At 41.3% G+C, this 144,179-nt stretch overlaps 3 protein-coding genes and 1 pseudogene across 5 annotated transcripts; 3 read left to right on the top strand and 1 right to left on the bottom strand.

Moving 5' to 3' along the window:
- The first annotated feature begins 29,445 nt into the window (after positions 1 to 29,445).
- Positions 29,446 to 53,927, top strand: lipib (lipase, member Ib). Of its 2 annotated transcripts, XM_035413171.1 has the most exons (11): positions 29,446 to 29,656; positions 36,794 to 36,886; positions 41,635 to 42,011; positions 43,009 to 43,117; positions 43,572 to 43,673; positions 45,227 to 45,316; positions 47,296 to 47,463; positions 47,616 to 47,705; positions 49,030 to 49,138; positions 49,550 to 49,723; positions 50,801 to 53,927. In XM_035413171.1, the coding sequence occupies exons 1-11, from the start codon at positions 29,578 to 29,580 to the stop codon at positions 50,886 to 50,888; spliced, it is 1,479 nt and encodes a 492-aa protein (XP_035269062.1). In that variant the 5' UTR covers positions 29,446 to 29,577; the 3' UTR covers positions 50,889 to 53,927. The 2 variants fall into 2 exon arrangements, with proteins under 2 accessions (XP_035269062.1, XP_035269063.1); XM_035413172.1 differs by lacking the exon at positions 36,794 to 36,886.
- Positions 53,928 to 54,970: 1,043 nt separating this feature from the next.
- chrnd (cholinergic receptor, nicotinic, delta (muscle)) lies at positions 54,971 to 92,263 on the bottom strand. 2 transcript variants are annotated; one of them, XM_035412899.1, is made up of 12 exons: positions 92,116 to 92,263; positions 85,671 to 85,816; positions 83,335 to 83,379; positions 82,952 to 83,061; positions 82,351 to 82,506; positions 81,898 to 82,007; positions 67,507 to 67,707; positions 67,116 to 67,227; positions 62,192 to 62,306; positions 60,446 to 60,659; positions 59,740 to 59,858; positions 54,971 to 55,383 (listed from the first exon to the last, which is right to left on the bottom strand). In XM_035412899.1, exons 1-12 carry the CDS (start codon positions 92,213 to 92,215, stop codon positions 55,198 to 55,200), a joined length of 1,614 nt encoding a protein of 537 aa, XP_035268790.1. In that variant the 5' UTR covers positions 92,216 to 92,263; the 3' UTR covers positions 54,971 to 55,197. The 2 variants fall into 2 exon arrangements, with proteins under 2 accessions (XP_035268790.1, XP_035268791.1); XM_035412900.1 differs by lacking the exons at positions 85,671 to 85,816; positions 92,116 to 92,263 and adding an exon at positions 85,622 to 85,643.
- A 25,940-nt stretch (positions 92,264 to 118,203) lies between these two features.
- LOC118224892 (calcium/calmodulin-dependent protein kinase II inhibitor 2-like) lies at positions 118,204 to 121,225 on the top strand. Its single transcript, XM_035412725.1, has 2 exons — positions 118,204 to 118,713; positions 119,554 to 121,225. Exons 1-2 carry the CDS (start codon positions 118,545 to 118,547, stop codon positions 119,622 to 119,624), a joined length of 240 nt encoding a protein of 79 aa, XP_035268616.1. The 5' UTR covers positions 118,204 to 118,544; the 3' UTR covers positions 119,625 to 121,225.
- A 5,471-nt stretch (positions 121,226 to 126,696) lies between these two features.
- Positions 126,697 to 132,163, top strand: LOC118224686 (annotated as a pseudogene).
- Positions 132,164 to 144,179: the final 12,016 nt, after the last annotated feature.

The following is a 144,179-nucleotide window of genomic DNA, read 5'->3' as shown; positions in this document are numbered from 1 at the left end:
AGATATTCAAACCCTACATGCCAGCCAGATCCCTCCGTTCTGCTACCTCAGGACGCCTAGCACCTCCCCCTCTTCGCACCTGCACTTCCAGAACACGTCTCCTGTCTGTTCTGGCCCCACGATGGTGGAATGACCTCCCTGTGGAGGTCAGAACAGCTGAGACTGTGACCCATTTCAAACGACGACTGAAGACCCACCTCTTCAGGCTGCACCTCTCCCCATCCCTCCCTTCCCCCCTGTAAATGACTAAAACTTAGGGTTGTAACTAGGCAGCTGTTTCATAGGTGACTTAGTCGATGCGCCTGTCTTAACGACTAATTGTATTTTTATTTATTTTTATTTTTCCATAGATTGCGTTGTTGCCGTTCTCGTTGTTAGTGTTAATCAGTTTAACCATCAGGGTCCAAGTTGAACTATGCGGTTGTTCCCTGTACTTGGACCGGTACTTCTCTCTAGGGTTTTCGTCATACTTGTTCCTGGTTATGGTTATACACTTTGTTGTACGTCGCTCTGGATAAGAGCGTCTGCCAAATGCCTGTAATGTAATGTAATGTAATGTTAACTGTAAAAAGGTTAAATGTTACTTTTAACATTGAAATGTTAGTTTAAAAAGTCGAGCCATTCTAGTTATGCTCTTTATCGACCAGCCAATCTGGTTATGACATTTAACCATGTTATTATTGGTATTACTAAGAAAATGTATTTTTATATCAACTTTTAATGTGAATTAAATGTTACTTCTTCCACCACATTTGTATTCGCGTCTTTGGTTGAATGTTGATCAAGCTCCCTATCCATATGGGTAAAAAGTGATGGGGTAAATAAGGTTTACAATACAGTTGTTCGAGAATGTTACAAAGCATTTTATAGTCATTCATATTGGACACAAATGTGAGAAGGTCATTAGTCAGCTGGCATTAAAAACAATTGTGAAAGAAGTGTGTGGACAATTTACACGAGTGAAATGCACACTGCATTGCATGGGCATTCTGAGAATAAAGCAGGGCTCTGAAATTACCAATAACAACTGACTCATTTAAAGGTGCAGTAAATAATTTCACCAGTACCAGGTGCCAACCATTCACCATTAAACAGTGGTAGGGATTTACCTAGAAAGAACAGATTTTAGTGTTAAGGAAAAATATGAAACCTGAAACGGTTCCACTGAAAGTCTAATAGTAAATGCACAATGGTCATTTTGAACACTCTTAATAAAGACTTGGGGCAGTAATACAAAAACTTGTTCTTGAAACGTGGGAAAGAGAAATACGACATGGAAATTATGTTTCTGAGGATCAAACATTTCTGAGGAATACATGGAATATCAAGGCCTACAATTTTTATTGATACATTTTTGACAAAATGAAGTAACAATACCATGGTGGGTTGTTTTTAACCATCTCATGTTTAAGAAAGCCCTTTCACTGCTTAAGCTTTAGAACCAAACCTTTTCCTCAGTTTTCCTTACTACATATAGTACTTAATACATTCATTTGTCCCCATTTGTTTTGCAGCAAAATATTTCTTAAAAAAAAACATTTCACTGATTATTTTATATTAAAATGTAGCTACAATTTAGCTATTTTTTAAGGGCTCTTGAGTTGTAGTTTTCTTCTTTCAAACTTCACCTCAAACTGCATGTTTTCCTTTGTATTTAGTAAAAATTGGATTTGTACCATTGATCAAATATGTTGCTGTATTTCCTCTCTTAACATGATGTACAGATCAGCTGCAGCAAGCGGATCTGCTGGAGCATCCCATCCATCAGTAGACAACACAGTTCAAAAACGGTTTCATCGCACGGAAACTGGCCTTTGGGAGTACACTCTTCCTTACACAAAGTGACCTCCTCCATGGCAATAGGTTTGAGTCTATCCTCAGCACTGTGCAACTCTGGGAATAAGTACATCACAACTGGCCGACCCGACGCCGCCTCATTACTTGATCTTGGTCTGATTTTGTGTGAATTCCATGTGTTGACGACTTCATCAAGTTCATCCTGCATAAAAAGAAGCACAGTAAATACAGATTACAAACGTGTCAAATACGTCTTGTACTACGTAACTGCTGCCTGTCTAAATTGAAGCTTAGGTTGCTGCGTTGTCACTGTATGCCCCCCATCAGCTAAGTCAATATCGAACAGACACAGCACGCATCTTTGTTAACGTCAACAATCAATGTAAAATTAAGCAGCAATAAGACAATATTTCTTCAGAAATTGCATTCTCCAGTTATTATTATTATTAGTATTAGTATTATTATTATTATTATTATTATTAACACTATTGTATTACTTAATCTTCTTCAGGTAAAAAAAGTTGTATAAGGAAACAGAATTGGATAAGACTTTTGTCCAAAAAGTCTCCTGTGAAATGCCCATCATCCTGGAAAGTTTGAAATAAGTTCATCCAGAATTGCGCACTCTGTCTGCGGAGGGTACTCCACCATCCCTCAATGCGCTGGTTTGCTGTGCTTCTTCCATAGAGGAAACTTCTCTCCCCTGCAAAACTGTCTGGGTGGTTTCTCCGCAAAAACATCTGCATTTCTTCTACACAACCATTTTCCGTGCCCCTGTCTGCACGAATCCTCTCTGGACATCCACCTATGCATGAAACTGTTTTGATAAAGTAACTTGCAACTACTTTAGGATCGCTGTTCGTGGTATAGGCCTCCATCCATAACACATAGCGGCTAAAACCATCTATACAGCCATTGATGGCAATGCCATAGGGCTTTAACTTATCGTAGCCGTCCATGTGCCAAAGTGCATTTGGCCCTCTGCAGCTGTACTGACGTCTTCTCAAGCGTTGTGCTCATCTTAATTCCACACCTTGTGGATCAACCAATTTGATGATGCGTCTTATGGTATCTTGTGACACAACAAATCCCCGTTGAACTGCACGAAGATGTAGCCAACGGTAACCCTGCATCTGTCCACTGGTCATCTCATGCTGGACAAAAGCCAGCACTTCGTCCAAGTCAGACTGGTTCCTCTTTCTGAACAGACCAAGTCTTCTACAAATTCTCTTTAAAGTTTGGACACTTATTATCTGATTGTTATGTGCTAAAAGTGCAAGTATTTCTTTGTTACTGAAAGAAAGTCTGAAGTACAGTCTGATTAAGTCATTCAAATCCGGCATTGCAGACGTTGTTGTGAGCAACAAAACTGATGTAATCTATCTAATCACTTTGATAGGAGACTTTTGCAGAAATTGAAGAGGGCAATTCGGTCTCCGTAAGAGGGGATGTAATTTGCCAGAGTTGCGTCATCCATCAGCACTATGACGTCGCTGTCAATCTGCACAGAAGAAGAAAGATCATTTTCAATCATTTTCTTTATATTATTTTCTATTATTTGTGCACATTGCATAAATAATGTTAAGGTTAAGCCCCTTAAGTCAGTACTAGTGTCAGTAGGGAAATACTGATTTAAATTTGCAGGAAAGCTTTGTAAAAAAAAAAAGCCAGGGAGTGTTAAACCATCTCACTGTGAGACTTCACACCCACTCACAGGTGTATGAGTATCTGGATGTTGCCTGCAATCGAAATCTATTTTACTCAATTCTAGACCCTTTCAAAGCAGTACTCGATTCTGATTGGTCCAAAGTGTGGGCATTATTTCTCAGTTAAGGGACACATTGGCCTTTTAACAGTTCTAAAATCAATGCGCTACAAAATCCAGCATTCTAAGCAGTTAAAACAGCAACATTATTCTTTCGGTTTTGAATTGTTGTTACGTCCCCTCCCCTTGTCAATGTCCAATTTCGCAGTGGCAACGTTGAATCACAGTTCTAGTTACTGGCTTCATTTAGGAATGCCAACCATCTCGCAAAATACCGAATCGCCCCTTATTTTGACAGTAGAATAGGCGTTCCGTATTTAAAGTCATGGCTACGGGACGCATTTTCATCCGTATCTTTGTAAACGATTGCGTTTGTAGTAACCGCTGTTTTGAATACAATTCAATTGTTATAACTATAGCTAGCTAGCCGGGATACGTTAGTTTGCAGTAAGTTCATGTTAGCTAACAAACGTGCTACTAACGTTAGCTAACCCGTGTCTGCATTTCACATCCTTCATATCCGTAGCCTTTCCTTTGTTTTTACAAACACCAGGCACCAAAACAACACATATTTCTGTTTCACTCACCTTTTGCTCTTCCATTAATGAAATGGCTTCCTCTGGGACCCCTCGAACACGCAAAAACTCATTTAAATCCGACATTTTCGGTCAGCGTGTGGTTTCCCTCCTGCATGACACAGAGTGACTCTCACTGAAGTTGGTTCCTTACAGGTACCCATACTTCTGACTTTAATCTCAGAATTCTGACTTTATTCTCAGAATTCTGACTTTAATCTCAGAATTCTGACTTTAAAGTCAGAACTCAAAAAAAAATTTCACACGTGGCCCTAATCCTCTTCCATAGAACAGACAGTATTTAAGTAAATGAAAAAAAATAACACTTAATATTTGGTAGCATATCTCTTGCTTGCAATAACTGCATCAAACCTGCGACCCATTGACATCACCAAACTGTTGCATTCTTCTTTTGTGATGCTTTTCCAGGCTTTTACTGCAGCCTCTTTCAGTTGTTGTTCGTTTCAGGGGGTTTTTCCCCAATCTCCTCTTCAGGAGGTGAAATGCATGCTCAATTGGGTTAAGGTCTGGTGATTGACTTGGCCAGTCTACAACCTTTCACTTTTTCTCCCTAATGAAATCCTTTGTTGTGTTGGCAGTGTGTTTTGGGTCATTGTCTTGCTGCATGATGAAGTTCCTCCCAATTAGTTCGGACGCAAATCTGATTATGATTCTAAAGTATATTGCATGTGCATGTGTATATCAACAAAGCATTTAATTGTTGTTGACATAATTTTGATTGTGTGTTATGAACTTACTGTGCTTTGGCAACAAAATTTTGTCATTCCAAAAAAGCATTTGACTAAACTGAGAGGAGCGTATGAGTGATAGAGCAATATATGAGGGTACAGCGTGACAATTCTAGTATGAAGTTGGCAGACCGAATGTTTTTGTAGACTTCTGAATTCATCCTGCAGCTACCATCATGAGTTACATCATCAATAAAGATTTGTGAGCCCACTCCAGAAGCAGCCATGCAAGCCCAAGCCATGACACTTCCTTCACCGTGCTTCACAGATGAGCTTATATGTTTTGGATCATGAGCAGATCCCTTCTTTCTCCACACTTTGGCCTTTCCATCACTTTGGTAGAGGTCTCATCAGTCGATAAAACTTTGTTCCAGAACTTTTGTTTGTGGCTCATCTCTGTACTTCTTTGCAAATTGTAATCTCGTCTTCCGATTCTTACTACTGATGAGTGGTTTGCATCTTGTGGTATAGCCTCTATATTGCTGCTCTCTAAGTCTTCTTCGAACAGTTGATTGAGATACCTTCACCCCTGTCCTGTGGAGATTGTTTGTGATGTCACTGACTGATGTTTTGAGGTTTTTCTTCACAGATTTCACAATGTTTCTGTCATCAACTGCTGTTGTTTTCCTTGGTCAACCTGTTCGATATCTGTTGCTCAGTACGCCAGCGGTTTCTTTCTTTTTCAGGACATTCCAGGTTGTCGTACAAGCTATCCCCAATGCTTGTGCAATGGCTCTGATCGATTTCCCCTCTTTTCAAAGCTTGCTTTTCTCCCAAAGACAGCTCTCTGGTCTTCATGTTAGTTTATCTTTTATAACACAAATGCAGTTTTCACAGGCAAAACCCAAGGCTAACACCAAGAGTAGACATTCAGAACTATTTATTGTTTAACCAATCAATCTAACAGGATACATCTGGGCAACAAGAAACACCTGTCAGTCACATGTTCCAATACTCACCTAAAAATTGGGTTGTCTGATACAAAAGGTGATATGTTCTAAGTTGTTTAACAAATCTAGATAAAAATACCAGGAAATAAAAGCTGAAATTCGGATCGGTCATCTCATGTACATATTTTGACCTCAAACTCAATTGTCTTCAGTATATAGCAAAAACAAAGGAATTGACCTTGCTGTTCCAATACTTTTGGAGGGGACTGTATATATATATATATATATATATAAAATCCTGCCTGGGCCTTTTTGTGTGGTTTGCATGTTCTCCCAGTGTCCACGTGGGTTTCGTCTGGTACTCCGGTTTCTCTAAATTGAGTATGAATGTGTGAGTGTATTATATGTGAATGGTGTGTGTCCTGTGAAAGATTAGCAACCTGTCCATGCAGTAGTCGTGCCTCTTGCCCAATGCACGCTGGGATAGGCTCCAGCATCCCCCGGGACCCTGACCAGGATAAGCGGGTATAGATAATGGATGGATGGATGAATATATGTATACATATATATATATATACACTCACCGACCACTTCATTAGGTGACAGGAGTGGCACCCGGTGTGGTCTTCTGCTGCTGTAGCCCATCTGCTTCAAGGTTTCACGTGATGTGCATTCAGAGATGCTCTTCTGCATTCCTCAGTTGTAACGAGTGGTTATTTGAGTTACTGCTGCCTTTCTATCAGCTCGAACCAGTCTGGCCAATCTCCTCTGACCTCTGCCATCAACAAGGCATTTTCGCCCAGAGAACTGCTGCTCACTGGATATTTTCTCTTTTTCGGACCATTCTCTGTAAACCCTAGAGATGGTTGTGCGTGAAAATCCCAGTAGATCAGCAGTTTCTGAGATACTCAAACCAGCCCGTCTGGCACCAACAACCATGCCATGTTCAAAGTCATTCAAATCACCTTTCTGTCATGGTCCTGTTTTCCTGTCTGTGTTTCCCCTGTTGGGCCGCCAGATGGCGGCACTTCTGTTTTGTGTCCTGCTCCCCCCCTGTTAATTGTTTGATTGTTTCATTGTCTCGTTATTCCATCATTGTTCCCACCTGTGTCTTGTTATCACCTCCTTCTGGTTTGATTGTTTTTTGAGTTCACCTGTGTCTTGTTACCCCTTGTCTATTTAAGTTCTCTGTTCCCTTGACTCGGGTGCTGGTTCCTTGTGTTTGTTACCTGACGTACATGTACCTGCTTCCTTGTGTTTGTTCCCAAATTCTGTCTGTTGCAAACCGTACGTACCTGCCTGTACCTTGTTCCCGTGTTTTGTTTGACCTTCCCTTGTGCTTTGTACCTGCCTGCGTTTTTTACCTGTTTGTGTTTGTTCCTGAGAAGTGTTTGTTTGTAATGCCCTTGTGCTCTGCCTGCCTGTGTTCTGCCCTGACCGTGTTCCGCCCTACCCGTGTTTGTGAGTTCCTCTTGTTTTCTGTTTCATTTGATATTTTTTGAGTTTGTGTTTTTGCCCTTCGTGGCCTTCTCTGTTCCCTACTTGTTTGCCTGTCGTGTTAGTAAAGTCTTTGTTAATTTTCCCTTTTGAGTTTGTGTTTCTTTCCCTCTGCGTTTGGGTCCCCCCTACCCGTACCGTGACAGAAGGAACCAGCCAGTGTGGGACCCAGCAGAGGTTTGTTTTTTTTTTTTGTTTTTTTTTTTTGGGTTGTTTGTTGTTTGTTGTTTGTTTGTTTGTTTATCATGCCACCGGGGTGGTGGAGTGACCCGGAGGACTCGCCACCCAGCGACTGGGAGTCCCTCGCCCTTGAGCCTCCCAGCGCCCGAGGCGGACGGTCACGGAGGCGCCGTGGTGGGGCTGCCTCCCGGTCGGCCAGACCTCCAGCTGCCCAGCCAGCGGTTCCCGGCCCTGCGTCATTTGAAGGGTCTCGACTGGCGATCTTTCCAGGGTCCGGCCCGCGGGGGTCCCGCCGGTCCCGTCCGGCTGCCCAGCCGGGTTCCCTACGGCTGTGGTCTGTGTTCCTGTCCCCTGCCCGGCCCGGACGGCGGGGCCCTCGGCCTGCTCCGCCCCAAGTCCCGGAGCGGCCTTCACGGCCTGCTCTGCCTCAAGTCCCGGAGCGGCCTTCACGGCCTGCTCTGCCTTAAGTCCCGGAGCGGCCTTCACGGCCTGCTCTGCCTCAAGTCCCGGAGCGGCCTTCACGGCCTGCTCTGCCTCAAGTCCCGGAGCGGCCTTCACGGCCTGCTCTGCCTCAAGTCCCGGAGCGGCCTTCACGGCCTGCTCTGCCTCAAGTCCCGGAGCGGCCTTCACGGCCTGCTCTGCCTCAAGTCCCGGAGCGGCCTTCACGGCCTGCTCTGCCTCAAGTCCCGGAGGGGCCTTCACGGCCTGCTCTGCCTCAAGTCCCGGAGGGGCCTTCACGGCCTGCTCTGCCTCAGGTCCCGGAGGGACCTTCACGGCCTGCTCTGCCTCAGGTCCCGGGGCGGCCTTCACGGCCTGCCCTGCCCCAAGTCCCGGAGAGGCTCCCAGATCCGCCTCGAGCCCCGGAGAGGCCCCCAGAGCCGCCTCGAGCCCCGGAGAGGCCCCCAGAGCCGCCTCGAGCCCCGGAGAGGCCCCCAGAGCCGCCTCGAGGCCCCCAGAGCCGCCTCGAGCCCCGGAGAGGCCCCCAGAGCCGCCTCGAGCCCCGGAGGCCCCGCCTGCTCTGACCCTTCCGCGGAGGCCGCCTGCTACACCCAAGTTTCGGGCTTTACTTGCGCCTCGAGCCCCGGGGGGGCCTCCGGAGCCGCCTCAAGCCCCAGGGGGGCCTCCGCAGCCGCCTCGAGTCCCGGGGGGGCCTCCGGAGCCGTCCAGAGCTCCGGAGAGGCCTCCAGAGCCGTCCAGAGCCCCGGAGAGGACAACGGTTCCATCTGTTGTTCCGCAGGGGTCGCCGCAGACTGCTCTGGCCGCCCCGCAGGCTAAGCCACCTGCCTTGCCCCCTGGTGTTTGTGCTCCCCCTAGTGTTCTCGCGCCCCCCAGTGTCCGTTCTTTCCCTAGTGTTCTCGCTCCCCCTAGTGTTCTCGCGCCCCCCAGTGTCCGTTCTTTCCCTAGTGTTCTCGCTCCCCCTAGTGTCCACACCTTGCCCCCTGGCGTTCGTGCTTCCCCTGGCGTTCGTGCTTCCCCTGGCGTTCGTGCTCCCCCTGGCGTTCGTGCTTCCCCTAGTGTTCTCACGCCCCCCAGTGTCCGTTTTCCCCCCAGAGTCCGCACTCCCTCTAGTGTTCCCCCGTCCTCTAGTGTTCCCCCGTCCTCTAGTGTTCCCCCGTCCTCCAGGGTTCGTCCTTCCCCTGGTGTCGTCGCTCCCCCCAGTGGTCGTCCCTCCCCCGGTGTCCGTCCTTCCCCCAGTGGTCGTCCCTCCCCCGGTCTCGTCGCTCCCCCCAGTGGTCGTCCCTCCCCCGGTCTCGTCGCTCCCCCCAGTGGTCGTCCCTCCCCCGGTCTCGTCGCTCCCCCTGGTGTCCATTCTCCCTTTGGTGTCTGTCCTCCCAACCGTGTGTCCGTGTGTTCCCCGGCCCCCCTGTCTAATTGTCTGCCCGCCTGTTTGTCTGTTAGTCTACCCGTATGTGTGTCAGCCAGTTTGTTGGCCTGTTTGTCTGCCCCCCAGGCCGTCAGCCCATCGGCCAACGTGTTTGCCCGCCTGTCTGCCTGTCTGTCAGTGTGCCAGTCTGCGTGTGTTTTGTCTTGTTTGCCTGTGTGTCAGACCCTATGTCAGTTGTTGGGCTCCCCCCTTGCCTTCCCTGTCTGCCTGTCCCTTTGTGTGTCCGTCGGTGTCGCCGTGTGCCTCCCCGCCTGCTTGTCCCTGTGTCTGTCTTTGTAGGTCTCCCTATTGTGCCAGTGTTTGTCAGTCTTTCCCCCTCAGTCTTGTCCATCCCAGTCCAGTGTTGTCGTGCCCCGTCTCGTTGCTGTCCTTTGTCTACCTGGCCCCAGTCCAGTCCTGTGTCTACCTCGCCCCAGTCCAGTCCTGTGTGTCTGCCTTGCCCCTGTCTGAGTTCCCCCCGGGCCCTGAGTTTCCCTGTGACGCCCGATGTGCGGGCCCTGAGTTTCCCCCGTGACGCCCGATGTGCGGGCCCTGAGTTTTCCCCGTGTCGCCCGGGTCCTGCCCAGCCCTGAGTCTCCCCGTGTCGCCCTGTTTTCCTAGTTCCTGAGTTTTGTCCCAAGTTTTCCCGTGTTCTGTTTTCCCCCGTCGTCCTGTTCCCCGTCCGAGTCCAGTCCCGAGTCCTGTTCCCCCGTCCGAGTCCAGTCCCGAGTCCTGTTCCCCCGTCCGAGTCCAGTCCCGAGTCCTGTTCCCCCGTCCGAGTCCAGTCCCGAGTCCTGTTCCCCCGTCCGAGTCCAGTCCCGAGTCCTGCGTCCCGTTCCAGTCCTGAGTCCCGTCCTGGTCCTGTCCAGTCCAGCCCTGAGTCTTGTCCTGTCCAGTCCAGTCCTGTTCCTGCCCCAGTTCTGTGTCCAGTCCCTGTTCCTGTCTGAGTCCTGTCTCTAGCCCCCACCCTCTGTTGACTCCCTCCCCGGGTCAGCCTCCTGGGACGTCAGGAGCCGTCCCTTGGGGGGGGGGTACTGTCATGGTCCTGTTTTCCTGTCTGTGTTTCCCCTGTTGGGCCGCCAGATGGCGGCACTTCTGTTTTGTGTCCTGCTCCCCCCCTGTTAATTGTTTGATTGTTTCATTGTCTCGTTATTCCATCATTGTTCCCACCTGTGTCTTGTTATCCCCTCCTTCTGGTTTGATTGTTTTTTGAGTTCACCTGTGTCTTGTTACCCCTTGTCTATTTAAGTTCTCTGTTCCCTTGACTCGGGTGCTGGTTCCTTGTGTTTGTTACCTGACGTACATGTACCTGCTTCCTTGTGTTTGTTCCCAAATTCTGTCTGTTGCAAACCGTACGTACCTGCCTGTACCTTGTTCCCGTGTTTTGTTTGACCTTCCCTTGTGCTTTGTACCTGCCTGCGTTTTTTACCTGTTTGTGTTTGTTCCTGAGAAGTGTTTGTTTGTAATGCCCTTGTGCTCTGCCTGCCTGTGTTCTGCCCTGACCGTGTTCTGCCCTGACCGTGTTCCGCCCTACCCGTGTTTGTGAGTTCCTCTTGTTTTCTGTTTCATTTGATATTTTTTGAGTTTGTGTTTTTGCCCTTCGTGGCCTTCTCTGTTCCCTACTTGTTTGCCTGTCGTGTTAGTAAAGTCTTTGTTAATTTTCCCTTTTGAGTTTTTGTTTCTTTCCCTCTGCGTTTGGGTCCCCCCTACCCGTACCGTGACACTTTCTTTCCCATTCTGATGCTTGCTTTGAACTTCGGCAGATCGTCTTGACCATGTCTACCTGCCTAAGTGTATTGAGTTGCTGCCACGATTAGATATTCGCATTAACGGGTGCAGTTTGCAGTTGAACAGGTGTTCCTAATGAAGTGGCCAGTAAGTGTATATATATATATATATAGTAATGCTTGCTGACGTAACTTGTGTATAGTTGAGAAATTACTTTTGTGTTTATGTGCAACTAACCAGTAAGTGCGCACTGTAAGTTGTACCAGTATTTGCATATGGGCCACAGATGATGTATAAGAAACCGTGTGTGGCCAGTTCCTGCAGTCTCTGGCTTATTTACATTTCCTTAGATTTGTGAGGTAATAAATGAGCGCAAAGACTCGAATACAATATCCACCCGGTCTGAGAAGGGCTTCAACCAGGCAACGTCCCTAGAGGAAGAAGCACTGCAGGTGCTCTTTGACATCAGTGACAATAAGCCCCCAACGTTTGTTGAGTGCAGCGCTGGCCAGGTGGTTTGGCGAGGTAACCACAAGCAGAAGAGAAGCTGGGTCTATTTGCAGAGGATGTGCAGTGGCTAACTCAACGAGCTTACACATCCACTGCAAATAGACCCAGCTTCTCCCCAGGTTTCCTTTTTTTAGCCTGTAGCTGGTTTTTGAGAGTAATGAGACAGCTTGGCCCTCCACGCATTCTAGCAGGGAATCCTTCTAACACATTTCAGGCAGCAGGTCTGCACTGCATGCCCAAATGATCTGAATGAGCCTCTGGCCCAGGCTGAGAACCTAAAGGCAGTCCTTAATGGCCAGTGCACCAACAGTTCGTGGGCTGGTCAGCTTGGATGACAGGGGTGGACAGGAAATGACGTCAGGGCAGTGGAGGCTCCAAGATGGAACCTCTGGTACAGGCGGCATTGGAAAAAAAGGCATCTGATGTGAGACTTCAAATGGAGTCTGTGAGATGACAGTGAAAAGCCACAGCAGCCGGGAAATGGGGCACCATCAGTCTGTGAGCAGAAATCCCTCAGAAAAACAGGCTGGGCTGCTTGGGCTGCTTGTGAAGTGGCCGATACACCGGTTACTGCGGTGATTGACACCAGACCTAATATTAGTTTAATTCAATGGGACTGTTAGCATATAGAGCAGCAAGGGTAGCCACAGGTATTAAATTAGAGACAGTGACTAGGCAAATGGCCGACAATCTCAATTGCTATAAGCTACCTGTGCGGTTAGGGCCGGCCATTATTGAACAAGAGTTCTTTCAAGCTAACATGACCAGTTCCTGTATCTTAGGCCTGGATGCCCTAACCAGTGCTGGGGTGACTATTGACAAAGCCATGCAGTTTGCCCTCCTTAAAGGCCAATGCCTGCCCCAACCCTCTTCCAATAATCACAGTGGCACAGAGTGCAAAGCGAGTAGCTCAACTGTCCTGCAGACAGCGATAGAACAATTAGTGCAGCACAGTAGTGAAGGGCTTAGTTATGGTGAACATAGCCAGCTACACACTCTACTAGTATTTGTTTGTGGCCAAAGACAGCAAGTGCACATGGAATAATGTCACCAAAAATGTCATTGATACAGGTACAGTCACACCTATCCGTCATCAGCGGTGGCACCTTCCCCTGATGCAGAGAGCAGAAGTAGAGGCAAAAATGAAAATAATGGTAGCAACCAGCATTATTCACCCCTTTGAAAGCTGGTGAGCCTCTCCTCACAGCTCCCTCCTTTTCTGTGTAGACTATAGGTGGCTAAATGCAGAAACTAAAAAAGACTTACCTGTTCCCCTGTGTTGTAGATGCATTAGAGAGCATAGGAGGCTCTACTTGGTTTTGTCTGCTTGATCTACATAGTGGCTCTTAGCAGGCCCTCCTCACTGCTGCTGCCCCTCAAGATGGCATTTATGTCATGGTTCTGTCTTTTTGTTTATGTTTTTCCTTTTTTGGCCGCCAGGTGGCGGCACTTCTCAGTTCTGTACTTCTGTTCGTTTCCTCATTGGTTTCCCCTGTATTAATTGTATTATTGTTTTCTATTATTGTTTTCTATTATTCAATCATTGTTTTTGTTCATGTCTCGTTATTCCATACCTCTCTTGTTTGATTATGTATTGAGTTCACCTGTGTCTGGTTTATTTAAGTCCTTTGTTTCCCTGACTCGGGGGCTAGTTCCTTGTGTTTCTGACTGTATGTATCTGCCTGCTTGTGTTCTGATTTGTGTGTGTGTTACACCTGCCCGTATTCTGTCCTGCCTGTGTTCCGCCCTGCCTGTGTTCTGTTCTGTTTTTTTAGTTCTTAAGAATTCTTTTGAGTTTGTGGTTTTGCCTCTCGTGGCCTCTGTTTGTTCCTGAGTTTTTTTGTAATTAAATTCTTTGTTAATATTCACCCTTTGGAGTTTCATTAGTTTCTCCCACTCTGCGGGTCCATTTCCCCAAAAACCCGACACTTTACTGCCGTTTGGGCTTACAAATATCCCTGCCTGAGTCCTAGCTTTGGTGTACCCAGATAAAGCATTCATTTTGGACACCAATCCTAGCAATGTAGGTACTAGAGGGGTGTTATTGCAGCTCACAGAAGAGAGGTCACGCCACCCCTGTACTGGTAACCCTTGCCGACACTGTGTGCTGAGCTGAGAGATGACCAGAAGAGGGAACAGGAGACCCCCCTCAAGACCATCCCCGAACCTGAGTCCAGTTCTGAGTCCACTTCTGAACAAGTAGTTGAGAAACATTGGTCCTCCTGTCTTACCGATCCGCTGAGCAGGAATTCATTGTCTGCACCCTAGTGGCATTGCAGTTCAGAAGAGAGCTCCTTTCCAATGGCCCCAGTACTGAATATGTGCACCAGCTGCAAAACCATCTGGACTGCGTCCACCAGCTGGCCAGAGAGGAACCTGAGCAGGGGGCACAGCAAAAAAGGAATTACATCCTGCACTGCTCCAGTCGGGTGTTCCAGCCAGGGTACATGGTCTGGTTGTACAACCCTCACCGACAGAAGGACCGGGCACCTGAACAAGTTGGAGAGTGTCTGGGAGGGCACCTACATGGTCCTCTTGCTCTTGTCTGACGTGGTGTACCAGGTCTGACTGCAGCTTCGCCAGCGGGAAGTGGTCCTGCATGCGGACCACCTTGCACCGTATTGGGGGACCCTGCTCGCCAAGCAACAGCCGCTGGTCCCAAGTGACACACAGCAGCCGTCAGCAGTAGCCGTCAGCAGCCTATAAACCTTCTGACTGACCTTTTTTTCCATTATGGAGAGACCACTGAGAGTCTACCAATGTCCTCTGTGCAAATTAATGCACATATGTTATAACGGCCATAGCCTATAACTTGTGACAGTAGACTAGGAGTTGAAATAAGGGTCAAGTTATGAAAACAACAACAACAACAACAACAATCAAATAAAGGTCTGAATATGTGAATTAGCGACACAGATTGCATTCATATTTCTATATAAAAACGCATTGTGTCAGTGAACTTTCGATGAACACTTGCCAGAGTGTTTGAACAAGGCACAAACCAATGCAGTTTATAAGCCTCAACGAGAAGGCACAAGTCAAAAAGCTTTTACAAGATTGATGGATGTTATCCTCCTTTCCAGTGTCCTTTTGTTACTGCAGGGAATTATATTATTTCCAGTAGCCTACCCCCAGAAACCTCCATAAAATATCACTTTGGTGACTAAACTCTAAATGGCAATTTTGGACAAAGCTGACAAATAATGTCTGATGGATGACATCAACAATATCTAGATAAGGATAATCAAGCTTCTATGATGTTGCGATTTGGTGAACATATTCTTACTGTACAACATCAGAAGGATTCGACCATACCTGACTACGCACCCAGCTGCTTGTCCAGGCCATGGTGACCTCCCGCCTTGATTACTACAACTCTCTCCTTGCAAGCCTGCCAGCTTGTGCCATACAACCGCTACAGATGATTCAAAATGTCGCTGCCCGACTCATCTACAACCTTCCCACAGTACAGTCACCAAAATGCAGTTGGTTATTTATAGCATTGTATCTTTCAAGGTTAATGGGGAAATTAGATGGAGCAAATGCAATTTGATTCAGCTCAGGGCATTCATGTGTTAAAAAGTGCGGAAGGTGATTTTTCTGGTGTGCTTTTACTGTATACCCAAGGTAAACTACGCAGAACTACCACATACCTCACATAAATGTGTCAAGAGTCAATTAAAACGGGCTAACAAAGAAAATCCGGATGAAAATATTCAGCAACCGAATTAAATAGTTTGAATGTTTCGGTATGTAATATGCTGTCCCAGCACGAACGCTTAATAGTTTATAAAACAGATGCTTAATGCTAAAGCAAGAAAAGAACAGAAGAGCACACAAAATAATCCTCAATCTTAATTTCTCATCTGTAGACGTTGGCAGGCTATAACCAAAAGTAGGCTACTAATGTTTGAAGTCAAGTTATTGTTTTGAAAATAATAAATCGGTTTGCGGCTGCAGATTTTTAAAAATGGCGGTTGAAATAAAATGTTGCGAGTACTCGACCAATCAGAAATGTTCAGCGCTTGAGCCCCACCCCAAAAGTTCCTGTACTTTTCGAAAGTACTACCCCCCGAGCAGGGACTTTTTTAAGGGTAAAATAAAGTCCCCGGAACTTAATTTAGACAGCTAGTTCCTGCGGTGGAAACACACTGAGTTCCTCAACATTTCACAACAGCTATAATTAAAGGACGTCACAGTTGGCTATTGAGAGGTTGTGTCTGTTGGATGCTGGGATACAGATTTTTCACAAGGAGATATAGATCTCTCACAGGGACATATACAGTAGGTCTCTCACAATAGTGGATGTGAATGAGTTTGTGCACTCCTCTACATAAACACAATGTACACTCTCACTAACACACACTTACTCTCATTCACACACACACATACACACAATGTACACTCCACACATGCGTACATACATGCACATAGCCATACAGACACCAACACACACACACACACACACACACACAGAGGTCAAGAGAGTGCAAAATAAATGCATGCAAGTTTTTCTTTATCTGAGGATATTACAAGAGTTTGCCAGCATGATGTCCATGCAGGACTTAAGGTTTGTCTTTTTCATATTAAAGAGAAAGTGTCTTATTGTGACAGCCAGGAGGGAAAAGAGCACTGCACAGGATTAATGATTCAGTACACCAAGAAAACCCAACCATACCTATACCATGAATAAAAATAAACAGTGTACTTTAAAATCTAATACTTACATAAAATCATAAAGTAGGTATATTTATGTATTGTAGCGTATTCAAGTCAAGTTTGTACAAATTTAGGGAGGTATACAGCTTTAAGGAGGGTGCACTGCTGCCTGGGAAAGGTGGGTGGAGTTTAGGGTCAAGACGGCCCTTCCTGTGCATGTTTAGTCTGTGAATTGAGCTGTGAGAGTAAGAAGTGTCTGTCTAGAGAGCGTAGAGAAAACAAGTTTATGAAAGTTGCATTGGTTTGTAAGGCGTGGTTGTGGCCGACAACAGCCGTAATAAATACACAATTCGTGTAAACTGTATCGGAGACTCTTTAATAGTAGCGAACGCTACAGTATATATGAAAAATCTATATCAAGCAGCCATACTGTAGTTTTAAATTAGTTATATATTTTTAAAAACAACATTCAATTGTGAATTTAACCCTGGAAAACAATTTTGGAAACTGAGAAGTCATATCATATTATGCATTTTTTAATGAATCAAATTTTTTATGTGAACAATTAATGAAAAAATAGACTTCTTATAGATGTGTGAAAATGGCATGGATGAGGTACAAATGTGAAAATCAGCAGCATTTAGTCTCATGTAAGACCTTCTTACAATCACGTTTACGTAATGCATAGCTTTTGTATCTGAGGTGGCAGAAAGCACTCTGCAATTGCAATCAGCAGCAGGAGACACTTCAATCAGGACTGATGCAGTTTTGTCTTAATCATGCTCTACAGTCAGGAAATATGAAAAGTTGTGTGTTAAACACTTTCTGGGCTCCAAAAGAGTGCACTGCAATCAATACAAATACAGAGCAACAATACAGACTGAAAATAATTTACTTCATGCAACAATTTCTTCTCAGCGTGAACAAAATTGAACACAAGAGGGAGCCATAACCAACTGTGACCAACAGCGACTTGCATTTGTTTTTTTCCTCTTGATTTGGCACATGTAGCCAAACAAGGGCCGGCTCCCTCATTTAAGAGCCATCTGACCTCTTGACTATTTTGCAGAACTAGTGATACATTTTCAGTGTTTCACACAAATTCCAAAACCAAACAGCTATTTAAAACACTTTAAACAAAACTAGAAAATTCTCCTAAATTATTTTTAAAATGCAGTGTTTACAACTAACTGCCAATTGCCATTATGCTCATTTGTCATCAGGTGAGTTAGTAAAGCACACAGCACAGAAGGTGCTAATAGTAATTGTTCAGTATCTTATTTCAAGCAGGACTCACTATAGAGTCATTTTTGTGGAAGCTATTCCAAGAAAACAATCAATGGAGGAGGCTAAAGAGTTGTTAGAGTAAGATAAGTAAGAATGTTAGGGGGTACAGTTGGTGGAGAAGGTATATGAGAGAATAGACAAAGGAGGGAATGGAAATATATTAGCTGTAGGAGGGATAGGAGATAGAAGGAGAGAAGTGGGGTAGATGGAAATGGGAGAAAATAGACGTGGATGGAGGAGGGAGAGATGGTGGGATATGGAGAGGAGGAAGGGAGTCAGGAGAGAGAGACTAGATGGAAAGGCAGAGCACATCTCAAAAGAAGGCTCCAATGGTTTCAAAGCAACTCCTATCACTGTTGTCATCAACCATGGTTTGTCCTTGAGGGAGGCTGGAGAGGATTCAGCCTAATGACAGAAGATCAGAGGATTCAATCATCTGTGTGGTCAAGAAGGAAAATGGGTAAGTCGTAATCATTATTGTGGATCATCCAAGTAATGCAGTGTACTATATATATATATATATATATAGTTGAGGCCTTAGGAGTAATTTTTAAACAACTGAAGGTACCACAAGCATATGTAAAAACAATTGTATGCAAATATAAAAACCTTGGGATCACACAATATGTAAGATATTTTATTAACAATGTTGTATTTTGTTTAGTTTTACTTTTTTATTGATGATGATTTAGGCTAATGAAAATAATGTTTATGTATATATTATGTGCTGAGACCAAGGACCACAATGGAAATAAGTTTGTGACTTTTTGTGCTATCCTTGATAATTTTAGGATGCATGACTTGCTGTAACATGTATTTTAATAATTGTCAAATAAACTAAACTAAACTAAAACACACACACTGCATCGTTCAGGAAGGAGGCAAAAATTAACTCCCAGGCTCAAACAAACTTTGGTCCGAAAGGTTCAACTGAAACCCAAGACAACAACAAAGGTACTGGTGAAGGAGTTGGAGGCATCACGTACCAAAATATCTACATCCACCATGAAGAGAATCCTACATCGCCATGGCCTGAAAGGCTGTCACGCAAGGAAGAAGCCCCTACTCCAAGACTGGCATAAAAAAAGCCAGAAGGAAGTTTGCAGGAGATCACCAGGATGAAGACCTAGCCTTTTGGAGGAGTGTTCGCTGGTCAGGTGAAACAAAAATTAAACTGTTTGGCCATAATGGTCAGTGCTGTGTGTGGAGGAAAAAGGGTGAGGCTTTTAATCCAAAGAACACCATCCCAACTGTGAAGCATGGGGGTGGCAGCATCGTGTTGTGGGGGTGTTTTGCTGGAAAGGGGACTGGTGAACTTCAGAAAATAGTTGGCATCATGAGGAAGCAGGATTATCTAATCTAGAAATACTGAAGCAACACCTCAAGACATCAGCTAGAACGTTAAAACTTGGTCGCGACTGGGTCTTCCAGCAGGACAATGATCCTAAGCATACTTCCAGAGTTGTAACAAAATGGCTTAAAGACAATAAAGCGTGTCTGAGCAAGGAGGCCTACAAACCTGACTGACTGAGTTACACCAGTGCTGTCAGGAGGAATGGGCAAAAATTCTGGCAAAGTATTGTGAGAAGCTTGTGGCTACCCCAAGCATTTGATTTACGTGAAGCTATTAAAAGGCCATGCCACCAAATACTAACAAAGTGTATGTAAACTTTTTACCCACTGAAAATCTGACAGATTTATTTCAGCTTTGAAGCACTGTCTCTAAAGCTATTATTTTGAAATGACCTCTTATGGAAATAAAGTAGATACCTTATTTGACTTAACCTCTTAAGGAACAAGCCAAATTTTGCCAATCCTTGCCCATTTAGGGGGTACCCTATTTAAAGCTTTATAACTCCAGACGTGAACACCACAGAGACTTGAAAAATGGCTTAAATGAAGCAAGACATTTGTACAATTTACAATACTAACACAGATTAGTTTATATTCATAATTTTGGAAGAAATAAAGTGCCACAAATGCAATTGTTTTGACAAAAAATCCAAAATAAATTTGCACTTTTTAAGTTTGCAATGAAATACTGCGAGATTGAATATATGCAGGAGGTTAAACTATACATGTGCTAGGTCAAAAACGTCTTGACCACAAGTTCATAAAATCTAAGGGTGGATATGTAGAACTACTATAGATGTATGAAGCAAAAACTAAGCAGTGTACCCAGCATCTCCAAATCTATCCAAAATGTCTAAATTATGCATTGCTGTAAATCATAACATATCCATGTATTTCACTACAAATCAACTGTTTTGACTCAAGAAAATCACTGTTGCATAATTTTCAAATGGGAATTACAAGCTTTCAGTCAGTACAGTGGTCTAAAATAGCTAGGTGTCCAGAAACATATCCAAAATCTCTCCAAAATTGAATAAAATGATTTTTGTCCATTATAAAGCATATAAATGAGCCCCTTATGAGGGTTTAAGATGAAACATTGCTATCAGATTAAAAAAATAATGCAAAAACATTGTCACACAATGCGGTACAGTACCTAAATGTGTAATAATTAACTCGTGTGTATTTCTATACTCTGTACTCCCGTATGTTTTCTTGTATGGGGATGAGACAACATGAAAACAATTTTCACCCGTCCACCACGTTTTGGCAATGTTCCAGCTATGACGTCATCACTGTTGCATGCTTCACAAAAACTATTACACTTCCGTCTAACGCTTACATTACAGTGTAAAATATTTACATTATATAACACCACTAACCTATTTAAAAATACTCAATTTCAAAAATAACGTATATAACCGAAATATTTTGAACGGTAATACTTACATAGCAATGATGAAATCTCCTCTATGTTCAGTAGATAGAGACAGAGACGGTATCAATGATATTGTTCTATTCGCTTCTGTTTTGCTCCAGAAAACGATGTCAGCTAGGTCTATCAGCAAACATATGGTTTAGCTATGTTCAGAAGTCCTCAATAATAATAGTATTTTCCAAGAAATTACGAAATATCCTTGAACACGTTTCGTTAGGTGCATCGTATTTGTCTGCTAACAGAGTGATTGCGTAAGTGAATGCTATGGTAAGAATATTTTCTGTTACGCTGACCTATAAAACGCTATTCCAAAAGCAGAATTAGACATGTTATACATCGTTAGAAAGCTTATACTCTCGCCTACCGAATAAATGAATTGTAAATCAAGTCAGACTGTACTAAAAAGGACGACGACGCCGTAAACAACAGGTGTGGTGTTACGCACAGCTATTTTGGAAGATACCCAGGCGTCACAGATGCGCCTATATTTCCCAAACGGATTGTCCAAGACAATATATGACCACGCAGTCTCAAAAGGGACATCTCTACACGTAAAACCAACAGTAAGGTTTTATATTTATTCAATATTTAGTCCCAGATATTGACTGTAGAATGACATGGTATCATTTTTAAAAACTTTTTCTCGTTTATTTCGTTATTCAGTGAGCAGCGTTTTCACTGCTGTATAGGCATATCTTAGTGCTATTGTCGGGTTTATCTTGCTGCTATGACGGAATACGATTTTTTAGTGGTGAAAGAATATTTTTATTAATGCCAGGATAGACAATATTGTCCATTATGTCAAGGGTGGGGGGTGTTTTTTAGATGAGACTGCAGGGAGGGGGTGCGTGTTAAATGAACGACCGGAGCGACAATGGTGGGGCTGCGAAACTCCGTTTTCGGCATAGTTGTCATGTATCGTCTACTAATGAAACTGAAACAACGCGTTTCTGTTTTCATCTCACACGTTGGTTGCAGTAGCACCGAATGTTTGACTTTAGTAATCTAGGCACGCGGGCGTGCCCACCACTAGGGGCAATGCGCTAAGAGGTTAACATAGGAAATGTATGGTAACATGAAATGTGTGGAGTTGTGAAAAATTTACTTTGGATATCTTTAGCCTAAGTGTATGTAAACCTTTGGCCTCAACTGTACATGCATTTATATAATACCACTACATTACAGGCATTTAGCAGACATTCTTTTTCCAGAGCAACTTACACAGCTACATAGCATTTACATTGCATTCATTTATACAGCTGGATTTATACTGAAGCAATGCAGGTTAAGTACCTCGCTCAAGGGTACAAGAGCAGTGTCCTACCCAGGAATCAACTCTATGACATTGAGGTTACAAGACCAGTTCCTTACCCATTATGCTACACTGTGGTCCCATGAAAAGGTATTTGTCCCTATCCTTATTTCCTATTTATTACTGAATGTCACACTGAATGATCTCAGATCTTTAGACAAAATGTAATATTAAACAACGGGAACCTGAAAAAAAACATTGTTAAAATAATTATTTCATTTATTTCATGAAAAGTTGTCAAACATCCATATCACCCATGTGAAAACGTAATTAACTAAATTACCGATTTCACCACCTTTAGCAGCAATATCTGCAACTTAGACACTTCCTATAATTTGATATCAGTCTTTCACATTGTTGTGGAGAAATTTTATCCCACTCTTATTTGGAGAACTGCTTTAATTCCGACAAATTGGTAGGTTTTCGAGCATGAACTGCTTGTTTCAGGTCCTGTCACAGTATCTTTATTGGGTCCAAGTCAGGACTTTGGCTAGTTGTCCAAATCCTGAGGCAGCAAAGCATCCGCACACCATCACACTACCACCACCATGTTTGACTGTTGGTATGGTGTTCTAACTGTAAACTGCAGTAAAACACCCAGGAAATTTCCCCACCTTGTCAGGGAAATCCAAATTATTTTCATGGTTACTTGTGGATTCCCCCGTTTTTACCATAATGCGATACACCCGGGGTTAAATTGGGGGTGGACGCCGTCCATCCACCTTTGGTAAATAAATAAATAATTTTGACTGGTAGTTTTACAAATAACTGACAATTCAGTCCATTTTTCGTGTGCTCCGGTCCATGTGTTCCCTCTAGCCAGTCACTCGCTCAACCAATCAAAAATCCGAAGGAAAAAACTCAGGAGGAACAGTCGTTCATATAGACAGGCACAGAAAGAAAAATATAATTGATTGTCTTGATTATTTGGAAGCGGACGTGGTAGGTAATTTCATTAACATGTAATTTCATCTATGCAACATTTTAAAGAGAGATGAATAAACAGCCCCCACGAACGCCGGCTATTCTTAACGGCAACTTTGATTGCCTGAGCAAAATCAGCAGGTTGCTGGTCAGCAGCTAAACTAGGATTGAATATTTCCCACGTACATAACGTTTTATTCAGCAGCGACTGGTGAGCTGAAAATCGGTGGGGCGCAAAACTTTCCTTTAAACTAATCATTGATCTCAACCTGTTTTCATTAGTAATTTTCCTTTATAATCAAGCGTGCCAACGATTGGATTAATCAAATGGCAAGTAGCCTAACACACAGTGTCTTCATACCGCGTTAGGGGGATTTAAATCATAAATTCAATTTATCCATTAAAAATCCGTTTTAATCACCAAGTAGTCTACACTTAACAAACAAGATACACCAGTCTGTTATCTACCGTGTTAGCTTTCAGAATAACCAGCGAAAACAAAATCTGCACTACAATTTTGTTTACAATATACGCATTATATTTGCCATGAATACAAGTGCGGAGAACGAAGTGCATGTATCCGCAAATAATGTTGATTAAAAATGTGCACAATTTGGTACTACTAAATGTAGGCTATAAGGCCTAGGCTACTCGCTAAAACTGCCTATTTGGGGAGAGCTGGCTATATATGATAGTATTGAGTAGCCTATTTTGTGGATTAATTGTATTGATACTCAACGAAAATCAGGGGAAGATTCCAGCACTGCTTAGTGATTAAAAGTGATTTTTCTAAATCGCATTTATCATTTAATCTCCCTAACACAATGCGAAGAAGCTGTGTCCTTTTCCAATTGATTAGTCAGATGTTTGCATGCTTGTTAATCACTGAAAATTAATTAGAACAGTTTGAGATCAATGATTAGTTAAGGAAAGTTTTGCGCCTCACCAGTTTAAGAAAGATGGATAAAGGAGGAAGAAAGTGAGGACAAGAGATGGATGACCGATTATTTTCGTGGGTAAAAAAATTTCTCAGCACTAATGACACTCAATAAACTTGAAATATATTATGTAAAAGCTTGCATCAATAGTATACTTTTTTTAAAACATTGTTTTCCTTAATTACAATTATGTGCACAATACATTGAAGATACAACTATTTTGAGCTGAGACATTCATTGGTTTGTACCTTTTTTCACCCACCTCCCACTGGATCTCAGGGTCCACCCACCTCCCAAATCCCAATTTAACCCCTGGATACACCTATATAAAGTACAACACTTAAGACATACGCTTGTCTTTCGAAAAACATCTGAGGGGTTTTATGCTATGCATTTACACAATTCCCTTAGGTAAGGAGGAATAATCTCTTAAGTAAAACATCTAAGGGAAAAACATAACGTGTTTTATGCATCTGGCCACTGTAGGCTAAGGAAGAACTCAACAGTTTATGTTCTTGAAAACATTACTATCTGTCTGAAGTATGCACTGTACATTACATTACATTTTTTTGGCAGACGCTTTTATCCAAAGCGACGTACAAAAGTGCATTTCATGGTCATGGACAACTACACTACACTGTAACTGTACCTGTTACTGTAATATTTACCAATCACATATTCTTTCTCTAAAGAATGATGGCACTTGATTCCAGCTAGACAAGACATGAGTACATCTATGTTGATGAGGTTGGGTTCACACTTTCAAAAGAGAAAGAAACATCATTGGTCAGAGTGCCACTATGATGGTCCCAGGGCAATGTGGAGGAGCATCTGTACAGACAGTTTCAGATATAGAGTAGAGGCTCACAATGTTGTATTGGGGCCCTACAGCTTAACAAGATTCTTATTCTACTTGGATTCCCCAAATTATACCCTTATCATCAAGGACCTGGAGGGCCCAGAGTTGACTTTGTGACGGTACTGGACAATGTACAGTTAAACCATTCACTAATTGCAGGGGTTTGCAGTTCATCCAAGGCTCATTTTGGTATTCCTTCCACTTTACTCTCCATTTTGGACCTGATTGATGATTATTTTCTACCTGGAGTTGGAATGTCTATAACTTCAGATGTGCAGGCAAGACTTCTCCAGGCTATAAAAGAAACCTGTGGAGATATTGGTGCAAATGAATGACAAGACGGCAGTTTTTTCTTCAATACTTGGTCAGAGACAGTATTCACTGTAATGCTAATGAAATGCTTCACTGTAATCCTCTGGCTTGATCAGAAGAAACCCATTTATAACCAGTTAAAGTATTGTTAGAATGGTAAAAACAAAAAACAACCCTTGGTTTCTTTTGTAATTTGTGAAATGTGATGTGCAATTCACTTTCACTTGTAAATCTTTAGTACCTATGCTCTTGAAAACAGACAAGCTTTATCCCTGTAAAACACTGCCAAGACACACTCTACTCAGTATGTGATGAACAGATTTTTTGTTGACAGGTCTTTTTAGTAAAGAAAAAAGTATTGTGTGTGATTGATGTGATCACATTTTACACTTCTGTGTGAATGTAGCTGAATATATAGATGTGTGTATAGTTTTGTTGCAGATATTAGATTTTTGTAATAGCTAAAAACTGTTTTCGATTTCACTGCATACTGCAGCCAATTTTGAAAATTGAAAGTGTGTTTAAACGGCAGTATTAAGATCATAGACTTTTGTTTGGCTATATATGCCAAATCAACTGAGAAATAAACAAGTGTGTTGTTCACTTTTCAATCAATTTTTTTAATTTTTTTTCAACAAAAGTATACTGACCATTATTTTGACTGATTTTTTTTAAGTATAAAGAGAAAAGGAATCAGGAAGTGAACTGGTTAGAGATGTGACATACAAATAACAGTCATTATTATTAATACTAGTAACAAAGGCTCAGCCTTATTAGAAGTTATGAATGACATTGCATTATCAAGATTTAGAACTTGGCATCACAAATTCAAACTGCTTATAGTTCTGCAGTTGAGGCCAAGAGTTTGCATACACCTACAGTAGGCTAAAGACATCCAAACCAAATTTCACACAACTCCATACATTTCATGTTACCATAAATAAATGGTGTGGGGTGTCGGAGAACCAGAAGCGACTAATACAGGGGAACTAAAAGCTAACGCTACAGGAAGCGTTAACCACCCGAAGGACAAAGGAAAGGGAACACCAGAAACTAAAACACAAAAAAATAAGATCCTTAGGAGAACAACTCCCGCACACACAGGATCGTATACAAACAGAAAACACGGAGTAAAAAACGACTCCGAAGGACAAACCTGTCCAGCTGTAAAACTGGCTTGAGAAACCAAAAACCACCCTTTAAAAACCAGGGCGAAAAGAAAGGGACCAGAGATACGGAGGCGAAGCTCCGATACCAAACCCGAGACTGGTTTCAAAAATAAAGACAACCGAGTAGAAAAAAAAACTCAGCGAGAAGAAAAAACCTGAGACGCAGCTCAGAAATAACAAACAAAAAACAATACCAGGGACAACGTCCCGATACCCAACAGCTCACACGAGCTCAAAATAAAAGTATAAATACCGTAAGGCGTCAGAATGCGCTCACTGCGCTAAGAGACTGAACGCCTTCTAAATGAGGACACAGAATCGCACACAAACACAATTCTGTACAGAGTCCACCGAGTACCAATACCTTACCGGCTTAGTATAAAAGAGGTTTAACACAGAAGCGCTGATTGCTGTTCAGTCAGCGCTTATAAAGGCACCTCCCCAGGTGAAAATAATAGGTAATCAAACACCTGAAACAAATTAAGCATCTCCCAGACGCCGGGTGCCTTCTAGTGGCAGCACAAGGCCACTGCACCCCAGACCCATGAGATAAATGTCCTGAGTTAAGTCAATTTACTTTATTTCCATTAGAGGTAATTTCAAAATAATAGCTAAGAGACAGATTTATTTAAGCTATTATGTATTATATCAGATTTTCAGTGGGTCAAAAGTTAACATACACTTTGTTAGTATTTGGTGGCATTGCCTTTTAATTGCTTAACTTGAATTAGACACTTGAGGTGGACTTCCACAAGCTCTCACAATACTATGCCAGAATTTCTGCCTCCTGACAGAACTGGTGTAACTCAGTCAGGTTTGTGGGCCTCCTTGCTCAAACACGCTTTTTCAGTTCAGTCCACAAATTTTCTATGGAATTCAGGAGAGGGCTTTGTGATGGCCACTTCAATACCTTCAGTTTGTTGTCTTTAAGTCATTTTGTTACAACTTTGGAGGTATGCTTAGGATCATTGTCCTGCTGGAAGACCCAGTTACGACCAAGTTTTAGCATTCTAGCTGGTGTCTTGAGGTGTTGCTTCAGTATTTCTAGATAATCCTGCTTCCTCATGATGCCAACTATTTTCTGAAGTTCACCAGTCCCTTTTTTACAGCAAAACACCCCCACAACATGATGCTGCCAGCCCCATGCTTCACAGTTGGGATGGTGTTCTTTGGATTAAAAGCCTCACCCTTTTCCCTCCACACATAGCGCTGATCATTATGGCCAAACAGTTCAATTATTTTTTTCATCTGACCAGTGAACACTCCTCCACAAAGCTAGGTCTTCATCCTGGTGATCTTCTGCAAACTTCTTTCTGGCATTTTTTATGTCGGTCTTGGAGTAGGGACTTCTGCCTTGTGCGACAGCCTTTCAGGCCATGGCGATGTAGGATTCTCTTCATAGTGGATGTAGATACTTTGGTACCTGATGCTTCCAACTGATTCACCAGTTCCTTTGTTGTTGTCTTGGGGTTCAGTTTAGCCTTTTGGATTAAAGTCACTCAGCCCTGGGAGTTAATTTGTGCCACCTTCCTGAATGATGCAATGTCCGTGTGGTCCCAATATTTTTATATCTGCAAGCAATTGTTTGTACAGAGGCTTGTTGTACCTTCAGTTGTTTGAAAAATGCTCCTGAGGCAGAACCGGACTTGTGAAGGTCCACAATTTTTTTTTCTGAGGTCTTGTATATACATACATAAATACAGCCACTGGTGCCAATTAACTCCGAATTAACTCCTAATTATTACAATTGGCCAAACAGAATCTTCTAAAAAGTCATTACATCAATTTCCAGAATCTTCCAGACTGTTTAAAGAGACAGTCAACTTGGTGTATGTAACATTTGACCTACTGGAATTCTGATATAGTGAATTAAAACTGAAATAAATCTGTCTGTAATTGACTGTTTTAAAATTACCTCTGATGTGAACAAAGTAGATGCCCTAATTGACTTGCCAAAATAAAGTTGAGTTTGAATATCTTTAGCCTAAGTGTATGTCAACGTTTGGCCTCAACTCTAAATCAAAATTTAAAATTATATTATATATATTTTTTGAAGCCCAGAATGGAATTAAGGCTAGTTCATTCTTTTTTTCATATCAGAATTCAAATTGGACCTACTGATAGTGGAATACTGTATATTGGATTTTGTTGAAAAAACGTCAGTTTGGCTTGGAATATTCCATGGAATTATAATTGTTCATAATTCAATAAGAATTATTAATGGAAAAAATTTGAATTAAAGCTGTAATCGAAAACATTTTAAAAGCCTCCAAGTTTACATCATAATGTCTTCACAATGTCTTTGGGATATCATGCGCAGATCGCCTTATGTTATTAATGTCACCTGAATGAAGTCGGAAGGTAGGCTTAATGTCAAGATCCATGTCATAGTAACAGCATGTCAGCAGAATCGAACAATTAGTCAAAGTATTAGTACTGCAGGGTAATAATCCCCAGACACTACTAATTAAGTGGTTCAGTCCATCCCAGAGCAGAGGTAATGATCCCCATCCTGCTGCCCAGTTGGTTCAGTCCATTTGAGAATTATATTAATGAGCTTCAGGCAGAATGTAATGGCTGCACAGGAACTGGGCAGTGAACACGAGAGCCTATGGACCATGGCCAACAGTCTGATTAGTGCATCCCACCCAAATATGTTCTGGCTCTCAACCAAGGCCCAGATTCAGCCTGATTAGTTTGGCTGGGATGCTGACTTTGAGAGCGGATGCTCCTGATTGGTTGAAATGCTCCCAACCCAATTTCCTTACATTTCTGTCCATGTGCAATCTTTTTTTTTTCAATCTCCAGATTGTGCACCAGATGGATGTTCTGGAGTAAACTCAGCACCCTGTTATCTGTTTTTACACCACTGGCACTGTTTACACTTCTCAAAGGACCCACCACTTCATCCATGAATGAACTGAACAGTTTGTGTGTGGGACTCAATTTTCTAAGCTTGTTAATGCTCAATATAAAGAGTGGTTCATATGGCTATTTTCAGAGACTTCTAAAGGGATAACAAAAATTGTGATTCATTTGAGAATTTTCTGAGCTGTGCTAAAGAGCAGCGATTCATCTAGTGATATTATGTGGGCTTTTTTTTTCAGTGATGATTAAGCAATTACGACACAGACTGGGCTCATTGAAAGACTGGTTTGAGCATCAGTGGGAATGCCCCCAATAAAATATCCAAATGCAATCATTAAATGGCCCTTTTCCCTATATTCACACACGGTAAAAGCCACATATTATATAGACTTAAAATGTGCAAAATTATATGTGCCATCATAATTAAAGTCTGGACTTTGGCTTTGCCATTCCAGAATACTAACTTACCTTTGTAGTTTTTGCTATTTGCTTTGGGTGATTGTCCTGTTGGAACATAAATATTTGCCCAAGAGAGATTACTCTTAAATGTATTTTAATATGACTGCAAAAAGTATTGTGGATTGAAAGATAGATAGGCTGCTACTCATGGGCTGCTGGTTGTGGTTGTGTTTCAGAGAGGATCAGCAGCTTGCTGCAGTATCCGTCACCTCTTAGGGGGCGGTCTCTTGTCAAGGGGTGTGGCTCATTGAGGTTGTGGGAGTTGTCTAGAGCTGACAGCCCAGGAGGAAGGTCCTTCGGTATCAGTGTGACACTGGGATAACTGGGATGTGAAATGTGTTGTCTGCTGCTGATTCAAAACCACTCCTTTGGAGCGTCCCTCTATTTTACTTTCCTGATGTCTCTCTGTTTCTCTCTGTTTCCATCTCAGTGGTCTCTCTCTTGATGCTTCTCATCTTTCTACACCTTTACTTGGTTCTCCCTTCACCTGGAATAGTCTTCATCTGGGACAGAATTTTCACTGGTAAGACTCCTGTGTGTGTGTGTGTGTGTGTGTGTGTGTGTGTTAGCATCTGGTGTAGGATGTGTTTCAGCTCACAAACATACACAAATATGCAAAGAGACATATTTTCAAGTACTCATGCTCACAGATACATATATGCTCTCTTGCTGTAGCAGCATAAATGTATGATATAGCTTTGCAACTGTGCAAGAAAGGAATTGCCTCATTGTCTTTCATTAATTGGATTTGCTGTATTGGACATGAGTAGATTATAAAGAGGTTAATTATGGTAATCTGCCACTGTGCTTGGTTTCAAAGTTAGTAAAAACATGAGGAAGAAGGTTAGCTTAGTACACAAGTATGATCCCCTAATACATTTATACACTCCAGAATAATCTGGTTCCAAAACAATCTGATTGAAATTGCTGTTATATAATAATTAATTTTACTGTTCTGCTCAAATAACTGACTAGGTTCTACTATAATCACAAACTTGCACCTAATTGCACCCTCATTGCAAACTTGCACCTCATTGCAAGCACTGCATTAGAAATGTGGCAGGGCACAAGTGATGAGTTTTGTTGTGTTTCTGACCTGGAGAAAATTGAGACAAAATAAGACACCCACACATCTCACAGGAGAACACTGCCTTCACACTATCTGCCTGCTGAGGCCAGGCTAAGCCAGGGCACCATAGGTCACCGTCTTCAGAGTTCACTGGGCCCACATCACTGCTAATCAAAGCCTGATGAGAAAAGGCCACGGTGTGTGCAATCAGGGGTCCCAATAAAATAATAATAAAATAATAATAATAATAATAATAATAATAATAACCAAGATGCGGATTGTGTGGACATCTTCTGTGATTGATTTAATACTGCTGGTGTGGTATCATTTTGTCCTACAAGGTTATATTTTCCTACTTTTTATTTTGTGCAGTTGCTGCACATAGACTGTGAATTTTTGGAAGAAATTAGCTTTAATTTGCTAAGCATTTATTCCAAACTTAGGTTTGTTTAATAATACAGTATAAGATTCCCCTTTCCACTAAAAATTATGTTTTAAAAAAGAATCTTTATGAAAGGTTACTTAAGTTAACTTTCTAGCTAGCTATCATTAGTCGTACGCATGCTGGCATGGTAATCTAGATAGCGTTTGCGGTTAAGGAATTTCAACAGCAACTTTCCTTACCTAGCTGATTGTCTCTGAGAAGCCTGATGATAAATTAACTTTTTTATGCTTCAACCTAGTCAGAGGTTTCAGGTGTTTAATAACTCAAATGCAGGTAATTTAGCATGATATGACATGGTAACAATTAATAACCCATATATTGTATTTTGTCATGGTAAGAAAATCTTACAGCATAATGCAGAAAAAAATAATACCGGGCATGCCACCTGGATGATTATGGCTTATGGCATAGGACAACCAGGTTGCCCTCAGCTTTTAGTACAGAGAACCTGTCACTCCTTCCCCAACCAGCTTATCTGAACCTCCTCATTAAGAGGTCGGCTGTGCTATGATGAGAACAGTCTGTATGTGGACAATACAAAATGATGATTCATCACTAAAGAGGACATCTTGCTGAGACATCAGGTTCCAGTGAATGGAATTAGCCCATGATTTGATATAGAATCTTGGCTATGCCACTGTTAACTATGGCTAGTAGCTCCGAAGAGCTGCAGCATGGGCTTGGGAAGGGAAGCTGAAATGTATTGGCTGTGCAACTCAGATGGACAGAGTTAAAACAAAAAGTGGTGCCTGGCAGAACAGAACATACTTTAGAGGGAAAGCTTGCCTTTAAATTTATAGAGGACATGGCCGTGATGAAGACAGGCCTACAACTAGTACAACTGGTCAAAAAATTGTGGTTTTTAAAAAAACATATTAAAATGACAAATAATAAAACATGCATGACCTCACTGTTGATGAGGCCCCCTGAGGGTACACTTGCTCCATCAGATTTTAATGTGTTAATGAGCACTGGTAAGCACTGGTCACCCCATGTCCCCCTGGGCCTTTAAGCCATCACAAGGTCAAACAGTCTGAATTACAGAGCTCTACCCATTGGGCTATCTGATGCAGTGGGAGGTTTCTCTAGTTTATGGGGGAAAACACGCCACAAATTATGATTCAAAGGAGTTTCACCTGACTCTTTTAGTCAGATTTTTATTATATTGTTATAACCAGACCCCACAAATATGTTGCTGTATCGGATGTATCTTCTTCTAGAGCTATAGAAATATAATGTACAACTTTGTATGTAGATCAAGACTAATGACCTCTTAATGAATAGACTTATGTGGGTAAGAATATCTAGACTGGCACATGTCCATTGTACTTAGACAGAGGTTGAATTTCTCGGTAGGCCTACCTTGTTAGATAAAGAGAAATAAAAGAACAAACTTATTTCTATCTTATTTCACTTAATTTCATACAAGATAGAGTAGCAGAAGTGAGCAGCCTAGGCCAAAATTAGGGAACTTGTGATGCATACATACAGAGCATAAAGAACCTTCTGCAATAGTACGTCTGGTCGTGTCTACAGGTGGAATCTATGTCACTGTGCAGATTCAGCGATCTTGGAATCATTTGTATAACACATCCAACTTACTGAGATTATCTGCAGCAGATGAAAATCAGTGGATATTCACTCATTCTGTAAATTAGTTTTTCTTTCTGTGCCTGTCTATATAAACGACTGTTCCTCCTGAGTTTTTTTTTCTTCAGATTTTTAATTGGTTGAGCGAGTAACTGGCTAGAGGGAAAACATGGACTGGAACCTACGAAAAATGAACTGGATTGTCATAGTTATTTGTAACACTACCGGTCAAAATTATTTATTTATTTACCAAAGGTGGGTGGACGCCGTCCACCTGCTTCCACCCCCAATTTAACCCCTGAAAAATCCACAAACAAGTTTCAACATTAGAGTAGCATCTTAATATTCAGATAGGATACAGATTCAGAACTTTCCACCAATTCTTCTTTGAATCGTATTTTTTGGAAAACTATGAAATTCTAAGTATAGTTTCAGAATTAGTGCACTGAGCCACATAGCACGTTCTCTTGCTGTGAGATTCCGCCATTGTTAGCGCTGCATAGTGAGTAAACTGGCCCCACATCTGCTCCAGCATACCCAGAAGTGTGAAACAGGCTAATTCTACCTCACCGAACATGAACACAGGACAGCTGTGGGTCATGGCACACCAACAGCAAATGAGCGCGTGGACATGTGACCACATCAGAGGCTCTTGAGTCTAGCCTGAAATCTGTTCAAAGCCAGCCAGCAACCACACTGTAGCCTCGCCTTTCCGCCCCATCACTGCAGTATCTCATCATTTCCCAAAACTGCTACAAAAATAGCTGCACCACTTTTTTTTTAGCAATGCAGACATAAAAGGCAGGCTGCTCAGGATTACAGATGCAAAATAATACATGATTGTAGTACATCTCAATGTGATTGCTTCAATGACATTTGACTTGGAAAGGATGCACCAAGTCAACTGTCAGGGAAGCTTATTTACCGATTGTTAAATTTAAAATATTGAATGTACACTCAGTGGCCACTTTATTAGGTACATCAGCTCATTAACACAAATATCCTGCTCCTCCAACTGGTTGCAACTCAATATATAAAGCATGCAGACATGAGGAAGATGTTTATGTTTATTTGTAGTTGCTTGGCCAAACATTAGAATGGGCAAGATGAATGTGATCTGTTCTGTGAGCAAAAACACCTTGTTAATCAGAGAGGGCACAGGAGAATGGGCAGACTCATTTAAACCAACAGAAAGGCCACAAATGCTCAAAAACAGTTATTTATAACAGTGGTATGCAAAAGGGGATTTTTGAATAAATAATGCATACAACCTTGAAGCAGATGGCCTATAGAAGAAGACCAAGTTGGGGTTGAGTCCTGTCAGCAAAGAACAGGCTACAGTGGGCACATGGTCACCAAAACTGGATGACTGATGTCAGAGCTCACAAGGAAGATTAAGACCCAAGTGCAGAAATCACATGGGAAGGCAGAGATAAGTAAAACAAGTCTTTACTGAGTATACAAACAAACAAACAAAAAAACTAAACCAGGAAACACAAGGAGCACTGGGAACAAAACAGGGCATGGGGACTAGCAATGAGGAGAACATACAAGAAAACACAAAGACCAAGCACAGAACTTGTCTCTGTAGGAAAACCAGGAACAAAAATGCATAGTGGAACAGGGGCAGACAATTAGGAAATGAGCAGACATGTGGGGAGTGTGGGAAACCAATAATCCAATTAACAATCCAACACACCAGACACAAAACACGGTGACAACAAAACAGGGAATTAATGGTCCTACGCATTGTTGCTGACCATATGCATCCCTTTCTGACCACAGTCTACCATTTTTCCAGATGGATACTTCCAGCAGGATAATGTGCCATGTCACAAAGCACACATCATTTTCTGCTGGTTTCATGGACATGACAGTGAGATTGGTTTACTCAAATAGCCTGCACAGTCCCCAGAACTCAGTCTAATAGAGTCTCTTTTGTATGAGGTGGAACAGGAGGTTTTGCAACATTAGTGGCTGAAAAATCCACAAGAACTGCATGAAGCTATTGAGTTAGCATGGACCAAAATCCCTTCAGAATGTTTCCAGCACATTGTTGAAACAATACAGCAAAGAATGCAGGCTGTTCTGAAGGCAAAAGGCAGTCCTACCTGCTACTAGATAGGTGTACCTTATAAAGTGCCATACAGAGTATAATACCTACAGAGTATGTGCATGTGTAGGGTGTGTGTGTGTGTGTGTGTGTAGGGTGTGTTTTCAAACAAGCTCTATGTGGGTATTATCTGGCAAAACTCATTTTCTAAGCTTAACTCTAACATTTCACTACCACTAAAACCTGTTTCTGCAATCCACTGCCCTGAAGTTCACTGCCATCTCTATCTGCCATAAACTGGGCTCCTTTCTTCCAAAAAAGAATTTTGTGTCCATTTTCTGTGAATAGCAGTTGATACAGCATGTTGACAAAAAACACTGACCAAGACTGTTATTTTACATAAAATGCCATATCCTGCACGGAGCTTGATATTGCCCTGAAAGGTACCCCTTGCTGCAGAGTGTAACCCTGAGGCAACAAAAAGAAAACAGCCTTTCCCCAATATATAGCTTAACAAAACATATGAAAAGAACTATCCATTATGCATCATTAAAGGTCCACGCCCAAGAACATTTTTATTTCTTATAACAAGTTATTTTCTTCTAAACTGGCTACATACTGAACTTTAACCCGCTGTTTCACCAGACCATGTGCTTCTCCAGCATTGCTTCTTGAAAGAAAGACCTCCCCCAATTGTTACATCAGCACCTAATTGGATTTATTGCAGACATGTCATCAGACACTACTATGTGTACAAAATAAAATGCTTGGGGGAGGTGTTATGGGCAATGCTGTGGAGCAGAGGGTGGAGTGTATTAACATAAGGTATATGAGCAATATTTAAAGAATAGTTAGTGAATGTGCAGAATTATTATAATTAAACAAACCAAAATACAAATACAACAAATAATACAAAATATAAAAAAATAATATACATAATAATAAAGAGATCAGTCATCGAGCTAACATCCATATAAAAGCATGAAGCATGCTATACCTGTCCTAAAGTAATTACATAAGAAACAAGAACTAGGGTGTGAGATGATTTCCAAGATGAATTTTTAAATTCATAGATACTGCTCTTAATATTGATAAGCATGTTGATTATTCTTTGTGACCTCTGAAATATCGTTATTGATGTTGCCTTCACCTGAGGACACAAAATTGTATCTGCTTGTTATCTGACAGCATCCAATGGTCTTATATACAGCATTGAATTGGCTTCCAAGAAACAGGACTATTAGTTTCTGCCAACTTCTCAGGCATACTTTCAATGACACCATTATGGTGAACTTTGCAAACTTCAGACCATTAGCACATTGTCCTTTGCTGCTATGCTGACATCTGGGAGCTCTAATGGTTTCATTTAATCAGACTCTGTACACATCCTGACATTTACATCTAAATGACACCCTGCCATTTCCCTGCTGCTAGATACCAGCTTCTCCTTTTCTTCTCCCCATGATAGAGACCCCAGTGCCTCCTTATTTACCCACCATTAGAGACGCCACTCTCTTTTTCTATACCCACCAATACACTCCACTCAAACCTTCATGGATAGATAGTGATAGAGACCCCACTCTCACTGCTTATACCACAGGTTCCCTTGCCAGATGGTCAGCTCCTATGTTCCTAATTGCAGGAGGTTCCAGCTGGCAGCAGCTAGCTGTGCTATATAATTGCGTATGAATATTCAAAAAGCCCCAATGACAGAACATCCATAGAGCCATTTTTTCATTTTGTTATAACGAGGAATAGAGACAAGGCTAGTCTCAGCGATATATAGCAATAGGGACCCCTCTTGATGTTACAAGTCCCAGGCTTGTCATTTAATGGGGATTTTGCAAGATAGTTCCTCCCTTTGCCTCACTGTTTGACCCTCCACCCTGTACTCTGCACAAAATCACATACTATTAATCTCAGCAGCCTACACTTTAGCAAGCCATCGCCTGTGCCTATAGGCCTATTAATAGCCCTGATGATGTGCCTCTTTCTGTGGTATGAAGCTAAACACAGTAAATTGAAAACACTGACAGAGCTAAGAAAAAGGCTGATTCCTTCCTTCTCCCTTCTCTCCCAGACCCCCATGCCACCCCACAAACACACACACACACCTACACGCATCACATCTCTGAGTTTGGGTCAGTGGCAGTGGGTTTGTGGCAGTCTCAGTGCTGCAATGGATTGGATTGGGTTCAGGTTTCACACTAGCTGTATGTAAGCCTTACTTTCTGATGGCCACCAGTTTTTTTGACTGTTACAATACTACTCTATTTCTGTGTCTATTATGTACTATAGCTTTCTCTCCCCTATCTGTACCCCTCTTTATCTCTTCTTTCTGTCTATGTCTTGCCCTCTGCCTTTTTGTCTCTGTGAATAAATCCTCTGGCTGTCTTATTGTTTTCTCCATTTTGCTCTCTTTGACAGTGTTTGATGTCCTTTCCCTCCCTATGTCTCCTAATTCTCCTCTTCTCTCTTCCTCCTCCTTCTCTCTATTACTCAGAGGAATCCCTGTTCTGTTGTTCAGCTGTGGGGGGCAGAAATATGTTGCTCTGGTGGTTCCTGGGTCTGGCGGGCTCCATCGTGCACTGCAGAGGTAATGCTCATTGTCTTATTGGCTTGTTTCCATGGTAAAACTGGGTGTGGGGCGAGATGGTGTGTCGGCAGATGTGCAGTCGGTCAGTCAGTCCCAGGCTCTAGTACCAGGTGAGGCACCTGAATGTTGTCACAGCACAGTGTGTGATGCACTCAGGTGCTCTTGTGGAAACTGCTGGATCTCGTTGGAGCTCTGGACTGCTGGATTAACCCTGGGAGAGCAATGCTAAGAGGTCAGAGCCCCAGCCAGAGGAGGCTGTATGGGGGAGGGGATTTGGGTCACCAGCTCATAGACACCACTCTTGAGTCTGCTACAGACTTTAATCCCACCCCTCCTTCTCAACAGCGGGTGAGGGGGGTGAGGGGGGGCAGCTGGGTGAAGTTCTTTATATAACAGTGTGATCCAATTGGACAGGGAACACAGCAGCTAATTACAGACCATAGATCACTTCCAAGGCACATTGCTGAGTGGAACACAGCCTCACCCTTGTATGTACTGTTGTGGTTGGTGGGGGATGGTGGGAGGTTGGGGGGGGGGGGGGAAGGGGGGGTGGCGGTCACTGATGACATGGTCCATAGGGTTGCCAGGAGTTTTAAACAGGAAATGTTTGAAAACATTGACTGAACTATTAGGAAGCTTGGAAACCTGGGATTGCCATCTCAAGATTCTCTTTAGGAACAAGACTGGCAGTACATTTTGGTAGGATATTTACAGAATCGCCGATATCATCACAGGGGGTGCAGTAATGACACCACTGAGAGTGCAGCAATGACCTCAAAGGAAACTTTAGAGATGAGATAATGGGAGATATGACAATAATGTCATAATGAGTTCCGTGATGATTTCATAGTGGGCTGCAACAATGACAGCACAGGGGTATACAATGAGGATCATGGCCATCTTCCATCTATGAAAAAGCTATTTAAGGGCAAGGACATTTGCGCCCCAAAAACTGCAAATTTGATACCCATGTGGGGTACTGCCACTGTCACACTTCCGAGCAAGGAATTCAGTATGTCAGTAAATATTCACCTATACAAGTAGACCATTTTTATGAAGGAAATTGTGGAGGGGAGCATGTAAGTACATATACAATTATCTAGAAGATATAAGCATGCACATAGATGTGCTCAAGGAGAGTTATCTCCATACCCTTGTAGCTGCTGCTTCACACCCTTGTCAACTAGTCCTTTCCAGCAGTGACCAATGAGCAACAATATAAAGCTGGTAGAGCCAAAGTCTGTTCTGAAGATGGTTCTGATTATTAACAGTCTCATTACTGCCAGTATTAGTAAATATCACTTTTCAGTTGCCATTCCTTTCTATTTAAATGAGAAGGGGCTTTATAGAAGGGGCTTGCCACACTTAATTGTTTCAATGCTGTTTTTGTAACTGTTTTTTGTCATGACAAAATATTTTACATACAGTGCACAAAGGCAATGCTACAATGTTACAATGCAACCAAATGAGGAGGAATCAATCACAAGAGGATGAGCAGCATAGATGGTAAAATATGGCTCACCAGTATTTTTGCACAGTTGCAAACCAGAAGCAGGCTTATCATTTAAAAAGGTAAATTCCCTGCCTGCCCCTTAGCTGACACCACCATCTACTCTCACCACCTGGAAGGAGGGATCTATGAATGTGACATCACCTCCAACTCCACCCTCCTCCTTGATTGCTCCTCCTCAAGGCTGTTACGAAAGTCTCGTGGCCAGAGACCAGAGGGATTACCTTCTTCTCTGCTTTCCATATTAAATTAAGAGATAAAGTTGCCCTGTCTTTTATGGATGCGCTGGATTTTAAAACGGGCAGACCTAGAGCATACAGCTGTGAAGGTGCTGGTTAGTCCTCATTATATTGATAGTACTGTCAGTCACAATTATGCTTGTCACCAGGACAAATAAGGACACTTGCTAGAAGTCAATGTTTATGTCAATGGGAAATGCTACTGTTGGGGCCGCTGTTGGAGGTTCAATGGTTGTGTTAAAAGTGAAAGCACTCTTTCTCAAGTGAATAACAGTGAATTCAGTAAACAGTGAATAAGTGACACACATGTTTGGTTTGGAACACACATGTGTGGAACACATAATTAAGAAAATGCTATAACAGGAGAGATCAAAGGTCAGAGATTAAAATACCTTTTAGGGGACAGAAAACAAATCCTATCAACAATCTTATCCTGCATCTTAATCCAAGACCTTATCCTCAGTTAGAACTGGTAATGGAACATGTACACAATAGCTCTCATGCCGAACATTTTCTTATTCTTATCTTGACTTTCTCGTATTTTGGCATGAGTTGGTATGAGTGTGCCACGTCAAATTCGGCAAATGTTCATAACTTCAGAAAACTGTCATAATTGACCCACGTAAAATTGAGGACTGCCACTTGTTCGTAAAGGAGAGCGTGTTCATGAGAACTGTGAATCAGCATGATTGACAACCAAAAATTGCTAGATAAGGCTAGGGGTCCCGACCCATTTGTCCTGAAGTACCATAAATAAAAATGGCATCCAAGAGTAAAAAGAGTTTGGTGATTGAAGTCCTGCTTTCAGAGATCAGTAAACAAAAAATATAATTTCTAACAGTGTCAATAGTGATATTAAGGGATGCATTGTCACTTGAGATCAGTACCATCGCTGAAATAAAGAAGAAATGGTTTGATATGAAATTGGATCCAAGAAAACATACAAAAGCAAGGTGGTCTATGACTGTAATGGGAGGGAGTCAAGGGATATGAGAGAATAACTTCCATAATAGGCACAGTTCTGTACAAAAGTCATAGATCACCCTTTCATTTATTCAGTGTCAGATGATAATGGAGGAATAAATAAGTTACCAAACAAGTTTCCGAAGGTGTCAATGACGTTGTTTTAGAACACTTTGCCTTCAAAAATGACTAACAGTCAAACAACTACCCAAACATACCTCAGCTGCCTAGCAGATTTCTTTGTCATGTGTATCAAAAATGGCTAAAGGAGATAGTTCTATTGAGATTAGATATGAAAAAAAATCAATCTGCATAAAGAAGGCAAAAGTCAAATGAAAAAAGGTATAAAAAAAGTTCCTGTAGCCAGGAGTCCAATTGTAGTGGGTATTTGGAGGTGCGATGGAATTGGGTTGGATCAGTCCGTTAAGTTGCAGCTCAAACAATTTCCAGATTTCCAGAAGCAAGCCTCATAGGCTAGATACAATCCATTAGTCAAAAAATAAAGTTTTTAGCATTAAAGAATGGCAGGCTAATTGTACATGACTTGTTGGCAAGTCTGGACCACTCGTAAATTCCATTGGTGCCTAAGAGGAAATTCTGAATACAAGAAAATTGGTGAAAGCGGCAAGCACTCTTGCTCGTACAAGAAACTTAACGAATGTGTTCGTTAGGGTGGTTGTTGCATGAGGCCCAATGTGTTTATTTTACACCGATTTCCTGTAAACACTGCACCACACAAATACACAATTCTGGAAACTTTATCAAGTCTTTTACTGACTTTTACTTACAGTTCAGAAAATAATTATGTTTTACTGTACTTCTGCTTATAAATAAAAATGGTTTTATTTTTTTTCATTGTTGTAATTGTTTACAACAATGATGTAATTGGTGAAATGTTTTTAACTGTTTCCAGAAACTTGTTTGCAGTGTAGTTTTGCCGTTCTGTAGACCTGACCTGTAAAATATAGGATTCAAAGTTAGCATTCAAAGCCATAGCTGGGGTGCCACGGTCTATGTGCTGCACTGGTTGTTAACTGTGCACGTAACTATAAATAGTACTGCCATAGGATTTAATTTGTAATTTGGTTTGTAAATGCGCATGAGAAAATTAACGTAAAAGGTGAAATGTAGTAGTACAACTTACCGCATTGTTTGGCTGGTTTGGTGTGGTGTTGGCAGTATCTGGGGATGCAAAAGAGGCGCCGCTGTCTTCCGCAAAACTTTATTGATTCAGGAGAACATAACAATACACTAACAGATGTGGGGGGAGATGGTAACCACAGTTCTTCTTCTGTTAAAAGTGTTAGTGTGTTGTGTGGAATTATTTTTACATCAAGATGTGCAGTATTGTTATAATTGATATCTTTCAGGTAAATATTGTAAATTATATAATTGTTAACTTTAATTTATTTCCCTTAGTTGGAAGGTTCCAGGGGAGGCGCTTAGGAGGGGAATCTATATAAGCCAGTCCCAATCATTTAGTGGGAAAAGAAGGGCTGAGGAGAAGGAGTTGTGCGGTGCGATGTGATGCAATAATTGAGTATCAACAAAATGTTTATACTGCTTCATTTTTTGTTCTTTGTTTCCAAGTGTTTTTGTTTGTTAGTTAGTTTGTAAATAGTTCTGCCGACCATAATTTCTTCTTGCACCTGTGGAAAAATAAATCCCTCACTGGAGGAGTGCACTTGACTTTTGTGTGGTTCCATTACTGCCGTATTCGCTCGACCATCCCGTCACAGTATACAAACATTCACATGCATGTCTGCATACTTGTGTATGTATGCACACAGCCATGAACACATATATGCAAACACACACACCTACACCCCTCTATGAACAGACTCATCTACATGTATGCACACACACACACACACACACACACACACGTACTCCACTTCTCCCTCTTTCCAAAATGTCCGGACTGTCATTTCTGTGTAGAAACTATTAAAGCTGCAGTTTAGCTGAATGGTAGTCAGTCAGCTTTAGCTTTAGTTCTACTGAAGTAAAAGAAAGTTGTTGTTCCTGACTGTTCCCAGGCCAGGTGAGCAAGTGTGATGACTTCACTGACCTTGACTTCCGTGAGACGTTCATGGGGACAAACCTGAATGTGAAGCTGCTGCTGTTCACAAGAGCCAACCTGGACTGTGGGCGGGAACTCTCGCACCTGAAACTGATGGACCAGCCCCTGTTCCAGCTGACCCGGCCCACTGCTTTTGTCATCCATGGGTACCAACCCACAGGCGCGCCGCCAGTTTGGGTGGGCCACATTGTGCGTCTGCTGGCCGCACAGGAGGACATGAACATCTTAGTGGTGGACTGGAACCGTGGGGCCGCCAACCTCAACTACTACTCTGCTGTGGCAAACACACGTAAAGCAGCCGAGAACATCACTGCATTCATCCAGAACATTCAGGTGAGACGAGAGCATGTTAAGGGCAGGAGAATGTATTAGGAACAAAATCAGGCAGATTCCAGGCTGATGGAGAAGGGCAGTTTTTAATTCATGAGTTCTTAAAGCTGAAAAATCATTCTCTGCGTCTGTATTGCTTGCTTTTCTGTCTTGCTGCTGGTATCACAGTATCTGCATAGGACCTATTTCTTGGTCTTATTTCTGAAATGTGGCCTGACTCAGTAAAGAATCACATAAATGTTGTGGTTACCACATTTAGGTATTGGTTCCCTGCTTTCTTAAGATTGCCAGATTTAAGATTTACTTGATATTAATGAGATATAGCATTAATCATAGGAATGAATGTGCGAGTGGATACATCAGCTAACAAGTTCCTGAAGATGAAACGTCATTTTTTTATAGCAATGATGAACTTTTATTCAATATTCTCGCTGCTTAGACTCCATGCACAGTCAGTAGGCTTTTGAGATACAAATTCTAATAAGAACCTGTACTGTATAAAACATCCTAGAACATAGTAATGATACCATACTGATTTAGGCAATGGTGTATCATACCAAACCAATGTAACTCCAATTCCAATCTTTGGAATAATGAATTAACTGTTTTTCAGTGGTAGGTTGACTAATCAGTAAACTATTTTAGGCTTGTCACAGCTTTAAACCAAATCTTTGTTTACTGATGACAATGTTTTATACTGTGATGACAGCATCATTTTAAATTATGAAATAAAATAAATATTTAATATTTTCTGTTTGAGCAGGAACGTATACAGTTTTAATATGCCAATTTATAACTTTAAAAATTAAAATGTGGATTCAGCCTAGGAGAACTATTTTGGAGAACTGAACATTTACATCATACAGTCTATTTCTGTCTTTTTTAAATGGAATAAAAACATTTTTATGTTACTGCTTCATGTAAAAATGTACACAGCACAATAAAATCGTGTCTGTGCTGCTGGTCTTACTGTGTCTGAGTTGTCGTCTGGTTTCTATAGGAGAACGGAGCGCTACTAAGCTCTGTCCACCTGATTGGGGTCAGCCTGGGGGCTCATGTCGCTGGGTTTGTTGGGGCCATGCTGAAGGGGAAGATTGGGAGGATCACAGGTGAGACTTGTAGTAATGGGCACGGTCTTGTGTGCCCTAGAAAGATTGCCATAGTTCTATGCGCATGTCATGTGTGAGTTGTTGAATAAAGTATGGAGTTGCAAGCATGAAAGTCTCTGGCTGAGTAGCTTAAAAGTCATACTTTACAAGACTGACAGAGAAGGAGGGGGGGGGGGACAAAAGGGATAGTGAGCAAGGGAGTGGGAAACAGACAAAGGTAGGGGGTAAGGGACAAAGCAATGCAGGATGACTGAGATGTGAAGGAGGATAGAGAGAGAAGGGGAAAGTGGAGAGAGGGATACAGTTAGAGCTAGAGGAAGAGAGACAACAGGAAAAAAGAGGGAAAGGTAGTGATAGAGAGCATAGGGACTGCTTGACTGTCTGTCTGTATGCAGCACAGTCACCCCAGTTATGTGCCCATTGCTCTGCCTGTGCTTCCCTTCCAAACCCATAGCACTGGACCCTGCCGGACCTCTGTTCTCTGGGACCCCACCAGAGGAGCGCCTGGACCCCACTGACGCCCAATTTGTGGATGTCCTACATACTGACACTGATGGTAGGCCATAGAGACATCAGAATAGCCTTGACATGAACAGAGAAATGCCTGAGCATTCAGCCCCAGGTCACAGCAATAACTAATCCCATTAAACACAACTAATCCACCCAATCTTATCAATTCATCTGCCAATGGATTGCTGCAAGCTCTCTCGATGCTGTGTCTATGATGGTGAGCTGCAAAACACCATGGGATATTTATTCCCATTGTACTGCGGGGATACTTTGCTTGACATCTTGCATCCTCCTATTCATACCCGTTAGCACGCTTATGTTATTACTTTAGAACTGTTAAATGGATGTTTGCTGTATGACTCTAATATATGTTTTATACATTATGCATTTGATTTGCATTATATTTATTATTTTAATGCATTTAGCACTTGAATGATGCATATACACTTGGTGGTTTGGAAATGCTGCTAACTAGGTCAAGCACTGTTTCCAACATAACTCAAGCAGATGAATTTATGTTTCTCTGGACAGGAGCAACTGTTTATTAATAAATGTAATGCATTGTATATTAAAAAGGTTTGGAAGGTCATCCTTTCTACAGCCGTTATTCTCTGTGAGCTTGAGTTATTTCTATATTTTTGCTGTATAGTTAAGTATGGTTATTCTAGTTTTGGTTCTTAAGTATAACAGATGTTTTTAAGCTGTGTGTATGACCTCACTAGACATAGGGAGGAGGCTATGTGTCATTTAGTGCAAAGTACTGGCTGTCATTACTCCACCCTGGAGCACACACAGGATTTAATGCTGACGCCCTCCACAGCTGCAGTAAGAATAACCATGGTGGGAAATAAGTAAAAATAAACAGTGAGTTTTCCTTCTGCTGCAGCTAACAGAAACCACAGCGTACCTTCGCTTAAAGGCCTCAAAGAGATGCTGCTCCAGCAAGTTTCCTAGTAACTACTAACTAATTCACCACACACCTACAGCTGAACGGCATGGTCTGTGATATTTGTGTGACTGCTGCTGACTGTTTTCATGTATTTATACTTGTGAATCTGATGGAGATATTACCACAAACATTTTTTTTTCATGTGTGAGCAATATGGTTAATGATTCATTTTAAAACTGTGGTTTGTTATTCATTGCACCATTGTGCCAAGGAAAGTTTGAAATAACAGCCTGTTGTTTTCATTCAGATGTGGTTTAACTATAAATTGTATGCTGTCCAAAATAAATGATATACAGTCTGCAGTGAACAAGGCGGATAGCACTACTAGGTGCTATTGGTGTATCCATGTTTCACTCTTCCCTTTAACTGCATCAGAATATTGATTTGTGCCAGAAATCTTTTATTAAAGTTATCTTTGATGGCACAATTGGTGGTACTTGTGCTGTTTTATTTTTATATTTCTGAGATTAGAGTGTGTGCAGTGACTTCTCAGGGTTGAAGCACTTGACCCTCCAGAGACATGGTCAGGAACCTACTCATAATGTACATAATACATAATCAAATAAGGGATATATATGGCTTGTATGCATGTGCACTTGGTGTAATAACCTGTATAAATTTGCCTTTGTGCATCTCATGCGCTTTTGCAGCTCTTGGCTACAGAGGACCCCTCGGTCACATTGACTTCTATGCCAATGGTGGGGCTGACCAGCCTGGCTGCCCCAAAACCATCTTTTCAGGTCAGTCTTAAGTTTTCTCTCTCATCTTATTAAACAGGTGGGTCTTCAGCAAAGCTGCATAACAGTGGGCCCTGTGGCTAAACTCAAACACATCACAGCTCAAATTAGCGAGGCATACTTTCTGAACTTCAAAAGCCTGATGGCATTTTGGAGGGAACATTCCATTGCTGATGGCAACACTCATCTTTCCACCTCCTCAAATGATCAGCAATCAGGCAGAAACACTGTTCTCAGCATAGCAACCCAAGCCCGTCATTTATAGCAAGGGTGTCAAACTCAAGGCTACAGTTTCTGCTGGCTTCCTTTTAATCAGAAGCAAATTTAGGCCCTGGAAACAAGGTGTCTGCATTATTCAGCCAATCAGATACTTAAAGAAATTAAGAGCTTAACCACACCAGCAGAAGTACAGCCCCCCAAACTGGCGTCAGACACCCCTTATTTATAATTTATATTATATTTTATTACATTTATGTTATCAATATAAAAAAGAAAACAGTAAGAATAAATGACTATAGCTTCCTTCCTATTGGTTTTGTTACCATAAGCATGGGGCATTGCATTTCCAGCAAGGTATTTAACTGAATGGCTTCAGTAAATATCCAGGTGCATGACTGGATTGTATGTATACATAATGTCATCTGCTTTAGAGTATCTGCTAAAACAGCAGCTGGCATAATGATATCCTGAACACATAGGTGGACAGAGCGAATCAATGAAATATTCAATAGACCACCGAAATGTGAAGTAAATTTGACACCCAAATAAGGAATTCCGATTCCATCACTTTGCTAGACTAATGGGAAAATGAATAGGGGTATAAAATTATTGCCTAAAATTACATCCGACGCCAACACTGTCTATTTGGCTTAGGATCTTTGGAATTAATATGGATGTCTTTACTTTTTAAAGTAGTATGTAACAGTTTTGAAGCCTGAATATATTTATTTTATTTGATTGTGATGATAACATAGTATGAATTCACCGTGTAGCATTCCTAGTGTCATGGTTTCACATAGTTAAAGGACAAGAGGATTGGTAGATGGGAACCAAAAATCCTATTCATTTTAGCCATAGGTGAAAAAAGCGGAACCGGAAGTTATCAGAAACCACCAAAATGACAATAACACCTGGTGATGTATGAAGCTGAGTAGACTGTAATTTTTTTGTCTCTGATCAACGAAAGGAGGGGATGCCAAGCATTCTGACATTGACCCGGATTTTCTGTCTGTTTTGTGCTGTGACTTCCAGTTCTTCCAATGGCATGCTATCAGTACAGCCTGCCTTCTTAAAGAGCTGTGTTGGCCTCTTTCCATATGCTCCTGCTCCAGCACATAGAGGCATAAAACCCACATTGGCCACCACACCCTGTTAACCATCAGCAGAATCTTGCTACATACATTAATAGAAGAGTTCCCATAAAGAAAGAGCCTTGATTAACCTGTTTTGAACAGTGATTAAGGATTTCTATTTCTGTCAAGATAAACATTGATGAGCTTGTAGGAATGGACCATCTCTGTTTTTTCCAAGAGGTATGCTTAAAGAGTAATTGCCTCTGGTAACATTTTTGACAATAAAGCTTTTCTTTGGAGGAAGAGAGAGTGTTTTTACGAGTGCTTTATAACAAAGGAATTTAATAGTTACGCAGCAAACTTGTCTTAAAAGCTCAGTGAATATTTTCTTTTGCAAAGCTTTGTGGCTTAAGGAGAGTCTTAAAGATGTGAGATACTCACATCCTAATAATTTACTTTCGACATTTAAAGCATTTGGCAGGTGGTTTTAGCTGAAGTGACTTACAAAATATACATTTTAAATTATAAGCAAACCACTATAAATAGAAATAGCGCTTTTGTTGAGGTGTGTGCTATATATTCTGCAAAACAAATGGAGAGAAGTTATGGTGTTTTAACTCTTCTGTGTGACTAATTTTCCCTCAGGCCATGGCAAGCCCTTTCAGGTCATTGCTCTTTTTACCTACACAGGGAAGTCATACTTTGTGTGTGACCACCAGCGGTCAGTGTTCCTATACCTCTGCTCCCTCAACAAGACCTGCAACATCACAGCCTATCCCTGTTCCTCCTACCATGACTTCCTAGATGGGCGTTGCCTGCAGTGCGAGTCCTTCAAGCCAGCTTCTTGCCCGATTGTAGGTGAGGCTGCAGTCTCTGGGGCACCGCCTTTGGTCAAGAATGCACGCTTGATCAACTGGGTACACATCTCCGAGTACACATTTTTATTGTCAGATCGCAATTTGTTCTTGTCCATCATGTGAAATTTTATCCCCACTGTCACCTTCACCCAGGTTACCATGCCAGCAAATGGAAGGACTCTCTCCTCCGTCTGGGTCAGACGAAGGTGTACTTCTCAACCACTGCCGTGTCTCCATACTGCAGTGAGTAGACAGAGACAGCCAAAACTTATCACATCGTACAACCGAGCCTCAAATGCGCAAATCTCAGACTGGCTAAAATTACGGACTAGGCAGTCAACCAAGCAGAGTATAAACCTGGAAGTAAAATACCTAATTATACCTTTTCAAGCTCCTAATTATAGAGGACATATGATTCCCTTTGTTATCATCACTGATGACAAAAGGAGCATTAAACAGAAGCAAGACTTTATTCCCTGTTTTTGTTTCTAAACTTCTCCTGTGTAACTGTTTATGAAGGTAGCAAGCTTTTTCTGCATGCTGAAACTATATCAGTGGTACCTATTTATATGCCATTAAACAGGTGTTGTTTGACACATTGAAGGATGTGCTTGTTTAGTAACAGTTATAGAAGCCGTTTGAACTCAGTAGTCAGCAAAGTTGAGGTCTATTCCATTTTAGTTTGAAATGCTCTTGTTGTTTAAAATGATTTTGTAATAGAGAGTGCAAGATGGATGTGAATTTTTTTGGCCAACAGATGTTGTCTGCAGACAGGTTAATTTGTGCTGCATATTTGTGTTAATGACACCATGCTCATTGTTCAATATAGGAGCATTACAGCAAATTGGAATGCATTTACCATCTAGAGTGGTGATTTTCTATTCGACGTCCCTTAATCTATCAATTAAGATTGAATGGTCAACTGTATCACAGGCTTTAGAAAGGTCGATACAAAGGGCAGCACAGTGTTTTTAATGTCAAGCACTTGGACTATATCATTAATTACTGTAGAGGCTGCAGTAATTGTACTATGACCAGACCTAAAACCAGACTGCACATTACTAAGTATATTGTTGTCATGTAGAAATTGCTTGATCTGAGCATTAACCAGGGATTCTAAAATGTTTGCCAGAATTGGGAGTTTTGAAATGGGTTGGTAACTATTCAGCACAAAGTGATCACCACTTTTAAACAAGGGGAGCACACAGGCTGCCTTCCAATCATTGGGAAGAGTGTGAGAGACAGATTAAAAAATATGAGTGAGGGGATCAATAATAAGAGGTGCAACGAGCTTCAGAAGCCTTGGCGCTAACCGATCAGGACCTGCGTTTTTTTATTTTTATAACAACAAAATGAGAGTAGTAAAATTTGTGGGTTGTGTTAGTAACCATTCCAATAAAGGCTTCAAATTAGTGCGTTTTGAACACATTTTCCTGTTAATCTAACAAATACATGCCCACTCAGATGCTGCTGGATTTTATGGACCTTTTGAACAGAATCCTGCTAAGTACAGGGCTGAGGAACTGTTGAAAAAGGTTTTGACTGAGCCCTTTTGTCTGGATGACAGAGACAAACTACAAGGTGGACATTGTGACGTGGAACCAATACACACGCTGGGGCATTGTCGTCATCAAGCTGCACAGTGGCAGGAGGGTGGTGGAGGCCAGGATCGATCAGTGAGTCCTGCAGGAGTTCCCTTCCCGCCTTGCCTTCTGCAAACCCCAGTGTGATACACCTGGAGACTCAAAAAGCTGGTGACAGGAGACAGGAGACAGGAGAGTTCATGAAACTAGAAATGGACAGATCCCACATGCTGGGAGAGATTCACTGATCACTGGAGCTTGATACAGAGAAAAAATGTTCTGTTGACTGTTTATATAAGTCAGTAATTGACTAATTTTGAGCCCGCCTTCCCCATTAAGAGGTTCATGCAGCCTGAGTACCCTACCACAATCTGTGGCCTCACCTGTGTTACTGTCTCCTGACCTGTACACTTCACTGTATGCAGTATCAGAATCATTCACATTCCCCCTCGAAGTAAATATAATTATCCACTCCCTCACAGTTGAATTCTCTCTCCTTCACAGTAAACTTTCGAAGTTTGAGCAATACACAGCGACCCGTTTACTGGCCCAGTTTGACGAAGACCTGAATCCGGTCCAGAAGATCACGCTTTGCTTCCTAACAGGGAATATGATTGGGCCTCGCTACAAAATGCGGCTACTGCGCATCCGACTTACACCCCTGGAGAAGCCTGATAGGTCAGTGTGGCCTCACCTGTCTCTTCACCTGTCATGGTGTCTTCGCTCGCCTGTGCTCTCACCTTTGCTATACAGTACCTATCAGTGTCCACTCACCTGTTCTCTCACCTGTGATAAACAGTACCTATCAGTGTCCACTCACCTGTGCTCTCACCTGTGATATACCTCTTGATGTCCACGCACCTGTGCGCTTATCTGTGATATACCTATCAGAGTCCACTCACCTGTGATATACCTATCAATGTCCACTCACCTGTGCTCTCACCTGTGATATACCTATCAATGTCCACTCACCTGTGCTCTTACTGGCGATATACCTATCAGAGTCCACTCACCTGTGATATACCTATCAGTGTGCACTCACCTGTGTTCTCACCTCTGATACACCTATCAATGTCCACTCACCTGTGCTCTCACCTGTGATATACCTATCAATGTCCACTCACCTGTGCTCTTACTTGCGATATACCTATCAGAGTCCACTCACCTGTGATATACCTATCAGTGTGCACTCACCTGTGTTCTCACCTCTGATACACCTATCAATGTCCACTCACCTGTGCTCTCACCTGTGATATACCTATCAATGTCCACTCACCTGTGCTCTCACCTGTGATATACCTATCAATGTCCACTCACCTGTGCTTTTACTTGCGATATACCTATCAATGTCCACTCACCTGTGCTCTCACCTGTGATGAACAGTAGCTATCAGTGTGCACTTACCTCTGTTCTCACCTGTGATATACCTATCAATGTCCACTCACTTGTGCTCTCACCTGTGATATACCTATCAATGTCCACTCACCTGTGCTCTTACTTGCGATATACCTATCAGAGTCCACTCACCTGTGATATACCTATCAGTGTGCACTCACCTGTGTTCTCACCTCTGATACACCTATCAATGTCCACTCACCTGTGCTCTCACCTGTGATATACCTATCAATGTCCACTCACCTGTGCTCTTACTGGCGATATACCTATCAGTGTCCACTCACCTGTACTCTCACCAGTGTTGCTTTCTTTCTTCATTCTTTCTCATTACACTCATTTATTGTTTCCTCTTCCTCCCAGGCCACAGCTGTGTCGCTATGACATGATACTGGAGGAGAACATGGAGGTGTCCTTCAGACCCATGGCCTGTGATGGGTCTCGTAACTGACCCAGCACTGGGGGGGCGCTCTGTTTCATACCAAAAAACAGCACTCTGGGGAGCCTCAATTCTGACCCAACATCAGGTGGTGCTCTGCTTCATCTCAGCACACAGAAGCAGGCAGGTGCAAATACAGAAGTCAGAGGGGGTGGGAGCTTATGCCCTTTTGACCTGTCACTCACAAAGTGCCCTCCTGGATGGTGCTTTTTTTCCTATGTTACATTTTTTTCTTATTGTTCATCATACTGGCACACCAAAAAAAGGAATGCAGCTTTATCTACATCATTCACAATGTCATGATGGGAACCATGACAACGATAGTGATGACGATGATGGTGATGATTACAGCAAAGATGAAATAAAAACAATAAAGAGGCGGACATGTCATGGGACTGCCAGAACTCTCTCGCCCATGCACCAAGGGGAAATTTTTTTGCCTGTATTATAATCCTCTCCTGTGTGTGTCTTCATTGAAGAGCATCTGCCTGCTCCTACCTTTTGTTTGTCACACTGTTCACAACCTGGCAGAGAGACTACATCACCCAGAGTCCCCTTATGAAGGAAGGCATTCTCCTCCAGTCTTCCTGTGACTTAATATGGCAATTCCAAAAAGGTCTGCATAAAGCTCAGGTACTTATGATCTCTTTCAAGCTCTAAGAAATCCTGCCGATAAGGGCCAACATTGTCTTTGTTTCTGTAATAATTAGGGGAGGTGGCTCTGCAGATTTATATATTTTCTTAGCAAACTAATGATGGTAGAAGTTGTCCTGTTAATGGAAATTTTGTTATTGTTTTTGAGAGACCATCAGAAAAAGATCACAGCAAACAATGATGAATGGTGAATGATGATGTATGGATTCATAGCGCAATAAATGCTGAATATGTGTGGACTCATGGAAAAGTGGATGATAATGAGCAGATCTTGACCACAGCAGATACTGAATATGTGTGACTATGTGTTAGTCTAGAAGTATCATGGGAGGTAAATAGTTGATTGTCCTCGGTGAACTACAGATGATGCTGATACAGGTGTATAGAAGACTTGCCTGGGGGCTGGGCAAACCTACTGGAAACATATCTGGCTTTCCTTAGGTACAACTGAGTCAGTGGAAATATTTCTGGCTTTCAGCAGGGTCAGCTGATCTGAGGTCAGTGTAAACACATCTATTGTGTTTTGAAAAGGGAAACCCCATAGACTACATTAAATATCCTCATGTGAAAGTGCTTGCGTACATTCAACATGTTATTTTGCTGTTAGTAGCATACATCTTATAAAATCATAGACTATTTTGTACTGCATTGCAATTGTTTTATTTTTTTCTTTAATTTTGTGTAAATATGTATATAAATCCCTAATGTAGGAATACAAGTTAATTATTATGAATGGCTGCAAATGTGGTTATTTTGCCATTTTAAAAAGCCAGCGATTAGATACATGTTGCATTTATTAGATGTAATATGCATAGATTAAATACATTTAGCATTGTTGCCTCACAGCAAGAAGGACCTGGGTTCAAATCCCAGCCTGGGCCTTTTTGTGTGAAGTTTGCATGTTCTCCCTGTGTCCGTGTGGGTTTCCTCCACCAGTCCAAAGACATGCAGGTAGGCTGATTGGACCCTCTGATAAGGAATTTCCCTCAATTGTAAAGAAAGAAAACAATTTCCTTAACCTTACAAAACAGCTAAAGTTATTAAACAGCTGAAAGGGAATGAATGTCAGCAGATACTGTAGCTGTAAAATGAACTTCTCAACTGCTATGTTAATTCAATCCATTCTTATTCAGTAATATAAAGTCACCACCTGGCAGAGAACCATTTGTAATGCACTGACTTTTAGCTAAAACTATTGACCTGGCTTCAGAAATAAATAACTCCCTAACTAATCTATGCCAATAGCCTTTGGAGGTCAGGATTTAGCACATCAACAAAATTTGTTTTGTAACAGACTCCCCCCCCCCCCGTGTCTTTGTGTTTCACAAATGATAAAAAATGATAATTTTCCAAATAATAAAAATGCATTCAAATAATGTTTGTCAAAAACATCCCCCCAAACCCAAAACAAACAAATCAATAAATACTAATTAAAAGTTAAACAACACAACTGAATTAATAAAACAGAGACCATGTTTTAAACTCCAGAGTGTCACAGTCATCCTAGCATAAGCAGAAGCTTTCCATGTAGGCCAACTATGGCTGCCATATACTATGTAATGTAGTGCTTTTATTCCTTAAATTATATTATGTTCAAATGGAACTCAACTGTTAAGCAGTCAATAAAATATATAAAGTTAAATTGATTACTAAGAGTAGTTTTAAAAGTGTAGAATAGTTTCATGTTTAGAAATGTGAAGGAGGTATGTAAGTGGACTATTGTAATTATGTAAGTCCTGGGTTACAGGCTTGTGCATGGCTCCCTCTTGTGTACAGATTTATGCAAGCCGAGAAGCCATTCTCACACAAAGTATACAGTGCCATGAAAAGTATTTTCTCCCTTCCTGATTTCCTCTGTTATTACATGTTTGTCACACCGATTTCAGATCTTTTAACAAAATGTACAGTAATATGTGTTTGAGAACTTTTTCCATGAAATTAATTATATACTCAGCGTTTACTCAGTTTCCCTTTGTCTAATACTCTATTGCATTTTGTCAAAAGATTTGATTCAACATGACAAATATCCCGGCCTAGGCCTTTCTGTGTGGAGTTTCCATGTTCTATGTCCGTGTGGGTTTCCTCTGGGTACTCTGGTTTCCTCCCACAGTCCAAATACATGCAGGTAGGCTAATTGGAGACTAAATTGCCCATTGGTGAGTGTGTGAGTGAATGGTGTGTGAATGGGATCAGCTCCAGCACCCCCCTCAACCCTTCCCAGGATAAGCAGGTATTGATAATGGATGGATGGATGGGTAGCATTTCTTTGGAATACAACTTGTGTGAGCTAGGATAGTCAATATTCTCATTACTTATTTGTGTTATTTTGATATCAATACATTTAATGGCAATGACTTATAGACAGTGCTTTGTATTTGTGAGTAACTTGTCATTTTTGTATATTTGAAAATGTGTTTTTTCAGATTTCATTTCTTTTTGTACTGTTATGAGTAAGTTATAGTAGTAATGCATATAAATGTAGGCTATGAGAGCTATGCATACACATAAAAGCATCTAAACACATAGCTGAAAGAAACACATTGGCATGAATTCAGTAATTTTTCCTTTACCATGAATGACAAATAAATTAATGTGTATGTCATATGAAAGTGTTTTTAATGGACTATTGTATACAAAAATGGGAAATTGTGGTATTTAATTTCAGAGCTGTCTGTACTAACATTTATAGTCAATCTGTAGTCTCGTTAGCAAAGTAGCTAACATAAAGCTTAATCAAAATGCCGCGGAACTGTCATACATATAAATGAGTTTCCCACAAAGATTATACAGATGCAAAGGCAATAGCTTAAATGTTTTATTTTTTGTTAGCTAGCAAGCTAGTGTAATGAGTTGAGGTTTGCTTGAGTCCAAGGTGAGATAAGTACCCACACCTGTCACTCCCATAGGGAAGCACGCTACCCAGTGAGTTATTAGTGAGCTACCGCAAAGTGTTGTTCTTTGAAACGTGTGCACTTCTATATATGTCAATTTCCATGCACATACAATGTTTTCATTGGTTGATGGACCTAAAAGTCCAAAGGGGAGACCTATTCTTTGAGGCCTGAAGCATTTGCGATGATGTAATCGGCAGGAAAAAGAAGAAGAAGGAAAAAAATTGGTAATTGGCAAGAGAAAGAAGAAGGAAAAAAAAGTTGTTTGTGAATTCTGTCTGTTGAAATTGTCAGAAGGTACAGAAATGAATGCTTTTAAGGGCAGAGAGTCAGTGGTAATTTTTGTAGGGAACCCTGAAAAGTGCCAAACTCCTGCGTTCTATAGGTATGGGGCATGTCACCCTTCGAAGGCATATACCTGCCAACCCAATTCCATTCCAGATAGTGTTTCGTTTTGCTTTTCCAATGGAAACTGAAAATAATGTTTCCCTTCAAACAGTTTATTGTGAAATGAACACAAAAGGAATGACAACCTCCAACCAATTCACATCCACTAAATGCTGGTCGGTTTAATATTTATTAATACTTAGGTATATTTAACTTAAGAGTACAATGTAGAGTAGTAATGTGTAGTCTGGCCACATAACACACTGAGCTGTTCCAGGATGGCTAGGACCTCAGGAGCCATGGCTTTGAAACTCAAACAAACAAGATATTACATTTCAAAAAAGATCTATTTTCACACATAACACACCACCTCCTTGCTTCCAGCGAGATCAGTTAATGAAGCGTTTATTCTCCTCCACATAGTTATAGGGATCTCCTTCGAAGGGCAGCAGGGGTGGATGATTATATATGCCCATTAGGAATATGACAATGGTGCCCACTGTCATAACTGGCGTTATTAGGAAGAGGCAGAGGCGGTCAACTGTCCTGGCGATGCCACTCCAGTTGTCCTTTTCCTGTGAGAGGGTTTTGGATTAAGAGGGAGGCTGGTTATTTTAAACCAAACATTTTTTTACTTAAAGGAATATCTGTGATTTGCTAACACGTCTTAGGTCACCTGAAAATGACCAGTATCCTGGTTAGATGGAAACCGTGTGCTAAGTGCAGAGACAATATGACTAGCAAAGTGTTGAAAATGCCATGCATCTGTGTTTACTTGCTATTATTAATGTTTAAACTCAGCTACATATTGAATAATTAATTAATCAATATAATGTTGGCTGATGGAACATCAAGGACCAAGATGGAAATAAGTCCAGGACTTTTTTGTGTTATCCTTGACAATTTCTTCACATGCAAGTCTTTTGATACATGTGTTTTAATTTTGTCAAATAAACTAAACTAAATTCTTTGTTGGTATAACCTTGGGCTTTGGGTGGCATATGGTATAAGATTGAAAACATCAGGGCTACTCAACACTGATCTAGGAGGGTTACAGTGCCTGCAGGGCTACTAAACTCAGATCTAGGATGGTTACAGTGCCTACAGGGCTACTCAGCTGTGATCTAGGATGGTTATAGTGCCTACAGGGCTACTGAACTCTGATCTAGGAGGGTTACAGTGCCTGCAGGGCTACTCAGCTCAGATCTAGGAGGGTTACAGTGCCTACAGGGCTACTGAACTCTGATCTAGGAGGGTTACAGTGCCTGCAGGGCTACTCAACTCAGATCTATGAGGGTTAAAGTGCCTACCCTCTTTGATTTTACCCCATATTTAATTATTCATGCATTTGGCATACCCAATTTCAATCTTAAAGCTATCCCAATGAGTACAGTTGAGGCTAAAGACATCCAAACTCTATTTTTCATGACTCCACATATTTCATGTTACCATACATTTCCTGTGTTACGTCAATTAGGGAACCTACTTTATTTACATAAGAGGTCATTTCAAAGTAATAGCTAAGAGACTTATTTCAGAGATTTATTTCAACTTTTGTGTACTATATCAGATTTTGGGGTTCAGTTGAACCTTTCGGACTAAAGTTCGCTCAGTCCTGAGAGTTTATTTGTGCCTCCTTCCTGAATGATGCAGTGTCTGCGTGGTCCCAAGATTTTTATATTTGCATACAATTGTTTGTATAGATGCTCATGGTACCAGTTGCTTGAAAACTGACTTGAGGAACCAGACTTATTTTCTGAGGTCTTGGATTTTCCCATGGCATCAAGGGCAAAAATGCAGTAGCTCTAAAGTTATGTACATATATACATACATAAATACAGACACATGTGCCAGTTAACTCCTAATTAACTCATAATTATGACAATTGGCCAATCAGAAGCTTCTAAAAAGTAATTACATCAATTTTTGGAATCTTCCAGACTATTTAACCTCTTACCACACACCCCCTAGTGGTTGGCACGCCGGCGTGCCTAAATTGTTCAACTCAGACATTCATTGCACCTGCAACCAATGTATGAGTTGAAAACAGAAACGCTATGTTTTAGTTTCATTAGTAGATGATACACTACAGTGGAATTTCCCAACGCCACCATTGTCGCGCTGGGCGTTCATTTAACAAGCACCCCCTGCAGTCTCATCTGCAACTACACCCATGACATAATTGACAATATTGTCTATCTGGGCATTCATAAAAATATTCTTTCACCACTCAAAAATCATATTCCGTCATAGTAACCCAAGATAAACCCAACAATAGCCTAAGATATGCCAATACAGCAGTGAAAACGCTGCTCACTGAATAACGAAATAAACAAGAGAAAATTTACAAAAATTATACCATGTCATTCTAAAGTCAATATCTGTGACTTAATATTGAATAAATATACAACCTTACCATTGGTTTCACGCATAGAGATATCCCTTTAGAGACTGAGTGGTCATATTATATTGTCTTAGACAATCCGTTTGTGAAATATACGCGCATTTGTGATGCCTGGGTACCTTCGAAAATAACTGCGTAATACCACACGTGTTGTTTCAATTCATTTATTCAGTAGGTGAGAGTATAAGCTTTCTAACGATGTATAACAAGTGTACTTTTGTTTTTGGAATAGCGTTTTATAGCTCAGTGTAACCAAAAGTTTTCTCATCATTGCATTCAATTATGCATTCACTCTATGGTAGCAGTAAAAGACACTGCACCTGACGAAATGCTATTGTGGTAGGGTGGGCGTGGTTTTGTGTTGGCTGCAGAGAGAGAGTGGGCGGGGCGGCTCTCGGAACTTTGCGCCACGGCTGTTGGGGATTATTAATCAGCACTGATGGTTAATTGTTTGATTGATGGACAATGTGCTGATTACCTCGACAGTGAGCCTGGACGCTTAAAAGCGGGTCGACAGAGAGAGGAAGGAGGAACGGAAGAAGAGCTGACGGACAGTCAGCCGGGAATTGTGTACTGTGTCTTGTGTGTTGTAAATTGTAAATTGCGAACAGAAAGTCGCGTGGCGGCCGTAAAATAAAAAAGACGCAGTCGCGTCCAAAGAAATCAACTCGTCTCTCTCATCTCTTAAACGAGCGGTGGCACTCAGTTGTCACAGCTATCAACGATTTTTCATAATTTATTGTAAAATACTATTATTATTGAGGACTTCTGAGCATAGCTAAGCCATATGTTTGCTGATAGACTTAGCTGACATCGTTTTCTGGAGTAAGACAGAAGCGGAGAGGAGTCATTCCTATGTTCCCAGGGTCCTATGTTCCCCAGATTTATATGGCACATAATGGGAACATGACAAAGGATCCTATGTTCCCAGGGTCCTATGTTCCCCAGCTTTACATATGTGCTCTCCCAGGGTCCTATGTTCCCAAGGTCCTATGTTCCCCAGCTCTATATAGCACATAATGGGAACCTGAAAAAGGTGTTCCCCAGCTCTGTATTTGCTTAATATGACATGGGCTATTGTGGGAACTCATCAAAGGGGTTTTCTGTTCCCAAGCACTGCCGTATGGCTCTCAATATAATAGGCCTACACTTGAGGGAACTTATCAAATGGTTGGAGTCATGGAATCACCAAAGGTCATAGCTTAATGCTTCCTTAGGTGAAAACTAGCCTAGCATACATGTTTTTGAATCTAACTCTCACACTTCACATCTGTATTTTAACTGATATAAAAAAAACATGACATCATGACTTAAGTATCTAATCCAGTTTGTTTTTGCCTCTACGCTAGTTTATTTTTTCCACATTTATCTATAGTTGATTTTGAACACTTTTATCAATTTTTAGCTGTGACTGACATCTCACTGCTGAAATGTCCAAATACCAATGATATTGATATTGGCAGTGATATTGTTACAACAGAACAGTGGCATGCAGAGGGGCGCAGCCCCCAAAGAGAATATGAGATGTGCACTCGCAGAGTGCACGCTGATTTCTTTTTAAACAATTAATTAATTAATATCATACTCCAGTGGAACGGAAAGTGGAAAGTGGAAGTTAATTATTACACATTTATGTACTATACCACATTGGATGACAATGTTTTTGTATTATTTTTTAATCTGATATCAATGTTTCATCTTAAACCTTCATAATGGGCTCATCTATATGCTTTATAATAGACAAAAAGCATTTTATTCATTTTTGGAGAGATTTTGGATATGATTCTGGACCCCTAGATATTTTAGACCACTGTACTGATGGAAAGCTTGTAATTCCCACTTGAAAATGATGCAACAGTGAGTTTCTTGAGTCAAAACAGTTTATGTGTAGTGAAATACGTGAATATGTTGTGACTTACAGCAATGCATAATTTAGACATTTTGGATAGATTTGGAGACGCTGGGTACACTGCTTAGTTTTTGCTTCAAAGATCTTTAGTAGTTCTACACATCCACCTTTAGATTTTATGAACTTGTGGTCAAGGAGTTTTTGATCCAGGACATGTAATAACCTGCTGTATAATATGCAGATTGCAAACTAAAAAAGAGCAAATTCATTTTTGATTTTTTGCAGAGACAATTGCATTTGTGGCACTTTATTTCTTCCAAAATTATGAATGTAAACTAATTTAAGCCATTTTCCAAGTCTTTGTGGTGTTCACATCTGGAGTTATAATGCTTTAAATAGGGTACCCCCTAATATGTAAACTTTTTTGCCTCAACTGTAGCCATGCCTTAGTGACTGGATTTGAGTAGCCTGTATTAGTGAACGGGTAGTAGAGCAGACCTGCCTTAATGGCCTACGCCTAGGTCTGCATTAATGAATGGGGATTTCTCATGACTAGTCTCTGTGAAAGGGGATGAGTAGTTTCACCTTTGTGAGTAGGTGGTGCAGTAGCCCACAATCATGAAGTAGCTGTCAGGGAAAGCGGGTGTGTGTTTGCTCTCCACTGGCCAAGTCTCTTACCTCGCTATAGTCATTTTTGTCACGCATGTGTTTCACAATGTAATTAGCCCCTTCCACAGCAGGCTTCATTTCCGCATACAGCTGCTCAGTGGCCTCTCCATCATTACTGGTCGTGTTCACTGGAATAAACCAAATATGAAAAAAGTGGTTACATTGTCAAAACCAAGTCCCAGATATACTATACAAACAGTGTATTGCCAAGGCTAACTTTTCGAGATGGGCTTCTATAGTAGTATGCTAAAAACCCGACAGAAGAATAGCTGCAATATGAATACGTGATCAAACAATTAACATTAAAGGTTACAGTGCAGATTCACCGCTTTTATTACAGGGTATTATATATTTTTGTTTTCTCATTGAAGAAATTACACTTTTTATACATATCCCCCTCCTCCCCATTTCAGAGCACCAAAATATTTGGGACAAATGGATTCACAGTTGTTTCTGATTAATGTTTCTAGTTAATGTTAGAACAACTTGTAACACAGAAAGCCCTGGAACAGTGAATGAGGTGAGAAAATTTTATCACAGCCCAAGATGAAGCTAATGAATCAGCAAAAGTTGCATAATCAGTGGATTGGGAGAATAAAAATAATACAGTTGCTAGCCCAGTTACAGCATCCTGGGAGCCTGCAGTGGGGGTTTGAGAGTGTGTGAGACTTATCTGCAGTGGGCAGGGTTTGAGTACATGCTCTCTGTTACTGACCTGCAGCGGGTGTGGTCCGGGTGGCAAGCCCATGCCTCTCAGACTGCTTCTCAAACATCAGCTCGCTACGGGCCTTGATGGTGTAGTACTCCTCTGCCTTGGCGATGTACCCCAGGGAGCTAGAGCGACGGGGGAGGGCCATCCCCTCCCACGTGGGCTCACTTTCCATTGGGCGAGACATGTGCAGGATGCGGGGCAGCCTCTCCAGAAAGAACTGCACCCAGTCATTTGATTTATGTTAGAAAAAAGAACAAAATAAAAAGAATATATAGACATGATTAGCAATTAATAGTTTAAAACCTGCTCCTTGTAAGTTTGTAGTTGTTAAGGAAAATACATTTTAGCAGTGCTCTGAACAACAAATAACAAATGTAATCTCTGTGTATGTGTGTGTACCTGTAAAACCTAAGTTGCTTTACTTTATGTTCTGTACTGTATATTGTTACCTCACGATAGCACAGCAGTTAATGCAGTAATTTTCTGATGTTTACAACAGCCAACATTGTTCTCAAATGCAGGTTAATGTTATCCTAATATAGCTAACATCCTAGACATGGTAGCTTCAACCTGACAGAGTGGTTATGTAAACAACCATTCTTGTGAATATGCAATGTTAATGGTATTTTAAATTTAACTGATACCATGTACAGTATATGTGTCCATGCAAGCACAAAAGAAACCTTCTTATTAATCGCTTATATACAGCCAGTTATTAGCCTGAAAATGGCCCCACAAAGATTTATATTGCATAGGCATAATCAGTTATGGGGGAAAGGCAATTTATTACAGACCAGCGTTGCTGCTATGATAATATTGTCATGTTGCAACATTAATGGCCAGTATCGGTTAGATGCTATTTGTTGTAATTTAATTCCTTCTTTGCCAAGCAAAAGGGCACTTCTTGGCTGCCTATTGTTATTAAAATGCAAACACACTTGTAATTTACTTGCATCTATAATTGTAATTATTGTAAATAGTAAAATATTGTAAAGATTATAATGATTGTGTTCAACTCTTGTGTTTTATAGAACCGTGTGCATTAGGAGAGAATAAAGAGCACATGGACACCTGTGTTTGTATTTTTGCCGAATGCCCAGGGGTGATCACAACTATCCTGAACCACACCATATAGCATCAAAATCTTTAATAGTATGATTTGGGTGAACATACTGCAGTGGTGGGGGGACCATTTCTCAATAATCTGTCCTTCAGATCCATTGGCCAGCTCTTGTGGACTGCCCTCTTCAATTTCAAACACTAATTTTAGATCAGGTTCAAGTCAGGAAACTGGAATGGCCATAATTTTGGTCAGCTAAACATTGCTTATTAATATTGAGGCATGCTTGGGATCATTATCTTGCAGAAAGATCTATTTCTAGCCAAGTTTGAGCTTCCTAGCTGGGGGATACCCGATTTCAAAATACCACTGGTGTGCATGGCCAAAAAAGCTACATCAGACGATAACACATGGTTCCAATCAAAGTTCAGCTTTTGAACTTCATCTGTAACTGGGTGTTATGGACAGATGAGACCAGGATTGAGCATTTAGTGTGAAGGATTGGGCCTTCTATAGCCCAGAGCCCAGAGATTCTAACTAACCAAGCTCACCCCTGCAGCTTCAGCAGTTTGACACATGCAGGGTACAAGGTATTTTATCTACAGTTTCCTATTATAGCTGCAGGGTGAACTAATGACTGGACTTCAAAGACATTCCCATGGTGAGCCCTGAATTTTGGCAATGAATACCTCTTTAGTCCATTCTGACATCAGGTGGGTGCTGGGCGTTCGGAAATGGAGATTGAGCACAATGACGCAGTTCAGGACCACAATTGTGACCAGAACCATAATGAACATGAGGTACCTGTGTGAGGAACAAAAGTGAGGTTCTCAGTACATGTAAATGTGAAAGAACTGCACACAGTATATATGTACACAGCACACCTATTCTCCATGTGCACTTCATGAGCTAAGGACCACACCATCAACTGAATGCAAAAAAGTGTTAATTGAGCGGGTGTTTTAAATTAAAAGTAAAAAATTGTAGATAGATAAGATATGAATGAGAAGTCTGCGGTGAAGACTTTGCCAAAGCTCCTGGGCTTGGTGAAAAGAGAGAGAGAGAGAGAGGAGGGGGGGCATGTAAAACAAGAACAAAGGAAAACAAACAATATTGTAATATCTTCGGTTTCGTATATCTTGTTTTAATAACTGAGACTGAGATGGAGATCAGCGCGGATGCAGATTTTTTGGATCGCTAGCTGATGAAAACAATGCAGTGCACGTGCAAAACAACAGGGAAGCGCTGTGCTTAAACACCCAATAGGGGGAGTTAATCGATTACTAAGCAGGAATAATGCCAATACATTACAGATAGGGTGGGCCGGAAGGTTTCTTATAGAAAAAAAGCAGAAGGCTTGTGTTAGATGTGTGGTCCTGAACCTCAGCTACCGCAAACTACTGCACTATTATTTCGCCAAAATAGTATGTGAGCGTTTTTTTTTAAATGTCCAAAACCACAGTATTCATCAATTAGTATGCGAAAAATTCCCTGATATCATCTGGTGAAATATTATAGTATGCAAACACCAGAAACTACAATGGTATGAATATCACACGATACATTGAGATATTTCATAACCGAAGCAACCAGACATCAACAAATATTGGCAGAGGGCAGTTCAAGCCAAAGCAAAGATGTGAACAAATGAATTGCCTTTCTATGGAGTTACTTTTGTGTCTTTATTATGCAATCAAACAGAATAGATTTGACAGCAAAATTTTCCACACTGCAATCAAAAAATAGATTTGAGAGCAAAACTATCGACACTGCAATCAAAAAATGTTTTATTGCAAGTAAAATAAATTTGTGATAAAAAATGTATTAATGCGAATCCAAAAGTTTTGTTTGCGAATCCAAAAGTTTCTGTTGAAGAGCTGACATGTGAAAGCATGGGAGACTAACTTTGATGACCTAGCAAGCCAGCTATCTATAAAGGAACAAAAAAAGCAACAAGGCATGTAATTGTCAGTTATATCTGTAGCATCCAAAACTTAATGCCAATGCCAATTAAATAGTTGAAGTTGTTTGAAGATACAGTTAGACACTGAAACAATTTCTGCTCATATAATCCCTGTAAGATACGTGATATTTATACTAAAATACCAAGTTTCCCACAGAAATTTCTGAAACTGTGGTGGGTGAACTCTAAACCCTCTAAACATTCAAATCAAATCAAAATCAAATCAAATCAAATCAAGTTTTATTGTCACATACACAATCATACACTATACAATGTATAGTGAAATTCTTCGGTGCCTAGCTCCAGAACGAAGCAAACAATTAGATAAATACAATATAATAAAGGTGAATCTAACAATAGAATAGAAAATGAATCTAGCAGTTAGATAAAATAGAATAAAGTAAAATAGAAAGCTGGGGTGGTAAAAGTCCAAATCCAAATCCTGAGGCGCCTATGAAATCTCTTGGAGCAGGACACTCGCATGCTGTGGATTGGAAATGTTAGAGATGGAGAAGAGATACAAGATGTCTGCTGTTGTAGAGAGCATGATCAACTCCATAACTCGCTATCTCCCTGTTTTGTTTTCTAGGATAAAATGATTAAGTGCAGGAGCTGAATAATTTGGATATTTTATATTTCAACCACTATAATGACGTGTGTGTGTCTAGTCTGAGGTTTGTGAGTGGCAGTCGTGACAGCAAGGCCCGGATCTAGCACTACCAACAACATGAGTGGAAGACCATGCGTGGGGGAACAGACTGGACCTTTACCCTCACCCTGGACATATTATAAAATAAAATGTTTTGTTGAATGCAATTGGTTGCCTTGTATATTCTGTGCTATTGACCAAACTTCTTTCTTGGCTTAAATTGAGCAGTTGCTGGCATGATTGATATTTAGATTAGATTTAACTTTATTGTCATTGCACAAAGTACAAGTACTGAGACAACGAAATGCAGTTTAGCATCTAACCAGAAGTACAAAAGAAGCAGTAAAGTGCTGTGCAGTGTAATGTACATATGTATAATATATAAATAGAATAAACAGTAAGGGTAGGTACAAATGTGCTAAAATACGCTAAGATATATAGTGTGAACACTAGTATGGACAGTATGAAATGTAAACGCTATGAAATGCAGAGTAACAGCTCGAGGTATGATAAGAATACGATGTACACTATAGATCAGATATAAACACTATAGACAGTAGTACAAATATGAATACACTACTGTCTATAGTGTCTATATCTGATCTATAGTGTGTACATCGTATTCTTATCATACCTCGAGCTGTATATATATATATATATATATATATATATACAGGGGTTAAATTGGGTAAATAACCTTTGGTAAATAAATAAATAAATAATTCTGACCTGCAGTTTTACAAATAGGCTAACTGACACTCCAGTCCATTTTTCGTATGCTCCAGTCTAACTCCCGCTAGCCAGTTACTCGCTCAACCAATCAAAAATCATAAGAAAAAAAACAGTCGTTTATATAGACAGGCACAGAAAGAAAGATATTGTTGATTGTCGCGGACGCGGTAGGTAGCTAATTTCATTAACATGTAATTTAATCTATGCAACATTTTAAAGAGAGATGAATAAACAGCCCCCACGAACGCCGGCTATTATTAACGGCAACTTTGGTTGCTTGAGCAAAATCAGCAGGTTGCTGGTCAGCAGCTAAACTAGGAATGAATATTTCCCACATACATAACATTTTATTCAGCAGCGACTGAAAATTGGTGGGGCGCAAAACTTTCCTTTAAACTAATCATTGATCTCAACCTGTTTTCAATAGTAATTTTTCCTTTATTATCAAGCGTGCCAACGATCGGACTAATCAAATGGCAAGTAGCCTAACACACAGCGTCTCCATACCGTGTTAGGGGAATTAAATCATAAATTCAGTTCGTTAAAAATCCGTTTTAATCACCAAGTAGGCTTAGTCTACACTTAAGGCCTAGGCTACTCGCTAAAACTGCCTATTTGGGGAGAGCTGGCTATATATGATAGTATTTGAGTAGCCTATTTTGTGGTTTAATTGCATTGATACTCAAGAAAAATCAGAGGAAGATTCCGCCACTGCTTAGCGATTAAAACTGATTTTTCTAAATCGCATTTATCATTTAATCTCCCTAACACAATGCGAAGAAGCTGTGTCCTTTTCCAATTGATTAGTCAGATGTTTGCATGCTTGTTAATCACCGAAAATTAATTAAAACAGTTTGAGATCAATGATTAGTTTAAAGCAAAGTTTTGAGCCTCACCAGTTTAAGAAAGATGGATAAAGGAGGAAGAAATGAGGACAAGAGGTGGATGACCGATTATTTTTGTGGGTAAAAAAAATTCTCAGCATTAATGACACTCAATAAACTTGAAATATATTATGTAAAAGCTTGCATCAATAGTATACATTCTTTTTAAAACATTTTTTTCCTTAATTCGAATTATGTGCACAATACATTAAAGATACAACTATTTTGAGCTGAGACATTCAATGGTTTGTACCTTTTTTTCCCCTCCTCCCACCGGATCTCAGGGTCCACCCACCCACCTCCCAAATCCCAATTTAACCCCTGTATGTATGTATATATATATATATATATATATATATATATATAATTTCTTTCCATTTACCTTAGTCACACCAACTAACTAGTTTTTATTATATTGGATAAGTACACTCAGCAGAATTAATGAATGAAATGTTGCCTGCATTTGTAGCAGACATTAGCTATAGTAACTAGCTGCCAGATTAAACCTTCCGCATGTTAGTGACTTTGTTAAATGAGAAAGGAATATGGGAACATATTTATGTGAGGCAGTACATCCTAAAAGCCATCATACGTTTCACTCACATACAAGTATGCTGTTGCTGAATGAGAATGTACATATAAGCTATGTATATATAGTAGTAGGGGAGATTCAGGGAATAATTAACAGTTTTCGTATTTGGCTCAATTCTGAAGATATAACAGGAGCCAGATGAATAATTTTTAATACAAACAACCTACATCGCTTGAATGTGATTAGATAACATAATGAAATTTCTCGGATGTACCATTACACTAAATTACATTTATTTTCCTGTGCATGTTCAAAACTACTGTTTACAGTTTGTGTGTTTTTAGAGCAATTTGCAATCCACATATGATTATGACCTACTTACTGCTGCCATATTATTGTAGCTGAGTTTGTGCTGAAAACAGAGATATGAAACACTTTGGAATCACTGCATATAACGTTGATGAAATTTACACAAATGTCAGAGCATGGCACAATCACCAGTGTGCCTCATTTTACCCTTAGACCCCAGAGGGTTAAAGACGTGGTTAATGTGGCATGTGATTTGTCCATCATTTGTACTGTCATGTATTGTATTGTTAGTACAGTGGAGTGTATTATCTGTGTAAAAACTGTTTTGTGATGGAAAATGGATGACTGTAGAATAGATGATAAACTATTATCAAGTAGATTATGTAGATCCTAATTGAAAGTGTTATGATTTCAAACTCAGAAAATAATTTTCATAAACTGAATGACAACATAATTGTATATTGCTATATTAGCCTGATAAGTGGACATTATTGATTATTGGTCAGGACAGACTAATGCATGCATATGATTGGAGATCCCATACTTGACAATGAGAGGAATGGCCATGGAGGTTTCAGGCAGACGCTGTGAAATCAGCAGCAGGAAGACAGACTGAGCCAGAAGTACAGAGATGGAGAGGGTCATCTTTTCCCCACCTGCAGAGAACACACACACTCATGCTGACACACTGTCAAAGAAAGAACACAATCACACACAAACACATAATGATTTACATATTTGTGCAAGTGTGCATATATGTTTGTGTTTGCATGATATGACTGGATGTGTCCCACTCTGCAAACTATGCTGCTATCATGCTATTCTGCACTGCAGCAGTCACCAAACAGGTGTACATAAGAGTAAATGTGTAGACACCCAATATAGGAGCTGACTGCCCACTTAGCCCTTCTTTGGGGGTGCCCGTCTGGACTCACTGTCGGCTGGGAGGTAATACACAAGGGAGGCCATAAAGGAGATGAGCACACAGGGTATAATGATGTTGACGACATAGAAGAGGGGCTTGCGCTTGATGATGAGGTAGAAGGTGATGTCCTGATGCTTGTTGCTGTCCATTGGGATGTGCTTGTATATGTTTTTCCGGGCTGGCTTGTGAATGATCTCCCACTCCCCATTTTCTGTGACACAGCAAAGAAAGGCTTAAAATTAAAAGAAAATCAAGGGTGAGGGAGAAATTTTAACCTCCATCCTGAGCTGGACACCAAGGTAATTAAAGGGGTGACCTACTGTAGTCTCACATGTCAAGCTCAGTTTTGAGCCTGATATAACATATCATTACGTAACATAATATAATAATGAGAAAAGGCCATTCAGCCCAACAATGCATGCCATTTTTCTAACTAAATTAGCTGTCTGATTACCTACAGATTAGATAGTATCTAACACTGTATCAAGCCTAGTCTTAAAAATCCCCAGAGTTTCTGCCTCTACTACATGACCTGGCAGGCTATTCCACACATTGACTACTCTCTGCTTGAAAAACATATTCCTAATGTCCGTATGAAATCTACCTTTTGTTCATTTCCATTCATGTCCCCTTGTTCTAACAGAACTCAGTGTAGAATAACCTGTAGAATCTCTTGTAGTTCACTTTTTGATTCCCTTTATGAATTTAAAAGCCTCAATCAAATAACCCCTGAGTTTCCTTTTACTGAGGTTGAAGAGGTTAAGCATCTTAAGTCTTTCCTCATAGCTTTTATCTTTCATACCAGGAATCAATTTTGTTGCCCTTCTTTGAACTTTTGCCAGAGCCTCTATATATTTCTTGTAGTATGGTCCCCAGAACTGCACACAATACTATAAGTGTGGTCTAACAAATGTATTGTATAAGGTAAGTATAATTTCCTTGGATTTATACTCAATACTTCTGGCTATATATCCCAGCATCGTTTTGGACTTTTTTTTTAAACTTCTACAGCACAGTGCCTAGAACCAGGCTTTGATCAGCCATTACTCAAAAGTCTTTCAAACTGAGCACATTCCAATTTTGTTCCTCCCATAAAGTAATCCTGCCTAATGTTTTTATTTTCCACATGCAGAACTTTACATTTGGCTAGATTAAATGTAATTTTCCAGGTTTTTGCCTACCTCTGGATTTTATTTGAAACTTCTTAGATTACTTTAGTAGCTTCTCTTATCATTATCACAATACAGTTGGTACAATGGTAGAATAGCGACCGGGAGTGAGAGATTGGGAACCATCCAAGTCAACAGACGTGCTAATTCAATCACAACAGGACGGCCAATACACTACGGCCTAATTGATAGGTGTTACAAAACTGACTACATCCTTCTTAGTATGTGTATGATCCTGATCAAAGCTTTGTAAACAAATTAGAAGCAGCCTCTGGAAAGGTTTGTGGTTCAGTCGGACTCTGCTGAATACAAAGTGTCATTCGTGCACTTTGTCACTGTCAGTATTGGAAATAAACTTTGTACATTTTCATCACTTTCGAGAGACGTCCTTTTTTTCCCTTACACTTCTAAACTATTAGCTCGGCCTCCCAGTTTTGTATCATCTGCAAATTTGACTAATGTACTTTCTATGTCCCAATCAAGGTCATTGATATAAATTAGGAAGAGCAGTGGTTCCAGCACTGATTTGTGGGACTCCACTTTTAACAGCTTCCTGCCCACATAATGTCCCTCCTACTACTACTCTTTGTGTTCTACCCTGTAGCCAGTTCTGAATCCACGCTGAAATATGTCCTCTAATTTCTACTGTCTTCATTTTACTAACAAGTCTCTCATGTGGTACCTTATCAAATACCTTTTGGAAATCTAAGTAGATAATATATGCTTTGTTATAATCAAAACACTTCCCTTATGAAAACCGTGCTGACTATCCCTTAGGACAGCGGCGTTTCTAGGATTCAAAGACATCAGGGGCTTAGACCCAAGGGGAGTTTTAGTTTGGCGAATGCCCAATTATTATATTATTACACATACGAACATTACTGCAGATTACAAAAAATAGTGACAGTGCTATACTAATCTGGCTAGTATAGGGATATAATGTTGAATGAATGTAATAAGTAGGCCCAAACGGAATCTGCACCCGCAGAGCTCCGACGAGAACTCCGCAGAAATTCCGCGGAATTAGAATGCAAACCGTTAATTTAATGTTTTTCTGGTGCTACAGGCCAACGAGACGGCAGCATACGAGCGACAGTGACACACAAACACACACACACACACACGGGAGGGAGTGAGACAGGTTATCGTTACAGAGCCATCCTTTGAAAGGTAACGCACTGCTGTCACCGCAGATTTTAAACGAATAGAGATTCACTGCACCTACCATTACCTGTGGTTTTCCGCCGAACTCTCAATGGAACCACACTTTTGACAACATGTTGCTTTCTCAGCCTTCCTGGTCAAAGCTTCCCGACTGTAGAATTAGATTCCAGTGGTGGCAGGACTCGCGTGATCCAAACATTTCCAATAACTTGCAGAGAGTTGTAAAGTTCAAAAATCAAAATTTATTGAAAAAAGACAGATGAAATAATTTCCAAAATTTAAAACATCTTTATACCAAACGAAATACTCAGTTTCAATATTTTCTGTTGCCGTCTAGCCTTTCAAAATCATTTTCAAAAACACATTCACTGCGGTCAAAAAACGAACCTTGGTTCTATGAATAAAGGTCAACACGCCACTGTATGGGTCATCCTCGCCGAGAGGGTGAGCTACTAGGAGACTGAATAGCAAATTAACCACCACTACGGGGAGGACATGACGTCACGCAATAAGTATTGCTTCATGTCCGCCGCTCATTCTCTGTTGCCGACTGAAGGTCATGGAATTCCCCGAGTGACGATGCCGAGTGGCGTGTTGACCTTTATTCACAGAACCAAGGTTACCTACGTAACCATTCGTTCTATTTCATTTTGGTCAACACGCCTTTTGGTCAACACTCCTTCTTCGGAAGGAGCAAATGTAAAAATAACCACTGGGTGATAAAAACACCCTGAATCTCAAATTATATTCAAGGTTGCTCCGCTGCCCCAAGGACAGAGGAGGCAACTGATGTAGACAACGTTACATCCAGGCGATAAAACCTGGCACACGTGAGGGATGAAGCCCAGCCAGCTGCCGCACATATGTCAGATAGCAGGGAACCACGAAATAAAGCCCAAAAGGCAGCCACACCCCGAGTGGAGTGAGCCACCACACCTGTGGAAGGGGGCATACCAGCGCTGCTGTATGACGTGGAAATTGCATCTACAATCTAGTGGGCCAAACGCTGTTTAGATAAGGCTTGGCCCTGCGCAACCCCTCCATACCAAATAAATAGATTATCAGTTTTTCTCACAGCCCTTATGCGGGAAACATAAGACCGCAGGGCCCAGACAGGGCACAGTGAGTGAAGTCTGGCCTCCTCAGGGGAGTCATGAGGGGGAGGATGAAAAGCCTCCAAAACCAAAGGCCGAGAAACGTACGACCGCGAGAGGACCTTGGGCCGAAAAGCAGGATTAGGAAGCAGATAAGCCGCAGAGCCACCGTCACCTAGCCGTAAACAGGAGGGGTGCACGGACAGTGCATGCAGCTCGCTCACATGCCTCGCAGAGGCAATGGCGAGCAGGAAAGCAGTTTTTAGGGAGAGGAGCTTCAGACTGAGACCGGCTAAGGGCTCAAAGGGCGGCTCAGTGAGGGCATTCAAACCACTTATAAGTCCCAAGAGGGGAGCGAGGTTGACCTAGGTGGGCGAAGCCGTCTGGCTCCTCGGAGTAACTGGCTGGCGAGGGGGTGCGAACCCACCGTCAGGCCATCGATACGCTCATAGCAGTCAGAGATGGCAGCCAGGTAACCTCTCAGCGTAGACTCCGCCAACCCCTCTTCAAAGAGGGACTGAAGGAACGCTAAGACGACTGGAATGTTACAAAAGACCTGGTCAGACCCTTTTTCCCGGCACCAGCTGCTGAACCTGCCCCACTTCCTGGCATAAAATGCCCTTGTAGAGGGTGCTTTTGATGCCTGAATTGTCCCTAGCACCGCTGGATCTAGGTCCCATAACGACCTCCGTCCAGGGGCCAAACATGCAGGCTGTAAATCCCCGGGTTCGGATGCCATAGCAGGCCCTGGGCCTGCGACAGCATATCCACCCTGGTCGGGAGACGCCATGGGGCACCCACCAGCAGCTCCCTCAAGTCCGCCATCCAGGACCGATGGGGCCAGTCGGGGGGAATCAGCAGAACTATTGCCCTTGACTCCCTGATCCTCGCCAGAACCACAGGCTGGAGAGGAAAAGGTGGAAAGGCATGAAGCCTGGTTCGCCAAAGCGTCCACACCCAGCGTCCCCACTGGCCCCACCATGGAGTACCATAGGGGGCAATGAGCATTCTCCAAGAACGCAAAAAGGTCCACCTGAGCCACCCCGAAGCGAGACCAAATGGCCTGCAGAATGTCCGGGTGCAGGTGCCATTCCCCTGGCCTGGGGCCCCCCTGGACAGCAGATCGGCTGCCACATTGGCCGTGCCTGGCAGGTGGACTGCCCTCACGGACACGCCTTGAGCGTGTGTCCAGAGCAGGAGTTGGCGTGCCTTGGCATGCAGGGTCGGAGACCGTACACCGCCCTGTCGGTTGATATAGGAGACAACGATGGAGCTGTCTGTTTGAATCAGGATCTGCCTGCCCCGGGCTACTGGGAGGAAATGGGCCAGTGCCCGAAGCAGTGCCCTCCCCGCCCATGGGGGGCTCCACAACCCTTTCAGGGACTGACCCTCCCAGATGGCTCCCCAGCTGGTCTCGGAGGCATCCGTGGTGATAGTCACTCTTGAACACACTGGCCCCAAGGGAGCACCCTCCTGGAGGCCAGGGGTCGAGAGCCACCAGACCACCACCTTCAGGCACTCCTGAGTAACAGGAGTCTCCGCCCATCCTCGTGTGGGCTCCCTCCATGTGCCGCCAACCACCGCTGTAACGGGCGCACGTGCAGCAGCCCAAGTGGCACGATCTGGGCCGCTGCAGCCATCAGGCCGAGCAGCCTCCGACAATGCTTCACTGTCACCTGCCGCTCCACAGTAAACTGTGACAGGCTCTCCCGCAAAACACGTTGCCTCTCTGGAGTCAGAGAGACCCGCATGGACACAGAGTCCTAGAAAGACCCTCTGTCTGGAGGGGGATGAGGTGGCTCTTTTTTCTTTTTAGGGTCAGGCCCAGGCCAACTAAATGGGCCAGCAGGGACTCTGTGTCCCTTCCGGCCTGCTCTTCTGTTGGGGCACAGATCAACCAATCGTCTAGGTAATTCACAAAATGGATTGTCCAAGACAATATAGGCCTTTGAACACTCAAAAGTCTCAAAAGTAGAGAGGACAATTGAAAAATTTATTTCCGGAAATTAGCATAAGTATTGTGATTAAAATACCAGTTTAGCCTTAAATTAACGTATTGTGAACAGCAATCATACATATATGGAATATTAATGTGATATATTGGCTATGTTTGTGGCCTTTTAGCTCGCACTTTCCCAAAATTCCATCAATGATAAGATCGGGACTCCGATGGCACCGAAAACCGATAGATTTCACTGAACATTCGACTATTTACATTTATGGGGTTCTGAACCAGTGACATCATAATAACTCTTACTGGTTGATTTTACGCGGTCATTTATGGCAGTTGGTTATTTCAGAATTCTAACTGATAGCCAGGTCAGTATTTTCACTGGACGCTTGATACATCCCGCTTTATAACTTCAAAGTCCCAAATCATTTGTGAATGGTTTAAATGGATTTTGAAAGTAGACACTTCATGCTACAAGCATGCTAACGGATTTGAGTGTGCTGTGAAGTTTAGGTAGCAAACAACAAGGCTGAATCCTTCTGACGTAACTTACATAGCGACTGTATGCTCAGATCCCCTGGTTTCACTCACTACGGTCAAGCGGAATCGATAAGGTTTCAGAAAATATATAACTTTTAAAGATTTAATTCAATGTTCTACTGGGACATTTGCTGTTTATTGAGGGTGTGACAGTAAAATTCTACTAGGGAGGGCAAAACGAAGCTTTAGAATGTCGCCAGCAGTGTATGCGCGTGAGCTTGACAATACATTTCTCACAGAAAAGGTTGTTTGTCGCCTTTTTTAGTTCATTACAGTGGTGATAGAAGTGACTAGAATTAAGTGGTACTGTGCTGTTAGCCTTTATTGATCGCCGTACAAGGTTAATGTGAAGTAGCAAGCACAATCTGACAATACTAACCCATAAAAATGTACTTTGAATGGTACTTGGTCAATCGAACGGTAAATGTGAAAAACATTCGATTATAGTCAGTGGCACTGAAATTTTCTGTCACACCCTCAATAAACGGCACACTCAAATCCGTTAGCATGCTAATTTTGCTTTTGGAATAGCGTTTTATAGGTCAGCGCAACCGAAAATTTTCTTATCATCGTATTCGCTTACGCATTCACTCTGTGGTAGCAGTAAAAGACGCTGCACCTAACGAAACGTAGTCCACAATTTTTTTGTAATTTCTTGGAAAATACTATTATTATTGAGGACTTTACTGCCAGGTTTTATCGCCTGGACGTGACGTTGTCTACATCAGTTGCCTCCTCTGTCCTCGGGGCAGCGGAGCAACCTTGACTATAATTTAAGATTCAGGGTGTTTTTATCACCCAGTGGTTATTTTTACATTTGCTCCTTCCGAAGAAGGGCATCTAAATAACGTGTTCATTACCCCACTACATCCCCCTCCTGAATGATTTGCTATACTGTTGACCCATACAGTGGCGTGTTGACCGAAATTAAATAGAACTGTATGCTCTCCCGCTTGCCCAAAGGGAGCCGCACCTGAATTAAAGGGGCGGTCAGCCACCAAACAGCACCTCTCGCTCTACCTATCCACAATGCTATGTCATTCAAATAAAAAATAACAAAATAAATGATACTTAAATATCTCGACCCACATAATATCTGCATGCAAACAATATAACTAAATTAAATTACATTTACATTGTTACATAACCACAATAGCAAAAATCTATTTCGGCTCTTGTCGAGATGGCCCAGCGAACAGAAGATGGAATATCCACTTTTCCTCATGCAATGACGAAGCTGCAATGACACTGTGTATGTGTGTGTGTGTGTGTGTGTGTGTGTTTGTAAGCCCCGCCTACTTTTTTTAGCGGTCCAATCAAATGCGAAGGATTTGATTTAAATTCCATTTGTAACGATGCCCCGCCCAAATATTCAGTTTCACTGTGAAATACAGAGTACAGATGCTCTAAGTTCCATAAGATCAAAGTTAGTGGTGCGATGTGAAAATATGTCAAAAATTTGATTTACTGCTGAAGAACTGAGGAGGCGCCATTTGTCAACACGAATAACTGCGAGGGATCGGGCAAATGAATTCTCCAATGACTTTTATGCGGACGGAGGAGTGTTGTTCTGTAAAGTCTGTCAGCACTCGGTGGACTACCTGAAGAGGCAGACAGTGCTGGGGCCCCTCAGGCATAAAAACAGGAAAGCAAGTTCTATAGGTAAGCATATTCCCCCTGTTAATTAGCTTGCTAACATGCAAAATTCTTCTCAAAATTATGTTTATGAGCTGCTAACAGCTGGTTAATCTTAATTGTTTTACTGAGTATAAAATTTAGAACAATATATGGCAAGTCAAGTCATACATCAGTAGTAAGCTCCCCAGAAACGGAGCACACAATGTAATCAGAACCACAGCCTAATAAAAGACTAAACAAATAAATAAATAAAATAAAATAGAGCTAGCTAATCTTCTTGTCAAGATGATACTTTTGCTTCTCTAGCTAGCTAGCTAGTTTCTCTTTCGGCCCAGTAACTGCCCGGTAACAGCCTAGAATTGGCCAATCACAGTCAGCTTTGTCAATTTCATGCCCTCCCCCTTCTCTAGCTAGCTAGCTAGTTTCTCTTTCGGACCAGTAACTGCCCGGTAACGGCCTAGAATTGGCCAATCACAGTCAGCTTTGTCAATTTCATGCCCTCCCCCTTCTCTAGCTAATTAGCTAGTTTCTCTTTCGGCCCAGTAACTGCCCGGTAACAGCCTAGAATTGGCCAATCACAGTCAGATTTGTCAATTTCATGCCCTCCCCCTGTTACCACAGCAGCCAATGACTCAGCAGTTACGGGGCAGAAATTATTATTTTTTTTAAACGGCAAAGTTACTTAAGGCGGTGCTGATTTTTGTTTAGGCGGCCCGCCTTAACTATTAACCACTGAGGGAAACACTGTATAGTATGTAAAATGTATTTTCAATGTATAGTGAATATCTGTCTTTCTCGTTTACTTTCAGTACAATCTAGGAATCAAACGTTGGATTCCTGCCTCTCCAAAACCCCATCTACAGCTGAGAGGAAGGAGTTTGTTCTGGACTTCACTAAGGCTCTCATTGAGGCAGATATTCCCCTGGAGAAATCTCCCAAGCTGGCTACTTTTTTGCAGAAATACTGCAAGCAAGGAGGATCTATTCCAGCTCCATCCCACCTCTGATCTGACTACCTGCCGGAGCTGTTCCCTCAGTATGTGGAGGACATCCAGCGTGCAGTGAAGGAAAAAGCCGTCTACGTTATACTGGATGAGACAACAGATGCCTGTGGTCGCTGTGCCCTTGCCATACTTCTGCAGCCTGTGGGCAGACCTCCTCTAGCTGCGGATCTTGTTTTCCTTGAGAGAGTTAACTTCACCACTGTGTCTCAGGCAGTCATCGCTTGCCTTAACACTTACAACATCAACTTCAGCGACGTCTGGGCTTTTGGCCTCTTTCCCAATGCCAAACACATCACATGCCTGGCACATCTGCTCAACTTGGTGCTAGAGGTCATCCCTGACACCTTTGAGGACCTTAATTTGGTGTGTAGCCTTGTGAAGAGGGTGTTTTCTAAGGCCCCTCAGCGTCGCCTGGAGCTGCGGGCCTACATGCAGGCTCGAGGCTTGGCTCCTGTCATGCCAGTGTTTGCTGTCCCGACCAGATGGGACTCCTGGATTGATGCTGTGCGATACCTGAAGGAGAACTTTGACATTTTATATGACTTTATACCCACCTTACCACTGTCTTCCAAGGTTGTTCGGGACCTAAGAGCACTCCTAGAGGAAAAAATAAACGTGTTAAAAGCCCAGGCCATCTTCATTGTTGAGCGCACCACTGAGATCTTAGCCACCCTCACAAAACTGTAAGACACATCCAGACCGTCCTCTGCCACCATCCATGGAGAGTTGGACAACCTCTATATGTTGTTTGAGTATGGAAGCACTGCAGGTGCTGAAGACTGGCGTCCTGAGACTACAGAGCAGCTGAGGGTACTGGATGAGGAGGAGAGGGTTGCCTGCTCTCAGCTTTTCCAGCAGGTCATGGCTGAATGTTCTGAAAAGCTGCAGGCTGTGATGGAAAGGCATCCCTGCATGGAGCTCTTCAAATCTCTTCCAGTGTTTGATCCAGCAAAGGTGACTGGGCTTAGAAAGAACATTGACGACTATGTCCAGACCATACCTGCCCTTACCCAAGTGTCAGCTGAGGAATGGCACCGGTACATTCAGATGGACAAGAGTGACACTGTGGAGGTCAGTCCTGTGCAGTGGTGGGCCTTCAGGGAGGACAGGATGCCCACTCTTTCCCCGATAGCAGCTTTGTACCTCCACCTCCTTACTACCTCCGTGGATGTAGAGAGACTTTTCTCCCACTACACGATGCTGCTGACACAGTACAGATGGAGCCTGACTGAAAACAACATTAATATGATGCCGATTGCCAAGTTCAACTGTAGACACATTACATTACATTTTACATTATAGGCATTTAGCAGACGCTCTTATCCAGAGCGACGTACAACAAGTGCATAGGTTTCATGACGTAGAGGCGCAAAAGAAACACTAGAGTGAAGTAAGGATCGTAGTGCCAGAAGTGACCACATCGATCAGGACTCCAACCCTGTAGAGTAAGCTTGTTCAGCAAGCAAGAATCCTACCAAGTACAAACTAGCACTGGAATCACACCTAATCATACAAAAACAATCCTGCCAGATACACTAACATAATCAAATTATCCTAGCTAGGTACAGTGAGCTGAACTATAGGCTAGGGAGGGGTGGGGAGAGGTGCAGCCTGAAGAGATGAGTCTTCAGTCTGCGTTTGAAAGTGGTGAGATTCTCTGCTGTTCTGACCGTCACGGGGAGGTCATTCCACCAGCGAGGGGCCAGGACAGACAGCAGACGTGAGCGGGAAGTGCAGACGCGAAGAGGGGGAGGTGCCAAGCGTCCAGAGGTGGCAGAACGGAGAGGTCTGGCTGGTGTGTAGACACCAAGACTAACCCACCACAAGTCAAAACTCATTCACTCCGTCACATCACTCACTGAGTCATTTGTTCTCTTACTGTACTCACTGTTGAGTGCTGTTCACTTACTTTTGACTGAATGAATTTTGCAGGATATTTTGATATTTTGACTATCCAAAGAGTTTTTAACTTTTAAACAGATGCATTATTTTAGAGCATCTGAGAAAGTTTTATGTTTGAGTGTAATGTTTATTTATCTATTTATTTAAGATTTATTTGGCAGGGACAGTACACATCAATCAACATTTTAGTTCACACTTCAATGTAAATGTGTCAGAGTTAGCCAAGAGGCTAATGTTTTCGCCTTTTATTTATGTATTTGTTTGTTTATGTGTTGAAGTGGTAATTGTTGGGAGATAATTAATGGTTAATGGTTTTGCAAATTAATTTTTGCTCTCTCTGCTCCACATTGAATCTTGCATTTTAGTGGCTATGTGTCCTACATTTCATACTGGTTGACTTTTCCAACAAATGTTTGCACTTTGTTTTGAACTGTTGGTGATGAAATAAAATCTCAAATTCAAAGGTTCTACAAAAGTCTATTAAATATTTATTTCAGCCTGCTTTTTGTGGTTTTAATGCATTGTGTGTGCTTATTTTTGCTATCTTAAATTAATATTGTCTATCACCTTGCAAGCAAAAAAAACTTTCCGCAGAATTCTGCAGATTTTTATTCTGGATCACTGCTGAAAACTGTAAAAAAAAATCCACAGATTCTGTTTGGGCTTGGTAATAAGTATGTATGTGGCTATATTGCAAAGCAGAATGAAGACAGCTAGATGTAGTTACATAATTAATGTAACAGGTTATGTTACAGTAGAGAAACAGACTAACAGGGCAACATAGCTCAGGAGGTAAGAGCGGTTTTCTGGCAGTCGGAAGGTTGCTGGTTCGATCCCCCGCCCTGAGCGTGTCGAAGTGTCCCTGAGCAATACACCTAACCCCTAATTGCTCTGGTGAATGCGAGGCATCAACTGTAAAACGGTTTGGATAAAAGCAGTCCATTTACCATTTAACAGAGTAAATAGCTACGGGATTCAATATAACTGGCTATACAAACACAAGCAGTTACCAGAATATGTATAGGATATACTGTAATTAAATTAATAAACAAAATACTAGCCATAAATAGCTAGCTAACTACCTAGCTGCTTATCCAATGCAGCTGTGAGTTATGATATGTAATGGCTTTAAAAAAAAAATCTTTCATACTAGCATGTAAACTGGCAAGGCACTGGGCAGGCAAGCTAAAAAGAATACATAGCTAACAACGTTAGCTGGCTTAGCCAGCCAGTTACGTTAGCTAGCTAGCTAACATTAGCCGTACTAACGTTACTGAGCTGGCATCACATTTTTGCTGAAGTCTACCTGATCGGTATCTCATAACAGTTACACTTTTAAATCTGATTTTACCTCGCTAATAGCCTAATTTTAGTTAATCAAAATTGGCTGCATGTATAGCCAGTATCATCAACCCTGTGCTGCCCTGCACAAACCTGAAGCTAGCTGCTCTGCACTCTCCGGCTGAGCTGCTGACTGGCTGTCAACATCCGCTGTAATGTTAGTTACATTCTCAATCTCATCATTATTCTCCTGAATCTCCTCAACAACCTGCCTCAGTATTTTCTAAAAAAAATAAAATCTGCGGATATCCATCGTTTCAGACAGTTCACTAACACTAACGTTACTGAACGAGAAATATTCGGACTCGTCGACAGAACTCTGCGTAGTGCGTAGTCTGCGTAAATTTGTCAGACAAGCGGAACTGTCAGTCTGTCACTCAGAACTCTGTGACTGAACTTTACTATACCAGTGCTAGCCATCGAAGTCTGCAACCTACTGCGCCAACTAGTCGGTTAGGTTACTTACTGCTCGATTTGAAGGGGGTGATTTGTTTACGTTAGGGCTCCATTAAATGGAATGATATTTGGTGCTGTATCTCTTTTTTTTTGGGGTGTCAAAAAATTATTTATTTATTTTTTGTGTCAAAAGGTCCGGGGCTGGACGAAAAACATCCGGGGCTTCAGCCCCGGAAGGCCATCCCTAACGACACCACTGCCTTAGGATGTTGCTATTTTCAAGAAATACTTCAAACTTGTCTCTAATGATAGATTCCAGTATTGTACATGTGATGCAAGTTAAACTTACGGGCCTGTAGTTTCCTGGATCAGTACGGTCCCCTTTCTTATATATTGGTATTATATTACCTCGCTTCCAATCCTCAGGAATTTCTCCAGTTTCTAAGGACTGCCTAAAAATACCTTCCAGTGGTTTAAAAATGATCTCACCTAACTCTTTGAGTACTCATACTCTTTGGGTATTTGCCATCAGGACCTGCTGCCTTGTTTGTCTTTAGTTTAAGTAATTATGCAGTACTTCGTAATCCACTATTTCAATATTTGATAAGACTTTCTGAGTACTGAATATGCGTTCCAATCTATTAGTAACCTCTTCTCTAGTAAAACACTCAACAAAATAACTATTTAAGGCATCAGCAACATCTTTATTCTTAGAAAGCAAAGCTCCTTCTTCATTTGTGATGCACCAGATATCCTATTTTACTTTCCTTTTCCTACTACAGTATTGAGAGAAAAGTTTAGGATTACTTTTTGCATCTTGGGCAATTTGCCTTTCAAAGAGCCTCTTAGCCTCCTGTAGTTCTTTTTTAACCTTAGCACGGATATTACAATATTCAGCCTTATTACTCTCAGTTCTGCCTTTTTAAAAATATCTTATAGAGTTTAGTTTTTTCCTCAAACTCTCCCATATGGCTTTGTTCATCCACTGGAGGAACACTTCTTCATCTTTCTTTTCCTTACTTTTGGAATAAATTTACTTTTCACCTCAAGAATAACGCTTTTGAACCTACCCCACTTTTCATTCACAGACTTGCAGTTAAGAAGTTTCACCCAGTCAATATTACTTAAGTTTTTATTGCATCTTGTTGAAATTGGCTCCCCAAAAATAAAAAATTCTGGCCATGGAGGAGGCCTTGTTTATAATGCCATAATGCATGAAATCTAACTGCAAAATGATTGCTAGTCCCAAATGGCTCAATTACCTCTATGCTTCTGTCCGGATCATTACATAGCACCAGATCCAAAATTGATTTCCCTCTTGTAGGCTGATTGACATACTGTCTTCCTCACTTTTTCCTTGTCCTGTCATCATTTCCTAATTAATAGCAGGGTAATTGAAGTCACAAATAATAATAGTTTCACAATCCTGACAAGCTTGTTTTATTTTTCTAAAGAGTGTTGAGTGCACACTACTGTCTGAAGCTGTCAGCCGGTAACACACTCCTATCGTAAGGCCCTTTTCATGTTCCCCTATGAGCTTTATCCAAATATCCTCACTAGGCACAAGCTGTTCAATTTCTGGAATTTTCTGCACATTAAAAATGTATTTTACATAGAGAGCTACACCCCCACCTCTCTTACTGGATTTATCCTTCCTAATGAGTTTGTACCCTTCTATTTTATATTCATCCTCATCCTCATCTGCAAGCCATGTCTCTGTAATCCAAACTATGTCACAACCCCCCCCCCCCCCCCCCCCATTTATAGTGCCACAAGTTCCAAAAATTAATTGTTAATACTTCTAGCATTTAAGCAAAGACATTTCAGATTGTTACTTCTACACATCCTCCACATATTACTTCTACACATCCTTCTCACTGAAATGCTGTTCAGTGCCACCTGACTTCAAGGATGTGCACATACTGTTTCAAGGACAGGGGAACTCTGTTCCAGAGGACTGTTTGCAGGTTTTACCAAACAATTACTGTTCCTCGGCTTAATTAGCTAATCAGCTATATGCATCAATGCAAATCCCTCATAGGGATTGAGGATCAGAAATCAAGCCTTGGGGTGGGCAGAGCAAACCAAGTAGCCTGGTAGAGGCCATCTGCCTTACCGCTCAGCTCCCAGCAAATGGACGCTAGATCCAGAGGGAGGAGAAATCTGGGCACAGCACAGAAGTGCTCAGAGAAGAACATCTAACCTGTGAAGCCTTCAGGATCGATGATGATCCACTCCACCTTGTAGGTCTTGTTTGCCTCTGTCTCTTCTTTCAGATTCATGCTGATCTCTTTGGCATTGTAGGTCAGGGAGCTTTTGAGAAAGAAGAGAAGGGAAAATAACCATCTCATAATGTTGCTTCAATGTTATGACAGTGTAATTGATAAATAGCCTTGACAGTCAAGAGAATTGTGTTTGGAGAGAGGCTAAAGGTGATCTTTGGTGAAAAAATAGTGAAAACTGGATTTTATTTTTCACCTTAAACTGATGCTAAAACTGCTTTATTTGTTCAAATAAAAATGAAAAAAACTTTTTCTTGTTGTAATGTCTATTGATTTAACTGACTTTATCTAGCCCTGCTCTGCTAGCCATCTTTCTTGTGATTCCATCTAGAAAAGAACATCTCCTTATAGACTAAATGAAATGCACACTTCACCTGAATTTGAGGGTACAGTTCTGCCAGTCAAAGGGGAAGTAGTTGACGTTGATGGCACAGGAACTCCGGAATATGGCTGGGGGCAGCCAGTAGACATACCCACTAGGGTACACCAGCACATTGCTGTAATAGGCCACCTGAAACTGGGCATCATTGCTATGGAGGAGGAGAAGGAGGAGGAAAGCTCATGTACCTAAGGAGCAGCTGCAACAAATATCCCTTGTTGGCACATTTGATAGAGCCAAACCTGTGCCGAACCTGTGCTGGAGCTTATGCAGTTTTTCAAATTTGATCCAAATTGGCAAGACCTGATTCAGAAACAGGCTAGTTTGATTTTTAGCATTGGTATTGTAATGCTGATGAAAGTATTTGGTAAACCCTGGGTTACAAGATGCCAAAAGATTGCCACACAAAAAAATTTGAGCCATGCTTGCCAGCTCACATTGGGGACAAATAAGACTGATAGATGGCTCCTCACCATATTCATGACCCTTCGATTTCCACCTTACCTACAGTGCAGCAGACCTAACCACATGTGCATCAGATTAAGCAGGAATAACTGAACTAGCCAACACGCGGAACCTGCCCTTGCATCTCTTACTTGTTTTCCAGAACAATCTCTGGCAGCCACACCATTTGTGATGGAAGATGCAAGACACCAATGCCATCAAATTCAGTGCTGTTCCAAGAAAGCCTGGAGTCATACCAGCCCTGTGCGTGCGTGTGTGTGTGTGTGTGTGAGAGAGAGAGAGAGAGAGATAGAGAGAAGGGGGGGGGGAGGGGCGGGAGAGAGTCACTCCGTGGCTATAACTGAGATAACTGACACTTTGATATAGAAAAGATTATGTACTGGGGGTACAGAACACTGGTGGTTATAGTCTCTTACTTTATGCGCTACTTAAATCTCCAACACTATTTTGAGTATGAACACAAAAATTTAAAACTTTTCTCTTGGAAAGGGGATATAGCAGCATTTACTCTTACATGTTCCATCCATACATTGCTGAGCAGTGTTTCATCCACTTCTTTCTGTAGGGGAGAAAAGAACATAAAAAGAATCACTGAAAGTGATTAAGCATGGTTGCAACCTGGTGGTTGGTGGAAGGATGCTTATGTTGAAAAGGATGTCATACATATGGTAAAATTCTTTGAGGTAGTTTTGAATCTACTGGTCCTGGGGTTCTGGTTAAGGTCAATGGAATATACACAATATAAAGTAAAGATAAAGAAAAATGATTTCAATTTTTTTTGCCATTCTACATTCATATTTATGTAACACTGTTTGAAACTCTATTCTTTTTGACTAGTAGGACATTATATATAGGAATCATAAAAAAATCCTGAAGTTCATGTTCTCTTGATAGAGAACCTCCCGGAACTCTTACACATCTCCAAAGTAAAGTAACTGGGGTGAATGTGTCCCAACAGGAGGCAATACGGTTCTTAACTGGAAAATCAAGAGATAAAAGCCATTTATTGCACACAGCCATTGTACCCGGCACACCAAAATGGATGAATCCTCAAAATATACTAACAAATTGCTATAGACTGTGCTTACTACTGATTGCAGAGCATAACCATTGAACAATCTTATTATGAAGATTTTATGTGCCTATATGATTCTTTGTGTGCCAAGTAAAGTATTCACATTCTTTAAATTGATTTTAAATATTTGGTGTATTTTTAAGAAGGAACATTTGATTGTTGTATAACCTTCATCATTCTTGATGTTTGTGTCTTAGATGTTATACTGTGCACACATAAGCCAATACTTCCTTAAGTAACATATATCTTTTTTACACGCAGAGACCATATCACTCTCTCAACATCCACATGATAATAGTCTCACCTCTGCAAGCTTGTTTTATATTTTCCAAGAGCATTGTATTCACACTGCTGTCTGAAGCTGGCAGTCGGTATCACACTCCTATGTTAAGCCCTTTCTCATGTTCCCCTATGAGCTTAATCCAAACATCGTCACTAGGCATGAGCTGGTCAATTTCTGGAATTTCTTGCACATTAAGATTATCTTTTACATACAGAGCCACACCCCCACCTCTCTTACTGGATCTATCCTTCCTAATAAGTTTATACCCTTCTATAATAGATTCATCCCCATCCTCTTCCCCCAGCCATGTCTCTGTAATCCCTACTATGTCATAGCCCATACAATTAATATCAGCCTCAATTTCCAAAAAATGGTTTTTTATACTTCTAGCATTTAAACAAAGACATTTCAGACTATTACTTCTACACATCCTCTCCTGTTCCCTCATTCCCCGCCGTCCCAATCCACCCTTACTAAAATTTTGCTTTAAAAAAACTTTATTAATGTTTTCACTATTATAGGTAGCCTTGACAGCTTCCATCTGGGCAGTCTGCGCCTCCCTACCCATTTCACTCTCTATCCTCCCTGCCCCCCAAGTTTCTAGTTTAAATAATCCTGTGCTACCCTGAGCATACGCTGGCCCTGTGCAAAGGTACCCCTCCGATTCAGGTGCAGCCCATCATGTTTGTACAGCTCACTCCTGTCCCAAAAGGAATCCTTGTGCCCCATAAACCTGTACCCCTCTTTCCTACAAAAGGATTGTAGCCATGTGTTAAACCTCCAGATACAGTTCTGCTTCCCTCTGCTTGCACGTGGTACAGGTAGAATTCCAGAGAAGACTACCATGGAGGTTTTGCTCTTAATATTCTCTGCTAATTCCACAAATTTGTCCTGCAGGACCTCAAACCTGCCCTTATCTATGTCATTGGTCCCTACGTGGATCATGACAGCTGAATCCCTTTCTTTTCTGGCCAGGAGCTTGTCCACGTGCTCAAGGAGATCTCCTACCTGGGCACCAGGCAGGCAACACACTGTACGAGACTCTTTGTTACGCAAACAGACTATGCTGTCTACCCCTCCCTCATCAGTCCCCCCACTCTCAGGGTCAAGGGCCAGGTCCAATTCCTACAAGGGCTGGAATCGGTTGGACACCACAACCTCTGGAGATGCCGCCCCTATGTGGTGTGCAAGCCCTTTCCTGTGCTTACGCCCTACTGTCACCCAACTGTCTCTCCCTGCCTGCTCTGAAGACTTCCCCTCCCGGTCTAGGCGTGCACACCAGTAAGGCAGGGGTATCCTATTTGTGCCAGAAGAAATGAGTAATTCCACTAATGCTACGGTCCTGCTACTGTCACCAAAACAAGATCCATATTTTACCAGGATGCATATTTTACCAGTGAAATCAGAATGGAGAGAGTGAGGGTAGAAACAGTGTTATTTTACCAGTGAAATCAGATTGGAGAGAGTGAGGGTAGAAACAGTGTTATTTTACCAGTGAAATCAGATTGGAGAGAGTGAGGGCCAAAGTGACCATCACGGTGTCCTCTTTTTTTTCAACTGGCCGAAGATCCTTGCTGTAGGCACGCTCCTTAAACAAGTGATTAATGAGCCGTTCTTCCTGGTTTCTCCCCCAGCATCCTGCAAACGGGACAGAGGTACAGAGGTCCACACTACTGTTCATATTGGGCCTGATTTATTAAGAACTTTAGCATGTGCAAAACCTTTTACACGTGCAAAACTAATAACACAACCAATGATGGGTACAGAAGAAAAACCATGACAAATCTTTGGTTTTGTGTGTACTAAAAAGTTTTGCATGTCCTAATGGTCTTAGTAAGTAAGGTCCTGTGAGTGAAAGCCCCTGATAGCACAGGTATGATAAGAGGAGCCTCTAGCAGGTGAAGATTTGTTGAAGATTCTGACAAAACCCCCATAGCCTTTATAATGACATAACAATTTCAAATTAATATCATGTTTGAGACACAACACAATGCCTTTACTCATTGGTTAGCAGAATGTACAGTAGCACTATATCTTGCAGGTAAGTTTGTTTTAATGAATCATACTTAGGCACTATGATCACGCTCTTAAGCGTAATTGCTATGTATACCATTATTTTTTAACTTGCTGCCCATTTACTGTAATTCTGGCTGTTCTGTACCTGTGCTATTATTGTGCTAATGTCTGCAATATTTCAACTCATGTCATACAGGCCCAGGAAGTAGTCACACTGGATGAAACAGCTCAGCATGCATTTCATTACATTACTACCGAAGGCCAGTGGAAAAACTACAAAACACAGGTCCGATAAGGTACAATACACATTTGTAACAGTTATTCATAGCCATGAACACATTAAGTTCAGTTCACTCAGTAAACATTACTCTCTGACCTAACCTATGGTAGGTCAAACTAGAAGAAATGACAAGCTACAACATCAAGATAATGATACAAAGTACAATATAAGTGCTGGATGGAGGTACATGTAACATGAAAGTGGCACAGAAGGTACATGTGTAACATGAGCATGCATGTACAGTGAGCTCCATAATGTTTGGGATATGTCTGGGATAAAGCTGTATATGTATATGTATATATATATATATATATATATATATATAGTTATATTGAATTTTTATTTGACAAATAGGTTTCATCTGGCTGGGAATGACATAAGAAGGTGAGAAAAGACGGTAAGACATTGTGTTAGAGATATTAATGAAACCTATTTCTATGTTTTTTTTTTTTTTTTTTACATTTTTACAAAAAATGCCATGTCCAAAATTATTCATACCCCTTGAAATTGTTGCAAATGTTTGAGGAAATGCAAGCTTCTATACCATTCCAAATGGTCCTGGTAATTTCTACCATGTTCTAGAGCATTCTAATCAACTATAAATTGAGAACAGCTGATGCAATTGTTGTTCTCTAGTCAGTTTATAGTCAATTGCAAGTCATGGCTAAAACCAAAGAGCTTGGTGAGGACCTCCGGTTGTGGCTGCTCACAAGAAGGGGAAATGCTACAAAGCCATATCCAAGCGTTTTCAAGTGCCAATGGACACAGTGCAAAGCATCATCAAAAAGTACAAGGAGTTCCACACTGTGAAAAATCTCAAAGGGCGTGGTAGGAAGCCAAAAGTGACCCCTGCACTGGCCAATAAGAATCCAAGGATCACCACCAAGGCCATCCTGAAGAATCTGAGCAATTCTGGTACCAACATCTCAAGGCAGACACTCTAGCAGACACTGCACAAGGCTGGCCTCCATGGACGCCGACTAAGGAGGACTCCACTTCTCCAAGACAGGCACACAAAAGCTTGCCTTCGCAAAAGCTCACCTGGACAAAGAAGAATCTTTTGGTCATCAATTCTGTGGTCGGATGAGAAAATTGAGTTGTTTGGACACAGGGACGTGGCTTTCGTTTGGTGAAAGAAAGGAGAAGCATTCAACCCCAAGAACACCATCCCCACGGTCAAGCATGGTGTTGGGAATGTAATGCTTTGGGGTGTTTTTCAGCCAATGGGCCAGGAAACGGCAAAGTAAATGGCATCATGAGAAAAGAGGATTACATTAAACTCTAGCCCCTAGTGGTCGGCAGGCCAGCGTGCCGAGTTTACTGAACTCAGATATTCAGTGCTACTGCAACCAAAGTATGAGTTAAAAATGGAAACACTTTGTTTTAGTTTCATTAGTAGACGATATATGACAACTATGCCGAATACGGCGTTTCGCAGCGCCACCATTGTCGCTCTGGTAGTTAATTTAACACGCACCCCCTCCCTGCTGTCTCATCTGCAACTACATCCCCCACCCATGACATAAGGGACAATATTGTCTATTTGGGAATTCATAAAAATATTCTTTCACCACTCAAAAATAGTATTTCGTCATAGCAACAAGATAAACCCGACAATAGCCAATAAAGATATGGCAATACAGCAGTGAAAACGCTGCTCACTGAATAACAAAATAAACGAGACAAAGTTGAAAAGAATGATACCATGTCATTCTACAGTCAATATCTGGGACTAAATATTGAATAAATACACAACCTTACCATTGGTTTTACGTGTAGAGATGTCCCTTTTGAGACTGAGTGGTCATATATTGTCTTGGACAATCCTTTTGTGAAATATACGTGCATTTGTGATGCCTGGGTAGGCTACCTTCCAAAACAGCTGTGCGCCCTTTTTAGTACAGTCTGGCTTGATTGACAATTCATTTATTCAGTAGTTGAGAGTATAAGCATTCTAACGATGTATAACGTCTAATTTTGCTTTTGGAATAGCGTTTTATAGGTCAGCGTAACCGAAAGTTTTCTTATCATCGCATTCACTTACGTATTCACTCTGTGGTAGCAGTAAAAGACGCTGCACCTAACGAAACATTGTCAACGATTTTTTGTAATTTCTTGGAAAATACTATTATTATTGAGGACCTTTGGGCATAGCTAAGCCATATGTTTTCTGATAGACCTATCTGACATTTTTCTGGAGCAAAACAGAAGCGGATTGAACTGTATCATTCATTTACTGTCTCTGTCTCCATCTACTGAACACAGATCAAATTTCATCATTGCTATGTAAGTTTTACTGCTCAAAATATTTCGGTTATCCATGTTATTTTTGAAAATGAGTGTCTTTAAATAGGTTAGTGATATTATATAATGTGGATATTTCACACTAATGTAAGCGTTAGTTAGTAGTGTAATAGTTTTTGTGATGCATGCAACAGTGATGACGAGAGTGCTGGAACATTGCCAAAATGTGGTGGACAGTTGAAAATGGTTTTCATGTCGTCCCATCCCCATACAAGAAAACATATGAGAGTACAGAGTTTAGAAATACATTCAAGAGTTAATTATTACACATTTAGGTACTGTAAAGCATTGTGTGACAATATTTTTACATTATTTTTTAATCTGATATCAATGTTTCATCTTAAACCTTCATAACGGGCTCATTTATATGCTTTACAATGGACAAAAAGCATTATATTCCTTTCTGGAGAGATTTTGGACATGTTTCTGGACCCCTAGCTATTTTAGACCACTGTACTGACAGAAAGCTTGTAATTACCACTTGAAAATGATGCAACAGTGAGTTTCTTGAGTAAAAACAGTTGATTTGTTGTGAAATACGTGAATTTGTTGTGATTTACAGCAATGCATAATTTAGACATTTTGGGTGGATTTGGAGATATTGGGTACACTGCTTCGTTTTTGCTTCATAGACCTTTAGTAGTTCTACATATCCACCCTTGGATTTTATGAACTTGTGGTCAAGAGGTTTTTGATCCAGGACATGTATACTTTAACCTGCTGTATATATGTAATCTCCCAGTATTTCATTGCGAACTAAAAAAGAGCAAATTCATTTTAGATTTTTTGCTTAAACAATTGCATTTGTGGCACTTCATTTCTTCCGAAATGATTAATATAAAGTAATCTAAGCTAGTATTGTAAATGGTACAAATGTCTCACTTCATTTAAGCCATTTTCAAGTATCTGTGGTGTTCACATCTGGAGTTATAAAGCTTTAAATAGGGTACCCCCTAAATGGGCAAGGATTAGCCAGATTTGGCATGTGCACTTAAGGGGTTAAGATTCTGGAGGAAAACATCAGGCAGTCTGCAGAAAAACTTGGAGCAGCACTGGACCTTCCAACAACACAATGATCCGAAAAATACAGCCAAAGTGGTCAAGAAATTGTTAACAGAAAACAGTATCAATGTTTTGGAGTGGCCCAGCCAGAGTCCAGATCTGAATCCCATCGAGAATCTGTGGAGGGAACTAAAGACCAGAGTGATGGCAAGGAAGCCTTCCAACCTCAAGGACCTGGAGATCTTCGCAAAAGAGGAGTGGTCCAAATTCCCAGTGGAGACGTGAAAAAGCTTGTTGTCAATTATAAGAACCATTTGACAGCTGTGATGGCAAATAAAGGCTTTACCATTGATTACTGAGAAAGGATATGAATAATTTTGGACATGGAATGTTTTGTCAAAATGTAAAATAAACATAAAAATAGGCAATATTTTTCATGAATATCTCACAATAACACAATGTCTTACCGTGTTTTGTCACCTTCTTATGTCATTTCCAGCCAGAAGAAACCGATTTGTCAATTAAAAATTCACTATAACTCATTTGGCATGGGTTTGGCATGGGTATGAATAATTTTGGGCTTAACTATATATATATATATATATATATATATATATATATATATATATATATGACAACACTTATTATACATAGCCCCCCATATTTGGGTGCCATAATGCTTGGGGAAAATGGCTTGACAGGTGTTTCTAATTAGTCAATTGTGTGTTCAATTACTTTTTTACTACAAGGGTCTGGTCTTAATTCTAGACTTTAGATTGCCTTTTTAGTCTATCATTGGTGTTTGTCAGTATACAGTAAGGACCAGAGTGGTGCCAATGAAATTGTGAGGCTGGAAAAAAAAGAGCTAGACATAGGTCTAGGCCAAACGTAAGGCTTACCAAAATCAATAGTTTGGAACATCATTAAGAAGAAAGAGAGCACTGGTGAGCTCAGTAATCGCAAAGGCCAAAGAATACCACTACAGTTGATGACCAAAGAATTCTCAGAATTTACTGAGCAGTTTCTTTCTTTTCCATCACTTCGGTACAGGTTAATACTCATCTTATCTGTCCTTATGACTTTGTTTCAGAACTGTACAGTTTTTTTATTATACTTTTTAGCAAACTCTATCCAGGCTGTTCTGTCCTTGAGACTTACCAGTGGTTTGCATCTTAAGGTAAACTTTCTGAGGCTATGCTGGTGCAGTCTTCTCTTAAATAGTAGTCTTTGATACATCAATGCCTTACATTCTGGAGAGTGAGAGATCTGTTTGACAGTTGAAAACGGGCTTTTCTTCAGAATTCAAAGTATTCTTTGGTCTGGTCATCCAATACAGTGGTCTTCCATAGTTTACCAGGTTGTTTGCTATGACTGAGATCATCATTCTTGCTTCTTAACAATGTGCAGTAAAACTGTTGATTTTAACACACCCAATGTTTTCACTATGTCTCTGATTGTATTCAGATTTTTCAGCCTTGTGATGGCCTGCTTTACTGCCATTGATATGTTGTTGGTCCTCATATTGAGTGACTACAGTAACAGACTTCAAATGAAAATATCAAACCTTAAATCAACTCTAGACCTTTTGTTAGCTTTCTTGTGAACTAATGATGCAACAAAAGAGGTGACCAGGAAACAGCTGAGCAGCCAATTGTCCCATTACTTTTGGTTCCCTAAAATAGAGTCTATCTATTAAAAGGGCTGTAATTCCTACATGGTTCACCCCATATCAATATACCCTCAAGTAAAAGCTGACAGTCTGAATTTTAACCTCATATGCATTGTTTCATTTCAAATCCAATGTGCTGAAGTACAAAGTCAAGACAACAAATATTGTGTCACTATCTAAATACTTATGGGTTGTGATTAGCTGTGTTGTGGGCAGTGAACATAATAACTGACTCAATTTACTATCAAACAACAGTGAATATTTATTTAAATGTAAAAATTACCAATTCATTAAAATAAGTTTTCTTACAATTGGTTCGGCTCCCTGTATATTTTATGGAATGACTACAATGAATAGAATGTCAGAGTCAGAAGAAATGTGTGTTAATTGAGCACACAAAACACACTCTTGTCAGTGAATGCTTTACCATAAATCTTAATACACAGTTACTCTTAATCACAAACACGTATGCTTTGGAAAGTCATCTTTTTCTGTGCCTGCAAGATTAACATGTTTTTGGTAATGTTACAGTAAACAGATCATCAGCCGATCAACCAACCCCCATTCATACGGTGTCTTTCACAGAGTGTTTTCACACTAACAAGCAAAAAAAGGCTATCTCAAAGGTTGGGTGCTGAGACTCAAAATAAGTCACCGTGTGCTTACCTGTAGCAGACAGACCCAATAAAAACAGCAGAGAGAGACCAGTGTTAATGAGCACCATGGTTGTGTCCTGTCTCTCCAGTCCACCCATGCACACACACATTCACTACCCACAAGTGTCTGGGATACAGCGGAACAGGCTTCCAGACATAAAGTCTCCCTGACTGACAGGGGCAGGTGGGGAGAGAGACATGAGAAAATAGACACAGGATCTGTGACCTGCTCATGAGAGAGACAGGAAAAGGGGGGCAGAGACTACTGAAATGAGGAAATGGAATTTTTTTAAACTTTGTTTTCTTTACTCTTACCCCTATCGTGACCTCCCCCCCCCCCCCCCCAAGACACACATCATCTGTATCTAAAAACACACTTGCATACCACACCCATGTGAACAAATGCACAAGCTCACTCACACTTTGTGTGTCTTAAAGTGAACATAATGCAAGTGCCTACAAACATAGAACTCTGAAGTTAAAGTGAAAACATGAACTCATTTTTATGTAAAGACAAAAGAAATAAAAAACATTTCAAGGTGTCTGAAATGTTTCTAGTCGAGGCGTAAAAACAGTTTTACTGAGACTGAGTTATACCTTAGCTGTGTTGTTTCTGGAACTTTCCTAATGGGATGCACTGTGTGGTGTGTGGGGTAAGAATGTGTGATGAATGGGGAGGCTGTGCCTACAGGAGCTGCAGACTGACCTACCATAACAGCCTTGCTTGGTTTGTTCATCTATTTTTACACAAAGTAAAATATGGTTTAGGACATCAGAAATCACCTCTCCATAATTGCTCTGGATCTTAAACTGACCTTGAAAACTGACTGTGAAGAGTTAGGGCTCCCAGGACATTAGGCTGCAGGCCGGGGCTCACTGACAAGCAGAATATTTTTTGGTTCTAGTTTGATAGGGACATAAAATGGACATTGAGAAAAAGACTCCATCCTCAAACCACCAACCATGGGCATTACAGGCTGTGGGGATTAATGGGAATCTGCGTGTCAGACCCGATGGTCAGACCCTAAGCTCACTTGCCACTGTCCCTTATCTATGTGGGAGTGGCGCTGGTGGCAGAGAGTGAGAGGACTTCGGTTTCGGGGGGTGGGGAGAGGCAGGGTGAGCAGCTGCTCTGGATGAACGGAAGTCACATGGGCCTGTTCTGTGAAAATCATTGTAGGAGCCAAGACCCCAGTCGGCATTGCCTCAGGGAATTGCGACTACTTCTGTTTTTTTGCTTACACTGCAGTCTTTCTGTGAACAACACGAGGCTTTTGCTCTTTGATTAGCTGAGCTGCAGTTTACAGTTTAAAACGAGTTTAAACCTGCCTTGTCTGAGCAGGTGACGTGGTTTCATAAACCTGATGGCTCTGTCATGAGAACATGTGGTTTAATGTCTAAACCCGGTTGCTGTGTCTTGTTGAACTCAGTTGAACCAGTAGAGGTCACTTTAACTGCTGCACACATGCTTTAACCAGGCTTTAATGGGAGATGTCTACTCACATGATATGATTTAGGCAAGCAGGATATGCTCCTGGATTAACATCACTGTTGTTGTTCCCGGAACAAAATTCGTATGAACCAATCATTGCTCTCTGATGTCAGCAGTGTGTGCCCATCAACCTCCCCCTGTGCCATTTCAAAATTATCCAGAGAAGTAAGCTATTTTGCAACTTTCCTTTTCAGTTCATAACACTAAACAAAATCCTTGATTTAAAACAAAAAAACTGGGGGCCCTTCTAAAAACATAGCAGAGATGTAAGACAGGTGCTCCTGGAACTGGGGGGACAAAGCAATAGTAAAGCAAAACTGAAATGGCGTTGCAGGCACTCTCCGAAAATAAAAACTGTCACGGTACGGGTAGGGGGGACCCAAACGCAGGGGGAAAAGAAAACACAAATCCAAAATGGGAGGGGAACAAAGACTTTACTAAAGACAGGCAAACAAGCAGGGAACAGACAAGGCCACAAAGGGAAAAAACACGAACTCAAAAAATCTCTAAATAAAACAGAAAACAAGAGGAACTCAAACACGGGCAGGGCAGAACACGGTCAGGGCAGAACGCAGGCAGGCAGAACACAAGGGCAAATCAACAAGTCAGGAACAAAACAAGTCAGGAACAAAACAAGTCAGGAACAAAACAAGTCAGGAACAAAACAAGTCAGGAACAAAACAAGTCAGGAACAAAACAAGTCAGGAACAAAACAAGTCAGGAACAAAACAAGTCAGGAACAAAACAAGTCAGGAACAAAACTAGTCAGGAACAAAACTAGTCAGGAACAAAACTAGTCAGGAACAAAACTAGTCAGGAACAAAACTAGTCAGGAACAAAATACAGGCAGGTACATATGGTTTTCAAACAGAATTCAGGAACAAACACAAGGCAGGTACATGAAAGTCAGGAAACAAACACAAGCAGGCAGGTACATGGAAGTCAGGGAACAAACACAACTCGGGAACAAACACAAACAGGTTAAAAAAAAAAAAACGCAGGCAGGTATAAATAGTCTGAACATTCATCAGCAACAAACACAAGCAGGCAGGAACATATAAGTCAGGTAACAAACACAAGAAACCAGCACCCGAGTCAAGGGAACAGAGAACTTAAATAGACAGGGGTAACAAGACACAGGTGAACTCAAAAAACAATCAAACCAGAAGGAGGGGATAAGACAGGTGGGAACAATGATGGGATAACGAGACAATTGAAACAATCATACAATTAACAGGAGGGGAGCAGGACACAAAACAGAAGTGCCGCCATCTGGCGGCCCAACAAGGGAAACACAGACAGGAACACAGGACCATGACAGTACCCCCCCCCCAAGGGACGGCTCCTGACGTCCCAGGAGGCCGACCCGGGGAGGGAGTCAACAGAGGGTGGGGCTGGAGACCGGATTCAGGACTGGACAAGACAAGAACAGGGACAGAACACAGGAACAAGACTCTGGACCGGACTCTGACGGGGGAACAGGACTCAGACAGGAACAGGGACTGGACACAGAACTGGGGCAGGAACAGGACAGGAACGGGACAGGACAAGACTCGGGGCTGGACTGGACAGGACAGGAACAAGACAAGAACAAGACTCGGGGCTGGACTGGGCAGGACAGGAACAAAACAAGAACAAGACTCGGGGCTGGAGGGGAACTCGGGGCTGGACGGGAACTCGGGGCTGGAAACAGGACTCAGGGCAGAAACAGGACTGGACACAGGACTCAGGGCAGAAACAGGACTGGACAGGAACAGGACGGGACTCGGGACTGGAACGGGATGCAGGACTCGGGACTGGACTCGGACGGGGGAACAGGACTCGGGACTGGACTCGGACGGGGAAACAGGAGGACGGGGGAAAACAGAACACAGGAAAACTTGGGACAAAACTCAGGAACTAGGAAAACAGGGCGACACGGGGCGACTCGGGGCTGGGCAGGAACCGGGCGACACGGGGAGACTCAAGGCTGGGCAGGACCCGGGCGACACGGGGAGACTCAGGGCTCGCACTCGGGCGACACGGGGGAAACTCAGGGCCCGCACATCGGGCGACTCGGGGGAAACTCAGGGCCCGCACATCGGGCGACTCGGGGGAAACTCAGGGCCCGCACATCGGGCGACTCGGGGGAAAATCAGGGCCCGCACATCGGGCGACTCGGGGGAAAATCAGGGCCCGCACTCGGGCGACAGGGGGACTCAGGAAACCAGGGGGGACTTGGACAGGGGCAAGGCAGACATACAGGACTGGACTGGGGCGAGGTGGACACAGGACAGCAACGAGACGGGGCACGACAACACTGGACTGGGTTGGACAAGACTGAGGGGGAAACAGACTGCCAGATACTGGCACAATAGGGAGACCTAAAAAGACAGACACAGGGACAAGCAGGCGGGGAGGCACACGGCGACACCGATGGACACACAAAGGGACAGGCAGACAGGGAAGGCGAGGGGGGAACCCAACAACTGACATAGGGACTGACACACAGGCAAACAAGACAAAACACACGCGGACTGGCACACAGACAGACAGGCAGACAGGCGGGCAAACACGTTGGCCGATGGGCTGACGGCCTGGGGGGCAGACAAACAGGCCAACAAACTGGCTGACACACATACGGGTAGACTAACAGACAAACAGGCGGGCAGACAATTAGACAGGGGGGCCGGGGAACACACGGACACACGGTTGGGAGGACAGACACCAAAGGGAGAATGGACACCAGGGGGAGCGACGAGACCGGGGGAGGGACGACCACTGGGGGGAGCGACGAAACCAGGGGAAGCACGAACGCCAGGGGAAGCACGAATGCCAGGGGAAGCACGAACGCCAGAGGGCAAGGTGTGGACACTAGGGGGAGCGAGAACACTAGGGAAAGAACGGACACTGGGGGGCGCGAGAACACTAGGGGGAGCACGAACGCCAGGGGGAGCACGAACACCAGGGGGCAAGGTGTGGACACTAGGGAGAGCAAGAACACTAGGGGAAGAACGGACACTAGGGAGCGCGAGAACACTAGGGGGAGCACGAACGCTAGGGGGAGAACGAACGCCAGGGGGAGCACAAACGCCAGGGGGAGCACAAACGCCAGGGGGAGCACGAACGCCAGGGGGAGCACGAACGCCAGGGGGAGCATGAACGCTAGGGGGCAAGGCAGGTGGCTTAGCCTGCGGGGCGGCCAGAGCAGTCTGCGGCGGCCCCTGCGGGACAACAGAAGGGACCGTTGTCCTCTCCGGGGCTCTGGACGGCTCTGGAAGCCTCTCCGGAGCTCTGGACGGCTCCGGAGGCCCCCCCGGGACTCGAGGCAGCTGCGGAGGTCAGGAACAAAACAAGTCAGGAACAAAACAAGTCAGGAACAAAACAAGTCAGGAACAAAACTAGTCAGGAACAAAATACAGGCAGGTACATATGGTTTTCAAACAGAATTCAGGAACAAACACAAGAAGGCAGGTACATGAAAGTCAGGAAACAAACACAAGCAGGCAGGTACATGGAAGTCAGGGAACAAACACAACTCGGGAACAAACACAAACAGGTTAAAAAAAAAAACGCAGGCAGGTATAAATAGTCTGAACATTCATCAGCAACAAACACAAGCAGGCAGGAACATATAAGTCAGGTAACAAACACAAGAAACCAGCACCCGAGTCAAGGGAACAGAGAACTTAAATAGACAGGGGTAACAAGACACAGGTGAACTCAAAAAACAATCAAACCAGAAGGAGGGGATAAGACAGGTGGGAACAATGATGGGATAACGAGACAATTGAAACAATCATACAATTAACAGGAGGGGAGCAGGACACAAAACAGAAGTGCCGCCATCTGGCGGCCCAACAAGGGAAACACAGACAGGAACACAGGACCATGACAAAAAACGGAAGGAAAAGAAGGATTGAAAAGCCTTTACTGTGATGGTTATGGTGTTACCCAGTTGGGAAAAAGGGTTTGGTTTAATAAAATTCAATTAATTTGGTTCAGATATATAATGTTAAATTTGCAATGTTAAACTGTTGAAATGTTATTTGAAATATGTCTTATTTTGACATACTTATTACAAATCTTTTATTTTGACATATCTGTTGTGAACGAATGGCCAATCCGCAGTAAGGGGCAGGGGTGATGGTACAGGTCTGATGGGAGTACCATGAAATGAGCGACCGTGAGCGACAGTAAGACGGCAGATTCGTTGGAAATCGTTCAAAATAAAAGTCTGCCTGCGCAAAAGCGAGAAACGCATATCTCAAAGTTTATTTTCTAAACTAGCAACGTTTTGACATGTAAAAATACTCCTTCGTTATAATTATAATGCCAATTAAAAAGGCAGTGTATTTTTATGAAGCTTTTTTTTATTTCTGCCATGTTGAATCTTGGAAGTGCCGTAAGTCTAAATATGAAATACCATGATCTCGCTTTTTTAGGAGAATATAAAACTGATTCCAGCATATTTGTCATAATTAATAAGTCATGTTACCACTGAGGTGTTCTAACAACTCTAGATGATAGTTTATCCTATAACAATTTGCCAATAAGCTATGTGGCATGGGTTTGTAAGTACACAATAAAATGTCCAGTGCTAATTCAGCTCTAAATAGATAACATTTGGACCCACATTCCAGAGTCAGACAAAAGTAATCTGTTAAGACTTGAATTAACAATGGGCATTTACTGTGTACAACCCTTCACTAAATTGATATGATGTCAAAGATATCAAATAAACATGATAGAAAATTTGATAGAAAATGTTGTGGTTCAACTAAACAGTGTATTCCTCTCTACTGCTAGTATAGGTCAATGGATCGTGTATATCAGGCTCTGCTGCCTCCCCTGGACATGTTGTCTCAATGATATTGGGGTGTTTTGAAAACCTTGGACCCTCCACTCTTCAGATATGGTGTCATTTATATAAATAAGTGTCATAGAAAATGTGGCTGGGGTTTGAACATGCAGGGTATAGGCGAATTTCATTGAATTAAATCCCAATTGCTTTCTGATAGCATATGATATATCATGCTCTGCTGCCTCCCCTGGACATATTGTCTCAATGATATGGGGGTGTTTTGAACCTTTGGACCCTCCACTCTTCAAATATGCTACCACTTATATCAAATAAGCATCATAGAAAATGTGGCTGGGGTTTGAACATGCAGTACATAGGCAAATTTCATTCAATTAAATCCCAATTGCTTTCTGATAGCATAACATATATCATGCTCTGCTGTCTTCCCTGGTCTATATCATTGTTGTCTCAATGATATATGCAGGGCTCCAGACTAACTTTTTACATTGGTTGCACTGGTGCGCCTAACTTTCTCATTTAGGTGCACCAGTACATAATTTAGGTGCACCCAAAATTTTTCACCGCGCCTTTTGCCTTTTGCATTCAGTGAAGAAGAATATCAGGGTCAGAGCCAATCAGAGGCAGAGTAGGGGTGGGTCTTCACAGAATGCAGGTGAAAAAAAAAATGCTACACACACACACACTGTACTATGACCAGAGACATTAGGGCCACATTGAAGGAAAAAAAATTCTGAGATTTTGAGAATAAGGTCGTAATATTACGAGAATAAATCATAATATTATGAGAATAAAGTCGTAATTGAGAAAAAAAAGTCATAATATTGCAAGAATAAAGTCGCAATTTAATGAGAATAAAGTCATTATATTTCAAGAAAAAAAGTTGTAATATTATGAGAATAAAGTCAATTTTACGAGAAAAAAATCACAATATTACTAGAATAAAATTGTAAAATTTCGAGAGAAAAAAAAAACATACATTTTAGGAAAATATAGGCCTATTACCAGCAACCAAGAAAACATGCGAGAGGAAAATCTAATGTCAGCCTGAGGCTGCAATTTCCTCCAAGTCCATGTGGTTATTTCTTCGGAATAGACACAGTTTCTTGCACAATCTTTTCAATGTCCTGATACTTATGATAATGTGGTGCTGATGTGCCAAAAGATTAAGTATATTGTTATTTGTGAAACCTATAGTAAAGTATAACTTCACAAGATGCTCTACCTTCCTCATTTTAATGCAAGCTGCTCTTCTGATATTTCCCCTCTAAAATAACACGTAGCCTAGAATTACGACTTCATTCTCGTAATATTATGACTCTTTTTGTCACGTTCGGGAGGGTAGGACCCAGACGCGGAGTGGAAAAAAACACAGGAACTCAAAAGGAAAGTTTAAACAAAGACATTTACTACACAAAAAAATGCAAAACAACAAACCAAAGGCCACACAGGGCAGACACAGACACAGACAGGCAGAAAAGCACGGGCAGTAACACAGGCAGAAACACAAAGGCTGAAAGACATTGAGAAACAAAGTCAGAAACACAGGGAACCAGCACTCGAGTCAGGGAGACAGAGGACTTAAATAGACTCAAAACCAACAAGACACAAGAGGGCACAATTAACAATCAAACCAGGACAGGGTGGGATTTAACTGAAGTACTAATTCGCCTATGTACTGCATGCTTATACCCCAGCCATGATATACTGTGTGTGATGTTTTCACTTTTACAAACAAGTGTTAATACTGTCCTATTCTCCTTGCCATACTACTGCAATATCCAGCCACATTTTCATATTTCTTTGTTTTAAGTTGCATAGTTGATGTTACAACGTAACACAGAATGTTGAAGTGATGCATTTTAAATTACTTTAATTCTTCCCTTACCATTCAGTTAAACTCATGTACTGATGTAAAGTTGTATTGGATATTGCAATAATAATTAAAAGCAATGGGTGTATTTTATCTTTAATTCTCCATTTAAAATTTTAAAAATAGAAGAAAGGAAGACATATTTGTTTGTAATTAATATTAGTGTGGTTATGCTGGCCTCCCTCTCTGTGTTTGAAGCAGTTTAACCAGCTAGCTAAACAATCAAGTATGCCCAGAAAGACTCTTAGACCAACGGGGTTGCATTGTCTTTGAGATTACTGAGAGACATAACTTGACTGTGAAACTGCAACACAAATCAATAAAAAATGTCCATGAATAAAGGCTCTTACATACATCGTCTTGTAACCAAAATTATCTTCACAGAAATATTGGCATCAGAGTAAGCGATTGTATACAAATGCCATAAAACAGCATGTATTTTTTCATCTAGGCTACATAGGCTACCGACTAGTAGTTAAGCTAACAGATTTGCTTCATGCTAACTGAGAAAACAGCAATTCTAATAATGCACAAATGAACAATATTTACGCTCCACAATCACAATATATGAATAAAGACTTATGAGATATCAGAAAAACTTACGGACATGGCCTTCGATAGCTTCAATGTACAGAAGAAAATGTTCTACCGCAGAGCACAGAAAATGCGAGTAACCTGCAGCACCAGCCATGTGCTCCCCTACTAAAACAGAAGTGAAACTTAACTCTAGACTAAAACCGCATTTCCACTCTGCGTCACTAGATGTCAGTATTAGACTGACGAATATGAATAGATTAATTTATTTCTTAGGACATGGCATACAGAGGCCATGACAGTGGTTCTAACTAGGGTTGAGTCGGTTTCCGGTTTTGCCGGTCCGGTCTGGTGTACGAGCTTAAACCGGTTTGATTTTATGCAAACCGACTGAACCGGCATTTGTCATTATGAGACGTAGCCTACTGGCAAATTAAAAAGTAGCCTACATCAGCAACCTGTGCCGACAGCGCTATATCAATGTATTGCATTAGTAATAAACAATATGACAACGTGATTAACATAATATTATGTTTGTTTATAAATGGAGCCACTAGTGTCTGAATGGAAAAAAAAAAAAGATTGACAGGCCGTGCACAATTTAATGCCGAGGCTGGCAACAAGGAGATCCAATTTCATTATACAACGGCTTGGCTGAATACTCGATTCTGATTGGTCCAAGGGTGGGCATTATTTCTCAGTAAAGGGACACCTTGGCTTTTTAACAGTTCTAAAATCAATGTGCTACAAAATCCAGCATTAGCAGTTTAAACAACAACTTTCGCTTTTGAATTGTTGTTACATCCCCTCCCGTTTTCAATGTCCAATTACACAATTGATGGCAACGTTGAATCAAATTTTTAGTTACTGTTGCTAGCTTTACAAATCGGAATCGTCCCTTATTTGGACAGTAAAATAGGTGTTATGCATTTAACTCATGGCTACGGACGCATTTTCATCCATATGTTTGTGAACGATTTTGTTTATAGTAACCGCTGTTTTGAATACAATTCAATAGTTAGCTAGCTAGCCGGGATAACAAGCATGCCGTGAGACCATTCTGACCTAAAACCAAGAATTTTAATATTGGCTAGGTGACAAGTGACGGCGAACCTAAAATAAAGCTACCTGGCATTCAAAACCCATTTCAGAGGGTCTTAGAAAGACATTATGTTGACACTGCACGACCACACCGTTTAAAAAGCAAGACAGTGCTAGCGAGATTAATTTGATTGACTTATGATTTCATGCAGTTTTATTAAATAATGTAACAACAAAAATGACCAAAATTGGTGCTAATTGTATGGTATAAAACGAGAAGGAACTATTTTTTCTTGATAACATCATTTTCATAGAATTAACGACCAAAGGTTTTTGCTCAACAATGGTGCAAATAGAACTACCAACTAGAGTTTTGTTTGACAACGGTAAAGCCGCTACACTCTCATTCATGGGCTCTCGTTATGTCCCACTCGGGAGCGGCTGAGTCACGTGCGACGCCTAGTGGTAAAATTTGGTATTACCGGTCCGGTCCAGTATTTGGCTTAATATCAAACCGGTTTGAAAATTTTTAAATCGGCCCAACCCAAGTTCTAACTGAAAAGGAATAGTTTTACAATATCTATGTTTAAAATCGAAGTTGTTTTAATATTGTACAAATAGAAAACGAATAGTTCATATTTTAGGACAACTGCAGTTTGATTTTTCCTTAATTTCATTTTGCTGAATGTAATAGTGGTTTTATCGTTGGCACTTTTATTTTGAAATTTTCAGACCCGCGCAAAAGTCCTTACTGTCACTAGCTTCACACTGCTCTAATTCCTTTGCACAATTCAGTATCACTCCGCACCTGAGGGGGAAAAAAACAAAAACGTTTTAAAACAATTTAAATTGGAGTGTGTCTATTACTTTCATATTGCCATACTTGGTGGCTGTTTTATAAAAGCAATAGCTCACTTCAGGACGTGATTAAGTCATTATAAACATCTTTTGGACATCTTTTGTTAGGGTGGCCACCAGCATGACCTCAGAAAGGAGAACAGTTCTGCAGGGCACACTGCGTGGGTAACCAACACGGCCCCTTGCAGCCCCTCTTGTATGTGTTTACACCATCTCTATGGTTTACACCTGCTTTGCACCACCACCATCTCGATCACATGGTACATCGCAAGTTTTAAATGAAGTAAAGCAAAGGGAATGGATTTGTTAAATTGAAATTCATCTTTATTTAAGGGAACCACAAAGACCATTGTACTACACTATTTTATTTTATTTCTTTACTTGTTTTTGTTTGTTATTTTTTCCTGTTTGGATTGTCTTTTTCTTGGGGTTTTGTTGTATGCAATTATTATTCCTGAGTTAAAATGTCACAATGTGGGCTGAATGTTACCAGGATGTGGGCAACATCAGGGTATACAGAACAGAGGGTCTGATCATCAGATGCAGCTGAAGGTAGACACACATCTAGTGTGGACTGGTCTGGCCATCTGGGGCAGCTGTAGGTAGACACACATCTGGTGTCGACTGGTCTGGCCATCTGAGGCAGCTGTAGGTAGACACACATCTGGTGTGGACTGGTCTGGCCATCTGAGGCAACTGTAGGTAGACACACATCTGGTCTGGCATATCTGATGAGACAGAGATGGAAAGAAGATGGGAAATGAGTTTGGTTACAGGAGTATTTATTACAGTGTAGTAGGGGTGAATATGTGTGAGAGTGGTAAATGTTTTTGCTCCTCACCTGAAATAATAAAGCAGAGAGAAGAGGGGAAGTGGAGACGCTCATGGACACTATAGGGTACTGGGTGCTCTCGCTGGCTTCATCCTGCAACACGATATTTCATCGTTATGTCAACGTCACAATGTAGAAGCACATTTTCATGCATATTAGTTTGATTCAATGTGTGCTTTTTAAACAGTCATGAGTTGACTGTTATTGTTAATAACTGAAAAATAAAATGTCTACTTACCATCTACTTCTTGTATTTCACACCTGTGCGAGCTGCCTCCAGGAGTTGCCTTTTGGATAGGAATACTTTGTACATAGCTGTGCACTCTTCAGTAAAGTTTATACAGATTTACAGCTCTGCCTTTACACTGTCAATTTGGAGACTATTTCTTTCATCTCTCCATGCTGTTGTCATCATAGACAAGACCCTTTCGGTGTGGGCATTACTGCATGGTATTGAGAATATGAATGCAGCCAGTTTCTTCAGATTTGGGAGTGGAACATCAGTTTTGCTGAACAGCTTCAGGTATCGCTCCTCACAGTGGGCCTCCTCCAATTCAGGAGAGCTCAAAACTGCCTCCACAGTCCCATACTCCTCGTACAGGCCATTCATAGCCGCGTTTCCACCAAAAGTACCCAGAACTTTTAGTCCCAGGAACTACTTTTCAAGGAACTAAAAGGTTCCTTCAGCCCATTGTTGTCTGCGTTTCCACCGTGGTCTAAAGTCCCGCGCAGATTAGGTAAATTAGCCCACTGACGTATGAAAAAGCGATGTTGTCGTCGGTCCATCTGTCCTATGATTTCTTCTGTAACCCCATACTACCACCGAAGTAGCCTACATTGTTTTCTAATAACCGGGACAGCCCGGAGGGGTTTATTTCACTAAAGCCGCGTTTCCACCAAAATTACCCGGAACTTTCAGTCCCAGGAACTACTTTACCAGGAACTAAAAGGTTCCTTCAGCCAATGGTTGTCTGCGTTTCCACCGGGGTCTAAAGTACCGCGAAGATTAGGCAAATTAGCTCACTGACGTTGTCGTCGGTCCATCTATCATATGATTTCTTCTGTATTTCCCCATACTACCACCGAAGTAGCCTACATTATTTTCTAATAACCGGGACAGCCCGGAGGGGTTTATTCCACTTATATACAACGGGTTACCAACAATGACTATATATGGTTACTTTTGTATTTATTGATTTCCATATATCCTCTCAAACACATTCATTAACAGCAGAAAACATGCACACGTTGTAAACAATTTGCTGTTTTATTACTTTCTCGTCGTCAATTCCATATAGGCTAATCGCAAAATGACAAGAATAGAACGAAAACTCGGACTTGCGTGAAAATGTAAATTAGTAGTGGTACAGCCACCGTTTGCTTTCCTTCGAAGTTACTGCTAGCCGAGCAGCGAAGTGTGCCCTCCAGATGCGAACCATGCACCATAAATGAGTCCATAGTCTTCCTGGTCTTTTCGTGGAATTGAAAAATGGCAGTAAAATTACGGCAGTCTGAAAAAGCTCAAGGGAAGATTACTAGAATTAACCTGTTATTTTACCCGGATAAAAAGTGCGGAAGGTGATTTCCAGTTTGCTTGTACTGTATCACCAATGTTAATTATGCAGAACTACCGCATACCTCACATAACTGTATCAAACGTTTTGAGTCAATTACAACGGGCTAACAAAGAAAATCCGGAAGAAAATATTCAGCAACCGAATTAATCCGTTTGCATGTTTTGGTAGCCTACGTAATATGCTGTCCCAGCACGAATGCTTAGCATTTTATAAAACGAATACTAAAGCAAGAAAAGAACAGAAGAGCACACGTTATAATTCCAAGACGTTGGCAGGCTATAACCAAAAGTAGGCTACTGCGCCGCATAACATACAAGTTTGATTTGAAGTTATTATGAAAATAAATTGGTTTTCCGCTGCATATTTTCAAACATGGCGGGTAATGGCGGAAAATAAATACAACACAAATGCTACGAGTACTCGACCAATCAGAAATGTTCAGCGCTGCAAGCTCCACCCAAAAGGTTCCTGTACTTTCGGAAAGTACTACCCCCCGAGCAGGAACGTTTTGGGGGGTAAAACAAAGCCCCCAGAACTAAATTTAGACCCTAGTTCCTGCGGTGGAAACGCACTGAGTTCCTCAAAAGGTTCCTAGTTCCGGGGTATAGTTCCTGCGGTGGAAACGCGGCTTTATATATAACAGGTTACCAACAATGACTATATATGGTTACTTTTGTATTTATTGATTAGAGCGGCTCATGTTGATGTCCTTCAAGTTGCAGGCCTGGACAGCAACACTGACCTCTTCAAGGGGCACATCACTTGACAGATCCAATTTGGAGACTCTGCTGTGCAGGCTTGTTGTCATCAAAAGCCGCGTTTCCACCGCAGGAACTTTCCCAAGGAACTAGGAACCTTTTGAGGAACTCAGAAGTTTCCACCAGGGTCTAAATTAAGTTCCTGGGACTTTATTTTACCCCCAAAAAAGTCCCTGCTCGGGGGGTAATACTTTTCAAAAGTACCGGAACTTTTGGGGTGGGGCGCAAGTGCTGAATATTTCTGATTGGTCGACTACTCGCAGTATTTTATTTCAACCGATTTATTTTCATAGTAATAACTTGAATTCAAACTTGTATGTTATGCAGCGTAGTAGCCTACTTTTGGTTATAGCCTGCCAACGTCTTGGAACAGATGAGAAATTAAGATTGAGAATTATAACGTGTTCTCTTCTGTTCTTTTCTTGTTTTAGTATTTGTTTTATAAAATGTTAAGCATTCGTGCTGGGACAGCATATTACGTACCAAAACATTCAAACGGTTTAATTCGGTTGCTGAATATTTTCTTCCGGATTTTCTTTAGCCGCGTTTCCACCAAAATTACCCGGAACTTTCAGTCCCAGGAACTACGTTACCAGGAACTAAAAGGTTCCTTCAGCCAATGGTTGTCTGCGTTTCCACCGGGGTCTAAAGTACCGCGAAGATTAGGCAAATTAGCCCACTGACGTTGTCGTCGGTCCATCTGTCATATGATTTCTTCTGTAACCCCATACTACCACCGAAGTAGCCTACATTGTTTTCTAATAACCGGGACAGCCCGGAGGGGTTTATTCCACTTATATACAACGGGTTACCAACAATGACTATATATGGTTACTTTTGTATTTATTGATTTTCATATATCCTCTCAAACACATTCATTAACAGCAGAAAACATGCACACGTTGTAAACAATTTGCTGTTTTATTACTTTCTCGTCGTCAATTCCATATAGGCTAATCGCAAAATGACAAGAATAGAACGAAAACTCGGACTTGCGTGAAAATGTAAATTAGTAGTGGTACAGCCACCGTTTGCTTTCCTTCGAAGTTACTGATAGCCGAGCAGCGAAGTGTGCCCTCCAGATGCGAACCATGCACCATAAATGAGTCCATAGTCTTCCTGGACTTTTCGTGGAATTGAAAAATGGCAGTAAAATTGAGTAAAATTACGGCAGTCTGAAAAAGCTAAAGGGAAGATTACTAGAATTAACCTGTTATTTTACCCGGATAAAAAGTGCGGAAGGTGATTTCCAGTTTGCTTGTTCTGTATCACCAATGTTAATTATGCAGAACTACCGCATACCTCACATAACTGTATCAAACGTTTTGAGTCAATTACAACGGGCTAACAAAGAAAATCCGGAAGAAAATATTCAGCAACCGAATTAATCCGTTTGAATGTTTTGGTAGCCTACGTAATATGCTGTCCCAGCACGAATGCTTAGCATTTTATAAAACGAATACTAAAGCAAGAAAAGAACAGAAGAGCACACGTTATAATTCCAAGACGTTGACAGGCTATAACCAAAAGTAGGCTACTGCGCCGCATAACATACAAGTTTGATTTGAAGTTATTATGAAAATAAATTGGTTTGCCGCTGCATATTTTCAAACATGGCGGGTAATGGCGGAAAATAAATACAACACAAATGCTACGAGTACTCGACCAATCAGAAATGTTCAGCGCTGCAAGCTCCACCCAAAAGGTTCCTGTACTTTCGGAAAGTACTACCCCCCGAGCAGGAACGTTTTGGGGGGTAAAACAAAGCCCCCAGAACTAAATTTAGACCCTAATTCCTGCGGTGGAAACGCACTGAGTTCCTCAAAAGGTTCCTAGTTCCGGGGTATAGTTCCTGCGGTGGAAACGCGGCTTTTGTTAGTCCGTTATAATTGACTCAAAGCGTTTGACACAGTTATGTGAGGTATGCAGTAGTTCTGCGTAATTTACATTGGGGATACAGTAAAAGCAAACTAGAAATCACCTTCCACACTTTTTGTCAGGGTAAAATAACAGGTTAATTCTAGTAATCGTCCCTTTTGCTTTTTCAGACTGCCATAATTTCACTCTGAGATTCTTCAATTCCACAAAAAGACCAGGAAGACTAGACATGGACTCTATTTATGGTGCATGGTTTGCATCTGGAGGGCACACTTCGCTGCTCCGCTAGCAGTAAGCAAACGGTGGCTGTACCACTGCAATATTAATTTAAATTTTCACGCACTAGACGTCGCTCTTACATACGTCAGTGGACTAATTTGCCTAATCTTCGTGGGTCTTTAGACCGCGGTGGAAACGCAGGAGTGAGCTGACGCAGCTTGGTGTTTACAGCAAATCCAAGAAAGTGGTCCTTATGCCTCCTCTCAAGTTTCCTGTCAAGCTCACTCAAGCTTAAACACAGAGGTGATGCTAAATGACTTTGCCTCCAATGCCTCAATGCAGTCACAGAATAAATTGAGCGTGTGACTGAGGAAGAGGAAGTAGATCTCTGCCATATCAGATGAATCTCTTTCATCACTAAAGCACATCCACACCACTTTGTTGCAATCTTCCTGACCAAGACTCCTGAAGTAGCTTCTGAGGGGTGCCCAGTACTTAAAAATCTGGTCAACAGATGGCAGCAGAGATAACCATCTGGTGACAACATGTCGCAAAAGGTTGCAATCACTGACTTCCAAAAATTCACAAAACTCTGAGTTCTGCTTTTCTGCTGGCAGATATACTGAAGTGATTGTATACTTTGAGTACAACATTCTCTACATCAACGGTAAGACATCCAGCTGCATATTTTGTTGTGTTGTGTAGAATATGAGCTAAGCAGTTATCAGCAAGCATATCATCCTGGGCAAGCTTTAATTTTTGGTAGACACTGTTGTGCTTTCCATAGTTTATACTTGCATTGTCTGCAGTGTATGCTGAGACTTTATTCAGGAACAGCCCAGATGCTTCTAACTTGGTTAAAAGCTGATTGGTGATGGCCGCTGCTGTTTCCTGACTATCATTATATAAAATCCAGAAGGACATGCTGCACACCTTTCTCAAAATGGAAATATCTCAGCAAGATGGGAAAGCACTTTGTTGAGCCTATGTTGGAAGCATCAGTGGCTAGACAGAAAGGAAGCTCATTGTCCTTTATGTAGTCAGTGTGGGTCTCGACAGAGAACGGTGCCAGTACATTTTCACAGTGTGCCTTAGCCTTTGTTTTTCCGCATGTGATGCGTTTAGCTATTGTTGAATCGTTGTAAATTTCCCTATCCACTTTAATGCCACAGTCTACATTCCTGTAAGACTGATGGTGTTTGACAGTGTGATAGACTGCAGAGCTCTGCTGCTGTTGTTTTGTTCTCAATCGGGGATCCGGTAGGAAGGAAAAAAGACGAGAGGGAAGATGTACCTGCACTCCTCATATTGAGTAGATGCTTGTCGGTCAAAACATGGCGTTCTATGGCGCCTTTCCCTCAGTTCTACACACTGTGCAAAATGCATGAAATTAGTCAATTCTACTTCTCTTTATGAAATCCGTCTCCTTGCACCATTCTTCACTAAAAGACGCTTCTCTTTTCGGCATCTTTCGGCAAATTTTTGTTGCTAGCTAGGTGGTTAGCTGGCGCCAGTTTCATCCGACCACACAAGAACCGGCACCGCGTGAGTGACCCAAGCAACGTACGTAACAGGCTGGCTGCCAGCTGATATAGCCTATATATTGGGATGGCAGGTATGCCATCCCGCCGTGTTACGCCTTGGCGGGGGCATGCCCCATACCTATACAGCACCGAGAGTTTGGCACTTTTCATGGTTCCCCACAGAAATAACCACAACAGCCACAGACACTCAGCCCTTAAAAACATTCAATTCTGTACATTCTCACCCCATTTCAACAGACAGAATTAATAAACAACTTCACATGTCCACACAATAAAGCCCCAAACTAAGGGGATTTTGGTTTTCTCCTTCTGCTTCTCATTCTTCTTCTTCTTCTTCTTCTTATTTTTCCTGCCGCCTATCCCACCAACAACATGCTCCCCATTGGACACTTTACCGACACCAGCCAAATCTTCACCTACACGACCCAATCTAAAACTCGCATACACACGCAAAATACCCATAACTTTTTATTCTGAAACATTTCCAGTTTAAACAGCTAGTCTGCTGTGGCCTAGTGGGCAAGGTTACATTCTTGGGAACACGGGGTACGAGGCTCAAGCCCAGCTAGGAACACGTTTTTGTAACCTGCTTTTACCCTCACTAATAATTGTCTACTACTTCTCAATTATTGCTTTTGCACCATATCTACCCGCCGTTCACCGAACGTATACACTGCATTATGATGTACCGTCTGCACGTTCAGTTATTAACCGGCTACAATATTGCAAAGCCATATGGATTCAACGAGAGCTCTTCTGTGCTTACTGGCCTGTGTTCTTCTTCAAAACCACGGACAGGTTTGCTAATGATATTTCACGCATTGCATAGCTATGTCATGGTGCTGCACTAACAAAGTCACAGACTGATAAACCTCCAGTTGAAGGATTGAATCCCGCCTCGCCCTCAGGCAGATCATTTCCTCTTTTACACTAATGTTTTCTTACGCTTTATTTATATTTGCTTTACCAAAACTCACTCACGGCCACCCATATGCATTTCATGATGGCAAATGTATTCCTTTTATTAAAAAGTTACACCAGTTCACCACTGTGCCATTTCTACTAACTATATTTCTTCACTTGGCTACTGTACAAAACCTTCTTATCAGCAAACGCCACGTTTCTACATTCATGTTACCTCGCCCTGTTCTCTATCTAGCCACATACACACAATTATTACGTATGTAGCCTACGTTCTGCAACTCCCCATTAAAACATTACATTTAAAATCACGACTCACTCATAATGATAACTACTACTACTGAACATGAGAAAAGCACATCAGTGCAATAGATTTCACATGTAACTTAACTCTCCACTTTAAAAACTAATGTTTTATACAGACTGTTATATATACCATTCGATAAGGAAACTAAGCTCGCTCATGGTCACTTCATTTACTTCGCATTATAGTCTGTGATCATGTCAACCTTCCCCTACGTGCCCATTCTGCTAAAAACATATTGTTTCAACTACGCAATTTCATAATTTCTCCTAATTTATCTCACACTGTTGTTATTTTCTCATATGCAAAGCCTGCTGGGACATATGCGTCTGCTCCTATTCTCCACTATCAAGTTTTCCGGTTCTAGCTTAACAAAACAGCGAAGACGATTCCTGCCTGCAGATAAGCCTATCAAAATGCCTTATAAACCTTACAAACACTAAAAGTGCATCTCCACGAAATAACAGACAACGGAGCAGGACAGAAGGGTACACAAGTTGCGACCTAGGGAGTTCTAATTCTACGTGCTTGCTGATTCTTTTGTCAATAAAGGCTCGTTGGATGGCCGTCAAATCCATGAGTACATACTGGCCATATTTCACATGCGTTTCTGATGCGTTTATGCTTACGCCACCGCACCCTTCTGAACTGTTTTACATATATAGCAAACCAAAACTGCTAAACGGTACACGCTCATCAGACAAATACACAAGGTCCTTTGTATTCTTGTGTACAAATTTACACAAGGATAACCATAATCCACAACCGTTTCTTACAGGGTCACTTCGCATTTCTCATTCTCATAATAAAACGCTTTGCAAAAAGAAATGATATCTAATAAAAAAACAAGTTTTCAACGTACAAAAATGCCAAGTTACTCACACATACAAGACATACACCGTCTATAACTCATTCATTCACACTGCCAAAATCCAGCCCAGCCATTAAAAGTATTGATATCAAAATGACGCCAAGGTACTAGAAACAATATAGGCTATCTTGCCTAATCAGATGTATTCCAAAGCAATGCTACCCAATATTTGCCAGAGGTCGCGCCGGACAGAAGACAGCTGGGTCAAAAACCGGACTGTCCGATTCAAAACCGGACGGATGGCCACCCTACCTTTTGTTACCCTCCCCTTTTCAATGTCCAATTTCTCGATTGATGGCAACGTTGAATCACGGTTCTAGTTACTGGCTTCATTTAGGAATGCCAACCATACCCCAAATTTGACAGTAGGCTAGAATAGGCGTTCCGTATTTAAGTCATACGCATTTTCATCTGTAGCCTATCTAAGACAATGATCCAAAACACAAAAGCAAATCGACATCTGAATGGCTGAAAAGGAACAAAATTTAAGTTTATGAGTGGCCTAGTCCAACTCCTGACTTGAACCCAATAGAGATGTTGTGGTAGGACCTGAAACAAGCAGTTCATACTTGAAAATTGACCATTTTGTCTAAATTTAATCCGTTCTGCAAAGAAAAGCTAAAATTCCTCCTCAGAGATGTGAAATATTGTGATCAAATAGCAAGCGTTGCAGTTATTGTTGCTAGGTGGAGCAACAATAATTTTAAATGTGTTTACTCAGGTTCCCTTTGAATAATATAACATTCTGTGGAAAGATCTGAAACCATCCGGCATGACACATATGCAGTAAAAGGAGAGAAAATACTTTATCATGGCACTGTAGATAGATAGATATGTCCAGGGCCGTTGCTAGGAATTCTGGGCCCCCTAACAGAATATTGGTGTGGGCCCCCGCCCCCCGACTTTTCATTGCCGAAGATCAATTTTACAAAACTTTTTTCTTAGCCTATGTATTATCATTTTTTCTTTATTTTTCTGTTCCTCTATGTTCTTGACAGTGCCTGACGCAATACACCCATTTAGTTTTCTTTTTTTCAATTAACCACTCAACAAAGAGTCACTGGGTATTATTATGTAAAAATCAAGCACCATGGTGCAACACACCCAAACTCACATTAAACTGACTCAAGATACTCCACAAGGTGAAGCTGTTAGTACTCAAATCACCAAGATTGGCAGCTATGTCACATCTCTATTAGAATGTCTTGTAAAATAACAAAAATAGAGAACATAATAAAATCCTTTCTTGTAAAATGTAGTGGCAAATCTGGCTTGATTGACAATTCATTTATTCAGTAGGTGAGAGTATAAGCTTTCTAACGATGTTATAACATGTCTAATTTTGCTTTTGGAATAGCGTTTTATAGGTCAGCGTAACCGAAAATTTTCTTATCATTGCATTCACTTTGTGGTAGAAGTAAAAGACACTGTTAAAACGGTTTCTTTGTACAGTGACCAAGACCGTTAATGACATTAATAATAGTTAGAAGAAGAAGGAACGTGGGCCATGCTCAAGAAGATAGTTGTGTTAATACATGCAACTCAGTGAAACAGTAGATAGCATCAACACAAGATGTTAAAGGCTAAAAGTGTTTGTCTGCTCTACTGATTAAGTCACATATCTCAGTGCACAGCTGAAAAAGTTCACAAAAAACCAAAAAGATGAAAAAAATCCAAAATATGAGGAACAAAAAGAAAAAGGATAGGTCTCACCACTCTGGTGTAAGAGTTGTCCCTCATTTCAGTTCATAAACAGTAATCCAAAAAAACAAAAAAAAACAAAAAACAAAAAAAGTTCGGAATCCATTGGGCCTTTGTCTTTCTTAATCCAAATGGTTCAAGCAGTCCAGCAAAGCAAACAGAGAGATTGCCTGAACTATATCAGCAGTGATATAGAAAACAAGCCAAAAAGAATCCTTTTACTTGTTTTAAAGTGATCAAAATACCCTCACTAGGCCTTAGCCAAAACCATGCTCCTAGTTTTTCTCCTTCACTCCACCAAACATATCTCCTTTGTCCTCTCCCTGGCACACCCACTTCCTGTCTCCTTGTGGTGTCAAAAGGTATAGCTATCAAGAGATAGGGGAGAGTTTACAGGCGCTGCTAATTGATGGAACCCTGTTCATTCTGTGGGTTACACTGTACCTAACGAAACGTTGTCAACAATCTTTCGTAATTTCTTGGAAAATACTATTATTATTGAGGACTTCTGGGTATAGCTAAGCCATATGTTTGCTGACATCGTTTTCTGGAGCAAAACAGAAGCAAATATAACTGTACCATTGATTTACTGTCTCTGTCTCTATCTACTGAACACAGATAAAATTTAATCATTGCTATACTGCTTAAAATATTTCAGTTAAATATGTTATTTTTTAAATTGAGTGTCTTTAAATAGTTTAGTGGTATTATATAATGTGGATATTTCACACTGTAATGTAAGCGTTAGGCTAGTTAGCTTTTGTGATGCATTTTTGTGAAAATTTTTGTGATGCATGCAAGAGTGATGGCGAGAGTGTTGGAACATTGCCAAAACATGGTGGATGGTTGAAAATTGTTTTCATATCGTCCTATCCAAGAAAACATACAAGAGTTCAGAGTATAGAAATACATACAATAGTTAATTATTACACATTTAGGTACAGTACAGCATTGTGTGACAATATCCACTGGACCGGATCTGAGGTACCCTTTCGGGTCAGATCGGTCAGGGGAATGATCAGCTCAGAGAATGCTGGAATAAATCTCCTATAGTGGCCTGCCAGTGCCAAGAACCATCTAACCTCTTTTTTTGTCTTGGGTCGCAGGCAGGCCGCAATAGCTGCTGTCTTATCAACCTGGGGACGCACCTGCCCACCGTCCAAGTGGTACCACAGATAAAATACCTCCCTCCGTCAAACTGCACACTTCTTTGGGTTGGCCGTAAGCCCCGCACTCCTCAGAGACCCAAGCACCGTCCCCACATGCTGCTCCCAGATGTTACTATAAATGATTACATCATCCAAGTAGGCTGCAGCATATGGAGAGTGGGGCCGTAGCACCATGAGGCATTGAAAAGTAGCAGGCACCCCGCATAGCCCGAATGGAAGTGTGAAAACTGGAATAATCCATACGGAGTGGAGAAAGCCGTTTTTTCTATAGATGCTGACGACAAGGGGATCTGCCAGTAGCCCCTGGTTAAATCCAGTGTCGTGAAAAAACGATCAGTGCCCAACCGGTTCCGGAGGTCGTCGACCCTAGGCATGGGATTAGCATCAAAACGTGAGACATCTTTCACCTAGCGATAATCAACACAGAAGTGTACAGATCCATCCTGCTTAGGCACAAGCACAATGGGGCTGTTCCATGCACTGTTTGATTCTTATATCACTCCCATCTCTAACATAAGCTGCAATTCTGCCTGCACAGTTTTCTTTTTGTGTTGAGGGAATCTATAGGGCCGAAAACGTACCGTCACCCCTGGAGATGTTTCAATGTGGTGGTGGATGAGGTTCGTGTGCCCTGGCAGGGAGGAAAACACATCCGCAAAGCGCTTCTGCAGCTGGGCCACATCTGCTCTCTGGCACAGTGAGAGATGGTCCTCACAAAGGGCCGGGGTAAAATTGGCCGGTTTTGTTACCTACATTACATTTTACATTACATTTATTTGGCAGACACTTTTATCCAAAGCGACGTACAAAAAAGTGCATTTCATGGTCATAGACAACTACTAAACACAGGTTCAATAAGATACAATACTTATTTTGTACAGCTATTTCTAGCCAAGAACACAGTTTAGTTCACACACTGAACACTATTCTGACCTAACCTCTGTAAATCCAACTAGTATATCTGTGTTGCCCCACCCCTGTCAGACTGCACAACTTCATAATCAACATCCCCCACTTGCCATGACACCACAAACGGCCCTTGCCACCTGTCAAGTAATTTGGAGGTAGAAGATGGGAGTAATACAAGCACTTTATCTCCCGGTGCAAATAGTCTCAGCTGAACACCTTTATTATATGCGCGCTGTTGTCATTCTTGCGCCTGCAGCAAATGCTCCCATGACAATTGCACTAGTGTGTGGAGCTTTGCTCTCAGGTCCAGAACATATTGAATTTCATTTTTTACTGGTGCTTGGACCTTCCTCCCAGCTTTCCTTCATTAGATCCAACACACCGCGTGGCCGCCTCCCAAAAAATAATTCAAAGGGAGAAAATCCCATGGAGGCCTGGGGAACCTCACGCACTGCAAACAATAAAGGGTTCAGCCACTCATCCCAATTACGACAATCTTTGTGCACAAACTTATGAGTCATTGTTTTTAAGGTGTCATTAAATCTTTCTATCAAACCGTTAGTTTGGGGATGATAGACCGATGTTCTGATTGATTAAAATCCCGATAATTTGTACAGTTCGCATAATGTGCGTGACATGAACGAAGTGCCTTGCTAGGTTAGGATCTCTTTCGGGATCCCAACCCGGGAGATTATTTGAAACAATGCTTGTGCAACATTCTTCGCTGACATGCTACACAGCGGCACTGCTTCCGGGTATCGCGTTGCATAGTCAATTAAAACTAACACAAAGCGATTCTCGCATGCACTTCGGTCTAATGGCCCAATGAGGTCCATCCCTTGTGTGGATTAAAAATGTTTCATACCATTTTTGATGTAATAAACTTGTGTGATGTGAAGATGTCTTTCTTGTGTCGATGAAAATTTTTTAATGATACAAGATGATTGTAATACGTTTTGTAGTCATTCTCCCCACAAATCACACAATCCTCAGTTCTCAGATGCACACAGGTTTTATTGCGCTGGTTTACAAGTATGCATGTCCGTATGTACACAAACAAAACAAACCAAACCAAACCAAACCAAAACACACACGATAAGGAAGGGGAATTTTCACCGTGCGTTGCTCCCATGTGCATCTCTCATTCCAGCGCCCCGGTCTCACTGCAGGCAGAGCATATAAACAATGAGCAATTAATTGTAATCGCAAACACCTGTGGCTGCAGGGCCAGCTAAACTTCTCCCACTCTGCCTGCAGATGGCGCTCTCACCACACCACCCCTCCACAAGGATTTATGCAGTAATGCATAGATTACATTGCACTAGAATCCAGCAAGATGTCTCTTTAAAAAACTCAACAGCACCTGATCACACAAATGCATTAACTACAAACGATGTGGCATAACAGAAACACCTGGGTGTTTACAATACAAAACCCAGAGGACCCTGGGTACTGTGGTACATCCTGGAGTGCTTTGAGTAGTGGATAATTACTGTGGTACTCCAAGTCCAAAGCCACTTGGTGGAGTGAAGAGTATAACTGAGCCAAGCACGCGCCAGAGGGAGACTTCTGCATTCACACAAAAGAGGAAGGTTATTAAACTGAATGGTACTGACGTGCTGGGCTGATGTCCAACACTCTCCTTTCCTACAGGATCAGTAGTGATCAGTGGAGGATACGCTAAAAAGAAAAACCGAATACAGTCCAAAATACACAGAATCCTCGTCCATATTGTCAGCCAACAAAACATAACAAAAACAAAACGAATGGGGAGTGACGACAACAACTGGCACATATTTATTACATACACAACGGGACGTTGTCGCTGATCCACCGCATCACTTGCTGTCGTCACTAATTTTTCTTAGATGCTTCCTAGTCCTGGTTTTAGCAGCCCGACAGATGGAAAAAGAAACGGTAACCGTTCCCACGAGTCCTCAGCAGCGCGGAACGACACGGAGCGGCCCGGTAACCATTCGGCCCTACGGTGGATAAGCACCTTTAGTCGCCACAGGTGAGCCAAATCGGCAGAGCCTGGTTGCTGCATACAGCGACTTTATCTGTGTGTTTGATAAATCGGTGACTGCAGCGCTCTTAGGCCTTCTGCAAACCCCTTGGAATTGGAGTTCTACAAAGTTGTGAGAACTTGAGTTAGGCCCATAGGAGTTCCACAGTATGTGGGAACTCAAAGGACAGTGGCAGGAAGAGACCATGCAGTACGGAGGCAAAGAGAGAGCGTGGGAAGAGAGTGCAGGAAGAGGGAGGGCGATTACTGTCCCTAATAACTTTTATACTGGGGGGGGGGGGGTCTTCACAAGGATCTAGAATGAAGATGTCATCAGATGCGCATCAGATGCACTGCATGTGCTTAAAGAAAGTCATTTCAATTTGGATGGCACAGACTGACCTAGTACCTACATTTATTTAAACATTTTTATTTATTTGTTTTAAAATTAATCTCTGGAGTTTCTTTTTGGTCAACATAAAGAATAAATGGATAAACAAATACATGTGCTGGCTTATCTTTTTAATTTGCTGCTTACTTCCTTAAATGGACGGACGGAATAATTCTCATCATTCACAAAATTGTTCTCCAGCATAGGGCCGACTGGAGGGTAAGGATTGTTTAACTGGCAAATATATATTCCCAGCACAGTATGGCGTTAGATGACGGAAAATGAGAATAGAAAAAAACACGCGTCATTCCAGTTCCGCAGTATGAACGTGGAATGAGTCTTGTTTTTATTCGTTATGGAAAGTTCTTCCTTTCTCCTGTTGGTGTCACCCTTTTTACACACGCACACACACACGCACACACACAAAACCCCTAACATCGGAACCCGGATGGATGACTTCACTATTCTGCTTGGGTTTCCTTTATGATCCTGGGATCCCCCAGCATTTCCCTGCAGTCCTTTCCGAAGGGAAAAGTGAAGACAGCGCTCCCCTATTGTTCTTTACATCGAATACACACATCACGGCACTCGCACTGCTTTGAGTCTGCGCCTTGTGAGGCTAGCTGGGAAAAGTAAATCCAGCCGGAGATCGTCACAAAAAGGAGGTGCTGCTATCTTTCAGTGTCTGCGTCTCCTTGATAATCGCCAACGATATTTGTTTCCCAAATTGGCGCTTCGAGTCAGCCTCATTTAGCTCCGTGATGTCCGAGGTCTTGCCGTACAGCGAGGGGAAAATGAGCGGGTATGGAGGGGACGGTGACGTGGGTCAAATTTCCTTCAGCTGCGGGCTGCAAGATACAAATTCGTTCTTTGGAGCATCGCAAGCAAAAAGACCACCTAAACTTGGGCAGATCGGGAGAGCTAAGCACGGTAAGCGCGAGGAATTGCATTGGCCAGTTATTTCCACGCATGCATGTGTCGGTAATTATTGAATCAGCAGTGATTGTGAACTGGATGTTTAGGATACAAATCCTGAGTTCCACGAACCTTAACCTGCATAGCGAATTTTGAATGAATACATTAATAAAGGAGCTTGGAAGGCAGATAGCCTAGCCTGCAAAATAATGTTATAAGTACAAACACATATTGCAACGCTGCAATGCGGGTGCAGTGTTTTGATTATACCGAAGGACTGCACTGGTGAAAATGCGCCTTTAAGGAGCAACACTGGCCGCTTAGACGAATACACAATGCCTGGCAGATACGATACTGTAAGCTTTTAAAATAAAAAAGTTCATTGACTATTCAGTCTCCCTGTGCCTAGGTTTGATTTTCAGTAGTTTCCAGTAAATGTATATTTTTCAATTTTAAGTGTCAAGTTTATGCAGGGACAACATCGCTGTGCATGGTTTACTGTATAGCCTATTCAATCAACAGAGCAACAGTTACCGCCTCTGGCTGCCGCGAATGCGGGCAGGATACCGAGGAGAAACGAGGTGTTATAATATGCAATGTAACAGCCCATTTGGGGATATCTCCCTTTATCGTAGCCTATGCACCCTTTTACTATATTCACATTTGTTTTTTTAAAGACCAGATGGTACCGTTCTCGGTAAGGTGCTCGACAGTGAATACATCAATCGATGTGTTACGACATTTTCTCCCAAAAATATATGAAAGAAATTGCATAGCCTACTGTCGTTCAGTGACAGTGTTCGTGTTCGCTTAGAGTGTACGAATGAAAAAGCCTGTTAATTATTTTCTCCGCAGTGGTCATCGAAGACGACCGGATAGACGAGGTTCTTAAGGGAATGACGGACAAATCGTCCCCTGGCGTTTAAACGTGAGCGATGCCTTCCAGATTTATCATTTTAATCACCAGTTTGAAGCACTTGACGGCTGTGCATGCGTTTGAGAGTTGTGAGACGGAATGAAGATGGCATGAAGCGGAGAAGAGAAACAAAGAGCAGAAAGAGAAAGAAGGGATGGTACGAAGGGAATAGCGAGAGGGAAACGTTCCGAGATTTATTTTGTGATTGCTGGCAATTCTACAAACGAGGCTCGTTTTAAACAATTGGTGCGCGGGCGGATGTCGAAGATGGCTGATTTCGTGCAGCTCCGTCTTTCAACCTCTGTCGACGTATAGCAACAGATGAATTCGCCATTTCACCACCATCTTCTAAAAAGCGCTATAAAACAACAAACACCATCAGAACGACCATGAAGACAACTGGAAACTGAATCTAATTTAGAGAACTGCTATAGCTGTGCAGTAGCTTCTCAAAACCCATTCATATTCTTTCCCTGGTACACCCGTAACATAAAAATGTAAAAGGAGCTGTCCATTTCAGAACTGTACAAAGGCAGACTGCATTCCGATTGCTGCTAGCTGATTGCTTTGACCAGACTGAAGCTGCTGAAGTCCAGTCTACAACAAAGTCTGCCCGTATGTAACAATGGAAAACTGGCGGAAAGACGAGACTTTTAAGGCCTATACACATAGGCCTACACATACACACATAGGCTACTTATTTCTCACTTTTTGTCTGTTGACGAAAAGTAGCCTATTACATTCCCCCTTTTGTAATAAAACTTTAGCCTAAAGATGGGCGCTTGTCAGTTCCACATCGAAAATCGGAATACAAGATTTCGTTCAACGCTAACAGGGATAGTTATACAAACAAACAACAACAACTAAGAATAATAATGGTAATAACAATAATGAACAAGACATGCGTGAGAAGATTTTATTATCAGTAGTTTTGATTGTGATTATTTTGATGATTATTTACGTTTTGTCGTCTTACACATTGTAACGGTCTTCTTCATATCAGCATGAACTTTTGCTCTGGTGCCAGCGTGGGTGTTTCCACCATTCTTAATCACAGTCGGCACGCTTCTTTTTAACCAGATTCATATTTGTATTTTTATATCTAAATATTTGTCATTCAAAATGATGTGCTAGTTTAACGTTATATGAGTCATCTATGAGAAGATTTAAGCTAAAGATTGAGCATAATGAAGTATCTAAGATCGGTTTTATCCATCTCATTCAATATCGAGATTGGAAAGATGTTAAAGGAGACTTTTTGAATGTGTCTTGGATTTTGTACAAATCAATGTTAAATTATTATAAAGAAATATACTGTGATTTTCTTTATGGAGTTAGAAATTGAGGTTTTTATAATTTTTATTCTATTCAAGAACATCCTCAGATAACACGGTTATTTGACAGATTCTTTAAAAAAACATTATAGTTGTGAGTTATTTTTTACTATTATTTTTAAAGTGTTAGTTTTGCATGAGTCCCTTCACATTTTCAATAATTATGAAAAGAAAGCAAGAAAATTGTCATTACATTCTAAGAATGATTCATTGTATATCATAATACCATTTCACTGTATTTGGTGAAGTAATAAATGGTGATAGATCCTAAAAACTGTGGGGATTATTGGTTGCCTTTTATTTGTATTCAATTTGTAGTCCAAACAAACTGGACCTTACAGCGTGCTGTGTACAGTAAACACTAGCCGCCCTGTTGAAACAGATCTTATTTGTTTTCCATTGAACTGATTTTAAATATTTGCATATGATTTACATATAGTAAGCAGCCAGAGAGGAAGGTTGGCAATTTATGGTATACAAGCCATGAACCCAATCTATGAAGATGGCTGGTAAACACAATGATAGAAAAATGGCATGCAGAGAATACCACAAAGCTGCTTTTGGCCTTCAGGCCTAAGGTAGCAGATCCATACTGAACTGGACCCAACCTGGGGAAGCAGTGAGCAGCAAAGCATTCTTGAGCTGAGGAAAAGAGGGCTGTACATAGCCCACCTGGGCTGAGCTGAGCTGTTCTGTCCTGCTGGCAGACTGTGTTCCAGCTGCACTTAACACTGCTGCTAAAGCACTTGGCCATGACAATTCTTTTTATTATTGCTATGTGGAAGGCAGTGAGAAGTGATGAAAGTACTTGATAATAGACAATTCTAGTTCATGTTTCCAGCTTTCCTGGTCCTGTTCTTTGTGTGTGATGCTGTACAGTAAAACCAACATTGAAATATTATAGGATTAAGTCCAATAATAGATGGCAGAATTTTAATTTGAATCTAATTTCAATGCACCCTGTCTTTAACCTAAATAATTATTGTTTTATTTATTTTTTGTTCTTAAGATAGTGATTTCATTCAAGTAACAGAACCTGTTTAGTAATACTTTCTAAAATATGTTATTAAGAGTTAAGAACAAATGAAAAGAAGTGTGAATAGGTGTAAATTGTGTATGTTTTATGTCTCTGGGTTCTAATTTTTGCAGAGTACCTCCAAAGTCCTGCCTCACAGCTGCTTCTGGTACTGTTGTGCTAACAAGCCCTGGCCTCCTCTTCTTGCCAAAATGTATTACTGCCAGAATACAAATAAACAAATTGATTTGGAATGGGATCTTCCTGGGATGGATGTCCCCTCTGGAATGCTACCCAAAAATATTTTCCTCTACAATGATAGAGAACAGGAGGAGTGGGGAGGTGTAGAGGAACAGATTTTTTTCACATTTCGGAAAGATCTTCGGACCGGATCAGCTTGTGGGTGCCGAGACTCCCACAGACTTCCCTCTCTGCAGAGGGAAAGTATGTAATGCTCTTTAGGTAACATTTAAGTATTTAGTAAATTTACATTTAAGCATTTACCAGGATATCTTACCCACAGCAACATACACAGTTAAAAATCTTTGCCTGCTATTAATTAAATATGGCTGGATGTTCACTGAAGCAGTTCAGATTATGTACATGACTTGGTACAGTGGCAATGCCCCACTTGGGAATCAAATCTATATCACTCGAGTTACATTTGAGGCCAAAAGTTTACGTGCACCTAGTCTAAAGGTATTCAAATTCAGTTTTTCATAACTCTGAACATTTAATGTTACCATACATTTCTTTTGGCAATTCAATTAGGGCATTTACTTTGTTCACGTCAGAGGCAATTTTAAAGCAATAGATTAGAGACAGATTTATTTTGTCTTTAATTCACTATATCAGAATTCCAGTGGGTCAAAAGTTTACATACACTAAGTTGACTGTCTTTTTAAACAGTATGGAAGATTCCAGAAATTTATGTGATTACTTTTTAAAAAGCTTCTGTTTGGCCAATTGTCATAATTGGGAGTAAATTGGCACCTGTGGCTGTATTTAAGGGCCTACGTTTAGAGCTACAGCGCTTTTGGCCTTTATGCTATGGGAAAGTCCAAGCAACACAGCCAAGACCACAGAAAAAAATTGTGGACCTCCACAAGTCCGGTTCCTCAAATTTCTAAACAACTGAAGGTAACACGAGCATCTGTACAAACATTTGTATGTAAATATAAGAATCTTGGAACCACACAGACACTGCATCCTTTAGGAGAGAGGCACAAATTAACTCCCAGGGCAGATCAGCGCTATGTATGGAGGAAAAAGGGTGAGGTTTTAATCCAAAGAACATCCCAACTGTGAAGCATTGGCATGGCAGCATCATGTTGTGGGGGGTGTTTTGCTGGAAAATTGACTGGTGCACCTCAGAAAATAGATGGCATCATGAGGAAGGAGGATTATCTAATACTGAAGCAACATCTTAAGACATCAGCTAGAAAGTTAAAACTTGGTCGCAACTGGGTCTTCCAGCAGAACAATGATCCTAAGCATACCTCCAAAGTTGTAACAAAATGGATTAAAGACAACAAAGTGAAAGTATTGGAGTGGCCATCATAAAGCCCTGATCTGAATACCATACATAATTAGTGGACTGAACTGAAGAAGCGTGTCCGAGCAAGGAGGCCCACAAACCTGACTGAGTTACACCAGTTCTGTCTGGAGGAATGGGCAAAGATTCCGGCAAAGTATTGTGAGAAACTTGTGGAAGGCTACACCAAGCGTTTGATTCAAACCAAGCAATTAAAAGTCAATGCCACCAAATACTAACAAAGTGTATGTAAACATTTGACCGACTGAAAATCTGATATAGTACATAAAAGATGAAATAAATCTGTCTCTTAGCTATTATTTTGAAATGACCTCTTATGGAAATAAAGTAGGTACCCTAATTGACTTAACACAGGAAATGTATGGTAACATGAAATGTGTGGAGTTGTGAAAAATTGAGTTTGAATGTCTTTAGCCTAGGTGTATGTAAACATTTGACCTCAACTGTACAAGCCCAGTGCCCTGACCATTGTACTACACTGCCACCACCCTACCATTAGAGACATACTCATTTTCTGGAATATCACTATATAAAGAAATACAATACATAATTTCACGTTAGATGTTTGTAAGTCATGCCATTTTGGAGTCAATGCAGCAGAGCAAAGCAAGACATTGCCATGGCAGTTTTTAGAAAAACTGATTTAATGGACCTCAACTGGAGATTTGTAATCAAACAGTTCATATGCGGCTAAAGTGAAGATTCTCTTTTATTAAAGCTTTTTATTTATTTTATATATTTTATATGTGTATACAGTTTCACCAAGTGCAAATTACAGCACCTTTTATACATAGAGTTTCTAGAGTTCTAGAAAAAAGTCTTGTGGACAGATGAGGCCAAGATCACTTGTATCAAAGTGATGGCACAATCAAAGTATGTAAGCCAAAAGGAATTGCTCTAGGTCCAAAGCACCCCCCATCATCTGTGAAACTTGGTGGCAGGGTGTTATGTTTGGGGCATGTATGGCTGCCATGGGTACTGGCCCACTTGACCAAAGTGATGATCTAACTGCTGACAGCAGCAACAGAATGAATTCTGAAGTGTATCAAAGCATACTGTCTACTCAAGTTTAACCAAATGTCATTGAACGGTGCTTCAATCTACAGCAAGAGAATGGGCTTCATGCACAAAATCTTTCTTCAGTTATTCTTACTTTTGTTCTTAAAAATGTTTCTACGAAAATCTAATATGGGTTTCATGACACGTGCAGACCTTTGTTTTTGGGCATATCCCAGGTGTATGAGATGATGAATGCCTGTTTGTAAATTTTAGGTGCAACCCTGTTCATGTGATGAGCATAAAGAAACAGCCATGAACAAATACAGATAAGAAAAACTGATGAATGCTGAAATGTTCTTGGAAATATTCAACATACAGTTTAATATCAAATATGATCGTACACGTTTCAAGAATGAGGCCCAATGATCCTAAACATATTGCTAGAGCAACAAAGGAGTTTTTCAAAACTAAAATGTGAAAAAATCTTGACTAGCCAAGTCCTTCACCCAATCTGAATCTAACTGAGCAATGCGTTTTATATGCTGAAGAGAAAACCTGAGGCAACAATACCCCAAAACAAGCAGGAGCACCTAGTGATGTCTTTGGGTCACACACTTCAAGCAATAATCACATGCAAATGTTACATGACAAAGCACTAAACACAATTACATTGATGTACATAACATTCATATTTCCCAAAAATTATGCTACACTGAAATTGGGGGGGGGGCTATGTATAAAAAGTACTGTAATATCTACATGGTGAAGCCAAAGTGTATGAAAACACCCTTACATAAAAGTTGATAATGTGCACGTCAGCCACATGTGAATTATTGGATTACAAATCTGAAAGTGGAATACAGTGACAAATCAAGAAAAAATATGTCTTCGTCCCAAATGTTATGGAACTACTGTAGATTTCCATAGCATGAGACATTACGTTTATGCAACCTTCTTGACAGAGATCTTTGGTTAAACATGAACAGGAACGTTTTGGGTGTTCCCTTACAAAAAAGTTGTCCATATTTATTTTTTAAGCATACTTATGTACATCAATTTAATTATTTAAAGTACTTTAGAAAATTTAACTGGGCCATTTTAAGTATATTTAATGTATTTCCTGAAACCATACTTTAAGCCCTTAGCGCACATGGCAAATCTGGCCAATTCTTGCCCATTTAGGGGGTACCCTATTTAAAGCTTTATAACTCCAGATGTGAAAACCACCCAGAGACTTGAAAAATGGCTTAAATGAAGCAAGACATTTGTACCATTTACAATATTAACTTAGATTAGTTTATTTAAAAAAATGAATTTGCCCTTTTTTAGTTTGCAATAAAATACTGAGAGATTGCATATATATATAGCAGGTTAAACTGTACATGTCCTGGATTAAAAATTCCTTGACCACAAGTTCATAAAATCTAAGGTTGGATATGTAGAACTACTAAAGATCTATGAAGCAAAAACTAAGCAGCGTACCCAGCGTCTCCCAATCTATCCAGAATGTATAAATAATGCATTTCTGTAAATCACAACATATTCACATATTTCACTGCAAATCAACTGTTTTGACACAAGAAACCCACTGTTCATCATTTTCAAGTGCCTAAATGTGTAATAATTAACTCTTGTATGTATTTCTGTACTTTACAGTATGTAATGTTTTCTTGTATGGGGATGGGACGACATGAAAACAATTTTCAACTGTCCACCACGTTTTGGCATGTTCAAACTCTCACGTCATCACTGTTGCATGTATCATAAAAACTACTAAACTACCAATGAATGTTTACATTACAGTGTGAAATATCCTCATTATAAAATACCACTAACCTATTTAAAGACACTCAATTTCAAACATAACGTATATAACTGAAATGTTTTGAGCTGTAATACTTACATAGCGATGATGAAATGTTATTTGTGTTCAGAAGATAGAGACAGAGACAGTAATTCAGTGATACAGTTCTCTCCACTTCTGTCTTACTCCAGAAAACAATGTCAGCTAGGTCTATCAGCAAACATATGGTTTAGCACTGCTCAGAACTCCTCAATAATAATATTATTTTCCAAGAAATTACGAAAAATCGTTGATAATGTTTCATCAGGTGCAGTGTCTTTTACTGCTACCACAGAGTGGTAAGTGAATGCGATGATGAGAAAACTTTTGGTTACGCTGACCTATAAAACGCTATTCCAAAAGAAAAATTAGACATGTTATACATCGTTAGAAAACTCATACTGTCACCTACTGAATAAAGGAATTGTCAGTCAAGCCAGACTGTACTAAAAATGCCATAAACAGCATGTGTCGTATTACGCACAGCTATTTTAGAAGGTACCCAGGTATCACCCAGCACTTGTAATGGCACTTGTATTGTTATCTTGATGTGGTAGCTTGTTGTCATACCACCCAGTTTGACTTACCATAACTTTCTGACATAGCCTATGCTTACTGTCTGAACTGGACTTAAAGTGTTCATGGCTATGGTTAACTGTTACATGGGTATTGTACCTTATCAGACCTTTTTCCACTCCCCAGATACCCCTTGCAACCCTGGCTCCTGACACCTAGGCCAACCTACATAGAGCAGATAATGTTGCACACAAACACAAAACCAAATTGAGGCAGAATGAGAATGTTTGCTTATTGCCTACATGAATGTGCTTGGACATGCATTTGTGGCTTGCAGTTGTGATTTCTACGTGAAATACAAAAAGAGCAAGATAAATTTATCGCCTCACACAGATCTCAACTCACACATCGTAGCATCATAGAAATGAGCCCCGGCCAACATATTTTTTTCAGATTTGAGAAGGCTTATAACCATGTTCCCTGCGGAATCTTGTGAGAGGTACTGTAAGAATATGGGTTTCCTGGGGTCACGTCTATGAGCCAGTCAATTTCTGTACCTTTGGAGCCAGAGCTGTGTTTGCATCCTTAGTATTACTGCAGGTCAAACTCATTCAGGGTGGGTGTCGGGCTCTGACAAGGGTGCACCTTGTCCATGTTCCTGTTCATGGTCTTGATATCATGATATCAAGATGCAGTTGAGGTCTAGAGTATGTCTGATTTGGGGATGTAAGTGTGTGGCATCTCTTTTGTTCGCAGATGATGTCCTCCTTTTAGCCTCGTTGCACTGTGGCCTCCGATGCGCTTTACAATGGCTTGAATTTGAGTGTGATGCTGTTGGGATGGGGACCAGCACCTCCAAGCCTGAGGCCATGGTCCCCCAGAAAAAAAGATTACTTGTCCCCTTCAGATGAGGGGGGAGAGCAACTGTCCCAAGTAGAAACATTCAGATACTATGTGGGGTCTTATTACAAGTGAAAGTAAAAGAGATTTGTACTGTAGTGGCTGCAGTAATGCAAACATTGAATCGGACTGTGGTAGTGAAGAGGTATCTGAACTCAATTTATAGATCATTTTTTGTTTTTTGACCTGTGGTCACAAGCTTTAGGTAGTGACTGAAAGTTTGAGATTGCAAGCACAAGTGGCAGAAATGGTTTCTCTGCTGGGTGGTAGAGCTTACTCTCTGTGGTAGGATGAGGAGCTCTGCGATTCAAGAGGACCTCAGAATAGAGACATTGCGCCTTCACAATGAGAGGAGCCAGTTGAGGTGGTTTGGAAATCTGGTAATGATGCCCCCTGGGCGACTCCCTTCGGAGGTGTACCTGGCACGTCCAACTAGATGGAGACTCTGAAGCAGCTGGCCTGGCTATGCCAAGAGATCTCCCAGATTGGAGCTGAGGAAAAGAACGTCTCAGCTACTTTGGTTTCCCTGTTGCCACCGTGACACTGACTTGGCTCAAGCGCTATAATAAATTTGATAGATGGATGTAAGAGTTAAAATATTTAGGAGGGGGATGTAGTATTAATACTGCAAAAATGGTATTGCCTCATGGCACGTTCACACTGTCGTGAAGCGTACTGAAGGTTGCATATTGAAATGATAAAATTGACCAGAAAATCAATCTGACATCAAAGACACCTACAAGTAACAGATTTGTTTACTTTTTTTAATAAAGCTTAAAAAACAAAGCAAACTAAAAGAAAGAAACACTGTGATAGTGCAAATATGAGGGCCAAGTTAAGGCATGTCTTGCGTCAGGGTTATTGTTAAAGTCCTCCGTAGACATGTCACATTTTGTTAGCTTTTTTTAATAAGCTATTAAAGGTTCATAATGACTATGGCAAAGGAAATCTGTACAATACAATACAATCATACACATGATCCCTAATAATAATAATAATAATATAATCGAGATACACAGAGAGGAAGAGAGAAAGTAGGGAGTGAGGGAGAGAGAGTGGGAGAGAGATCCAGCTCCAACTATGTGCTCCTGCTAAGAATAGTACTATATGAAAATGAGAAAAAAGCACATTTACATGAAAGCTAATTTTAGTGCAGCCTTTATAAATAATAATACGTTTTAATCAAAATTGTTGATCAAAATGACAATTTACAGTAATTGACATTTAAGATTCCAGTTGAAAAGTGACAGTTGGTTTGACTACAAGGAAAAATTGTTTCATTTGAATGGTTGCCATGGAGATTATTTACCCTGCAGAGCTCAAGGGTGTTCAAGCAAAAAAGAATTATAAACTCACTCCACTAAGTAACAATCATGAGTGCTTGTACACAGACATGACCACACTTAAAGAGAGACATATCAAAACCAAAACCATGTGTGGAAGGCAGTCTTGTGTAAGACATATCCCTTCATTAAATGAAGAGGAATCTGTCATGGTAGCCAAACCACGACAGCCCCATTATGACTATTAATATATATATATATAACAATGGTATATTGTACTGATCCAAGGGAGTGAAGCCAGCTTCCACTCCTTTGAAGAAACATTTGTACACTCTTAGAAATAAAGGTACATAAGGGTACAAATTCTGTACAAGTACAAAACGGTACCTCTAAAGCACATGTGTCAAACTCAAGGCCCGCGGCATTTTATGTGGCCCGCGAGTGCTTAATTGGTCTTAAAATCTGTCTTAAAATAGGTCTATGCTGCTTTAAAGCGTGCATTGACCATAAACTACATTTCCCACAATGCATGGTGATTGTTACCCGCGAAGTGATGGCATCCCCCAACTAGATCGCAGGTGTATCCAGTGTTTAATTAATGCTACAAGTGAAATTGAGAATATCCACAAATGATCCCGAAATGTCCAGGAAGAGAAAGATTGCTGCAGATGGATGGCAGTTTCAAGAAAGATGGGAAGGCGAATACATGTTTGTGCTTCAAGGAGAAAAACCGGTATGTCTTTTGTGTTATGAGGCGGTGTCGGTCATCAAAGAGTACAATCAACGTCGCCACTTTGACACCAAACACGGAGCCAAGTATGCCAAAGTTAGCCTTCAAGAAAAACAACAAATTGTCAAAGAACTAAAAGGCAAACTGCGATCGCAGCAGAATGTGTTCACCAAAGCCACAACCAAAAACGATGCAGCAGTGAAAGCTAGCTTTATGGTGGCTGAAGAAATCGCCCGTGCTTCAAAGTTTTTTTCAGAGGGTGCGTTTTTGAAGCAGTGCATGCTGAAGGTGTGTGAGCAGGTGTGCCCCGACCAGATACAGACTTTTAAAATGTCAGTTTGTCAAGAAACACCATCGCGGACCGAGTCAAGGAGCTAGCAGCAAACCTGTCAACACAGCTGGCCGAAGAGTCACGCAGTTACACAGCTTTTTCATTAGCTGTTGATGAAAGCACAGACAACACGGATACGGCACAGCTATCCATTTTTATTAGAGGCGTGAAGTCGGACCTCTCTGTCACCGAGGAGCTCTTGGATGTAGCTGCCATGCATGGGACCACAACGGGACGGGACATTTATGATGCGGTGGAGAAGTCCGTAAGTAAAACTGGATTGCCCTGGGAAAAGTTGGTGGGATTAACTACAGATGGTGCACCTGCAATGTGTGGAGGAAAAGCGGGCTTGGTTGGACTAATGAAGGAGAAAATGCAAAAAAGTAACTGTCACACGCCTCTGATAACGTATCATTGCATTATCCATCAAGAAGCTTTGTGTGGAAAGGTGCTGGGGATGGATGATATAATGACCACGGTCATGAAAACAGTGAACTTCATTCGGGCGCGTGGCCTGGATCACCGCCAGTTCCAGCTGTTCTTGCAGGAGATGGGCTCGGAGTACAGAGATGTGCCGTACCATACAGAAGTGAGGTGGCTGAGTAGGAGCAAAATCCTCAAACGATTTTTTGAGCTTAGGGAAGATATTGCTCTTTTCATGCAGAGTAAAGGAAAACCCTTGTCCGAACTGTCAGATCCAAACTGGCTGTGTGATTTTGCTATGTTATGTGACATAACTGAGCATCTCGCCCAACTGAATCAGAAGCTGCAGGGACGCAAACAAGTCATCACGCAGATGTCCGACATGATCACATGTTTCCAGCGTAAACTTGACCTATGGAAGTGCCAAGTGGAACAGGACAATCTTGCCCACTTTTCTGTTTGTCAGAGCATCTCAGCCTCAGTTCCCGATGCTTTTTCATGTGCCCGGTTGGCTACCAAACTGAGCCGGTTAATGAATGAGTTTGATCGGCGCTTCTCCGACTTCAAAGCACAGCACTCGGGCTTTGCCATCTTTGCCAGTCCTTTCACCACCGACGTCAGCAGTGCACCCCATCACCTTCAGCTGGAGTTAATCGAGCTTCAAAGCGACAGTGGCCTGAGAGCAAAGTTCCAGGATGCTGCAATCGAGGACTTTTACCGTCTACTGCCCCCTGGTGTGATGCCACAGCTTCGACTTCATGCTGCCCGTGTTCTGTCTATGTTTGGGAGCACCTATCTGTGCGAACAGATGTTTTCAATAATGAATCTAAACAAAACTAAGCACAGATCACGCATCACTGATGACAACCTCCACGCTGTTTTACGGATTGCCACAGCACAAGAGCTAAAACCAGACATTGACACACTGGCCAAAGGAAAACGGTGTCAGACATCTGGCCAGAAAACACATAGGTAAGTATTTTTAAAAACCTAATTAAAATATGATAAAATGTATTTCAACCAAAAATAAGAATAGTTAAACTGAGTGCAATTTAGTGATTGTTCTTGCATTTTGTTTTGTGTTTGTTGTTTTCAGAACATGATCAATGGATGAGGATGGTGGAGGGGATGTGTTCAAGGACAGGCAGCATATCCTCATCATTTTCAACTCATAGTTGTGAACTGAGACAACCCTATTTTATTATTTTGAGTTTATTACATATACTGCTTTTTGTGTAGTAATGTATTTGTTGTTTACAGGTTTATGCAGACAAATGTTTACTCCTGCAAGGCTGTGTGCAGCCATTTGTTTTTGTAAAATGCTACATCTGTCACACATGTTCTTAGCAGCTCACTATAGTTGGTTGTACGTTATTCTGACCCTCTCGACTGTGACAATTTTTTTGAAGAAAGTTAATGTCTTAACTTGTGTTTTAATATTTTTCTTTGAATAGTTTGATCATTGATAAAGAGTAATGTGGGTTTCTTAACCTGACAAATTAAAAGGATTTATGTTATAGTAACAGAGCAACAAGCAAACACTTTTTTTTTACATCTATGCAAATGCATATGTAATATTTGTAACTTTAAGTAATAAATACAGAAAGTTATTTAACAATATATTACGGAGTAGTTACATTTATTTTACATTATATTTGGTGACATTTAGTTACATTTATACTGTCTTACAGTTACATCTGGCCCTTTGAGGGCAACCATTATGCTGATGTGGCCCTCGGTAAAAATGAGTTTGACACCCCTGCTCTAAAGGTACTAGTGGCAAGCGATTGTACCTTTCTAGGTACTGAATGGTACCTTTTTCTGGTAAAGGTACAGTTCTGTACCTTCAAGGGGTACCGCCACAGTGACAAGCGATTGCACCGTTCTAGGTATTGAATGGTACCTTTTTTTCTGAGAGTGTATCGCTGAAAAGTGAGGTAGAGAATGAGAAGGCTGCTGCAACTGACAGTGAAGAATCAGACACAGAGCTAGCTCTCCAACCCCACAGCCAGTCTGCCAGTCCCTTACCCTCCACCACACTCAGTCCTCACTTTAAACACGTCAGAGAGCCTGGCCCTGCAGGAACTGGAATTTTTGAATTCAGAGAGCACACCCTGTGCAGGCTGTCTGAAACCAGCTCCATTCAGCTCCTGAGAAATGATGTCACCCAGAAGAGGAGTGAAAGTCTCTTTGCCATTAAGGAGCTGAGAGGAGAGATGACTGAGCTGCAGCAAGACAACTAGGCCCAGAGATCTCATCTAGCCAAAATAAAGAAAGATGCATTGCTGAGGGAGAGGGCCTTCTCTAGACAGCTGCAAGGCCAGAGGGATCAGCTCTGGGAACACGCTGCACCCCCCTGCCCAATGCACACCTGCTCCACAGACACAGATACACACTGCTCTCCCCCAAAAACTCAGGCCTGGCACACAGCCTCTATCCGCCCAACTTGAGCACTCAGACACTACCACAGAGGAGAGTCACATACACTTGACAGGCAGCCCTGCTGTTCCCAACACACACCCCCACCCAGAGAACCAGGCTTCCTCTGAACCACCCCACACAACCTCCTTCCAGCAACAAGGCTGAGAAGAACCAGACACAAGTAGTCTTGCTCATGGACTCAAACAGAAAAGTCCTAGAAGCAAAGAGGCTGTTCCCAGGTCAAGAGGTCGAGGAAATCCTCTGCAGCAACACAGGAAGGGCCATGGAGCTGTTGAAGAGAGACAAACTGGGAAACCTTTCATGCTTCCTGCACACTGGCACTGTCGCAACAAATTTGATCCAGGTTGCAAAAATGATCCAGGTTACGTAATGACATTCTAAAACAGCTGTTATAGCCATTGTGACGTACTTAAATTTTCGTTACAGCGTACGTTGCTATGCCGACACTGCCAGCTTGATACATTCTGTGGCGATAAAGATTCTTAAGACAACTCTCTGGTTTCTCAGGTTTAATGGGTTATTTTCCAGCCTGAAATGCAATCGTATTAGTAAACGGCTACACGTCATCTAACTTGAAAGTACTTGGCTATCTCCATGGATATGAATTGTAAATGGATAAGGCAAAATAGATGCTGTGGTCACAATTGCCGTCATAGACGTCAGAAGGAAATGTCAATGACGCCCTCTTTGCAGTGGTTTTGGCAGGAACCTAGCTGTAAGAGCGGAATAAGCACCCCGAAGTGAAGCACAACACTGTCTACTGATTATAAATAATATCGCTGTGAGGTTGCTTTCCATAGAGGATTCCAACTGCATGCTCCCATATTACTGAAAATGCTATCACGGTGGCTAGCTATAAGTGCATATCAGCATATAAGTGCGTAATGCTGGCTAGCGGAGCAGCTAACTAATTGTTAAATAGCTTACACCACTATATCACCGAGGTTCAGAAAATGTAAGCCTGTGTTAGGTTAATTTTATTATGCAGATTCATATGGTGAAATAACAGAGATGGGACCACTGACTATTTACCGATAGGTCTACCCTTTCTATCGCAATCTACCTTAAATAATATTTAGATAACAGTGGCGATATCAAAGGTGCAATTGAGATAACAGTAGTCGGAGTGCTGTTTTACATCTTTTACCATGGACAATAGAGCTTCTGAAAGAAATTGTGATGATCCTTAACATTAATTTATGCCCACTACTTGGTTATGCAACTCCACCTCCAGGCACCAACTCACATGTCCTATTTCTCCATTTGTCTATCACCTTCCACATGCCTAGATTTAGGAGTAGTAGATGTAGAAGTATTGTTATGTTAATAAAATGTACTCAAATAGATATTACGTTAAGAGAATTCACTGAAGTAGAAGAAAAGCCCTCCGAAAATTACTTAACAAAAATGTTTCTGGTCAGAGAACCACCTGCAGTAAGTGAGTGCAAAGTCCTTATGTGTTAAATACACATTTTTATTTGGAATACTTTACCTGCCAAATTAAATATGTGGTATGTTCCATTGAAAAACAATAGTGGAGTATTGCTGAGTTGCAGAGGTGGAACATAACAAAGTACAAATGCTTTGTTACCGTACTTAAGTACAATTTTGACGTATCTGTACTTTACTCAAGTATTTCTTTCATACAATACTTTTGACTTTCATTCCACTACATTTCAAATCAAAAATCTATACTTTCCACTTCACTACTTTTTCAAAACAGTCTCGTTACTTGTGAATTGAGATCTTGAAAAAAAAAATCATTATCACAACCCTCAGCGCATGCTTTGAAGGCACCCTGATTGGTTGCTTGACATCAAGCGCATAGAAGTTGCAGCTGGGAGAGGTCAAATTACTGTCACAATGTTCCATAGCGGTAAGATTTGAAGAAAGACCACTGAACAACAAGACAGAAGAAGACGAGAAAATGGAAAATGATATGACCCAAACGATGATGTTTCTGAAGTGAATGTTTCCCCATCCATGGCCCTACTTAAGAGAATTATTTGAAATTGTAAGGTCAAAAAACAACTCTTGGCGAATGCGGTGTAGACTGTGCAAACCCAAACCCAACAAACTTATGGCTTTCAAGAATTTCCCTTCAAAGCTCAAAAAACACATTGTGGTGAGTAACTTTACATTAGCTTACTTTAGCTATATTCTTTATTTACCTAGCCAATTTGTATGAATAAACTGTGTGTAAAGTGTGTGTAAAGTGTTTAAGAAGCATTTAAGACTCATTAATCACAGTAAAGGCAGAATCTGCAATTGCTATGATAAAGTGAGCAATATTAACCTACTTGCAGGGGTAAGATAAGCCATTTGGTTTCTATACATATATTCTTTTGCACACCAAAACATAATCCCGCCTTACACACAGGGTCCCAGTTTCCCATATCATTTAGTTTACATTTGAATTAAATATTGGGTCTTAAAGGAGAAAATATAATCTCTTCTCAAAATCTTTACTGAAAATGTTTTTTTTCATCTCATGTTGTAGGCCTGGAGTACATCAAGAGCCATTTGGAGCGGCAGCCAATTGTGCATGCAGGTGACGACTCTGCCACCTCAGAGGAGGAAGGCTTCTTCTCCACCATGAAGCAGGACAATGGATGTCTTTCCCAGCAGTGTGCAAGTTGTGTCTGAGGCTTAACACACCTCTACCCGCCTCAACAGCGTGCAAGAGACTTTTCAGCACGGCAGGACTAAAATTTAGTCCCAAAAGAGCAAGACTAGATGTAAAGAACTTTGAGAACCAGCTTCTGTTGAAACTAAATAAGGTATTCTGGGGGTCACGTTAGAAAGGGGAATTTGGAACAACGATCCCTGTAAAGTCACAGGAAGAATGGAGCATGAACACCTTGTGTGTATGTGTTGTCTGAAAATAAAGGCTACTATGACTTAACCTGTAATTTTCCTTTTATTTATTGAAAAATAAACCTTTCAAGTACAGCAGACCAACATGCAGTACTGTAGCAGGTGTCAGAGCTGTATGTGCAGGAAAACCTTGTTATTGCTTATGTGCAGTTTAAGCTCCTGTTTTTGAAGGGTTTAATCAGATTCAGTGACAGTAAACACCTATATTCCCTGCCGAAAAGTGTCTATATTTGAAATGCCTCATCTGGGGTGATTACTTTTACTTTTGTACTTTAAGTACATTTAAAAGCATGTACTTTTAAACTTTTACTTAAGTATGAATTTCAAAATGGTACTTTAGCTTTTACCAGAGTAGTTTTTTACGTGGGTATTTGTAATTTTACTTAAGTAAGGGATTTGTGTACTTCTTCCACCTCTGCTGAGTTGTCTTAGAATATTTGTTGCCACAGAATGTATCAAGCTGGCAGCGTCAGCATAGCAACGGACACAGTAACAAAACTTTAAGTACTTCACAATGGCTATAACAGCTGTTTAGAATGTCATTACATCACCTGGATCATTTTTGTAGCCCGGATCAAATTTGTTGTGACAGCACCAATGACCTGTGCAGCATGCACCACAGAACTGCCAGAGCTGCCCAGAACAGATATACCTCCCCATATCCTCCAGGAGATAAACTCAAATATTGAGCCAGATGTGCACCCGGCACACCACTCTACCATCCGCTCCTGGCATCTCTATAATGAACTCCATTTAAACCAGGGAGGTAAAATTTTTGCCAAAACGTTAAAAGTTCCAGCCCTGGGACGCAACCTAATAGCCCTGCCTTACATATCTGCCCACAGGGGACGCCATAAAATGCAGCCACACACCCCAAGCTGCACCAAGACCACACCATTCTGCTGGTCCTCCTGGGGATCTCATTTAGCACATCACAAATGTCTAACAAGGAACAACACACATGGTTAAAAATAAGTAAAATTATTGGAATCTGTGACAAAAACATATATTGGTGTGCAGCATATACTCCTCCATCAGAGTCTCCCTACTTCAGCAAGTTCTTCAAACCCTTCACAAAGAAATTGTCAATTTCCCGGCCCAGGGAACTGTGATGATCTTTGGAGACTTTAAGGCCCACACAGGCATAGAAAATGACTACATAGATTTGAAAGAAAATAACCATGTGTTTGAGCAGGTCTGTGTTTAGTGGACTCCTTAGGGCAGTTCACATATACTTTAGCCCTTATGAGTAGTGTAGTTGATTATGCAATCACTGACATTGACTCCTCCTCTATCAGTGCATTTACCATCAGGCAGCAAACTCCCTTCTCAGATCACAATGAAATAAATTTGTTCCTAAAAAAAAAACTGTACACGTGAAAAAAAAACTGAAAAACAGCCCAGTAAGCTGTACAATCCCAACCAACCGTACAGATGGGCTCCAGACAGCAAAGATAAATATATATAAAGCAATCAGTTCAAATGAGTTAACTAACACTATCAACATTTTGAATAATACACATTAATCTAGCATTCCAATGAAGGAATGAATCTAGCAGTTAATGACATTAATTATATATTCCACAAAGCAGCAATTGATACCAGCCTTCAAAAAACAAGACAAAATGTGAAACAAAAACGTACTGAAAAATGGTTTGATTTAGAATGCAAAAATATCATAAAACAATTGAGACAATTATCAAACCAAAAACATAAACAGCAGCAGCATAAGCAAGATTTACCTCAAGTATTATGAAAATCTTAAACAATACATACTGAAAATAAAGAAACAAAACTATGTTGATAAACAACTAATCGAAACAATCAAAAATCAATCAATCAAAATCAGTTCTGGGATGTGTGGAATAACTTGAGCAGAACAGCACCACAATAAAAAAGCTTGTGGTCCTGACAGCATCAGAAATGAGCTGCTAAACCACAGCATTACTGAGCTGCAGAAGGCTGTGCTGAATTCATTTCTGACATCTGGAACCAGGGGCTTAAAACACCTAATAATGCATGTAGGGCAGAATTAGGCCAGTTTCCATTGGTTATAAATATACAAAAAAGAGCTCTAAAATTCTGGATGCACCTTAAATCAAGTCCCAATCACACACTACAATCTAAAGCCTTATAATCCCAAACTGAACCCTGAAAAGCATCCCCTCAGTCAGCAGGTACTGAAGCTTACAAATTATGTAACCCAAACCAACCTGCACCATGCTCAGACGAGTGCTGCAAACCAGCCACAGTGTATCAGTCACAATCAAAAACTCATGATTACAAAAACTCATGGCTAAGAACGAATATGTGGTCACTGTAAGACATAAGAGGTTGAGACAGAGATGCACTTCCTCCTAAACTGTACAAAATACACAAATGTAAGTCTTTTTCCACCAATTTTCAATAATTATAAGGAACTTACATTCCTTATCAAAGTACGACAAATGGGCAGTCCTATTAGGAGAAGGACCAATAGCTCCAATTGCGGCTCAATATATTTCAGCTCGCCATAACACTGAGTGACCATCCTAACATCCATCCATCCATCCATCAATTATCTATACCCACTTATCCTGATCAGGGTTGCGGGGGGTGCTGGAGCCTATCCCAGTGTGCATTGTGCAAGAGGCAGGAATACACCCTGGCTAGGCCACCAATCTATCGCACACACAACATTTGCTCACACACTCATACCTATGGGCAGTTTAGAGTCTCCAATTAGCCTACCTGCATATCTTTGGACTATGGGAAACCCTTGCAGACACAGGGAGAACATGCAAACTCCACACAGAAAGCCCCAAGCCGAGATTCGAACCCACGACCTTCTTCCTGTAAGTCGACAGTGCTGCTACCCACTGCCCCACCATCCTAACAGACACAGGAAATTGTTTTATTTTTAAATGCTTGTGTTGATTTAACAATAATATTGTTGTTATCGTTGTTTTCAGAATGTAAACTGTTATTAGTCTTTCAATTTACACATGTATTTCAATATATTTCTGATGCTTTGACAATATTTACATAGTGGGCTCAAGAATTATTGGCACCCTTAATAAAAATGAAGAAAAAAGGCTGCATATAATAAATGACACAGATAATAATCTATATGTTCAAACATATGGGAAACTATATACTTTTATTTCAATACATTTACTCTCATGCTTCAATGTTTTTTTATTAAGTAATCTAATTTCTTCTGAAAACCATAGGTGCCATAATTATTGGCACCCCTAACAATTATTGTAAGTAAAATCAAACAAAATGAAATTGGCAATACAATTTTACTTAATTTAGTTCATCTCAGTCTAAAAGAACTATATTGTGTCATTCCATCACTTCCTGTTTCACTAGAGAATAAAAATGAGGTAACAACCATACAAAATCCCCCCATCATCCATCAGCATGGGAAAAGCCAAATAACTGTCAATTCAGAAGAGACCGATGGTAATTTACCATATAGTGTACAAAAAAAGACATAAACGGTTAAACATACCACTTAGCACTGTAAGGGCAATAATAAAAAGGAGTAAAACATATGGAATGGTTGCAAATTTGCCAGGAAAAGGAAGCAAGTGCATGTTGTCCCCACAGATGGTGAGGAAGATGGTGAGGGAGGCCATTAATAACCCAATGATCACAGTTTAAGAATTGGTTTGCTTCTAGCGGTCAAAATGTCTAAAAAAAATAAATAAAATGGCACCTCCATACCAACTAACTTTTTGGAAGGGTGGCACGAAGACGGCCCTTACTGAGCACAATAAACAAAACCAAGAATCTGGAGCTTGCCAAACCTCATTGGAATTATGACTGGAAGAGAGTGCTATTGTCAGATGAGGCCAAAATTGAACGTTGCGCAAGCGCAAACCCAATATCAATGATTCTGAGAAGATATCAATGATTCTGAGAGTTCTACATGGAGCAATGGTCAAAAAATCCCTCAAAATGTGTTCTCTAACCATATCACAAATTATAGGAAAAGACTCATGGCTGTCATCTTTGCCAGGGGTGTTTTCACAAAGTATTAAACCAGGGGTGCCAATAATTGTGGAACCTGTTTTTTTATTTATTTTATAGTTTAGCATTTTTTTAAAGCATTTTTGTACATCTTTGTCAAGGGTGGCAATAATCCTGGAGCCCACTGTATGTATTTCCTGCCAATAAAAGCAACTTGAATTTGTGTGTGTGAGAGAGAGAGAGAAAGAGAGAGAGAGACTGCAAGGCATAAATCCTTCATCTGCGGTGTACTATCTTTGTCAGCTTTCCAGGCACTACTGCTGTTTAATACATGAGATGTTATACCTACCGGAATACTGATCCACTATTTATTTCTTTCTTACCTGTTTTAGAGCTGTTTTGAATTTATTCATTCATTCATTTTTGGGGTAGACACAATCACTGTTGTCTCTGAGCAGAAATTAAAGTTTTTATGAAGAAGGAGTAGAACACATTTAAAAATAATCAAGCACTCCACTTTTTCTGGTTTTATGAATAGATGATAATTACATTTCAGAAGATAATTAAAAATAAATGAATTATGGTTTATTAATGGCCTGGCAGACTCCTGCTCAGCATGTCTATATTTAATATGCAGCAGCATGTGTCTGTGAGGCTTTGTGTGAATGTGTGCATGCATGTCAGTCAGAGTGTGGGGATATGTGTATGTGGGTACCATTTTATTTGATGGTCTGTTTATAATGCATTTATACTTCATAAGTTTATAATATTCCACAAACAGTCATACATGGTTATAAGGAACTTTTTCAGTTTTAACGACAATGTTTTATTATAGCACTTGTATTTGTAACTGTATCATTTCATAACCATTATTCATTTACTCATTTTTCACTTATATTATACTTTAAGTCACTGCCATGAAGCACATATTGCTAAGGACCTCAAAATGGAAACTCTAAAGATATGTAGGATAGGTACTGTAGTGTTTAGATTTTGGCCTTACGCTGGATTCACACAAGATCAGACAATGCGGCACCTTGCCACAGGGTTATGTGGAGGTATGGGCGTGTCACTACATGGCTCACACAAATGGGCCATTTTGTGAACTTTAATCCCCCCCCCCCCCAATTTCCAACTCAAACAAATAGACACAAACAGAAACCAAAGCAAGCTTCTTGCTACCGTTATTTTGCAACGTAGACTGCAAGCCTGATGCAGATGTCGAAGCTGGGTACACGAAATAAACCAAGCGAGGACACAACTGGGAGAGTATCATCGTTTGGTCCATGAACTCCATAGTGCTAGGTACAATAACCTAGCATGCAAGAACTGCTAAATAGCTAATCTTTTTTATACAGCTTAATTCCGACATTCAGAATTGATATTTAGCTAGTAACTATTGTTTCGGTACTCGTCCCATTACCCGGCACTGTCAAATAACGATAACGGTCATAAAATCTAATTTTAGGAAATGAATCGCGTCATAAATTCATCTGACAGTTGCTTGGTAAACAGCGGAATGCTACATGGTAATTTAAACAACTTACGTGATTGGCCACCGCAGTGTGACTCGGGTTGCGTTACGGCAAACGTTGATTCTGGTTCTACTTTCTTGCCGCAAGCTGCTGCGTTTTTTTCTGTATCTCATGCGGTCCCCACTCCCACAGCCTAAACGCACGACCCCTATTCAAATGAATGGGAAGACTGCCGTTTTTTCCGCATTGCCTGATCTGGTGTGAATCCAGCCTTAAGCCCTATTCACACAGGACTAGTATTACCTGGGGACCTCATGTGATTTAGAAATTACCCCCCCACGTCTGTGTTTCGTGCGGCGCATTCGCACAGGATAAGCGAAGTCTGTATTTTACTCGAATTTACTGACATTATCCCCCCGGATATGATTGAAAATGTCAAGGCTCTGCCCTGCGTAACAGTGAAATATGACTCCAAATCATAGAGATGCCGATTCGCACAGGACAAATATTATCACATGACCTCTGTGTTTGGCAAAATATGGTAGGTAATTTGCGGTGGAATTTTTACTTTACAAATTACGGACATTGCAGATTCGCAAGGGATTAAGATCACAGACGACCTCCGCAATTATTACAAGTTACTAGAGGTCCCCAGGTAATACTAGTCCCGTTCGAATAGGGCTTTAGAGAGGGAAACAGTGAATAAGAATGTGGCCTGGCCTCCCCGTCACAAGCATCAAAGTAAATGTGATTGGGGCAATTTAAAATCCACTGATACTCTAATCTAGGCAGGTAATCTATGGGTCTCACCTTTTCTGAAGAGACAAAGCAGATGACACAGGACACCATACCGGGGGTCAGAGACACTGCATGCCTACATGCCTAAGGCTGCATTCAGACCAGATCAGGCAATGGGGGAAAAATGGCAGTCCTCCCATTCATTTAAATGGGGGTAGTGCACTTAGGCTGCAGGAGTCGGGACCGCATAGGGTGCAGAAAGAAAACCGCAGCGGCCAAGCGGGAAGAAGTAGAACAAGAATAAACTTTTGCTGTAACGCAACCCGACGTCACGCTGCGGTGGCCAATCACCATGTAGCATTCCGCTGTTTACCAAGCAACTGTGAAGATAAGGAAGAGAGACTGAAATATAGCTGAAACCGGGCGCTATCCAGGCGGAGATTATGGACCAAACGATGATACTCTCCCAGTTGTGTCCTCGCCTGGTTTATTTCGTGTACCCAGCTTTGACATCTGCGTCTGGCTTGCATTGTGCCGCATTGCCTGATCTGGTCTGTATACAGCCTAACATTTCCCATTACCTTAAGTTTGAATTCAATCTTTAGGTAGGCCAGTCCTTGCACTGACAACCGGCATGCATAATTGGTGGGGGAGGCACAGAAAAGGCTTTCTCAAGGTAAATGGCACTTCGGTGAAATGAGACCCTGTTTTGTTGCATCATATGGGATTGTGTCCTTTGTCCTTCCCTTTGGTGAGAGAAAGGACATCCCTGCCTCCTGTGATCTCTTGAGATTACATTTATCCACGACCTGTCTCCCATTCTTATCCTGACATTGAAAGATGTTAAATGGGTATATGTGATGTGACAGCTGCATTTTAATGTATCTATCTTAACCCTTGTGTGTGTGATGTTAGTTGGTTCATCAGTTTAAACACTAGCTGCCTTAAATTGCAGTACAGGTTAGAAGAACTGGTCTCAGATCCATTAAAACTTTTGTGCTCTTCCTCATGGTTTCCAAAATCATAGGATCAGCCTTATCCCCAATTACATTATATGTTGTTTAAACTTGAAGTAGTCTGACTTAATCTGGTATGGTTTTCCAAGATAGAGTAGTCTGATGACTGAATGGGTCCCATCCCTTACCTAGTATGTACGTATATTAGTATGTACATTATTATATATAATGTAGAGATACTTGTGCAAATTTTTACCTGGTTTAAGCTTATAACACAAAGTACTTCTGGATGTGTAAGTCTTTGTTTTCTTATCATAGTCTTTTTAGTGGGTCTCCCCTATCCTCATTGATCTCTATTCATAATCGTGTTAGATGGTTCTCACAGTACTGCTCAGGCAGTGGCTCCTAGTTCTGGTGTTAATCCTTATTCTATAGGGTGATAACACAGCCAGGTCATCTGCATAAGGCAGGAGCTTCATGTGTTTGTCCTGCAAAGAAAGACAAGGAGCAACAGCCAAGACCCAAGTCATGATTAGTTTTGAATGCAAACAATAATGCTGGCAGGTACCACAGCAGAAAAAGATTTATATTTGCCTTTTTACCTCACTATCTTTGCCAAATTTCAGACTCAACTCAACTCAGTTTCAACTCAAACAATCAGGAACATACAGCTGGAGAGCACAACTCTCTCCGCCCCCCCCCCTATGTTTTCTCTCTCTCTCTGTCTGTCTGTCTGTATATATATATATATATATATATATATATATTGCCAGCAGCCATACCACCACGCACTCTGCCGACTGTTAGTACTTGGATGGGAGACCACCAGGGAATACTGAGTAGCTGCTGGAAGTGGTGCTGGTGGGCCAGCAGAGGGCAGTCTTCCCTCTGATCAAATAAACCCCAATGCCCCAGTGCAGTGACGGGGACACTGTGCTGTAGGAGATGCCGTCTTTCAGATGAGATGTTAAACCGAGGTCCTGACTCACTGTGGTTATTATTGACACTATGACACTATTCGCAAAGAGTAGGGGGTTCCCCGGTGTTCTGGCTAAAACCCCAGATCTGGCTCTCGCAAAAACTTGCCACCTAATCATCCCCTGATTTAATTAGCAAAAAAGTGTTCTCTCCCTCCAGTGGAGCTGCTCAGTAGCCAACAGGATTGTGGTTGTACTGGGCAGCTCCCAGGTG

The sequence above is a fragment of the Anguilla anguilla genome, chromosome 4, assembly GCF_013347855.1.
Source record: "Anguilla anguilla isolate fAngAng1 chromosome 4, fAngAng1.pri, whole genome shotgun sequence".
Taxonomy (NCBI): Eukaryota; Metazoa; Chordata; class Actinopteri; order Anguilliformes; family Anguillidae; genus Anguilla; species Anguilla anguilla.
Note: the sequence above shows the minus strand (reverse complement) of the source record. Positions and strands in the feature narration are given on the sequence as shown.

What these genes read in the sequence shown, in the direction of transcription:
- chrnd (XM_035412899.1), bottom strand. Translation starts at nt 92,215, where the DNA reads ATGTGTGTGTGCATGGGTGGACTGGAGAGACAGGACACAACCATGGTG. An exon ending in ATTGGGTCTGTCTGCTACAG is followed by an intron (nt 85,817 to 92,115) that starts GTAAGCACACGG and finishes TCCCGTTTGCAG; the next exon opens with GATGCTGGGGGAGAAACCAG. An exon ending in TGTCAGAATGGACTAAAGAG is followed by an intron (nt 60,660 to 62,191) that starts GTATTCATTGCC and finishes GACTGGGTGCAG; the next exon opens with TTCTTTCTGGAGAGGCTGCC.
- lipib (XM_035413171.1), top strand. Translation starts at nt 29,578, where the DNA reads ATGCTTCTCATCTTTCTACACCTTTACTTGGTTCTCCCTTCACCTGGA. An exon ending in CCCCAAAACCATCTTTTCAG is followed by an intron (nt 45,317 to 47,295) that starts GTCAGTCTTAAG and finishes TTACCTACACAG; the next exon opens with GGAAGTCATACTTTGTGTGT. An exon ending in GTGGAGGCCAGGATCGATCA is followed by an intron (nt 49,139 to 49,549) that starts GTGAGTCCTGCA and finishes TCTCCTTCACAG; the next exon opens with TAAACTTTCGAAGTTTGAGC.
- LOC118224892 (XM_035412725.1), top strand. Translation starts at nt 118,545, where the DNA reads ATGTCCGAGGTCTTGCCGTACAGCGAGGGGAAAATGAGCGGGTATGGA. An exon ending in GATCGGGAGAGCTAAGCACG is followed by an intron (nt 118,714 to 119,553) that starts GTAAGCGCGAGG and finishes TTTTCTCCGCAG; the next exon opens with TGGTCATCGAAGACGACCGG.